The sequence below is a fragment of the Lycium barbarum genome, chromosome 11 (genome assembly GCF_019175385.1).
Source record: "Lycium barbarum isolate Lr01 chromosome 11, ASM1917538v2, whole genome shotgun sequence".
Taxonomy (NCBI): Eukaryota; Viridiplantae; Streptophyta; class Magnoliopsida; order Solanales; family Solanaceae; genus Lycium; species Lycium barbarum.
Window position 1 is genome coordinate 110,430,555 of NC_083347.1, and position 144,179 is coordinate 110,574,733.

General features: G+C 34.6%; 3 protein-coding genes, 2 long non-coding RNA genes and 3 pseudogenes across 5 annotated transcripts; 4 read left to right on the forward strand and 4 right to left on the reverse strand.

Moving 5' to 3' along the window:
- Positions 1 to 9,910: 9,910 nt before the first annotated feature.
- On the reverse strand, positions 9,911 to 11,964 carry LOC132619241 (homeobox-leucine zipper protein ATHB-40-like; annotated as a pseudogene).
- An 8,963-nt stretch (positions 11,965 to 20,927) lies between these two features.
- On the reverse strand, positions 20,928 to 23,467 carry LOC132619242 (homeobox-leucine zipper protein ATHB-40-like). Its single transcript, XM_060334184.1, has 3 exons — positions 23,029 to 23,467; positions 22,084 to 22,403; positions 20,928 to 21,338 (listed from the first exon to the last, which is right to left on the reverse strand). The coding sequence occupies exons 1-3, from the start codon at positions 23,120 to 23,122 to the stop codon at positions 21,120 to 21,122; spliced, it is 633 nt and encodes a 210-aa protein (XP_060190167.1). The 5' UTR covers positions 23,123 to 23,467; the 3' UTR covers positions 20,928 to 21,119.
- Positions 23,468 to 43,881: 20,414 nt separating this feature from the next.
- LOC132616571 (uncharacterized) lies at positions 43,882 to 45,335 on the forward strand. Its single transcript, XR_009573299.1, has 4 exons — positions 43,882 to 44,020; positions 44,192 to 44,272; positions 44,957 to 44,996; positions 45,119 to 45,335. It is a non-coding gene; the product is annotated as an uncharacterized LOC132616571 (long non-coding RNA).
- An 8,490-nt stretch (positions 45,336 to 53,825) lies between these two features.
- LOC132617472 (probable NAD(P)H dehydrogenase (quinone) FQR1-like 2) lies at positions 53,826 to 56,447 on the reverse strand. The gene is made up of 3 exons (XM_060332471.1): positions 55,983 to 56,447; positions 55,114 to 55,251; positions 53,826 to 54,282 (listed from the first exon to the last, which is right to left on the reverse strand). Exons 1-3 carry the CDS (start codon positions 56,339 to 56,341, stop codon positions 54,054 to 54,056), a joined length of 726 nt encoding a protein of 241 aa, XP_060188454.1. The 5' UTR covers positions 56,342 to 56,447; the 3' UTR covers positions 53,826 to 54,053.
- Positions 56,448 to 75,483: 19,036 nt separating this feature from the next.
- Positions 75,484 to 94,221, reverse strand: LOC132617916 (uncharacterized). The gene is made up of 3 exons (XR_009573868.1): positions 93,961 to 94,221; positions 93,576 to 93,686; positions 75,484 to 75,767 (listed from the first exon to the last, which is right to left on the reverse strand). It is a non-coding gene; the product is annotated as an uncharacterized LOC132617916 (long non-coding RNA).
- A 770-nt stretch (positions 94,222 to 94,991) lies between these two features.
- On the forward strand, positions 94,992 to 98,395 carry LOC132619359 (senescence-specific cysteine protease SAG39-like; annotated as a pseudogene).
- A 27,573-nt stretch (positions 98,396 to 125,968) lies between these two features.
- LOC132617735 (senescence-specific cysteine protease SAG39-like) lies at positions 125,969 to 127,148 on the forward strand. The gene is made up of 2 exons (XM_060332809.1): positions 125,969 to 126,401; positions 126,498 to 127,148. Exons 1-2 carry the CDS (start codon positions 125,969 to 125,971, stop codon positions 127,085 to 127,087), a joined length of 1,023 nt encoding a protein of 340 aa, XP_060188792.1. The 3' UTR covers positions 127,088 to 127,148.
- Positions 127,149 to 139,687: 12,539 nt separating this feature from the next.
- LOC132620109 (zingipain-2-like) overlaps positions 139,688 to 144,179 on the forward strand; it is a 14,202-nt pseudogene continuing 9,710 nt past the window's right edge.

Here is a 144,179-nt window from a genome sequence, read left to right on the forward strand (position 1 = left end):
AAATTGAATTGGATTGAATTGCATAGGAAAGTGGATGAGGATTTGTAGGATTTGGGGTGATTTTGGAGAGGTAAAGAAGTTAAAATGCCTACAGAAAGAGACTCCATTTGAAGAACACCAATAAATAAAGTTTTTATATGTAATTCAGTGCAACAAATAAGGAATTTGTAGAGATAGTGCGGATACATTGTTTATACATAGTTATACAGTATTTTATACATGGCTATACAAAGATGATACATTATGTATACATGTATAATATTGTATAAGGATTGTATATGTAATGTATAATAGCGTATATACACTTTTATACATCATGTTATACCGATTTAAAAATAAGAAAATGAAGAAGTTGTTTGGTAACTCTGGGAAGAAGGTAAAAAAAGTTTTGATTTCATGAAATTCGATGTAAACCTATGCTTGCTATATTAGATGTAAACTTTTTTTGGGCTATGCTCATTGTAACTGTTTACTTGGGCTATTCGAGGGGTCATTCGTACAAATGCCCTATTTCGGGGGTGGCCTTTAATTTTTGTCCCTTCAATAATTGGCCTTTAATTTTTGTCCTTTCACACTTTAAGTAATAAAATGGTGACCAAAATACCCTGACATTCTAGGTTCGAACCCTAATAGAGTCAAAAAAAAAAATTGCAAGGCAAGGTTTTCATAGAAACTAAGCCTGTTCGGACAAAGTTATGCCTTAAGGCATAATTCTGTAGTATGCATTTTCCGGCATAGTTTTGTAGTATAACTTAATTACTACAGAACTATGCCTTGTCCGACATAGTTATGTAGAAATTAAGTTACATAGAACTATATCTTGTCCGGTATAATTTTGTAGAAGTTAAATTATCCTACAGAATTATGCCTTAAGGCATGACTTTGCCCCGAACAAGCATAGTTTTGATGAAAATCTTGCCTTGCGAAATTATTATTTTTACTCTGCTGGGGTTTGAACTCAGAACTTCTGGTTTCATGGACCCGTGAATAAGGATACGTTAGCCCACAAATTTCCATTAAATGAGAAGTAGGAGCAAAAATTAAAGACCAACGAGGCGAGGGACAAAAATTAAAGACCAACGAGGCGAGGGACAAAAATTAAAGACCAGCCCATATGAAGGACAATCCGTGCAATTTTTTATTAAAACATACCAAACTTCTTTGGGCCCAAAATCTGGAAAAGGCTGGAATAAAATCTGGCCCAAAGTCGAGTAAGGTCCAAAGAAATGGGCATAGCAGTATCCCTGTTCCTCTTTTAGAATATTTTCCACATAGCAAAAGTATCCATAGAACTTGTGATTTTAAACACACCACACTATTTTTATGGCTATATGAGCACGTCATCAAGAGTAAAATGAGATGTTTAAAATTAAAGAGTTTTTAAGTATAGAAATGTGTTTTTCTTTTGAGAACAAACTACAAAAAAAGGAGTGTCATATAAACTGAGATGGAGTTTATGAACACCGGTCAAGCTAAAAAATCATCTTGAAAATGCAAAGTTAACGTTTCTGATTTCTAAGTCAAAATCCAGTTACTAGCAGTTTTGCCCAAAATTCTAATTTCCCATTCCTTCTATACTCCCCCGACATATTCCTTGTATGTGTCACACCCCTTTTCTGCGCCCCTGCGCTATAAACGCGCAAGTTTTTATTATTAAAGGGTTTTTCCATTTGAAGTGACGGTTTTGAAAGGGGATTATTTTATTTACAGAGTCGCCACTTGGAATTGAGTTTTGATGTTCCAAGCCACCTTATGAATCCCTAATCAAAAGGAAATGACTCTTTTATTATGATCCGCGAAAACAGAAGACCGGGTAAGGAATTCTGTTGACCGGGGAGAAGGTGTTAGGCATTCCCTGAGTCTCATGGTTCTAGCACGGTTGCTTTATCGACTTATACTTAACTTAAATTAATCTTTGAATATATTATGTATTTAAGCCTTGATTTGCTCGTACTTTTATTGTTGAATATTTATTGGTCTTAACTCGGATGCGTAACCACATTCCGGATCTTTTAAGCGTCTCAAAATAAGATGCATAACTGCATTCTTACTCGAAACAAGATTAATTATTAAAACGAATTTAGCCAAGGTGCGTAACCGCATCCTTGAGTTATTAAAGAAAATGTCTCGAAATAAGATGCGTAACCGCATTCTTAATCGAAACAAACGTCTTAAAACGTGCCTAAAGCTCGTCTAGCGTTACAGGCAATTATTTGTCTCTAAAATCCGAGACTTATTATTATTTGGTTATTATTAATTTTCACTCTTTTGACAACGGGTTTTGAGTAAATTCGCAACCTATCTCGCTCCCTTGCACTTGATTTTTCCACTCTTTTTCTTTTTTTACTTTATAACGGGGTTTGAAATGATTAGCGCCCCATCTCGCAAATCTCACAATTAATTAGTTAAATTAATGAGCCTTAAATATTGGGTGGCTTCAATTAAATTCAAACAACATCTAAATTGAAAAACATGAATCTGAACATTGATTATTTCCCTCTAACTCTGATTAACAGTGAGCTAATAAATTAAAATAGAGGCAAGAAATGGATCTTTGTAGACAAATATACACCTTCAATTAATCGAACACAAGTTGAATAAGGAGCAATTCCAAACTTTTAAACACGAACAAAACCCAACATCCATGAAAACTAAAAATATTCCCAAAACTTTTGGTCTAAATCTAACAAACAAATAAAATTTATTGCTTGTAAAGAGAAGTATATAAGCTCACATATACAGCAAGCTAATCACACCATTAAGTCATACAAAAGCAAGGGAATAACGATAGAATAAAAGCACAATAGATGAACAAACACTGATTCAAATTTTAAAGCAATGAAAATGAGATAAAAATGGACCTTTGATTGAACTTATTCAATGTATAATATATCTCCAAACCAAACTTCATACAGCAACAATGACGAGAAAAGGACCAAAATCATCCATAATGTTTGGGTTTGGATCAAAATCATACATATTCTTTCACATGGAGCACTAATAGTACATTATGTTTGCATAAGTGGTGCACTTTTAGTCAAACTCCCAAATAAATTTAACGGAAAAGAACAAAAATGCCCCTGAACTTTTAGAAAAGGTATAAAAATACCCTTTATTCATCTATTTTGCTAAAACTACCCCTCAATTCAACTTTTTGGCTCATTTATTCCCCTTGACTAACGGACAACACTAATTTTAAAAAAATAAAAAAATAAATTGCAGATGACATTTTATTACTGAAAAATTGATTTATTCTTTTAAAAAGAAATCTGAAAACTCGTTATTTGTAGAATAAGGAAAAATAATTTTTCAACATCCGTTTCTTTAAAAAACAAATGTAGTAAGCCTATATATATATATATAAAACAGAATTGGATTTTCATTAAAACATGTGGAATTTTTTTAAGTTTGGAAAACTTTTTTTAACGGGTGGAAACCCCTTTTTTTTTTTAGAAAATTCAATTTTTAAATTTGAAAAACTGATTGTTTTTTTAAGTAAAATGTGCAAAACTAATACTCCATAATTTTCTTCTAGATTTAAAAAAAAAAAGAAGATAGTTTTCTGTTTTTTTTTTAAACACAGTTTTTCCATAAAAAATTTAATTTTTTCAGATTTTTATAAAAATCCAATTTTTCACATTTTGAAAAGAAAAAAAAAATAGTGTTGTCCGTTAGTCAAGGTTTTACTCGTTAAAAAAAAGTTTTCCAAATTTAAAAAAAAATCAAATTTAAAAAAATTCCAAGGTTTCAGATTTCTTTTTAAAAGAATAAATCAATTTTTCAGTAATAAAATGTCATGTGCAATTTATTTTTTTATTTTTTTAAAATTAGTGTTGTCCGTTAGTCAAGGGGAATAAATGAGCCAAAAAGTTGAATTGAGGGGTAATTTTAGCAAAATAGATGAATAAAGGGTATTTTTATACCTTTTCTAAAAGTTCAGGGGCATTTTTGTTCTTTTCCGTTAAATTTATTTGGGAGTTTGATTAAAAGTGCACCACTTATGCAAACATAATGTACTATTAGTGCTCCATGTGAAAGAATATGTATGATTTTGATCCAAACCCAAACATTATGGATGATTTTGGTCCTTTTCTCCAACAATGACCTTCGGTCAGCAGAAATGAAACTTGACAAAACGCATGGACCGAAAACCTCTATGGAGCTAACTCGATAATACTCGACTGGACCGTTACGAACTCGACAACAACCGAAGCTTTGAGAATGAGCTACGGTGTTTTCAGGTGGGTTTTAATGATGAAATGGAAGTTTTGGGTGGTTTAGAGGTGGGGATAAGGGTGACGATGAACAGGGGTTAGTGTTGTTTAACAGTGGGTGTTTTTGGTGGTTTAATGGATTTAGGAGGAGATGATAGTTTACTATAAAAAGAATAAAAAACGGAGAAGATGAAGATTATATATGATGGCTACCTTTTTTTATTCAATCCCCCCCTCCTCTCTCTATATTATTATTCCCTATATATGGATATCTGTGGATCTAGTGCATTCCTTAAGTATTAGTGGCTTGGAGAAAAAAAGGAAATCCCAGGGAAGAAAAATGGATTGTATGCTGATGTCCCAAAACGTGAATGTGCAGGTGTCGTTGTGTGTGTGCTCCTTTTCCCCTTTTCCTTTTCTTTTTTAATTGTGTTAGCCCCACGCCCAACAATAATATTCCTCCAAAAACGTGAACGTTCCTCATTTGTGATAAGGTTTGTTATCAAATTTTGTCATTTGTAATGAGGTGGTACAATTCTATTTGCTCATTTTTTTTAATACAAAAACAAAAAATAAAAAATATTTAATAACTATTTTTTTAGATTACTGAAAAAAAATCTTAAAATAAATGACTGGCTAAGCAAAAATTAAAACCTATAAAGCATATTTTTATAATTTTTCTTTCTTTAAAACACAAAACTTATACTCTAGAAATAGCAAATATTTTTGTTCTTTTTTATTTTCGCAAATAAGCCTACTAAATAAAAATAGAATAAAATCGACACGTTAAAAATTAAAATTAAAAGAAATATTTAAAAACTATAAGGTGAAACACACGGGGAGGTTAAAAAATCACGTGTCTACGGTATGTTTTCTTAACACTTAAGACCCGTTTGGCCATGAAAATTTTTCACTTTTTTCCAGAATCAGCGTTTGGCCATGAAAATTTCAAATACAACAAAGTTGAAGTTGTATTTGGAATTTGGGAACATCTAAAAAACTGTTTTCACTTTCAATACATTCAAACAACCAAATATTCTTTGCAAAAGATATAACCAAACACAACTCCATGTTTAACTCAAACTTCAAAATTCCAAATACAGTGAAAAATATTTGATTTTCATGGCCAAACGCCTACTTAATATACTCTCTCCATTTGATTTCATATAGAATGTATGACGAGAAATTGTACATGTTCATTCGACTTACAAATTATCTTAGTACAGTGGAATAAAACAATTACCAAACTAGTTACTCCCTCCGTTCACTTTTACTTGTTACGTTTTGACTTTTCACGCTGTTTAAGAAACAATGATTAAGATAGGTATTTTACCACAATATCCCTATTAAATGGTGTATAATTGTATTGAAGTAGGGAAAATTATATGAAATGAGTAATAAATGGACAAATTCCGTAGCTAAACAGCATAATATCTCACTAATCCTATTTAATAACGATTAGTGATGGATTATCATAAAATTATGTTAGCTACGATCAATTTAGCGAAGGATTAACATGACAAAGTTCGTACCTAGTTTCAGTTTTTTTTTTGTCGTGAATTACATATCACGAGCTTCATCGCTTGCCATATCATGAGCGATAATGAAACCAGAAGAAAATATGGAAGTAGGGGCAATATCGTCAATCATAAAGGAGGTTAGTATTATGAAACAAAACCTCAATTAAGATCTCTAGAATTATCCCTTAAATTAAAGAATGTAACTAAAATCATAAGAGAAGCAAAATTCAACAATAAATTATAGGGGATAAATTTTCTAAGGATCCATATTTAATTTTCAACCCTATTGAGAAGAAAATTTTTACAATGGGTGAGGCATAAATATGACATGGTATGTGAGGGAGTACTTTATTATAATTATACTGTGGGCCCCACCACTTTATGCTCTTTCTCCTCTTCCTTTCTTTTTCCACGTTTTTTGTCATTTTCTTTCCTCTTTTTTCTCATTTTCTTTTTTTGCATCAATTTTAAAATCAATTCTATTATATGCAGATCAAATTTTTTTAAGATATTTCTCCGTTTTATTATTTGTCTTTTCCATTTTTTCTTAAAAAAATCAGTTAAACTCCGTAAAAGTTTAAAAGAAAATAATTGGCACTCCAAAAAAAAAAACTAATGCAAAAACTGATAAGCAAAAATGAATGTAGGAGGCTTTTAAAAGTAAAATCACCTTAGAAAATTTATTGGAATTCTTTTTTTCCTTTTTCTTTTGGTATGTATTGTTCAAAGTTGCTACATTGTGTACCCGAAAAATTCAAAGTTTTAAGTGTCATCAAAATACACCCTGAATTTAGTGGTGTGCAAAAATCGGTTTAACCGATAAACTGAACCGAAAAAAAAAAGTTATTGGTTTAGAAATCTATTTGGTTAATGATTTTTTAAGTTCTAAGTTCACTCGATTTCAAATTTTAAGTTCATAAAACTTAGAACTTAAAAAATCATTAACCAAATAGATTGCTAAACCAATAACTTTTTTTTTTCGGTTCAGTTTATCGATTAAACCAATTTTTGCACACCACTAAATTCAGGGTCTACTTTGATGACACTTAGAACTTTAAATTTCTCGGGTACAGAATATAGCTTCATATTTGGCTATCAGTTTTTACATTAATTTTTTTTTAGTGCCAATTATTTTCTTTTAAACTTGTACGGAGTTTAACTAATTTTTTAAGAAAAAATTGAAAAGGTAAATAATAAAACGGAAAAATATCTTAAAAAATTGATCTGCATATAATAGAATTAATTTTAAAATTAATGCAAAAAAAAATGACAAAAAAGAGAAAAGAGAAATGACAAAAAACTTGGAAGAAGAAAGCAAGAGGAGAAAGAGCATAAAGTGATGGGGCTCATAATATAATTATAATAAAATATTTCCCCATAATGTCATATCTATGTCTCACCCATTGTAAAGTTTTTCTATTGAGAAATGTTGTACAAAAAAAACTTGCACCAGAATTTATCCTTGGGGATTCGTGATTTTGTTTATATGTTCCATTAGGCTTGCAATCAGAAAAGATTGAAGCGAAAAAGCGTGTTGCTTTCAAAACTTGCACTTTCGGTCTGAACAATATGAGAGAAAGGATTCTCAATGTCCACAAGCACAACGTTCTTATCCCTTCCACATAGTTCAGGAAAGCGACAGAGGAGCACAAAATTGTTGAAAAAGAAAAAGTGAGTGTTGATTTTTTAAGATTCGGGTTAAATAATACCATTTAACATTATCGGAATTGGTATGAGAAAGTACCCTACAAAATAATGGGTAATTTGCAGAGGTTGAAAATTACAATTCACGGAGATTTTAGCCTCCTCTAACAACTAGTGAAGGCTAAAAACTCCGGAATTGCAACTTTCAACTTCCACATATTACCTATTTTTTTTAAGTGGTTATACATCAAATTTGGAGTGGCTTTGGATCAATTTTGAAGCAAAAACATGGTGATGAATTTCACATAACAAATTATGGCGGCCCATCGAGATTTTATGACCTATTTTAGCAATTTGTTAGGATTTGTAGACAAGAAAATCTTTGTTATCAATTTGAAATTCGCTAGATTTGTGGCCAAGTTCCGAAGAATTCCGATGATTCGTCAGAACTTGACTAGAGATGCTAGTGATTATTACAAGGCAAGTTCTACATGTAAATTTAAACCTCTGGCTATTCGTTAAAATATAGCTATATGATACCCAGTCATGATTTTTTTTTTTTTTTAATGAAATGATAATTGAAATGGTGACAACAAAAAATCTTATTAGCGCAAATCACCAGTTCACAAAAGGTTGGGAACTGGTTCCCCGAGTTCTACTCAGAGGCGGATTCAGGATTTAAATTCTATAGGTTCAATCTTAAGATTTTAATATTGAACTCATTATATTTTTTTTATATTTTTTTTAACCCCTCCCCCTAGGAGCTCCCTCCTTTGCTCCCTTGGTGACTCGAACTCGCAACCTTCAGGTTGAAAGTGGAGGGCGCTTACCATCTGAGCAACCCCCTCTTGTCACTCATTATATTTTTAAAGTTATGAGTTCATATCTTTTTTTAAAAAATTTAATGCCACTAAGCAGAACTTACTGGTGTTATTTTATTGAACTAAATAATAAGTACTTACAAAGCTAAAAGAAAAACAGAAAACGTAAAGTACACCAAAAGAAATGAGAAGTCACTTTCCTAATCTTCTTCTACGCCAATAACTCCAAACCCACTTTCTCTCGCCGGTGAGAGGGTTCATATCTACTATATATTATAATTTTAATAATTTTTTACACATAAATTTATGTTCCGCGTCAAAAGTTAGATACCTCCCTGGTTCTACTATATAGGACCAATTAAAGAGTGATAAATTGTTAAGGCAATAAAGTAGTCGTAGCAAGTAGCAACACAATGTTGAAAATAGTACACTTAAATGTTTAACTATCTAGATTCATGCGTCTTTTAGTTATCCTAGGTGCATGATCTTTTTTACTCCATTTGTTTCAATTTATGTGAACCTTTTCGGAGTATGAAGGTCAAACTTTATAACTTTGATCGTGAATTTTGACATAGATTTTTCAGTGCTGTAAAAATAAAATTTATATATTTAGAAACTACATAAAAAGTATTATAACTCATGATAATTTACAATTCAAATAATTTAGAAAAAAATATAAGAAAAATGTGGTCAAAGAAGCACCTCGTAGGCTCCCCAAATAGTAAAAGATTCACATAAATTGAAACAAAGGGAGTATGAATTATCTAGGTGACTTTTATGTTATCAATGTTGTTAGGTTTAAGTGTGTGTGAAAACGTTTAATAGGTTGTGAGTTTAGAAAACTATAATGACACCTTTATAAGCCCCCTCTGTAATGTTATTTTTGTAATAGTAAGAGTTCTTAAGAATGATTTGATTGAGCTTAATATCTATCTCCTTTTTTCCATCATCTTTATGCCTATGATATTATCAAGGGCCCGTCTTATAATTCTAACAAGTGGTATCAGAGCATTGGTTCATCTCTCACCGAAAGGTGCAAAGGTGAAGATTTTGGCAATCTCCATTGAAGGCGTGTCTCCGGGTTTGAGGACCTGCTGAAAGGCCGGCTATTTGCAAAAGAAGAGTGAATTCTCCGAGTTTGTGGAGAGAAGAATAACCCGTCAGAAGATGTAAGTCTTGAAGGACTTTACAAGCTAGGAATAAATAGTAGACAAGAAAAATCTCTCGTGAGTGTGTGTTTGCTATAGCCAAAAGTTAGAAGGTGATGGAGAATGAATTGCCTATATTTATGAATGTGTATACAAAGAGGATGCTGAAAATGAAGTTGAAACTGTCAAGAAAGATTGAAGAATATGAAAAGACATTTAAGTTTAAGGGGGAATGTTGACAATAGTAAATTTAAATGTTTAATTGTCTAGATTCACATGTCTTTTAGTTATCCTAGGTGCATGATCTTTTATAGTATTGTCTAAGCGACTTTTATATTATCAATAATGTTAGGTTCAAGTGTATGTGAAAGTGTTTATTTATAGGTGTGAGTCTAAAAGACTATACTTGCACCTATATAAGCCCATTGTAATGTTATTTTGTAAGAGAGTGTGGTTCTTAATTAAGATCTATATGATTGAGCATATCTGTCTCCCATTTCCATCCTTTTCGTGGCTTATGATATTATTAAGAGTCTTCTCTATATTTCCAACACACAAGACACTTAGTCAAAACATTATTATAGTAAATTAATACAATATAGTAATAACCAGAAAGCAAAGGCAAAAGAAAGATGTACGTACATAGGACATAGGACATAGGTGCATGGGTTACTAACTACAGTTCTACATGCTGAAGCTTATCTAATTAGAACTTAATCTCGGACCACTTATATAATCCCGTTCTAATTATCCCAGAGAGTTAATATAACTGTTTTGATCAGCAGGAACGAAGAACACATTATTATCCATTAATATTTCCTCTATTCCAAACTCCCCAAGAAAATGTGGCTGCTCCATTGAGTATGATGAAGTACTAATTGGGCTATTATTGCAATTACGCTCCAATAATAGCCTTTGTATCTTCTTTTCTGCTTCAGATAACTGCTCCTTCATCTTTAACACCTGCATGGATAATTTGTATTTAAGGACTCAGCTGACTTCACCAAAGAATCAAGATAGAAGGACACCCTATCATATACAAAAAATGTACTTGATGTTCCCTTATATATGCTTGGAAATGGGAATTCTAGCATCAAACGACGTGAAATAAATGAGATCCTTTAATCTAGCTTAACTAGAGAGGTTTTGAGTTCGAGTTTTGAAATTGAGAAACCCCCGATAAAAATGGATACATATTGAATACCAAAGTTGTAAAAGATCATTAATAGTTTTCTAGTTGTATTTTCTATGTTTTCCTTCCGTCCCAATTTTTGCGGTGCACTTTATTTTTTAAAGAATGATACTTTTTGTATTTAGAAATAGCTTAACTTTAAACTTCTCATCCAAACTTAATGAGATGATTTACAGTTACATACAGATCTATAACGTTTTAGATCACAAATTTCATATATTTTTTTCCTTCTTCTATAAATTTCATGCCTAGTTAATGTGCTTGCTAAATTAGAATGGACGGAGTATATATCTATGTTGTTCGAACTCTCTGAAAATGTTGCCATACCCTTATTGGATCCTCAAAATATGCACGACACACGTTCGTCCACATTTATTACAAGTCCACGCGACATAGGTGTATATAATTGACAGAGACAAAACACACACATGCCCATAGACGACATACCTCAGTTTCAAGACAATATTTCTGAACGATCATAGTCTCATGTTCAGCCTTAACTTGGAGTATTCATCCTTGAGTTTCTTGTTCCTCCATCTAGCCCTCCTATTCTGGAACCAAACCGCGACTTGTTGTGGATCAAGACCAAGCTCAGAAGCAAGCTTGTCCTTCCTCCCTGTCTCGAGTTTCTGCTCGTTTCCAAAACTCCGTTCAAGAAGATTAACTTGTTCTTCACTAAGCTTCCTCTTCCTCACTATTCCACTAGTGTTGCTACTCCCTTCACCTTTGTTCTTCTTTCGTCTCCACCGCGGTTTCACCTCTCCTGAAAGACATACCGGAAAACATCATACTTAATGTATATCACGAAATTTATTTGTAATTACTAAATAAAAAACGTTTTTTATATTGTTAGTGTGACTTAAACTCTATAATTAAATAATAAAATGTGCTATGTTCCTTTTTAGCTCTTTAAACTTTTATATCAGATGATCATACAATTCATCATGATATATATCAGCATAGACAATAGTTTTAGATTTAAATCTCGCCACCACCTAAAAAGAATTTTTTCCCACATAATTGACCTATTATAAAGAACCAAGTTCACATTTGAAGGGTGACTTAAGCTTTTAGACGAGCTAGTCACACTATTCTAGAAAAACTACAACCCCTTTGCGGCTTTGAGACTTGGTAAAGATAATATAATGATAAAAGTTTTCCTACTAACCTCGTTCTGGTACCAGTTGGGTGTAAATACCAGGATAGTACTGAGAGGGCATAACCATTTGATCATCAACCTGGTGATTCATGCTGCTTGATATGATATCCATTTTTCTTTCTTTCTGTTTGCCTCTCTTATTATCGCTATTAAAATGAAAGTGAAGTAATAATAAAGGAAAAAAGTATCAACGACTTATATATGGACTTAATTTAACTTGGAGAGAAGACTAAGGAGGTAGTCTTGGTTTTAAGACTTGGTGTGACTATTTATAAAGCTAGTTAGTCCTCTCGAATATACCTCCCATCTCTTTACAATATTCAGAAGCCATGTGCAATCGTTTGGAATATAGGGATATAATAGTCATATAATCTCACTCGATTTGTTTGAGATTCATGCATATAGTTGGTTGACAAAAGATAAAGAAAAGGAAAAGTTATACATTTTGGCCACTAGTCAAAAAATAATTATATACAGCCGATATCTAAATATATAAAACATATATACTAGTTATGCATAAAATATGAATATTAAATGTATATATTTGTTAATATACAAAAAGTAGTTTATACATTTTCCGCCTTTATTTTAGTGTACGGCTATACAATGTTAAAAGCTCTACAAAATATTTAGGGCATGTTTCTTTGTCTGATTTGGTGAAACGTGAACCTCTTAGGACTTAGTGATCCCATTTCTCAATTAGTTCAATTTATGTAAATTAACATTCACTAAACTGTAATTTAACCAATAACAATAAAATAGAATAACTATATACTTTGATAGAGATTTTAAGAAATACAATATCATATCATTTAAAAATTACTTTCTTCATTCCAATTTATGTGGCATTGTTCATATTTCAAAGTCAACGAGTTTTTCTTTAACTGCGATTTTTTCATACGCCTTTTAAATATTTTAAATTCCAAGTTGTTTTATCATGACTTCTTCACTCTTGTTATTTCTCATTTTCGCATTGCTTTGATATGCTTGTCCTTATCTGACTCTTTTGCCTTGTTTTGCCTTGTTTTCTTTTGAGTCGAGGGTCTTTCGGAAATAGCCTCCCTACCTTCCAAGGTGGGGGTAAGGTCTGCGTACACTTTACCCTCCTCAGACAGCACATTGTGGGATTCCACTGGGTTTGTTGTTGTTGTTGTTGTTGTTTTAAATATTTTAAATTGTTAATATTGTTACTTAGAGTAGTTTTATGTAGTTAGATAATATGTAAATTTTATGTCAAAAAGACTTAAAGATTTTACGTCCTAATTCACTGTCAAAACTAAGAATTTCTATTCTCAAAATCTAAAGTTCCAAACTATAACACATAAATTAAGACAAAAGGAATACTAATTACGAGTATTTTCATATTCATAGTAACGATAAATAGATAACATTAAGTGACTTGTAAGTATACTTACTGTATAAAGTAAAAAACATTTAAACATTATTAAAGTGTGGGCCAATAGTTGATCAGCATAAACTACGTACCTAGTCTTACCTAAGCCATTACATCATATGTATGATGATATAAAATCCCAATAGGAGATCTTTAGGACTATGGTCTATGGGACAGATCTAGCAGCCCATATATTTAACTGTGCATAAACCTAAGAATAAGTTTAGAATTTATATTTAAACTAGTTGCACGAGGCTCGTGTTAAGTTCGGGTCCAAGCTCATGATATTAAATATTAAATTTAATTACAAAATGTAACTTATATCACATTTTTTTATTGTATAATTAATTTAATTTAGGGGCACGTTAATCATGGCTTGTTGGAGTCTTCATAACTATTAAAAATCTTAGTCATTATTGAATAATTTTTAATGACTGCATGGAAGCAGGAAAATCAAGTTCCACAAAAGACATTACATGTGTCTTCCCCGCCATCCAATACACCTCATCTTTAGTACCCCATCCCCCGTAGCCGCCATCCCCACCACCCACCACACCCCCACCTCCCACAGTACTTGTCTAGATTATAACAAAATAATTTAGAATAATATCTTTCGCTTACTTACTGAACACAAGAAAATAATTAAGAACACGCTTATTTTCCTGAAAATCATTTTTAAAATAATATTTTCCTTTATACCGAACACACCTAAAGAAAATAATATGAGGTATTAATTAGTAAGATCTAATATATGCTCTGATTGAAATGAAACTGTGACTTCAAAGTTACATAATTTTTTTTTAGGAGTAAAAACATACTAATTACCCTTATTAATTAGGGAATTTTACACTGTATGCCAATTATCCGTAAACAATTTACCCGTTTTAGCCCATCTTTTTTTAATTACCTGCCATAGCCATTTTTTTCCTCTTCAACTTTTTACTAGTCTTATACATTATTATACACTTTTATACAAGGTTTATACATTGTCTACAGTAGATGTATAAAGTTATATATTGTTGTATAATATTGTATACTAATCTTATACATTATTACACACTTTTATACAAGGTGTATACATTATTTACAGTAGGTGTATAAAGTTGTATATTGTTGTATAAAGGTGAATATTCATGTTGGGCCATGAAATGTTGGGTTGTAGATTCGTAATTTAAAATATGGGCTATGAATATGTAATTTTGACTCATAATTGTTTATAAGTGAAATTTTCCCTATTAATTATGCTTTGAAAATTTCAGTTTGACTACTAACACTCTATGTAGTTACTTAAATAGAAAGGCAATATATGAAAAATTAATAATTTTTTTGTGATTTGCTAAAATAGGCAAGTAGAAAAAAAATACTTTTAGTTTGAGCCTATGAGGTAAAAACGCACGGAGGAAGTATTTATTTATAAAGGGACATGTCCACTAAAAAGATAAGATATATAGTGTGAGTGCTCAATATGGTCCAATTACTTAGGTCCAAGTGGGCATGGCTAGAAGAAAATGAAAGAGTGCAAAAGTAAAATATGTAGGGTAAAGCAACCACGTGGAGGAGCCTTATTGTACAAGATTAATGTGAGGACGAAAAAAGCTTGTCACTTATATTTAGTAGTAATATATATTATTAATATTTTGTGATGATAGAATAACGTAAATAAAGATGAAATAAATTAACATTTAATTATTTTTAAGTATATAAATATGTATAATTTCTTATGATAAATTAAAAAGGAAAATTTGTTGAGTGTGTGGGGCAATAGTTTAACTAGTTAATATCATCCATCCTTTCCCAAATAAAAAAGGAGCTCCAAAACCACAGATCCATGGAATATTTTGGGTGCGTCAACTACTAAATTTCATGAACTAGTAAAGTTAATACGCCATCTAATAGGAAGGTTACTTTCCACATAGTTTTTTTTTGTCACCTTATGTCGACTTTGCAGGGGATGGCAAATTTTTGACTGTACAAAGTTTTCTAAAGAGAGAAATTCGTTTTCAGAACCAAATATGTGAAAAAGATGTTACTGGACAAAATGAAAAAAAAAAAAAAAAAATCAGGTGCCGTTTGAATATACGATTTCATATCACGATTTCACGTTTTGATTTTAATTATGTATTGGTTTTATCACAGTTTGAGTAAAACTTCAATTTCAACTTAAAATTCTAATGTTAAATCTCAAATTCACCTCAAATGTAGAATTTCAACTTCAATTTTGTAATTTTAATTTTTTTTAAATTTAAAATTTAGCACATAATTCAGATTTTTGCAAAAGAAAAGATTAATCTTTGCTACAAAAGTAATTATCCGACTCTTATTTTGCCAATTCACTTTCCCTTTCATAAGATACACCCAAAAATCAGTTGGTGCTACTGCAACAAATTCTTTGTTAATCGTTAATTTAGGTAGGTTTGCTCGTTTGATAAAATTATATAAGAGTTGGGAGAAATTTTGATAGTCACTACGAATTGTGGGTTTTCATGGTTACGAGAAAAGTACAATATGATTTCAAATTTTTATTTACAAAACTTATGACCAAATACAATTTCAACTTCAAATCAACTTTCACCCAAATTAATAGTTTCAAATCATGATTTCAAGTCCACGTTCAAACGATTTCTTAAACAGAGTCACATTAATTATATATATGCTTCAAGTACAAAATGCGGTTTATGTAGGAAATAGCAAGTACTTATATTATCCATCCACATAGGTTGGAATGGATACTCCATTTATAGCAGGGTTACTTTCCACATAGGTTTTTTGGTCACCTTGTGTGGATTTGGCAAGGGACGGCATTTCCTTCTAGAAGATTCAACATCTTGTCGGCACGTGGTTGATCCCCCACCCCACCCCTCCCACGCACACTACAAACCCTCTTGTTTGAAGGAATACTTTTGAATCAATTGATGGTGTTATAAGAATAATAATTCTCGATAAGATATAGGATTATTTTATTCTGTGTTTGATACTCTCTCCGGATAAAAAAAGAGTTTACTTAGTCATTTGTACAACACTTAAGAAATTATTTACTCCAAGAAAAAAAATATAAATTAACTAAACTAGCCCTAATCAAATAGACATTGAGATTTGATCACATAACACTTAATAGGGACAAATCTGGAAAGATAAGGTTAAGTAGGCATTTGGACATGCGATTTCATCTCATGAGATGAAATTCCAAATCATCCAAAAAAGTATGATTTGGGATTCCAAATCATGATTTCAAAATTTTTAAATGTAAAAGTTGACCCATAATTCCAAATCATGATTTCAAATTTTTTAAATGTAAAAGTTGACTCATAAGTTTATATTTTGTAAAAAAAAGATCCATAAATTGTATATATATTTACCAATCATGTTTACCAACCATTTATATTAAATATTAAAAGATCTACAAGTTGGTAGCATATTTACAACAAATTTACTCTTACCAACCATGTGAGGAATTATATTAAAGAGTAGTTACACTACAATTCATGTTCAATTTTCCATTTTATTGAAGTAAAGTTTGATCGATCGATGTTGTATTTTTTAGAAATTCCTTCTAATAGTGTATTAATTTTGTTACGAAGTATGACTTACTCATTTGGTAAGATTGTAGAAGAATTGAATTTTTTTTTATGGTTTTCATAACTTGTGGGGTTTTTATGTCTATTAGAAAAAATACAAAATCCAAATTGCATGTCCAAACATGATTTCATCTCATAATTTCAAATCATGTCCAAACGGCTCCTAATTGTTTCTTAATTTAATAAGTGAACACTTTTTTTATCCAAAAAAAAAGGCCAAATGAACAATTTTTTTTTTATCCGGCGAAAGTAATAGGTATTGATTAGTTTTAAAATTATTTTATCCCACTATTTACACTAAGATGGTCATATTATTATCTCATATAAAAGATAGAATAAAATAATCTCATGGAATATTCTTATTTCACGCATCAATAGTGCTTGTCTATATCAAGAAACATAATGGTTAACTCCTTTTCTCTTCTTTCCTCTTCTCTTTTTTCCTTTCAATTCTACCATATTTCTGTAAACAAGTAGCAAACTCATCCTTATCTTTTTCATTCAAATTAGGATTATGAGGAGAAAATTTCAGAATCTCCAGATTTTTGAGTTCATTTTTTTAAAAGTTGAATCTAGAAATATCTCAATCATTAAGTGTGTTTGTTTTGTAGGTCAGATCCAGCCCATTAAATGCATTTGTTTATTCTCTTTTAAATGCTCTTAAATGAGTCTGAATAGATCTGAATGAATCAGATCCGTAACAAAGTCTTAACACAATTCAGACTCTAAAATATATCGGCCTCCATTTCCACCAAATTTCACGCTCTCTTCTTTTGTACAAAAAAAATTCACGCCTCCCTCTGCCTCTCCAACTATCAATCAATGACCAAATCTTTTTCTTCTTAAACTGGTATTATTCTAAAATCTTTACAGAGTCGATCAAATTGTTTGGTTGATGTGGATTCGACTGTCATAATGGAACTGTACTAAAAAAAGTCGTCCTACGTGACGGCAATATTTTCCTCATCTATTTTGCTTATTATTAATTTTGTTTCTTTGTTTCTTTTTGGATGAGGTTTATAGGACAAAACGCTAAAGTATGATATAATTTATAAAAGTTACAGTGTTCTTTTTCATAATCACTTTGATAGATAAATATTATAAAGTAATATTATATTCCAAGTTTAAGTTATGATAATCTTTTTGCTAGTATATATGATAGAATTTGGTCATTCGACAAGTTTGATAAGATTGATATTTCGTGTAATAGTGTTGTTAAAATATCAAATAGTCATAATTTCTATCAGAAAATAAATTCATTTAGCTGAAATGAGATCTTTTAATATATTTTGTTGATATAAAGTTTAATTCCTAATTTTATTTTAATTTTATATTGATTATGTTTAAAAAGATAAATTATGCATATTCAGATATTGAAAACAAACAGTCTTAACCATTCAGTGTTCAGAGCTAGAGGCAACATCTTAATATTCAGATGTGTATTTAGATTCAGACGTCTTAATCTTAACGGAAACAAATGAAGTCTTAGTTTATCAAGAAGGTATTTTATGTCTTTTTTCAAATTTACCCTTAACACATTATTAATTCAATGAATAAATTTAATGCTTGTTATAGATTCAAAGCCCTTTTAATTAAAATTATTTTAGTCAATACACCTCTTAATTTTTAGGAGTAAGTGAATTCGTTAATTCATGTGTCCAAATCTAAAACCTCAATAGTTTTGGACCTGAGGGAGTAATTATGACCGAGGTGAAGCTAGATAATACATGCAGGGGCATAGCAGATACTACATGGTTGTCTTAGTTTTGGGAGAATTCTAGACAATCTATCATTTAACACCTTAGAAATCAGCTTTTGGGAGACATTACTGAGACTAATTGGTCAAAAGTCTGAAAAAAAAAATTGGGGTGCTTCAGTTTTAGGAATCAAAACTAAACAAGCAGATGTAAAAAAATTAGGCATTTATTCACCATAAAAAACAACCCTGACCATCTCCATTATATCATTACCAATGATATTCCAGGATTTTTGAAAATACATACTATTAAAACCATCATGACATGCAGAGTTATTATGATTGATATCAAAAATAGCATTTTTTAACTTCTTTGATATAAGGGTAGTCAATGCTGTAGATGCTCTCGTAGGTGTAATGTCCCATTCGTTTGTTGATATGGTAATATTCACAGTTTATTGCCAAAAAAAAAGTATCAGAATTAGTACCAAGACAAGGTAAACAGTTAAGGATACCGGCATTAAAGGAGATGTTTTCTTTGGAGAACAAGTCCTGATAGAACTTCAGAGCAGCATCAGCAATATGTTTATTTCCTTCTTTCCATTGTTCATCGCATATATTCTGTTGATATTGAGGAATTTCCTTCTGCCCGTGACCATATTGTGAAAATATCTGATATTTTCATCTCCCTCCAGATGCCATTTGAGATTGGCTTTTTGCTTTCAAAATGCATCCTCCATTTTGTGGGGAAAAATCAGTTCTGCTTGTGCTTGGTTGAGATACATTCCATCTTTTTGATCTAAAGTATTCATGTATTGAGTTTCCAACTGGTTCACCTTGGTTTCCTTAGTATTTTCAAAAATATCCCCAATCTTGACCATTCACTAACGGCTCTACTGGTTCTTCTCATTTTCTAGTGAACTTTCCAGAAAATGTTGCATGTAATCTCCACATCCCATTGTTATGTTAGTTAATCATATTTAGCCACGGATTATCATAAAATTTTGTTAGCTACAAGCAATTTTGAGATGAATTAGCGGTAAAGTCCATAGCTACTTTCAATTTTTTTGTAGTGATTTCAACATTTGCATTCTTCTCCTTAGCATGAGTTTCTGTCCATCTCTCACTACTAGAAACATAAGTTTTTCCCACTGATATTCAGTGAAAAGTTTGTGCTATAATATACGATTTCCCACCTCATTCCCACCGAACCAATTCAATGGGAAAACACATGGCAGGAAATAAGTTCCCATGGAACACTGGGAAACTTCCTAATATTTTAGTGTGAAAACACTACTATTTAATTTTTCCCCACCGATATTTGGGGGTAATAGCCACTAAACATATTTCAGCGGGAAATACTGGGAAAATAGTGTTTTTTTAAGTAGTGCCTTCTCCTTGCGCAAGAAAGTTCTGGAAAGTTCGATAAAACAAAATCAAATAGAATTGAATCTACAATTACAGGAAACTTATGGAGCGATAATGAAATCCGAAGCAAAAATAGAAGTTGGAGTAATATCGTAAATCATAAAGGAGGTTAGTATTACGAAACGAAACCTCAACGAAGATGTCTAAAATTATCCGTTAAACTAAAGAAAGTAGCATAATTCATAAGAGAAGCAAAATTCAACAATAAATTATACGGGATAACATTCCTAAGGATCAATATTTTAATTCTTAACCCAATTAGAAAAATTGAGCAATAATAAATTTTAAAAAAAAACCAGAATTTATCATCCGGAATTCTTGATTTTGATTTTGTTTGTACGTTTCTTGGCTTGCAATTGTCATGAAAAAGATTGAAGCGAATAAGTGTTTTACTTTCGAAACGTCCACTTTCGGCCCGACAGTATGAGAGAAAGCATTGTCAATGTCATCACAATTGCAACCTTCTTATCCCTTCCACATAGTTTAGGAAAGTGACAACGGCGACACACAAATTTTTTGAAAAAGATAAAGCGAGTCTGTTGATTTTTTAAGGTTCGGATTTAATATAAGCATTGAAAATTATTGAAATTGGTAGTAGAAAATCATATGAGTATCAAATTTGGAGTTATTTGGATCAATTTTGAAGTAAAAATATATTAATGAAATTTTTAAACAACAAATTATGGCGGCCCATTGGAATTTTATGGCTAATTCTAGCAATCTGACATGATTTGTGGACATAATTCTGGCTATTCTTTAGGATATGACGACAAAATCAGGTGATTCTTTAGAACTTGTGACAAGACAGATTTTGTCATCAATTTGATATTCTCTAGGATTTGTGGCCAAAAATACTAGTGATTATTATACTAAGGCAAGTTCTGTCCGTTAATTTAAAATCTTGGCGATTCGCCACAACTTAGCTATATGCTACTAGTCGCAAATCTGTTCTTACAAATTTTTTAACGAAATCAAAACTAAATGATGACACCAAGTCTGATCTTATTTGTCCAAATCATTCGTTCATAAAAGTTTGGGAACTAGTTCACCGAGTTCTACTACTACAGCCTAGAGAGGACCAATTAAAGAGTGATAAATTGTTAAGGCAATAAGGTAGTCGTTAGCAACACATGACACTTGCGAAAACATAATTATACATTACTATACAATAGTAATAACCCGAAAGCAAAGGCAAAAGAAAGATGCACATATACATTAGGTGCGTGGGTTACTAAATATATGTACAATTCTACATGAGGGAGCTTATCTAATTAGAACTTAATCACAGATCAGATTATATATATATATAAGTTATATAATAAGTCCATTCTAATAATCCCAGAGAGTTATATAAGTGGTATGATCATCGGCAGCAAAGAACACATTATCCATTAATCCTCCCGCCATTCCAAACTCCCCAAGATTAAAAGGTGGTTGCTCCATTGAGAATGATGAAGTACTAATTGGGCTATTATTGCAATTACGCTCCAATAATAGCCTTTGTATCTCCTTTTCTGCTTCAGATAACTGCTCCTTCATCTTCAACACCTGTATTGGAAATTTATATTTAAGGGCTCAAAGTAACTGACTTTACTAAATTAACCTATGAGTCAGGAGCTAATAATGAAAAAACACAAGATAGGACACCCGTCATATACGTATTACTATTATTTTGTTAAATATACAAAATAATGAACGTCACGTTCCCCTATTCTTGGAAATGCGAATTCTGTCACCGCGCGAAGGGTTTGGGATTGGTGAGATCCTTCAGCTCAGCTTAATCAGAGAGATCTCATATTCGAATCTTTGTGAATGTAGATTATATAAACCCCCGGCAATAATGGATAAATATCGGATACCAGATAGTTATTAATATTAGAAATACTAATGGAATTCTAGTTGAGTGCTGTCTATGTACTTTCTCTATCCAATTTATATAATTTAATTTTAAACTTTTTATTTCACGCTTAGTGAGATAATTTGTAGTGATACAAATATCTATGATCCTTTTTTTGTTTCACCCTGCCCCACCTCATCAGGAGGATCAACAGCGCTCCCCCTTACCCTCCGGGGCGACTTGAACCTTCAACCTATCAGTTTATGGAGGAGATGTTCAACCACTAAAGCTAGCTTCACTTGTCGACTATATTTGACCATATTAGACCACAAGTTCTACAATTTTTTTTTAAAATTTCATGGCCAGTCAAAATACATGATAAATTAGGACGAAGGGAGTATATATATATATATATATATATATATAGCAGGGAGAGGGAGACCCATAGCGACGTACCTCAGTTTCAAGTCGAAAATTTTCAACGATCGCACTGTCATTTTTAGACTTCAACTTGGAATATTCCTCTTCCAGTTTCTTGTTCTTGCATCTAGCCCTCCTATTCTGGAACCAAACAGAAACTTGTTGACGATCAAGGCCAAGCTCAGAAGCAAGCCTATCTTTTCTCTCAGTCTCCAGTTTGGGCTCGTCCACAAAGCTCCGTTCAAGAAGATTAACTTGTTCTTCACTAAGCTTCCTCTTCCTCAATACTCCATTATTAGCATTGCTGCTCCCTTCACCTTTGTTCTTTTTTCGTCTCTGGCGCGGTTTCTCCTCGCCTAAAAGGCATGTAAAAAAGTATCTGGCTCAGAGGCGGACCCAGAATTTGAAGTTTATCGTGAGCTTTTAAACGACCTCAAGTCAATATACATATAACATAATAATTGAGTTTACAATCAACTAGATATTTAGTGAATTTCTTAATACATATATATGTCAGATCTGAGTAAAAGCTATTGGTTCCCATGAACGCGTACATTATACTCTAGATCCACCGCTGATCATACTTAATGTTTATCCCGAGATTTATCTGTAATTACTACTAAATAAGAAACCTGATCGCGTAATTATCTTTTTATATTATTAGTGTGTAGAACTTAAATTATAAATAATTAAAAGTATGTTGCTATTAGTTGCTCAAACTTTTAAATAAGATAGTCACACGTGATATGTGCACAAACAATAATCTTGGGTTTAAATCTTGTTGCATCCACCTAAGAAGAAAAAAAAAAGAAGCATTTTCATGTTTGTTTGAACTATTATAGAAAACCAAGTTTACCCGCAAAGAATAATAAGATAATTAAATAATAAAAATATACTCTCACAAGATTCAACATAAACTACAAGAACTTTGTGGCTTTGAGACTTGGTACACTATACAAGGACAAAAATTGGTGTGCTAACCTTGTTGGGATAAGAGTTGGGTGTTAATATCAGGATAGTACTGAGAGATCACTACCATTTTATCATCAACCTGGTGAGTCATGCTGTTTGACATAATATCCTTTTTTTTTCTTTCTTTTTTTCTAGGTGGCTCTCTTGTTATAGCTATTGCTTGCTCAAGTTGAAATGAAAGTGGATAGATAGTGAAGCAAAGGGAGGAAGTGTATGTAGACTTATAAGAAGGAAGTGCCTATTTTTAAGACTTGGGATATTACTTGGTGTGACTATTTATAAAGCTAGCCCACTCGAATATACCTCCCTTCTCTTTACAATATTCAGATTCCATGTGCAATTGTTTGGAATTTACACCGGAAGGATAATTTTTGTTTAATTAGCTATAGTGAATACAATAGTCATATAATCGAACTCGATTTGTTTGAGATTCAGGCGGAGTTGGTACTTGTTTATTGGGGGTCGAGCTAGCGCTTCAATTACGGGTTCGATCTGGTCCAAACCTTGTATTTGTTGTAAAAAATTAATGAAAATGTACCAATTATTAACTTAGAATCCAATATGTTTAACGGACTATAATTTCTGAATTCATAAATTTCAAATCCTGATTCTACTTCCGTTGATTATTTGGTGAGGGAATGGAAAATGGATAGGAAAAATTCAGGGCAGGGCTTCTTTGTCCGATTTAATAAAACGTGAACCTATTTAATTAGGAATTAGTGATCCTATTTCAGATTAGTTTAATTTATGTATATTAACATTCACTAGTGTCCATTTAGTCTTTATTTTTGTTTCAAAAAGAGTACGTAGTGTCCACTTAATCTTTATTTTTTGGTTCAAAAAGAGTGTTCACTTACTAAATTAAGAAATAATTAACCTTATTTTTCCAGATTTGCCTTATTAGGTGTTAAGTGACCAAATCGCAATATCTATTTAATTAGGGATAGTTTAGTCAAATTACATATTTTTACCTACAAGTTAGTATTTTCTAAGGGTCGTGAAAATGGCTAAACAGACACTCTTTTTTAAACCAGAGGGAATAACATTTAGAAATTACTAATTATAAGTAACGTTTCATAGTAAGTATATATATAAATAACCTACTAAGTGACTTGTTATATTGTAATGTAATAAATAAAATTATACTCCCTCCGCAATTTATGTGAACCCATTTGATTGAGCACGACATTTAAGAAAGAGTGAAGACTTTTAAAACTTATGGTTCAAAATAAGTCTTGAATATTTGTGTGGCTATAAATCATTTCATAAGGTGATTTTATTTTCAAATTAAGAAAGAGGTCATTCATTTTGACACGAATTAAAAAGGAAATAAGTTCACATAAATTGAAAGAGAGGGAGTACTTACTAGAGTAAAAACCATTTAAACTTTATTAAAAGTGGGCACAATTAGTTGATCAGCATGACATACGGAGTCTTACCTAAGCAATTACATCATGTATACGATGATACAATTGTAGTAGTACTACTATATAGGAGATCTCTGCTGACCGTTGGACAGATCATCAGCCAATGTGTTTGACCGTGCATAAAATTTAAAAAAGAATAAAAGAGTTTTTACTTATATAGTATAGTAATATATTGAACTTATTCCATTTTTATGAATAAAAGTTTTGATGAATTCAAGTTTAAATTTTTTATTGTTGAACTTAGTTATTATATTTATTAAAATTTTAATAATTTATATATTTTTCTGCTTAAGGTCCAAAATGTTGGGTGTGTAGGAATAAGTACTTTCTCCCCCCGTCTCAATTTATGTGATATAATTTGACTAGACACGGAATTTAAGAAAAAAGAAAGACTTTTAAAATTTGTAGTCTAAACAAGTTATAGATATTTGTGTGGTTGTGAATCGTTTCATTAAGTATAAAAAGGAAAGTTGCAAATTAAGTTATTTCTAAATATAGAAATGTATCATTTTTTTTGACAAACTAAAAAAAAAAATATATCACATAAATCGGGACAGAAGGAATATATTGAGCCTGTTTGGATGGGCTTATGCCTATAAGCTGATTGCAGCTTATAAGCTAAAAAAAATAAGTTAGGGTAGTCTAACTTTTTTTTTTTTGGCTTATAAGTTGTTAAACAACTTATAAGCTGCTTTAGATAAGCTAAGTCAAATGGGCCCAATTATTTTTTTGAGTTTATTTTAAGCACAAAATGACTTTAAGCTAGTCAGTCAAACACTCAAAAAAGCTAAAAACAGCTTATAAGCAACTTATAAGTCAATCCAAACCGGCTCATTATTTATCCGCCAGTGTGTTGGAATGAACAAAAAATAATAATTAATAGGACGTTACTTTCCACATAGGTTATTTTGTCACCTTATGCGGACTTCGCATGGGATGGCAAAGTTATGACTGTACAAAGGAGAGAAATTTGTTTTCAGAACCAAATATATGAAAAAGATGGCACCAAAGGCAAAATATAAAATAAATAAAAAATAAAAAAACTCCTTAAGAGGTTTTTGGCACTATCACTTTCTTTCTTGTGATACAAGAAAGATCATCATATAAAATAGACGAGATAAAAAGAAAAATACTATCACTTTCTTTGTTGTGACAGGACAATAGAAAGATCTTCATATAAAATAGACGGTCAATTTACTAAATTAAAGAATGATAATATTAGTACTATTTTAAGCAAAATGACTAAAATGGGTTCTGATATTTGGGAGGTAATATTGAAATGGTCAATTAAATATATTTATGAGCAATTTTATATTTTTAAGTTTAGCAAAATGAGCGTTTTTGGTCTCGATATATCAAATATTTAACAAATTGATTTTTTTATGTATTTAATAGGGTGTCAAAAAAAAAAAAAGATTTAATGTAAAATTATATTTGGAGATGTAGCATTTTGCATTTTATTTTTGGTCTAGTTCTGAAATTTGGTGTAGCTTTTTGAGGCACGGTTTCTATTATTCCCTCTGACCCATTTTAAGTGTCTTACTTTTCTTTTTGATCTGTTCTAAAAATAGTGTCTCTTGCAATATTTAGTAAGTTGATAATTCAAACATCCTACGTGACAAGTTTATAACCACATGTGTATGACCAATTTGCAGGATTGCCCTTCGCTAGAGGTGGTCTTTAATTTTTACCCCTCAAAATGGTGGTCTTTAAATTCTGCCTTAAGGCCCAAATAGGCAGAATTTTGCAATTTCTGCCTTGCGAAAATTCTGCCTTGCGATTTTTTTTACTGAGCTGGGGTTCGAACCTACAACCTCAAGATGTTAGGCGAGGAGCAAAGCTTAATTAAAAACCACCAATTTGAAGGGCAAAAATTAAAGACCACCCCAAATGAAGGGCAATCCGCGCAAAAAAAAAAGCATGTGTAACACCTCAGACCCTTAACTTAAGCTTTGACCATGATTTTAGACTTGGAAAATCAGATAGAGAATGTTAGGGTTGGAATTTTGATATAGTTCAAAAAAGGGGAGGGGGGGCATAACTTGAGATACGGACCGTAACTCGGTCCATAATTATTGATTTGGTCACTGGTTTTGGACATGGAAAATTACGGTTTGAATTACGGACCATAATTCGAATTACGGACCGTAATTTTATTAAAGAGGTGTCTAGTTGGGCATTCTGTTTTGAGACATCAAAAATTACTGTACAAGAATTACTGACCGTAATTTGAATTACTGACTGTAATTCAGTCCGTAAAACTCAATACTAGAACCTATAAGTACCTGGTTTCAGATCTAATTTTTATTTTTACAAGTCCCTAAACCCTAGAACGACCTGCTCTTCTCCTCCACCACCAAGAACACTAAGGTAAGTCCGTTCTAATCATCCCAAGTGAATTCTAACATATGTTCGTGAATATTAAGCATGAATTCAATGTTCCTAACCTAGGGTTTTCAAGAAAACCCATCTAAGGGTTCAAGACTTAGACTTTGGGGATTCTTCTCAATTTCAGACTAGTATTTACAAATTTTGGAGCATATACAGGTATGCGAGGCTAACTATCTACGTTAGGGATATTCATGATTCTCCCTACGCCTCATTCTTCATACTTATCAGTAAGTTGACTTATAATACAGTTTAGCCATAGTTTCTTGAATAGTTGTAGAACTGCTATCTCCTAGGGTTATAGTTTCATAATTCGTTCATGATTATCGTTTTGAACATCGTGAACTTAGTACGTAATCATTATAGACTTGTACATTAACATCACATAAGTCTCAGCCAGAGCGTAATCAGTTGTTGGCTTAAAGTTCCATAATCAGAAAACAGTTATCAGTCTATTAGTTATAGCTCAGTCTCAGTATCTTATTTTGCTTAATGTTGAACACCTGTATCTGTATTTTTGGGCTCTATGCCACAATTTATGCATACGTACTGCTTGGGCTTGAGGCCACAGTTTTGTGCACATTATTTGGGCCCTAGGCCACAGTTTATATTTACAGTTATACAGGTGATTCTTCATTCAGAACAGCGAGTACTTCAAATTCTTACTTTCCTATTTAGTTCAGTTTTACAGTTATCAGTTTCAGTTTCAGATTCAGTACTTATATTTCTTTCTTTCAGTTACTTTACATACCAATACAATTCAAATGTGCCGATGTCCCTTTTATTTCTTGGGGGCCTGCATCACGCGATGCAAGCAATGATATATAGGTTGACGATCCAGCTAACTAGGACTGCTCGTATCAGCTGATTGGTGAGCCCCAGTTCCTTCGGGGCGTTATCCTGCTTTTAATCTTTCTTGTTTTAGACAATTATCTTTTCAGTATTCGTAGAGGCTTTATAGACATACTTCAATCAGTTAGATATTAGCAGTCTCTTATGTATTAGCCTTGTTGGCTATTGATTAAGATGTTTCAGACTTAAACCAGTACTTCCGCATTTAATATATTTTTAGTCAGACTTTAGCAGATCAGCATGTGCTAGTCTTATTTCCTTATTATTGCATGTTTTGATATCACATGTTGATTCAGCTAGCCTATGGGTTCGCTCGGTTACATACAGTTAGGCACCGAGTGTCGTGTTACGCTGTTACACCTTGGAAAATTCCCCGTCGATGCACACTGAATAGACTAATGAGGAGCATGAGTATACAGTATTTCAATAAGTAAGAAATGACATTTGATGGCCCTAGTTAAGATTTCAAAGACATTCGGAGTAAGAGGAGGAAGTTTGCCAAGAGAGGGCAAGGCATACGATGTGTATCAGAAAGGATTTGCGAGTAACAAGTTTATGATGATTTAATAGCATCTTGGAGAAGAATTATAATTTCCCTTACATCATTAATGAGGCGTTAAACAAGTATCAAGAAGATTCCGTAAGGATTGGAGATCAAACCAAGTGACAAGAACAAGATTAGAGAGAAAATGGGTTCCATGGCTGATTATACGGTCCGTATAATGTTATACAGTCCGTATAATGGTCCGTAGAATTGTCACATTGAAGTCCCTCACTGGTGAGATTATACGGTCACTTATACGTATCGTATAAAGTTATACGACCCATATAATGTACCGTATAATGGTCACAAAGGCGAGATGTTGAAGAGGTGATTTTACGGTCACTTATACAGACCGTATAAAGTTATACGACCCGTAGGCACAGAATCTAGTGGTTAAAGGGGCGATTTCACGGTCACTTATACGGACCGTATAAGTATATACGGACCGTATAAGTGTCCGTATAATTTCTCGACAGATCAGATTTTCACGATATTAAAAAGGGACCAAGTCATTATTTCATTTCATATTTTATCCAACACTTCAAGAACTCTCTAGAAACCCTCTCCACTCTTCATCCATAAGAACACAAGAGAAATTTATGATCAACTTCATCAAACTAAGTGAATCAAGTGTAAGAAACCCATTAAAGTTCATCCAAGGCAAGGAATCCAAGTGAAGGTGAAACTAGGGTTTTGGCTCAAGTGAAGTATTTCCATCCAAAGCTTATTCCTACAACATCTAAGGTAAGTTTTATGATTTTTCCATGTTATTTAAGGTATTGAGAGGTTGAAACACTTGGATTGTAGAAGGAGATAGAAAATGGGTCATGAATGTGGGAATAGTGTCATTTGAGTAATAGCTTGGGTTGAGTAATGATTCTTGATATATTATGAATATAATCATGTTATAAATGATATTGAGAATATGGGATAGACATTGTATATGAGTGAAGGTAATAGTGTGTCATGACCATGGATATAGATGACTTGAAGTGAATTGAGGAATATGGATAATGTAGTTAAATAATGACTATTGTTATGATATCGTGAATGTTGTTATTGATGTTTGGGAGTTGATATATGATTTGGAGGAAGTCGTATAAATAAAGGAGATGCTGTCCAATTTTCTCTAGCTTTAGTCATGTATGCTAGCTATCGATCTTTCTAATAATAGTATAACTCTAATGAAAGTAGAAACGAGAGCATTGAAGGAGAACGTGCAAGTGATAGAATGGTTGAACAGAAAGGTATGTAAGGCTAACCCTTCTTTCATAGGCATGGTTCTTTTGTCAAATATCTAATCTTCTATAAGCCTATGATGTCCTCCAAATGATGCTATCTTCAAAGGCTACTAAGCTTATGATTCTCGATATGTTACGATTGTACTAAATTCCTCATATGATGAGTAATCCTATAAGGATAAATGTAATGAACGACGATAATAGTGATAACGATAATGATGACGACGCTAATGGTAATGATGACGATGATAATAGTGATGACACTAAAGATGGTTATGGGCTTTTACATATATGTGCCTAAGTATGGATATTATAGAACCCCGAGCTTATGCGGCCGGGTAGAATATATGTAGATATATAATGCGCGCGCACCGTGATGTGCCGTGAATTTTAGCACATTTTATGCCTTTGTAACTAGACATGTTGCTTGATTTTAAGTGTTTTTACATTGTTTCTTATGTTATTTTTGTGTTTTATAGGGTTGATTAACTAAGGATCGGAAATGAGAAGTAATGCTGAAAAACGGACAAATTGGAGCTAAGCGACGCTCCGTAACTCATGTTACGGACCGTAACAAGATCCGTAACTCATGTTACGGTCCGTACCTTTGAACCGTAACAGGGCCTGAATTTCCAGAAGGCTTTCATTGAAACCATCAGTGTTACGGTGGAGTGTTACGGTCTGTAACATGTCACCGTAACATGAGCTAAATTGCCAGAGAGTTTCAATAAAACCTTCAGTGCTACGGTTTAGTGTTACGGTCCGTAACTCATGTTACGGTCCGTAACACTTCACCGTAACATCAGCCAAAATTCCAGAGAGTTGCCAAGTAATTGTCACCACTTACGCTTCCGATGGACGGACCGTAACACAGGGTACGGTCCGTCGCATTGTGGCCGTAACAATAAGTGGTCAAAATGACGAAATGAAGGACGGACCGTAACCTGAGTTACGGTCCGTAACGATGCGGCGTAAGGGCATTTTTGTCCAGAAACTTGGCGCGATTTTTGGCTCTATAAATACTTAATGTAGGGTTTTAAAGCATTATTCAGATTTTATTTTAGAGGCACAAACCCTAGGTTTTTAATCTTGAAGTGGTAGGAGCATTTAAGGCAACAACTTCACTCTCATTCCATCTTGTATTAGTATTGTAAGTGTATTATGTTAATCTTTAAGCTTTTTCTGTCAAGAAACATTATGAGTAGCTAATTTCAATTCTAAGGTTGTGAATCCCATGATGGGTATTATGTGAATGGGTTTCTATTATTGATATATGCATAATGGTTGTTGTTATTTATTCTATCTTTGAGTTGTAACGTTGGGTAATGATTGCAAGCATTAGCCGAAACCATTATATTGACTTTTCTTGGGAAAGAGAGTAAATATTGGTAAGATTGAATAACAATGACTTGAGGCGTTAACCCTTGTTTAATAGACTAACTTAGGAATAAGAATAAGTCTAAATTGGCATTTTTGGTCGCTCTTCGATTGTAACTCTTTTATATTCGGAAGAATCATAAAGAGGAAATACTTCTTAACTGTTGGGAAACATTAAGAAGTCTTTAAGAGACCAAGTGCATATTCATAGAACAACCATTAGAAGTATATCACTTAGAAACCTGAAGCATAATATCTAATCAAATTGGGGAACACAACCTTAGTCTCTCTCTCACATTAATTACGTTTTAAGTCAAAGTATTCAATTACATTATTCAACAATCAATTCAAACTATCCGGAATAGGATTAAAGCATTTAAATATCGGTATCGCATACGATTAGTACTCTTTTCTCTCCATATTCCCTGTGGGATTCGACCCCAACCTTGTTGGGTTACTATATTTGACAACGTCCGCTTTACGCCATTAATAGGTGTAATTTTAGTGTATTACACCGCTGCAGTTGGGTATGGATAACCCTAAGCCTTGGTAGGGCCAGGTATGTGTAACCTTGAGCCTTGGTAGGGCCAGGTATATATACTCACCGAGCCTAGCCATGATCGGGTACGCAAAACACCGAACCCTCATGGTCGGGTATGCTATGTAAATGCTATGTATATGATATGGATATGTATATGATATAGATATGAGTATAAACACGAATATAATATGAATACGACTATGAATACGAAATGTAAATGAGCACGGATATGAATACGGATACGGATACGGATGTATGTACACAATCCCGCATTAGAAATGGAAAGTCCCTGTTGACACCCAATTTTGCCCCTTCTTTATTCCAATTCATTTTCTTGAGCTTCTAAGTTATTAATAAATCAATATCTTATTTTCACCCTTGCTTTATTATAATTTCTACTACTATATTAATATTTTTAAGTATTAATACGTCGTATATCGCTACTTACTTATTATGTATTGATCATAAGATATAACTTAGGTAATATTTTTACTCTATTATTACTTTGCTTATATTTTATGTACTAATGATAAGATTATTATATTGACGCTAAATTATGAAATTTATTATTATTGTTATTATTATTATTATTGTTATTATTATTATTATTATTATTATTATTATTATTATTATTATTATTATTATTATTATTACTACACAATACATTTGATCTAATTTAGAAGCCCAAAATATTAATTCAGTCCTTAATTAACCCCAAAAACCATTTGGGCTAAGGCTTAACTCGTGGAACCCGCCCACCATGCATTTAAACAGACCAGCCCACACATTTCTTAGCCCAACCGACCCGTTTCATCCCAAAAACCTACCCAGTCCAGCCCAATTAATTCCCCAAAGCCAACGACCCGACCCGACCCACTCTCTTTTAAACCTATTCGTCTTCTACAAGCAAAAGAAAAAGGAAAACCTAAAAAAAACAGAGACACAGCCGCAACTTTCTCTTCTCTCTCCCTCTCTCTACCCTCTCTCTCTCCTCTCCATTTCCAGCAAAGAACCAAAGCATCTTTAACCGTAAACAGACCTTGCATGGCTAAATAGGGAGGGATAATTAATGGGTTGTCACGGGTTCAATATTGAAGAAACGTTTTCATCCTCTTTATTGTTTTTTTGTGTTTTGTTTCGATCCGAAGCTTTAATGAGTTTCTTGTCCATGTGTAAGATAGACTCTCGCTTTTATCAGCCTTTCTGATTTCTCGAGTACAAGTTTTTAGGGGACTTTTGTCTCCATCTTCTTCGTTTCTGATTGAGGTCAGAACAAGCCCCTAACGTTCTGATTTTGAAACGAATTTGATTTCAAATCCCGCCCAAAATTCGAACCATAGAAAACCCTAGGGATTCTACTATAAATATTCGTTTCGGGTTACTTTTTGAGGGGGAGGACTGACATTTGAAAATTATTTGAGATAAACGGAATTTCTTTTCAAACAAGAGTATCCTTTTTTGCTGATATCGAGATTTTCGGTTCGAAAGACTTTTTCGAGTTCGGGTTCGTCGTGTTTGAGCGTAGATCCGAGACTCCTACACCCGTTCACTGCACCACCAAAAGGTAAAATCTGATGCCATTTCGATTTATCGTTCTGTTAAAATTATGTTAGTATAGAAAAAATCATGTTTAATATCTTGCTGTTGCCATTTGTGATTTAAAAACTTGTTTGCATTTCTTATTTCGCGTAGTAGCTATAGTTGACGAATGATAAATAGACATTAAGGTCCGCGTCTCAGGTTTTACCATTTTTTAATATTTATATATGTTTTACGAAGGCTCCATAAACCAGATCATATTAACTCTGTTTTCTAGAGTTTCTGAATATAAAGTTCTTCTCCCAGTTTCATTTCAATTTGTATGAGTTTAGTCTAGTTAAACCTTAAGTCCTGAAGTCTTGTTTTTGATCCCATCCTGTCATCTTCAATTTTTTGTTCCTGTGTATTTTTGATGTCTTAAGTGCTTGGCTTTGTGTTCTGTTTCGGTTAGACTTCAGTTCAGTTAGTTGATTGAATTTTTGAGTATTTGGCTTTGCTTGGACTCTGGAATGTTTTAGTTTGGTTATGCTTTTCTTTGCCCGAAAGCAGAGAAATGGGTCACAAGGGGTTAGAATCTGTGCATTCATATTGAACTGACTCATCATATGATATAAAGCAGAAGAGGAGATCTATTATAGGAATTATTACTTTCCAAGATATCAATATTTGTTTTCTTAATGTTTGGGTCTAAATGTTGGTTTTTATTGGTTGGTAAATCACAAGTTTTTTCTCTAATTTGGAAGTCATGAGATTTTGGGGCAGAACTCTTAGGTTGCAATTAATTTTGAACCATTCTAGTGCTAATCTACCACATTCTTATTGAAGAATTAAGTTTTAAGTCTACATTGTGCTATGTGTTTTAAGGTTGGGATGTTGTCATATGACCTGCCATTAACCAAGACTAATCGGATGAAGGGATTTGATTAAGAAAAATGCACTAATTTTTTAAAGGGACTAGGATCTGACTCTGCCCTCTTTATCTAAACAAAATTCCTATTTTTATTGAAGTTTGATGCTGTCATAACTCAGTTTTTTGTTGAAAGATCAGTAGCCCTTTCTGGCTCTTCCTCATTGTTTTGCTCGAAAGAATAATAGTAGCTTAGTGTATTCCTCTAACATTATTACTGTCATTTAAATGTAAATGATAATGTGGTTATGGATTTGCTTGTACGTTTCCTTCATTATTAAACAGTAGAGCATCTCTAACTCTTACTTTTTCTTTTCTTTTCTTTTGCATGACACACCGGAGTTGAAAAGTCTTACTTTAAGACTCGACGTCACCTCGCAAAGGCTTGAAATGTGCATCCACATCCTTCTTCATGCCTCTCAGTTCCTCGAAATTCATCCGAACAGGACCGAAGATTCGAGAAAGAAATGATAACATTTGGCTATACTCTTCCTTTAGTTATCTATCCATAATTATATATTTGCTAGCCTTCTAGTTGCTGCCATGGATACTGTTTTGTTAAAATTTTGTGTTTGTGATTGGCTTGAAGTTTGAAGTGTTTGAAATCGAGATCTTTGACCCAGACGACTAGGAACATATCTAGTTATTAAGTAAGTCATTTGTCATATAGGATCATCCCTTCTAGTTCACAAGTTATTTATTCATTCTATCGTGTGGATTATAATATCGGATAAAGGGTTTTTAAAATTATGTCTAATCTGGGTAAGAATGGGTAATTCTAAAATGACCTATGTTTAAGAGTTTCACTACTGTTAGCCCAGGATTTATCAGAATGTACATTGTTTTCCTATACCAAAAGGAACCGTAAGCTGCGTAATCGGAATAGAACTCGAATTCATTTTCTTAAAAACAATTTTGTCTCCTTCAAATGAAAACAAGTAGAGTTTTCTTTGGGATTTAGTTTCAGCCATGTCAAAAATAATGTTTCTGCCAACTATTTTCTTAAAATGCTTTCGTTATATAAAGTTGTGAGTCCAACATTTTTTTTAAAGTCAAAGGCCAACTTATGTACGTCCATTTTATATCAAATGTTATCTTAATTTCACTTTATATATTTTAATCTTACAGTGTTCTGATAGTCATCCTCTTTTTAATTCATTTGAGGTTTGTAAATATTAATTTATAAGTTAAGTACTTGCCTACTTGTTTCTCAAACACTTGGCCTTTTTAATTTACTCAGTCCGGACGGTTAACCATTGTTAATGGATTTAAAGGGTGCCTAATACCTTCCCTTTAGATTAGTTTGAACCCTTACCTAGAATCTTAAGTTTCGTAGACCTTAAACGGAGTTAACTTCAGAAAGTAACTTTAATGAACTTTAGGTGTCCTAATTCACCATAAATAACTAGGTGGCGACTCCTTGAGCTTTAATTAACCCCGGAATTACCGGAATGTTATAAACTATTTTGACTCCGGTTAAAATAAGGTATAACAATCCCTATGAAAAGCAAGTAAGTGCTTATGACGATGATACTACTATCTCCCATCTTATGCTATTTCTTATGTTGCTTATTATGCTTCTATAATGATGTTGATCATTGTTGCACCCTATTTTTACCAAAGGCTAAACAAAGTTACAACTTATGGAACTCAAGAATTAATTATGTACAGAGTCGCCACCTAGCATTTAAGGTATACTAGGGTACCTATAAATTATTAATATATGCAGCTTAACATGTCTACGAAAATAAATGAGATTCTAGGTAAGGGTTCAAATTATTCCGAAGGGAAGGTGTTAGGCATCCTTCAGAATCCACAAATGTGGTTCCCGGCTGGACCAATTTAACTATTCGAGGGATGTGTAAAAAGGCTTGATTATTATTTACAAAAATTAGTAGAGTTTAGACTAAAGAATAACTAATATGACTATTCACATAAATAATCGTGCAATACGTATTTTATACATATGTGATATAATAATTATTTAAAAAAAAAAAAAGTTATGTGCAACTTAAAGGCTTGGGTATGTGAAAAGGGTATAAGGAATGGACATGAAATTATTTTACACTCAAGGTGAGTTAACTAATTTAACTAGCTAAGTATGTACGCCTAATCAATTAATTATGAGAGTACATTCTAAAGCCTAAATATTGAGGCAAATCACCTTATTTATTTACTTAAGTGTGCTAAGCTATTAAATTAAAACTCTAGCGAAACATGATAACTATAAGAATATTAGCTACGAAAATAATAACTGCCTAATATTGATTTTTCTAAAACACATAAAATTTAAATCACCTAAGCAGATCATAAATAAATACCATCAAATTGCACCCTAAAAAGTAAAGTTTCACTATATTTTATGCTTGTATAATTTAATAATGTAGATATATATATATATATATATATATATATATATATATATATATATATATATATATATATATATATATATATATATATATATATAAACAGAGAATTTAAGAAGCTATTTGAACTTCTTTTGAGTGTCATCTTCAAAAAGCAACTCCGGATACCTGCGTGAGACTTAATAAAAATGTTAGTAAGAAAATAAATAGCTCTTGGATGAATTAAAGAAATAATGAATAAACTTAAAATAAAAAAACCCGTCTTTGTACATGGAAGGCCTTGGAAATCGACGGAAATTTCTTCATCGGCCATATCAGAAAATATCTAAAATGCAGTACCTGTAATATCAGGTAAACACCAAAGTGTAACATCTGGAATATCAGTAAAATATCAAAGTATAGCGTCTAAATATCAAGATGAAACTGTTCTCGAACAACTCTAAAGTAGCAGACTTCTTTGCCAAATAATAATAATAATAAAAAAATAACAACAATGGCTAGGCCAAACAACTAACAACAATAAGGAGCAACAAATCTACTCAAAATGCAACCATCATAGGCTAAGTACAGAGGCTATTTTTCTCAGATTCAGCAGCTAACAGCAATAATGAGCAGTATCTATTCTGTTCGAACAAGCTAGTGGAAGTTTCAACCAAGGAATCATATGTGAAATACTCCCAAAAGAGATTTAAGTAGACAAGATTTCAGCATCATTTTACAGCAAACATAACAACCCAGTGGCAGCTCGAGAGTGCAATGTTTCAGGCTCCAAGAACAGTAATAACTTAAAGAGTGCATTAGAATCAGGATAGAAGACCAACAAAGCAACAACTCAAAGAACAACCTTAGCACAAGATCATCTCAAACAACAGCCATAGAGAACTCTTAAGTACAACAACATATTGTCCATAACAAGTGGCTCACATAATCAATAGACATAACAACAACTAAATGAAAACAGCCCATAGTAGGAGCTCAGAAGGACCGTACTAGCACCATCAAAATACAATAGCTCAAGTGTAGTTTCAGTTTCTGTTTTTATAAATGCAGCAACCGAACACTTCGAATGCAACATATTTCATCTTAAAGCAGCCAGTACTTAGCAGCGGACAGACCAAAAATGCAGAAGCCATTTTTTCCATATGTCATCAAGAATGTGGCATTTTCACCCTAAATAACACAGCAATCAGTTGGCCAAAATGCAGGTAGTAAATCAGACCTAAAATGAGGCAAAAAATGGCCTAAAACGCAGTAGAAAATGGCCAAAAAATGCAGGCAGTAAATCCGTCCCAAAACGGGGTGAAAATGGCCCCAAACATAGTAGAAAATGGCCAAAAAAAACGCAGCAGCGTTGGCCTCCAATTGCAGCAGCGAAATCAGTCCCAAAAATGAGGTGAAAATGGCCTAAAACACAGTAGAAAATGACAAAAAATGCAGGCAGTAAATCAGTCCCAAAACGGGGTGAAAATGGCCCAAAACATAGTAGAAAATGGCCAAGAAACGCAGCAGCGTTGGCCTCCAATTGCAGCAGCGAAATCAGTCCCAAAAATGAGGTGAAAATGGCCTAAAACACAGTAGAAAATGACCAAAAACACAGGCAGTAAATCAGTCCCAAAACGAGGGAGAATGGCCCAAAACATCAATGCTAACAAAGTATTAATCAAACGATGTTGAAGCAACGTAGAACGAGCAGCTAAGTGGATCATCTACTCATGTTTGGCGGAAAGTCTATAGCGAAAATTATAGCACCTTGAAATTTAAAAACATTAGTCGATTTTTCTCAAAATACACCAGCGAGCTTTGGCAAAGTACATCAGTCATTAGGCTTAAAATGGTCACCAACAGGGCAGCCCAATAACAAATAGCAACAACATGGAAGTGGAAAACTTATCCCAAAATGGGCAGCAACACAGGGCGAACAGCGATAACAAACAGCCTATGAGGCGAAGTAATAACGATCAACAAACCACAGCCGGCAAGGCTCAAATAAATACATTAACGAAGGCAAGGCAAACAATGATATGTTTAAAGAAAGGAAAGAAACAGCCTGTGGGTGTCAAATAGCCAAGCCTAGCCAGAAACAACTGCGACCAACGTATTGAGGCTCAGAAATATTATTTGCGGCTTTTACCAGGGAAATGGAGGTGTCGCCACGGCTGCGGACTGGTTGAAGTAAGGGTGGCGATGGGAGGAGAACGAAAAGGAAAATGGGGGGAAGGGCGGCGTGGCTGCTCGTTGGCTGCTCCGGTATGAAGGAGAAAGAGAAAAAGGAAAGAGGAGGAGGGTGACGCTGTGGTTGGCCGTTTCGTGGTGGTTGGAGTTCACCGGAGCTCCGGCGTGGAGGGGAGTGGCGGCGGCTGTGGAAAAAAAATGAGAGGAGGGAAAATGTTTAGGGCTTCTTTTTTATGTCAAAACTCTAGCACCTCTATTCAAATTCTTTGAAATACTACCACTCAGTAATCAATAAGACACCAAACTTCAGTAAACCATCCATCCGTAAAACAACAACTACAACATTACCCTAAAAAGGAACTTCATGTGGATGTAAAAATTCTAGCACCTCTATTCAAATTTCTTTGCAATACTAGCCACACTCAACAATCAATAAGAAATCAAACCTCCAGTAAAAATTCAATCTTTCTCATTCTTTTTTTTTTTTCACCAAGATTGAAACTTTACATATATTTTAACTCCGAGTGATATTTGTGAAGCGAAAAGAAGAAAAAAAAATACATAAGATACACACAAAAACAAAACAAAACAAAAAAAATCGTTAGAGAGGAGAGGAAGATAGCAGCAACGTGGTGTGCGGGCTGGTGGTTTGGTGGTGGGTTTTCTGTTCGCCGGAGCTCCGAGCTCCGGCGTGGAGGGGCTGGCGGCGGCGGCTGTTGTGTGAAGTAGAGGAAATAAAAATGTTTAGGTTTTTATGGAGAGGGAGGAGTGAGAGGGAAACGAAGTGGGGCAGTGGGGTGAAGAGGGGTGTGACGTAGTTCGCCGGAGCTCGTAGAGAGCGGCGGCGGCTGGAAAGAGAGGTGTGAGGAGAGGGAAATGTTTAGGGTTTTGTTTTTTTTAGAAGAGAGAGGGGAGAGAAAAAATGTTTTGAGAGAGAGAGAAAAAATCTGTGTTGTGCTTGTGTGTGTATGTGTAAGTGTTGTGTAGATGTATAGAATGAAGACAAAGGATGAAAAAAATAAAATTTAACCCCACCCTTTCTTATAATATCAATGAACACCCTCTTTTGTCCAAAAAATAAAAGAATGCACCCCTTTGTCCCCTCAATGCTTATTTTAATCCCTTTAAAAAAATAAAAAAAAAAGTGATGAAACCTTGACTTGATCGGATTTTACTCCGCGTTTTGTTAGCTTCGTTGGCTTATGTGCATTGATATGGGCATAGTTGCAAATGATGATATAAATGTATCGTTGTCCGATGGAATTAGCATGAATAATGGATAGAAAGTATGATTTAGCTATGTGGCTCACCTAGAGGTAAATGTGAAAGTATGTTAAGAGGTGCCTGGGTGGGTTAGCACCGGGTGCCCGTCGCGGCCCTCCGGTTGGGTCGTGACATACGCCTAGGCCATGGTTCGGGCCGACCGTGACAACATGCACTACAACACAATGTATCTATAGCTACGAAATCTAAGCTATGAATTTAAAAATCGTAGCTATTACTTAGTAATAGCCACAAAAATACAAATTTCGTAGCTGTCTACAAGTTCATTAAATTACTTAGCCATGAAAATCAAATTTACAAAGCTAATTCCTCATTTTTGCTATAATTGCTAAATATTGTGGCAATAGTTACATAAATAGATACAACTTTATTGCTAGGATAAAATTTTATAGCTAATCCTAAGTTCTTGCCACGCGATAAAAGTTACTGTAGCAATAGTAACCTTTTAGCCACAATAATTTATTTGAAACAAAACATTGTAGCTAAATACATATTTTTGCTTCAAGCTATAAAAAAAATGTGGCAATAGTTAAATGATGTAGCCACGGATCTTTTGGTACAATAAAATTCCTTAGCTAATTATTAATTTTTGCCATGAGTTAAAACGTACTGCAGCAATAGTAACCTTATGGCCACGATAAATTATTTGAAGCAAAATATTGTAGCTAAATAAATGTTTTTGCTTCAAGTTATAAAAATTGTGGCAAAAGTTCAATGATACAGCCACAAATTTTTAGCTATAATAAAATTTCGTAACTAATTATTAATATTTGTCATGAGTTGAAACTTGTTGTAGCAATAGTAACATTTTAGTGACAAAAAGTTATTTAAAATAAAATGTTATACCAAATAATATTGTTGCATCAAGTATTATATGGCAAAATGATATTGCCGCAAATTTATTATTTTGATAGATTTTCGTTGCTAATAATTATTTTTTACCACAATTTAAAATTTGGTGTAGCAATACTAATGTTTTTGCCACATTAAATAAATTTTTTCTTATACTTGAAGTTACTATAAAAATAGTACTAATTATCCTATTCGATTCAATTTTAATGGACGTTATTTGTAAGTTTAAATTATAATTGAAATAAGTAGGTGATTATATCTATTTAATTTCGATTAACTAATTATATCAAAGTTAAACAAAATTTCACTAAGTGTCACTGGAGCTTCTTCTTGATCAAGTGTTTTCAGAATTGTTATTTGACTCAAATATTTTCTATCGGAATAATATCTTTGATCTAGTGCAATTAGAGGCGTCAATAATTTGATCCGATTCAATTTTATAGGTTGTAAGTTTCAATTAACTTATTATATTAACTTCAATTAACTAATTATATAAAATTAACAAAACTTCAATAAGTCCCACTCAAGCTTTGATAACGTCCAAATACACTCCTCAAAGAGAAAGTGTACACGGTCGTATGCAATATATTTACCCAACTATGAGTCGGGGTCGATCCCACAGGGAACAATATGCTAGGCGATTAAGAAAGTAAGGAACTTTCACCAACTACGCTAAAGCCAAACGATGGATAATATTTAGGTTTTTGAGAAATATTATAACTAATGCGGAAATGTAAACTAACCTAGAAAGCGAGTAAAATGATCAATGGCCACAAGTTTGGATACAAAGGAAATTACACTCAAGTAACGATCCAATGTATTTCACGATTTTACAACTAAGAACGGGTTTGTGTCAATAGATAATGATATCTAAAATCTCATTGAAAGTCTTCCAACCAAATCAATGAATTTCACTCTAAGCTTTTCCAAGCCTTAGAGTGTGATATTAGGCACAATCAATCTAACCTCAAGTAACTATCCTCTTCCGAGCTCAAGTTATTAGATGAGTTTAATGACCCAAATTCTTGTTAATTAATCTTTCCCAACCTAGATTTCCTTTTCCAAGCTCAATCTAAGTAAATGGGTGAGTCCTAGGGTTAGCTAATCCCTTTGGAAACATTCAAGAACGAGATTAATTAAATCAACAAAGACCCACTTCAATAGCAATAAGAACCATTCAATACATAAGCACAACAAGAGTTTCAAACCAAACTTTAATCAAGAATACTTACATAAACGAGATTCAAGTTATGGAATAGAAAGCTACACACTTAGATATACAATACAAAGCAAGGAATTGAAGAAATGAATTAAAGGCTTAAGAAATACTCAACCAAATCTTCAAATCTTCAACCCCAAAGTGTGGTGTAAATACTAGTCTCCAAACTTGATGAAAAACTGCCAAAGATGAACTGAAAATTTGCCCTAGTTTTCTATTTATATGAACTGGAATGGAAGAAATCGGCGAATCCCAGGTTCTGGTCGAAAACACTCATAATTCCTTCAGTGCGATCGCGCCACGAGGCAGCGCGATCGCGTTCATGACGTCAGCGTCCCCTGTCCCTCAATCGCGATCGCGGTTTGAGTCGACGCGATCGCGTGTCATTTAAATAGCGCGTGGGCGCGGTCGCGTGAAGTCTCGGCGCGGTCGCGTGGAATTAATTTCGTGCTATGGCGCGATCGCGTGAGTACACGGCGCGATCGCGCAGAGTAATTTTCCGCGAAATTTTCCAGAACTTCCAGTTATCCCTAGTTTTGCAACTTTTTTGCTTGTTTTCCACACTTAGGCTCTAGGGACCTCATATAACCTGAAACATGACAAAAACCACGTAAAATAACACAGACTTGCTCAAAAACAAGTAAAACTTATAGTTAAAAAGCATCGATTATGGTGTAAATTCACGCCACATCAAGCTTCATCCTGATCAAGCGTTTCGAAAAGTGTTATTTAACTCGGACATTGGAATAATACCTTTATCGATCTACTGTAATTAGATGTGTTCATCAATCGACTTGATTTAATTATGCAAGATCTTACTTGTAAGTTTCAGATAAAATTTCAATAAAGAGGTGACTATATCTAATTACTTTCGATTAGTTAATTATATCGAATTTGAACAAAATTTCACTAAGTCTACTCAAGCTTCATCTTGATCAAGTGTTCTGAGAATTCATGTTATTCAACTCGGACATGATCTATCAGAACAATGCATTTATTAATCTAGTGTAATTAGAGGTGTTCATCATTCGACCCGATTTAATTTTACAGTAAGTTTTAAAAATGATTTCACTAAATAGGTGATTATATCTAATTAATTTTGATTAACTAATTATATCGAACTTAAATAAAACTAAACTAAGTCCCACTGAAGCTTCATCTTGATCAAGAGCTTCCAGAATTGGTAACTGACTTAGACTTGTTCGACTAGAATAATACATTTATCGATCTAGTGTAATTAGAGGTGTTAATCATTCGATTCAATTCAATTTTATAGCTTGTAATTTTCAATATTACTTAAATAAATAAGTGATTATATTAACTTCGATTAACTGATCATATCAAATTCAAACAAAATTGCAATAAGTCTAACTCAAGCTTCACCCTGATCAAGTGTTTTGAGAATTATTATTTGACTCGGACATGATTTATTGGAACAATACCCTTGTCGATCTAGTTTAATTAGATGTGTTCATCATTCGACTCGATTCAATTTTACATGATCTTACTTGTAAGGTTCAAATATAATTTAAATAGAAAGGTGATTATATCTAATTACTTTTGATTAACTAATTATATCGAATTTAAATAAAATTCCACTAAGTCTCACTCAAGCTTCATCCCGATCAAGTGTTTCGAGAATTCATGTTATTTGACTCAGACATAATCTATCAGAAAAATATTTATCAATCTAGTGTAACTAGCGGTGTTCATCATTTGACTCGATTCAATTTTGCAGGGTCTTACTCGTAAGATTCAAATATAATTTAAATAAATAGATGACTATATCTAATTAACTTTATGACCTACTACTAATTCAATTACTTAATGATTGGCGTAAAATTATAAGTAGTTGAACTAAGGATTAATAATTTGGTATAGTTAATATAGAAGGGTATCTATATACCGTAATTTATATCAAATTAAGTAATGTTGATTAATAGGTTATAAAATAAAATGGAAAAAATCTAATTACTATATATGGAATGTATAGCAACGTATTTTATTATGAGATTTCTAACCAAAACTTCTTTTTATTGTTATAATTATTAGGGGGGAAACATGAATTCACAAATTCAAGACTTGGAAGAAAAAGGAATTCCCTCCTAATTATTTCGGTCTAAAATTTTTGTTCCTAAATTATAGCCTTCTTCATCTATTAGATTGAACAGTAAGATTAGAAAATCAGAAACCCTACAAGCCTAAAGCTTTCAAAATCAATCATTTATAGAGAAGGAAAATTTCTCATTAATTACTCATGTGAATCAACCTAATATCCCCAGAAGAAAGGTTCCGTCTTCTTCTTCTCCTCTGTCTCAATCTCCAATTTCAACCTTTACTTTTTTTTATTATTGCAAATTTAATCTTAATTTAAAATTTCTCACTTTTCTTGTTCTTAGATTATCAAACGGAATTGGGTTACTCCAACATCTGATGTTTTCTCTATTTGTCTTCTTACAGATTTGAGGCTTTATAGCGGATTCATATAGCTCAACGACTAAATTACTCTTACTATGCTTTTGGACTGCACAGGTTCTTAAGGTCCTTATCTTTGACATACCATTTTGTTACACTCTGTATATATATATATATATATATATATATATATATATATATATATATATATATATATATATATATATATATATATATATATCTACTTGTCTCATTCATCATTGTTTTTAGAGAATTTTAATTGGTTAACAAATGTTATGTACAAAAACAGGAAGCATATTTTTTGTAATTGAATTGTGTACTTTATTTTTTGAGTTTTTTTTTTTTTAAAGATTTTGTCTCATACCCATAAGGAAAAAGAACTCACTCCAACTTCATTGAAAAAGATGTGGCTATATAATGGGTACAATATCTCTTAAAATTCATACTCCATGATATTATAGACTTTGTTGTTATGGACCATCTTTTTTAACAACAATCATTTAGTAGTACTAGTGTAACAGATTTGTATTAATTACTCTAGAATGGTAAAATTTTCAATTCTACATTAATTATGAATTCATTTTAAGACAATGGTCACTACTTCAAAAGAAAGAGTAACTATTGCTAACTTTTGAAATCATTTTTACATGACTAATACAGAATTGGACAAAGGAAGAAAACGTTAAAAGCCTGCAATATTGAATAATGACAATTTGAGCTTGTGATTTGATTCTTGTATTTTTAAGTTGGCTAATTTTTGTATTCTCTTTGTTGGGAAATCTGTCAAAGGAGGGAGGAATTGAAGACTAAGAGGAAAAAGATTTTACCTGTGAGTTTTACTGATTATTGCAATGGTTTATATATATATATATATATATATATATATATATATATATATATATATATATATTGTTTCTGCTTTCTGATGTTAAAATACTTTACTACTGATAGGTAAATTTATGGAATTAGAACAGAAATGACAAGCTAAAATCGATGTTGATCCAGCTAAGGTGCACTTGGAGACCGTGAGAGGAGAGAAAGAAGAAGACTATGCGACTCTGGATCTCAAAGAAGATGGTGTCATAGAGGAATTCTGTATTATGAATGTATTTTAATTGAAATTTAAAATTATGTCTAACCTGAAACATGTTTTGGAATCTAAAAACTTTTGAATTCTGTTAGCTGCATTATTAAGTTCTCAAAACTAACAATGCTCGTGGCAAATTCTTCAGTTTGTAGCAATAAATTTTTGAATTCATAGCTAAAGGTATATATAATTGCTACGTAACAAGAAGTTTTTGAATTCGTAGCTAAAGGTATATGTAATTGCTACGTAACAAGAACATAGCAAGACATTTTTACTTTCCGTAGCAAAATGCAAAAAAACTTTAGCTATAATTCCATATATTTCATGGCAAATGGTATGGATTCTTAGCTACAATAGAAAAATATTTGTGGCAAATTCTTTTACTCATAGCTATTAATTTTTTTTCGTAGCTAAATACGAATAATACTGCCACGAGATTAAGCTGTATAAATAGCCACAAAACATGTGTTTGCGTGGCAAACAAATCAAAAAATTTGCTACAATAAAACACTTTGTGGCTACAATATGAAGATAGCTACAACTTTTATCTGTCATGGCAAAAGAATACGATTACTTGCTATAAGTATATATTTCGTGGCAAAAAAGTTTTACCATCACAGCTACGACACAAAAATATTCGCAACAATAAGTATTAGTCCTTAGCCACGGACCATGTAAAGTCTGTAGCTAACCTTTAGCTACGCTACATTTTGCTACGAATGCTACGGAAAAAAATATTGTAGCTAAAGTGTTTAGCTACAGAAATTTTCATGTTGAGCTACGCTGTATTTCGTAGCTATATATGTGTAATGTTGTAGTGATGACTCGAAGGGCATTTTAATGCATCATACACATCTTTAAGTTAACTAGTCTCTACGTTCGTGCGATGCACGAATACCCCTCATCTATTGTTAAATTAATTAATTTACTTGCATGTGGTCATGTGGTCACCTAATATGTAAATTTTACATAGTTTGTTAGAGCCTTAAAAGATGAGTTCTCGGATTTTATAGGAGCTTTTAAAGCACTCTTTTGTTTTCTCTATAGATAAGCTAGTTGAAAAAATAATATTTAATGAATCAAATAATAATCAAATTAGTAATTGGCTAGCAGATGATATACCAATTATTTCCTTATAGTTGTTGTCATTAAATAGTTGGTAGCAATTTAAAGTATATGAGTCTTAAATTATTTCTTGATAACAAAAATCTCAGAACACATGACCCTGTCTTCTGGGGTGTGTTAACGCAATTTGTTTTGGGGGTTTATGCTATATTATCTCAAAATACCTGTAATAACTTTAAAAAGAAAAAAAGCTGCAAAATAATATCTACTCTAAATATGAATTGATTCTTATTATCTAATATGGTTATTCAGTTTATTTAAAGAAAAAATAATAATTTTTAATAAGAAGAGGCTACTTGTGCTAGCAGTATATATTAATCAATAGTAACAAAGGATTAGAATGTCTAACCGATAGTAACAAAGAGTTAAAAGATCTAATGGGAAGAAATAATACCTTTTGAGAAGTTCGCTGAATTTTCTTATCTTCTTTCTGAAGCAGTACTGAGCTTAAAATTTAATACTCCTTAAAAAGTTTACAATGAAGAATGTGGAATACTGGGTTGTTCTATAGAAGTATTTGACTCCCATAATAAATTAAGTTGGGGGTACAATTCAAATTGAAAAAGAAAAGGAGATCAATTTCCTCAAAATAAAATAAAATAAATAAATAAATAAATAAATAACGTGAGTTCATTCCTGTAATATTTTTTTTGCATAAAGTACCTAGTAGTAATTGGATAATAATATTCCTAACGTATGTAAGTAATGTTCCTAGTAGAAATAGGACAGTAAGTTTTGTTTGGTATAAAAATAGGATTAGATTTTCTTTAAGGGTATAAAAATCGTTCAATATTTAAAGGATATTTTAGTCAACTAACATTTATATTCATGCTTGTAAAATAATATAGATATAAATTACATAAGATTCAAAAGTCTTTCTTTATTTCTTAAACTCCGTGTCTAATTAAACTAAGACACTTAAATTTGGTTGGTGGAAGTACTTATCTAATTTTAGTGTTTGGTGCAGTTTTTGGGTTGCTTCTAAAATATGATGAAACTTTCCTAGAGTAGTATTTTTGATTAATTCTTTTCAAAGTTTACATAAATTCTAAAACTATCAAAGATTTGACGGAGACTTGTAATACTTTTGACAAACTTGAAAAACCAAAATTATTTAGAAGTATATTTAAAAAGTCATTTGAACATATCTCGAACATAAAAGATGTCATTTTTCCTGTTTTATGGCGAAACTTAGGTTGTTGGTTATTGGGACAGAGAATTATGCTTAGATTTTTTAATCAAAAATATTGGAATCATAGCCACTGCATGCACTCTTTAAAGCCTGAAGCAGCAGACACGCATTACTTTCTTTGTGCGTTATTTTACTATTGTTATATTTCTTTTCAAGTTTATTATTATGAATGTAAAATAATAAATACAAAGTATAGTTTATTAAGTTACTGCTATTTAATTAAAAAAAGAGTGATTTCTTCTTCTTAAATACTATGTCATTAAGGGTATAATTGAAAATAATTATCAACTTTAATCTTAAATTTTTAAGTAATAATATTTTGGGACAAATTTTTTAAACTAAAATGACTTTAAGTTGAGACGGAGGCAGTACCTTTTATATATATGGTTTCCCCCGTATAAATTAATCATGACATTGCTAGCTATAAAAGGAGGAAGACGACGCAGCATGTGTCTAGAAAACGGTAATATCTTATTCAAGTTGGAGTTACAATCTTAAGCAAGAAGGTAAAGATCCTTAGGGTTAATTAAAATAGTTTACTAGTACTGCATGCCATTTCCATATGGTCAACAGGGATTAAAGTATATCTAAATGTTATTCGAAAGGATAATGATGAAGTGAGAAAGAGAGCAAGGGGCGATGTATATAGGAGATTCCTCAGTTGGATGTCTTTATATTTTGTGTTTAACTTAGCTTGTAGACGAGAGCATGGAGCAACGGTAAATTTGTCTCCGTGTGATTTATAGTTCATGGGTTCGAGCTATAAAAGTAATCATTAATGCTTGCATTAGAATAGGAGTACGATATCTACATCACACTTTGGAGTGCACCCCTCCTCCCAACCTACTAACACAGGACGCTTTGTGCACCCCCCCCCCCCCCCCCCCCCTCTTTTTTTTTAACACTTTTGTTTTTCTACGAAACCAAGCTTCTTATTTACGATTATATTATATAACATCTTCACTTACTATTATATAACATCTTTTTGAGTCCTTCAAGAACGAATATACTTTTATATGAAAAATATTAAAACTGTCTTGTAACTTTTTTGCAGATTTTCAAGTTACTCTATAGTTATTCAAGGATCTTTTCACACATTGTAATAGGTATATCAGGAAAAATCAATTCCAATTTCAAAAGAAAAACAAAAAAAAGCCACTGAAAGAAAGGGGTATAGTCTTTCCCTTGGCCTTTGGAGAGGAGAGAGCAGAAAAGAAAAAAAAATCTTCGGGTTTTCTAGAGTTTGCAAACGAAAACTTCTTTCGTTAATCTATTTGTACTCAAGCAAGCCTTTAACCTGGGTAGCACAGAAAAAAAGCATCAACGAGGCGTTTCTCTCCGTTCAATATAGGATGATTTTCGTTATTTAGTATATTTAGACGATCAACCTTCTAATGCTAGGATTAATACTATACATATAATTACAACGAGTATTATATTCGTGATCGTGAAATATTAATTGCTCGTTGAACACTGTTAATTGCGTGAAAGTTGGATGCCCCAAATTTGGGGTTCAAAGAGTTTTTAAAAAACGTTATTGGTAGAAATATGAATGAACCTTTCCTTTTTCCTAGGACCATCCGAATGGAATTGCGTGAACGATATCAGTCAAAGCGCATCCCTCACGACTTCTTTTCCAATAAAGAAATGGAAGCATAACTCTTTGCTAGCTTGCAACGCCTCTTACTCTTTTATTAGCTTGCCTTATGAAGATCTCTCGGATATCTACGGCAGATGGATCAGGAAATGAAAGCTTAAAAGACGAAAGTGCTTTGACCGTACTCTCTTGTTTTAGGTATTCAAAATTATAAGAAAGATAACCTGCTATTTTAAGTAAAATAACACGGAGACTGAGGCTATAGAAAATTCTTACACCCTAATTTATATAAATTACATCATTTATTAAGTAAAACTTGTTTAATGGAAAAGAGAAGAAATGCAAAAGATTGAACTTTGGAGAAGATGCGCATGGCGTGGGTATGATTCCTTTTCACATGCTTTTAGTTACTTGTTTATTGTTAATTTGGTTTCATTATGCTAATTAATTGGTGTCTTGTTTATCCCGACAAGTCAAGGTCCTGTTCCCATCTTCAAACTTGGGGAGATTAAATGCTAATTAACACCTTCTAATAAAGATTGGATAAAAACACCTAGTTCTTGGCTAATCAGACTCATCCCCATTAGTATATTCCTCAATACTAGTATTGTTTAACGTTTTAATCAGTACTACATTGGTATCAAAGGTTTCATTATCACGTGGCACAGTCATAAACTTAAGTGTCCTCCTTTACATTTCTTTTTTTATTCAAAAGAGATTAAAGTTGTATGCTTTAGTGGTACTTCTCATTTAATTATATAGACGAATTGCACCTTAATTAATTCTAGACAGCTTTACATTATATCTTATTAATTCTTACAAATGCATGCCCAGCTCTATGGACAGCTATTATGCCACTAAAACACACATGACAATCCACTAAGTATTTCCAAGACCAAGGGGATGCTAAACAATTAAATCTTCAAAAGTTGCAGTATGATGAAATTTTACCAATGAATAATCCAACAATCATTAATAGTGTTAAATGTGTTATTTACTTACTTAATTGGGACCGCCAGCATCCTTAAACCGGCCCTTGTGTCCTTTTCTGAACATATTTCCAGTATGTACAGTAACTATGTGGCGAGCTATTTTATTTTAATATACAACCAAAAAAATTTGACTGTTATAGTGAATGTTGTTCTAGAAGATGGTTGTTGGAGAAAGAGCTAACTGTACCAAGTATGAACTATTTTGTTGTAAAGAAAAAGATGCATTGATAGTGGGGATCTGTAGGAGGAAAGAACTTACTAACACCCGGTACCTAATATATACACCAACATAATAGACGTGTGATATGCGTTCTAATAATCACTTCACCATTAGTACGTCAATTTTACTACTGGGCATGTTAAACTAATATATAGTTCAGTCAGAGGCGAATTTAAGAATATTTAAATTTTATAAGTTCTGAATTCTAAAACAACAACTTGCATATGGTATAGATAACACAATTACAAATTTTAATCGAACATAAGATTAGAATAATACCTCTTGAAGTATGATATCAATTGCAAAATAGGCCTTTTTCGGACTTTGATACTTGTGCGGGCATATATATATATATATATAGACACACACATATACATATACATACACACACATACATACATATATCCGCATGTTTTTAAGACTAAAAATATTTGAAAAACTGTTTCAATCAAATGGGAGAAAGGCTATATATGGTTGGTGGATATGTTGATCAGACATACTTAATTGGCGTAGCGGATAAGCATTGAGGATCCTGACTGTAAATTAATTATATCAAAGAATTAAGTACTCTTTCTAAACATGCACTGAAACTATTAATACCATTTGATATGATAATAATTCATTGGAATTACCTTGTAGTCACCGATGATGTAATGAATATTTACACTATCAAGTGCAGCTCCACTGATATAGAAGGTTACTTGGCTCCATTTTTAAGATGTTAAACTTCACTTGTTATGAACATGATGTGTAATTTACCTCCACCAGTTTAAGTTGACGCTGTTTTCTTATTTGTTAATTTCAAAAAGGATGGCTGATAAGTTGGATTTTACCAGCTTATCTCTTCTTTAATCTTAGTTTTTTGCTATGTTTGATTGAGAAAATAGTGCATTAATGTCGGTTGCTTTTATTTTACAGGTTTTATGTGATTTAGAAGTGATCGGAAAGAAACCATGTTAAAAACAAATAAAAAGGATGGAAAATTGAAAAAATGAGAAAAGTGATAAGAGTGCAAAAAATGGCCAGATTTGTAAATCTGAAAATATGAAGAAAATTTTGGAATTTATAAAAGCAAGACTTGGAGGGAATGTCTTTCATCTTTGGCCATATTAATCCAAGTCTTGGAAGCTAGAGTTCATCAACCACACCGAAGATTGGAGCACTTTAGTGAGTAAACTCTTAACTTTTTCTTTAATTCCTTGTTATGTATTGAATATTTAAGTGTGTAGTATTTTATTCTTTCACTTGAATCTTATTTATGAGAATATTCATTATCAAGTATTGAATTAAATCTCTTGTTTTGCTTATGTATTGAATGGTTTTTATTTCTAATGAAGTGGGTCTTTGTTTTTTTAATTAATCTTGTTCTTTAATGTTTCTTAAGAGATTAACTAACCCTAAGGCTCACATTATTTTTATGTAAAACAATTTAACATTAAACATTTAAACTCCTAATTCTTTTACTGCGAAAGTTTTATAGACATACAACGACTTGTTTAAGATCATAACTTCCGAAAGTTTGATAGTCACACGAATGTTATACATGTTTAAGATCATAAATTTTAGAAATCTTCCTTTAATTTTCTTTCTACTTAGTTTCGAGTCAAATTATGACTCATAAATTGGAACGAAAAGAGTATCTTTTAAATGATGTGATAGTGTGAATTTTTTTAAACTCAATGTAGAAGTTAAACTCTAGTTAGTTATTGTCTTTTAAAATTAGTTAATAATAATACAACCAAAAAGACTTGGCAAAGTTAGAAGAACTTGTTTTTTAGGTCACAAGTTCGAGTCTCGCACCAAGCGAACTAAATTAAGTGTTTTAAATGGAGAGAGGTAGACGGCACGCCCATAATAGGATCCAAATAGATCTTTCAGTCATTAAAAAAAAAAAATACTACAAAGAAAGAGATCAATTTAAAGAATTTTTAGAACCTTTTTGCATTTTCAAGTTAAATTTCATTATATGAGCGCCTGTTTGGATGACCTTATGGCTTATAAGCCAAAAGCCATATGAGTTACGTTAGAAATCCTAACTTATGATTTTTGATTTATTTTTGTCATTTTGGCTTAAAAAAAAGTGCATGAAAACACTTTTTTTATCTTACCCAAATACTATAAAAGTGCTTAAAAGCACCTAAAATAACATTACTAGAAAAAGATGTTTTTCCCACCGACCTTCGGTGGAAAATCTGTATTATAAAACATGATTTTCCCGCTTCATTTCCACCGAATCAACTCACTGGGAAAATGCATGGTGGGAAACTTCATACTTTTATCCGTTTGAAAACACTACTATCTAAGTTTTTCCCATCGACATTCAGTGAGAAACAATCGCTGAACATTTTTCAGTGGGAAATCAGTGGGAAAATAGAGATTTTTCAGTAGTGTAAGTCCATCCAAACAGGCTCATATCCAAGGAACTTCTAACCACATCCAGTTGCTTTTTGTTACAACTATTTTATTCTTAACTAGAGTCGACAAAAGATGCCTTAAGATATGTTGGATCCTATATATGATATGAAATCAGGCTGTGTAGTGAATCTCTGTTCCAACTCCTGCCAGAACAAAATAGGCCAACTTTCTCAAACTCGATGCTCTTGATCTAGGCCGGTTTGAAGAGGAAGCATGAAAATAAATGAAGACGTTATTCATTCATAGTAGAAAGAGCGCTCAGTCACTCGTATTCAAAGTAAAATTATGATTCGATATGATAGAAGTCATTTTCCGTAGAGAAGTTCTAAAAATTATTTTTCTATATGTGGTCGGTGGATGGAAAATCTTGAAATTATGTGTGTGTGAAAATATTTTCTGTGGGTAACCGAAAACTCATAAAATGACATGGAAAATGGTATTCTGACAAAGGACTAACAAAAGGATGCAATGAAGTTCATTTGCATCACCCCGTCCAATCTTATGGATCTTGTTGTTCTATGAACTAGATCATAACATTGATATGTGCTCGTGTTTAGTTTTTTTAAGCTTCCAACCTGGTTATTAGTACCAGGTTTGGGTCCTCACTAATTGAATCCACGCCATTAGGAAGGTTAAACGTTTCTTAAAAAAGACAATTCAATTCCCAGAATTCTAAACCAAGATTCCAGTTATGAATGAAGACATCTTGCCACTCTGCCACAACCTTTAGTGGTGTATGTAGATTTATTAAAATAAACAAACGAAAGCTACTCTCATTCCCCTTTTTAGAATGCACAAAGCTAAAACCACCATTCAACTTTGGTTCTGCACTTGTACAACATATTATAAAAGGTTTAATATCTTAATAATGAGCCGAGGGTCTATCGGAAGCCGTCTCTCTATCCCCAACAAAGGTAGAGATAAGGTTTACGTACATCCTACCCTCCCCAGACACCACTTGTGGGATTATACTGGGTATGCTGTTGTTGTTATTTAATATATTGATGAATATCCCTAAAAACACATTGAATTGAAAATGAACATGGAACCATTAACCATCAATAATTTTTAGCACAAGGAAAATGGTTGATAAACTGATATTCTGAGGCCAAAGCAGGGAAAATGGTGGAGGCAATAAACAATCTATAGTCTTAATAAAGAAGATCTATCATCATCTTCATGACCATTCTCATTCCAATAAGAATGAAAAATTAACCAATGTCGGAGTAAAATAAAACATATTGAGGAACTTTCCTCATCAACCATGAACCAACTTCTTGACTACTGCAGCCATATATTTGCCCTGATGTTCTGCCAATGCCAGTTCTGTTTCAGTAGCTTTTCTTGAACCATCTCCGGCGAAAACTCCAGCACCATAAGGCGAACCTCCTCGGACGGAGTCCATGTCGAACATGCCAGCTCCGAAAGTGTAACCAATTGGAACAAACAGCATTCCATGGTGTGCTAGTTGGGTGATTGCTGTCCAACTGCAAATAATACTTATAATTAGCTGTGGCAAAATTAAACTCGTTTAGTAACGTAAAAACTTACCCGCGTTCGATATTTATATCAATTCAATAAAATATAACACACTATGTTGCTCGGACTCTATGTCGATGGGCATGTGTGGGATTCTTCAAAAATAGCGTATGTTTTGGAGAATCCGACACGGATACGGCAGTATTTTTGGAGAGTCCGAACAACATATTAACACGTCTTAACTTACACTCTTAGTGTTAAATTGTAGTTAGTTAATAAACGTTCTAACCTTAATTTTTATTTAATCATGGTAAAATAGTACGATTCTGAGTAAACACCGGGTGCAGGCAAACTTTTACATTTTTTCTTGCTTTTCAGCTGATGTTTTGTATCTGTATTCGGGACCGACTAAATTCAGCATCGCATCCGGAAGTCTAACATTGGAGAGAAAGCGTTCTGTAACAAAGGCGAATCAATAACCGAGGTTCGAACACGAGACGTCAAGTTTAGGATGAAAGTACTTACCACTCCATGGCAACCCTTGTTGGTGAATTTTTACATTTAGTAACCATCTAAATGTAAAGGTGTTGGACTTATGAACCATTTGTTGATTTGACTCAACGGGATGAACTCAAAATGACCCATCAAAATATTGGATCAATACAAATTATAAATTCTAATTCGAAGAGTCAAAATGCAACTCAAATCCAAACATACAAAGTCTAATTTTTATCTATATGGTTAGACATCAATTCGCTCCATGACAAGTTTGCACGAATAAAAACATTTAAACATCTAATCAGATAGAGAAATCTTTAAAGGGAGTTGAGGGATCATACGCAGTGGTCTCCTGTCCACCTCCTTGAGATCCAGTACTCACAAAAAATCCAGCAGGCTTTCCAGCAAGCTTCTGCTCCTTCCACAAAAGTCCAGTTGAATCAAACAAGGCCTTCATCTGAGCCGCCATGCAACCAAACCTACATATAAGCGAATCAAGAATTTGAAACCAGCAGATTGAGAGTGTAATTTTTGTATATGCATATATATAATTCGAGCCAGAAAAATGTGTTCGTTGAATAGAGGTGGCAAAATCAACCACACTTTTTAGTAACCTCCAACCCGTCAATCTGGAAAAACGTAAACAACCCCCCCCCGGCGTCCCCGGCCCTTCTTCGACTCTGCCCTGAAGAGTAACTAGGACCAATCTAGTTACGTTTTTATGTTTTAATTGAACACTATTTATTTTTTAATTGTTCTCGAAGGATAAGATTATTCTCTTTACCAAACATAAGCAGATTCTAACTAGAAAAGAAAATTCAGTCCCTTTCTAAGAGTGAAATGGTGGGACTCTTTGTTCGATTTTTTGGAATATCCTCCCTAATAATTTAAGAAAATTACATTAGTTTTTCTTTTCTTTTCAATAAGCAAAATAAAAAGGAGGTAAAGTTATTAGGTCATGTCGGACGGATTAGAACATGACCTGTTATTTTACTCAATACATTTTAACTCAAGTAAATTTTAAATCAATTGGATCATGACTCGTTTATCAATTTGACCTGCCTAATTAAATTCGTTTCAACCGTTTTATTTGACACCTTTTAATATGCATATATTCTAAATAAGTTCTACGTATGTATATGTAACTTGAATTAAAAGTAATGGATTTAGTTAAATTCATAAAACTCGTCATAAACCCTCCTATACATACCTGGTGGGAAATCCAAACAAGAATCCATCAGCATCAGCAAGCTGTGACGGAGATGATATCTCAGGAATAGAGTCATCCTTAGGTGGGGCCTGCATTTGGACAAGATCATCCTCTGACAATGTTTCAGGGACTCTATACAGTACCCCTTCAACTCCATCAACTGTCTCTATTCCTTTCTTCATCATCTTTGCTAAGCTCTCCACGTGTCCATACATAGAATAAAACACAATGAAAACTTTAAGGCTCTTATTATTGGTAGGAGAAGGAACCTTGATGGAATTTTTTGCAGAATTGGCATATTTATTTGAGGATTTGGGAATCTTGTTCTTGCTAACAACACATCCACCACCTTTTCCCATGATGTCTTTTTTTTTTTGGTTGTATGAATTAGAAAAAAGGGGAAATTGAGGAGATATTTAAGGTGGAAGATTTGGAAGAAACTAGAATTGTTTTGAATTGTGAGCTATAGTCTATTTTTTGACGAAAAATGAATTGATCCTTTATATTTGAGAGTAAGTTTAAAATAGGCCTTTAGTATGCATTGAACGGTTTTGGTTCTTTAAGTTTGTCAAAAGTTTAACAGTTTTAGTTTCCGTCAAATATTTAATGATTTATGTTCGTTAAATTTGACGAAAACAATGGGAAAAAAGATATAACCTTAAACATCAAGAAAGTCTCATCAAAATTCAAATCTTAAAATATGTTATGCAAAAAAACTGTAATAGACACTAAAAAATAATTTAAAAAAATAATAATCAGAAATTGCACCTCTATTTATTTTTTAGAAATAAAAAAATAACAGAAACTACAAAAAATGTATCTCTAAATGTAAATTCCCACTAATTGTTTTTCCTACTGTTCCCATAAAGCTAATCGACAGAGTTCATATAATATCTAACGGAGACGAAAAGTTTTAACGTTTGGCGAATAAAGTACCAAAACTGTTTAGTGCATACTTAAGGAATTATTTTAAATCTATCTTGAAATATAAGGGACCATTTTTATCATTTTCTCGAAGATTTGGATGAAACTAGGATTGTTTTTAATTGTGTACTATATTTACTAAGTTGGAATATAAATCAATGTGAAAATTAAGGCATAATGACTTTTCCATTTTATACTTGAGAAAGAAAAGGAAGAGTATTTATTTAACCTTAAAGAAGAAAATGGGACATACCATATCCAGTAAAGTTAATTTCTGTCATTACTACGCCACTAACCGTATCCACACTTAACCCTACTCATCATCACTGTCATCATTATGAATTTATGATCATTAGATTCTAACAACTCTGGTCTTAGTTGGCCAGTCCCATCAAATTTCTTTTTTCCCCCAAATTTTAACTTTTAAATACTGATCTAAATAACATTAGTTTATTTAAAATCAAATTAAAGATAATTGTTTATAATTATCTTTAACATTTCACATTGATGCATAACGGATGAGACTCTTTTAGGGGGACGGGACGATTCCTTAACGGGATAAGGGAGGACATTAGAAAGCTAGGATTAGCGGGATGAACCCCTTGGCCTGGCCCAGCCCGACCCACTAACTAAGGGGACGGGACGGGTCGGGGTTCATAGTGAGATTTTTTATTTCTTTTTAAATTTGTATTAAATTAAATATTTAAGCATTAAAAATTATAAAAAGATGATAGTGTGATATAAGACTACATACATGAACACAAATTTAGGATAAATTTTAAATTTAAATTGATAACATTGTAAATTCAAAACATATAACACGATTTTTGTAATTTAAGCGAGACGAGATAATTTTAGTGGGACGGGACGGACGAGACGACTTCTTAACGGGATAGGGGACTGGAAATGTTAGTGGGACAGGACAGGGGGACGAACCCCTAGGTCCATCCCCTTCCCCCATCCCACTAAGCTAATGGGACGAAACAAGACAGGATGAGATGGTAGACAGTCTTATTCAGCATGAATTATTAATTGCACACTTACCTATTTGGATATAAGTTTTTCCTCTTTTTTTCAAAAAAATAAAATAATCAAAGTACTGTTTAGTATAAGCATTTGAATTTTTTAATTAGATTATGAGTTTTTTAAAAAAATCATTTTTTTCCACTCACAAAACTTTAATTTTTTATCAAGTGAAATACTTGTCCACACACAACTTCAAATTTAATTTCAAATACCACTTTTTAACTTCAACTTCAAATGCTACTTTTTCTTTTTTCCAAATATCACTCAATCTATATCCAAAAGCCTACCAAACTATTCATAATCTTTATTACCCCCGGACTTGGATACTCAATAGGTAGAAACTATTTTAGTCTGGACGGATTAAAAATGTAACCATTTCCTTAAATTCACCATAATCAAAACTAGAGAGCCGTGAATGTGGCCTTGATAACTAATTCCTTGATGGTTTTCCTAGCCTATTATCTGCTACTTGCAACGACTTTGATTCCTTTCTAGATCATTCATGTATTGAGTCATGCTGAGACATATTTAAAAGGAAATTTTACATGGCATAATTAGTTCTAAGAGGTATTTATGGTTAATAACTACTAAATTTAATTACTCTTCGTAGCTATAGTGAATTTTCAACTTTCATATCGCAGCTATACCAGTAACATAAGATTACTGGCTTCAATCAAGCGTAACATACGTCCCTGCATCCCACATTCAGCCGTTTCTTCCGCTTTCAACACAACTTCTCTCACTTTCTCGCTATTTTGAGGTGCCTTCCATCTACTATCACAATGGGTCTACAACACTCTAAACATTTTATAAATGCATATAGTGATATAAATAGATACAGGAACTCGTTTTCGTGGGATTTGCGCATTGTTATATGTGAACCAGGGTACGTTTTATCCATGATGTATAGGTATCCCGGTAATTTATTGTAAGAATCTACTGGTTCTCTCCTTCATAGGCCTTTCTTGAGCGCGCCAAGCCAACATGTATGACACATCCACGCCAAATTCATTTTTGACATCCTCTATACTATATCCATAGGGGTGTATTTCCTCTTATAATTGGCTATTTTTGGTTTAAAAATTCCACCCATCAACCAACTTGTTGCATGGCATTGTGAATACACCTTATCCTTCAATGGACATGTATGCTTATTGCAAAACTCTCTAACTCTGAACATTTCAGATTTACCAACACTTGACGCCCTGAATTTCCATTCACATTCTTCGGATATGCATACAAGTGTATAACTATAGAAACAAATTTGAATACACAGACATTCAGTTGATAACTACAGATACAAATTTGAATACAATATCAATTTGTATCTGTAGTTATACACTTGTATGCATATCCGAAAAATGTGAATGGAAATTCAGGGCGTCAACTGTTGGTAAATATGAAATGTTCAGAGTTAAAGAGTTTCGGAATAAGCATACATGTCCATTGAAGGACGAGGTGTATTCACAATGCCATGCAACAAGTTGAATGATAGGTGGAATTATTAAACCAAAAATAGCCAATTATAAGAGGAAATACACCCCTATGGATATAGTATAGAGGATGTCAAAAATGAATTTGGCGTGGATGTGTCATACATGTTGGCTTGGCGCGCTAAAGAAAAGGCTATGAAGGAGTTAATGGGGGAACCATCAGATTCTTACAATTAATTACCGGGATACCTATACATCATGGATAAAATGTACCCTGGTTCACATATAAGAATGCGCAATTCCCACGAAAATGAGTTCTTATATCTATTTATATCACTATATGCATTTATCAAATGTTTCCAGTGTTGTAGAGCCATTGTGATAGTGGACGGAAGGCACCTCTAAATAGCGTGAAAGTGAGAGGAAATGTGTAGAAAGCGGAAGAAACAGCTGAATGTGGGATACATGACCGTACGTTACGCTTGATTGAAGCCAGTAACCGTATGTTACTAGTATAGCTACGATATGAAAATTGAAAATTCAATGTAGCTAGGAAAAGTAGTTAAGTTAAATAATAGTTATTAACCATAAATGCCTCATAGAGTTAGTTATGCCATGTGAAATTTCCTTTTAATTATGTGGCAGCATGACTCAGTACATGAATGATCTAGAAAGGAATCAAAGTCTGTTACAAGTAGCAGATAATAGGCTAGGAAAATCATCAAGAAATTAGTTATCAAGGCCACATTCGTGGCTCTCCAGTTTTAGTTATGGTGAATTTAAGTAAATAGTTACATTTTATTCCGTCCACCTTTAAGACTAAAAAAGTTTCTACCCATTGAGTAATCAAGACTAGACTATTTCAGCCAGCTTAGTTCTCAATTAAAATTCCTCAACGTTCTTTTGAAACTTTCAACATTTCAACTAAAGTGAAGTTATCCCAAAACCAATTAGCCTAAAACTATTTTGTTCTTCTTGAGAACTTCTGAATATCAAACATTAAAGAGGAAATCACATGAACACAACTTTTAAAAAAAGTTACAATTACTTTCTAAAACAATACATAAATACAATTTGTTCAAATTTTTAATTACATTGTGTACAACTTTTTATATCCCTAACATATATATCTACTATTAAATATATAATAATGAATAAACATTTCTCTCACTTAAAATTACTTCCATATCATTTCCCCAAAAATCGCCAAAGGCCTTTTACTTTACTTTTACAATGGTAAGCAAATATATCTCGTCCCATGAATCTCTCCATCTTAATCGTATATCTCTCAGATTTCTCGTTTCTCATTATCACCCTAATTCCTCTTTCTTCCAACCTTTTTATTAGATTATGTCCTAGCTATATTATGTAAAAAAGAATGCGCAACAAACATACTGCTCGAAAAATCATGGACAGTGATGGTGTAGAAAAAGTCCAATTGAGAAAGTTCGAAAATCATCTACTGCAAGAGCCAATATTGTTTCAATATCCACAGTTTCTGGTCTACCAACATCACACGCAAGCCAACAAATGATGGATTTGTAAGTAATTGTGATTTTGTTTGTGAAATGTTATGGAAAAAAATGATAAGATATTTCTTAAAAAAAAAAAAAAGAATCGTAGAGATAATTCTCTGGAAAAAGATTGCAATGGAAAATCTCTAGTGGGTGACGATGGTGATTTATGTGTGGATTCAATACAAAAAAGATGAAATTTCTAATAGTTAATGCGAGGTAGATGCTCAAATGTATTTTCAAAGGTGTTAAATCTACAGCTATTTAACACAAAATACCTTTGAGCATCTACCTCGCCATTAACTATTAGAATTTTCATCTTTTTCTGTATTGAATCCACACATAAATTATCGTCGTCACCCGTTGGAGATACCTATTTTATCAAGGGAACCATAATTGGAAAAAATCAAACATTATGTTATTTATAATAATTTTTCAAACTTGACATCTCGTGTAAAAATCTCCTTTATTTTATAACTGGTGTTTTCCATTGCAATCTTTTTCCATAGAATTATCTCTACGATGCTTTTTTTTTCCCCCATAACCTTTCACAATCAACATCACAATTACATAAAAATCCATCATTTGCTAGCTTGCATGTGATGTTGGTGGACCAGAAACTATGGATATTGAAACAATATTTGCTCTTGCAGATACGGGTGTTCATGGTTCGGCTTGGGTCAGTTATTGATTAAAACCAGAACCAAACCAATTTAGTCAGGTTTTAAATGTCTAAAACCATAACCAAACCAAATAAAATAATAACTACCAGTTTGGTTATTGTCGGTTTGGTTCGATTTTTCGGTTTATGACTAGCAACCATGAGACTTATCAGTAAAACATTAAAAAGTTGAAAAAGACATGCTTTTTTTTTTTTTTCAAACGATAACTTTTATTTATAATTTAAGGTCGAACATACATCATATAAATATTTTCACTATTAGTGATAGTGTAGTACTCAAGTTACCTAAAGTTGCTAAACTATTACATATAGAGCTAAAAACTAACTTAGTAGTGGCTGCACCATTTTTGTCATCTTAATACACATACCTGGAAATAAAGTAGAGCATGGGAGCTTTTACTTGTTGTTGTTACAAACATACATATTAATTAAATATAAAGACTACCTAAAATTAAAATGAAAATATATGAAATAAAAAAACTTTGTGTAATGATCCCAAACTTTGGGGCAGTACTTGCATTTTGCCCTCAATTCTCCCATTTTATTAAAAAAAACTTTGTGTAGTGATCCCAAACTTCAAATGTTTTTCTATCATTATCCCGAAGGCTAGGGTCTAGACTACAAGGAGTTGTTCTTTTTTGCTTTTTAGGAGGATTACCCACGGAAGAAGTATTAGGGCATTACTATGTGCTTGAGTTGCAACAAATGCTGATGTTACTGAAGTATCTTCTATAGGAACCTCTAAATCTACAACCTCTATCCTTTGAACATAAAAAATATTAGAAGTTTAGGACCCATTCAGACAAGAAAAAAAAGAGGTATAAATTCGAAAAAAAAAAGAAGAAGAAGAAGAAACAACCTAAAATAAAATGGCTGACAAAGAAAGGATAAATATTTAAGTTAAAAACATTAGACTTTAACATGAGCTTCTGTTACTAGGTTTACACTTAACACTTAAAAAAGTTAAAAGACTTAAAGATATGAGATTGGACATATTCTTAAAAATATGGGCCTTAAATAATCATGTAAAATAAGGAGACCAAAAATCAAATTAATGCTTAAAAGGTATAAAATATTTATAATTATTTATGAAAAACTAATATTATACATATAAATAATTATAAAATTTATCGGTTTGGTTCGGTTATTTATTCGGTTATTTTTTAATAGAACCATAATCAAACCAAATATTATCGGTTTTTAAAAATTTAAAACCAAATCAAACCAAACCAAACCAAATGTCGATTTTTTTTATTCAGTTTGGTTTTGGTTTTAACCAAAACCGTGAACAGCCCTACTTGCAGTAGATGATTTTCAATTTTTTATAGAATATAGCTAGGACATAATATAATAAAAAGGTTGGAAAGAAGAGGAATTAGGGAGATAATGAGAAAGGAGAAATCTGAGAGATATACTATTAAGATGGAGAGATTCATGAGATGAGATATTTGCTTACCATGTTAAAAGTAAAGTAAAAAGGCTTCGGGGACTGTTGGAAAAATGATGTGCATGGTAGTAATTTTAGGTGAGAGAATTTTTCCTTATTTATTGTAAATTTGATTAGGTGATTTTTAGGGATATAAAAAGTTGCACATAATGTAATTAAAAATTTAAATAAATTGTATTTATGTAATTTTCAAAAGTAATTTTAACTTTTTAAAAATATCTTTTAAAAAATTCTAATTGAGAACATCGTGAAGAGCATATTATTTGAACATTTCTTTTGAAAACAGATAGCCGAAACTTATATCTTCAATTTTATTGGTCTTCATGTTTCAGTTTTATATCTAACAAAATTATTAACTTTTATTATTTTGTTATTCTAAAGCAATTTTGTATTTAATCATGAAAAAATAATGTTTAAAATTTTATTAGTGAGGAAGCTTAATGATTATTCACCTTAGGGAGCAAAATGCGTAGTTTGATAATATTTTTTTAAGAAATTGTGATAAGTAATTGTTGGGAAGCTAAGACATTATTATTTATTTGTATCTCATAATAACTTTAACACTACTGCATCGTTTATACTTGTAAAACATGCTCGATTTTTTGCTATGAGTTTCTTTATTTTCTTTTAAACTCTTAATGTGTTGACTATATATTTTTGTGTTATTATGCTATTTTATAAATTTATAAATAAAAAATTTAAGGATCTACGGGGCTTATGCCCCATGTCTCAATGTGTAGTCGTGTTAAGCCAAATGCCCCACCTTTTAAAACACACCTGCCCAATGAACCATGCTAGGGTAAATTATGAATTGAATATCCAGCCCACTTCTAGAAAAGATATTAAGGGTATGTTGGAAAGCCACCTGGTAATTGGAATTGATGTAATTATTAGGGTAGTAATTACACAGTATTGTAATTACAGCGACCTGTTTGTTTGTTATTACGTAATTATAGTGTAATTACAAGCATACTTTTTGGTTACACAAGTGTAACTACACAGTTAGTTTAATTTAAAAATAAAATTTCTTATCAAAAATGTAATATTTAATCTTTGAAAAATATGTGCCTTTATAGATGATATTAAATTATGTATTTAACGACACATTATTTCTTGGAAATATATTAATTAATAATCATATATTTGCAACTAATATTGTAAAAAATAATTGATATATATTTTTCAAATTAACAATATTTAATTTTAATTAATTATATAAATTAAAAGCACACTTTTTTATGAGAACATCATGAATTGGATGTTTGACCAAAAAGAAAATCTATCAACTATAAGTGAAAAAATTAACAGCATGCAATGTGAAATAACAAGTCAATAATACTAATTAAAGCAAATAAATTAAAATTAAAAATATAACCTAAATTCAAAATCCAAAAAAAAGAGTTTACATTAATACTCTTATGTCAAATTCCAATATTACATAAGTAAATTCCAACGTAACTTAGGTAAATATAAAAGAAAGAGAAAATATACGTCTATATACAACCTCATTCACAACAAAATGCTACTTTAATAACATCACTCATTATACCTGAAGTTTATGAATGACTCATTCTTTCTAATACTGAGAGGTGTAGTTGATAAGTTGGTAAAATTTTACCAACTTATCTCTTCTTTTTGCTTAAATAGTGCATTTACTATGATTTACTTCAATTTTACAGGGTTATGTGATTGAGAAGTGATCGGGAGAAAATCAAGTGAAAAACAAGTCAAAAAGAGGTCAAATTGAAGAAAATGAAAAAGTGGCTAAAATTGCAAAAAGTGGCCAGAACTGAAATGTTTCACCACGAAAATTTTTGCGTCGTTTGCATTGAAATTAAACTAACGTAAGACCGGAGAGGTTATGGAACCGTTATAAGGCCAAGGAAGACTTCTAACAAGTGCTAAGCAAGTATCTAAAGGTTTTGGGATCAAGCGAATCGAAGAAATTAAGTTTGTCGAAATTTTGGAAAAACTTGGCAGAATTTTGGACCGGAAATTTTGGGTCAACTTAAGAGAAGTATATCTCCTAGAATATGAGGACTTATGTAATGCACAACCTATGTAAATTGAAGTTCAGCGTGTCTTTTTTCCAATGCAACTAGCAGATTGCAATTTGGAGAAGTATGGAGTAAGTTATGAGCCGTCGAAAAACAACGGTTCCGTCATTGTACATCGATGAAACCGTCAAAGTGAGGCGGTGGTCAAGCTGTTGCAATGTTATACATTGATCTGTTGCGGCTTAAACCTCATTTTATCCATACCAACAGACCCTAAGCTTCCTAATACACTCCACAACCCTCTTCTACTCCCTTCCCATCATTTAAGTAAGATGTGAGCCCGTAAAACCCGAGACTAGTTAGGATATCGTAGTAGCTTGTGTTTCTATTGAGTTGCTGGTCTTGTGGCTTTAAAGTGAAGTGTGGTAGTCGAGATTCTGGACTTACTAAGGTATGTTCTTAATCTAAACCTTGTTATTAATTTGTGCTTGGAGGGATTTGATAGTTTAAAGTAAAGGAAATCATGATATAAATATTGTGAGTTGGCATGTTGATGTTGCTGACTTAGGCTTTGATTTTAAAGGAAGATATGGGATGGATTTGCATTTATTTATCTTGTATTATCTTGATTATGTTATTGTTGATGTTGTTATTGATGTTTTAGAGCTGATTTAGAATTGGATGGTAGTTGAAATTATAGGGGAAATGCTGCCCGAATTTCTGTTAACTTATTAACTAGCTAAGTTTGAGTGTGTAAGTGTTCCTATGGCCTGATTGTTGTATGAATCATCTTGTATGTAGATTTGCAGGATCGAAAGGTAGACTTTGAGTGGCTAAGTAAGCAGAAAGGTATGTTAAGGCTGTCCCTTTCTTTCTTAAGGCATGATCCTATTGCTATGAATTTTCACAAATGATGTCCGTAATGATTCATCTCATAGAAATGCTAGAAGCTTACATTCTTGTTGTTCTTACAATATTATTGATGTTGATCTCATCTTATGATTATTTTTCCTTCAAGGTGAGATATGCCAATGATGTTAGCTCCATAATGGAAATTGGAGGTTTACTGACCTTACGTCACTCCGATGAATTTAGAAATGTGTTCTTAAGGGATTTCTTGTCAGAAATGAATAGTATGCTAGTAGAAGATCCCTAATGAGGTATTTAATGCTAGAAGAGAGGCTTATGATGTATCTCGGGATTTGGTTAAGGTTTAGTTTATCGGGAAGAAGTCTTAATGGCCTGGAAATGTGTTTATAAGTCTTATGTAATCATGTAGGCATTAACGGATAAGCAATGATCGTGAGAAGTGCATAGAAGCTAATAGATAAAGAATGAACACTAGAAGTATATAAAGGGTACCTATAGGGGATATTTGAATCGAGCTGCACATTCCGCAACACATGTATTCATATTTGGATTGGCCTGCACGTTCCACAACACATGCTTTCATATCTAGATCGGGATGCACGTTCCGCAACATATGCATTCATATTTACCACTGGTCTACAACCAGTCAGGTAGATATGTATTTACCATCATGCTACGACTGGTTGGTGAGTTATTACCACCGGGCTACGGCAGGTCGAGCAGTTACCACTGATCAGTTGGGCAGATAGCACCAGGATAATAAGTAGGTCAGAGCCACAGTATTGTACATAGATGTAGTTAAGCACATGAGAGTATAGAGAGACATGTATGCTAGATTTACATCGATAGCTCAGAAGTGTCAGGTTGATTCTTATCCTTCTTCTTTACAGTATATGTTTATTATGTTACATTTTTCGCCTTACATACTCCGTACATTATTCGTACTGATGCCTCTTTGCTGGGGGTGCTACGTTTCATGCTCATAGGTCTTGAGATATAGGTTGAGGGATCTCTCAGTAGGATACCAACTCAGCAAGCAGGGTCGTGGCACTCTACTTGGTCCGGAGTTGCTCTTTGAGTCAGAATGGTTGCATATGTATTTGCATGGGTATGGCGGGGCGCTGTCTCGGCCACATTATGTCATGTACTCCAGTAAAGGCTCGTAGACAGATATGCACCGTTAGACGTCCTATGGGAATCTCGGTCTATATTCTGTTGTATCATTACTATGGATAGCCTTGTCAGCATATGTACTTGGAATTAGCTTGATGACGTATGTATATTATGTTTTAGGCTTGTGTCCTATACATCTTACGGTATCTATAAGTTCACATTATGTCCCACTCATGTATGACTAAAAGATGCATGTATGTAGTGCTCGGTAGGTTAGCTCCGGGTGCCCGTCATGACCCTCCAGTTGGGTCGTGACATGAAATCTGAACCTTGGACTGTTTTTGTCATATTTTAGTTGGGAAGATTGTGGAATTATAAAAACAAGACATGAGATAAAATATTTTCATCTTTGGCCATTCACACAAGTTTGGGAGCTAGGGTTCTTACACCACACTTGAGGTTGAAGATTTGGTCGAGCGTTTTCTTGAACCTTTACTTTATTTCTTTAATTGCTTGCTTTGTATTGAGCATCTAAGTGTGTAGTATTTATTTCTTCACTTGTATCTTGTTTATGGGAATATTCATGATTAAAGTTTGGATCAAAACTCTTGTTTTGCTTATGTATTGAATGATTTTTACTTCTAATGAAGTGGGTCTTTGTTTCTTTAATTAATCTTGTTCTTTAATGTTTCTTAAGGGATTAGCTAATCCTAGGACTCACCCATGTACTTCAATTTGAGCTCGGAAGAGAAAAATTGAGGTTGGAAAAGATTAATTAACAAGGACTTGGGGCTTTAAACCCCATTTAATAACTTAAGCTAGGAATAAGAAAGTTAACTTGTGATTCAATTGGTAGTGCTTAATATCACACTCTAAAGCTTGAATAAGTTTAGAGTGAAATTCATTGATTTGGTTGGAAGACTTTCAATGAGATTTTACTAACTATTATCTTAACATAAACTCACTCTTAGTTGTAAAATCATAAAATACATTGGATCGTTACTTGAGCGTAATTTCCATTATATCCATGCTTGTGGCCTTTGATCATTTTCCCCGCTTTCTAGTTAGTTTTATCTTTGTTAGTTGTTAAACCAAAAATCAAATATTAAAAAGTGTTTGGCTTAGTGTAGAAAGTGAAAATTTCTTACTTGCTTGATCGCCTAGTATATTATTCCCTAGGGGATTTGACCCCGACTCATAATTGGGTAAATTATATTTCATACGACCGTATATACTTTCTCTTTGAGGAGTGAATTTCGAGGTTATCAGTAGTTTCAAAAATTAAAATAATAACACAATTATACTAAATGAATAAAAAAATATATATAAGCAATTACATGAAATCACAAGAAGCAAAGGTTGGAATGATAAAAAAGGGAATGAAAGATAAATAATATAATTTTAAAAATAAAAAAAATAAAAAGGAAAAAAGAAGTTAAAATAATAGAAATAAAAATAAATTAAAATACAACTAAAAAGTAACCCTGCAATTACAGGTGTAATTACACCTAATTCTCAACCCCCCCTCCTTGAGAATTGGAGAGTGTAATTACGCCCTCTCAATTACACCCAATTCCACCTAATCAAGTAATAATTTGATCAAACAAATAGGTCAAACTGTATAATTACACTCAATTCCAATTACTTGGGTTGCTTTCCAAGGAGGCCCTAAATCAGCCAATGTTTAAAGACACCATAATACCTAAAGCTTGAAAACAAACATCTATGGTTTTCATAAGCTAAACATATTTAACACGAAACAGCATGTTTCCACACTCTATCCTCATAACATTGATTTAGATTTTCCACAGATTAAACTATAACTTCACATGACCAATAACAGAGACACGAATACATATATTGTGTAACCGAGCAAATCTAGTTGTGATATATACATGTGAAAAAGACGCCTTACGAGTTGAACATCAACAGAACATTTTTTTTTTTTTAATTACTTACTCTCATATACATAAACTAAACTACAGATATTTCGAATGCAAATCAAAGCAACAAGATTTTAAATGAAACGAACCCCCATCAGTGGCGGAGCCAGGATTTATGCCAAGGGGGTTCAAAAATATAAAGAAGTCATAAATGAAGAAGTTAAGGGGGTTCAAAGTCTACTATATATACATAAAAATAATTTTTACCTTGTATATACAGTGTAATTTTTCACCGAAGGGGGTTCGGATGAACCCCCTTCTATAAGGCTAGGTCCGCCACTGACCCCCATACTACAACACATAGCGACAGTTAATTTAAGCACAATTTAAAAAAATTACACAGAGATAAAGGGAGAAGATGCGTACCTTCGACAGCCAAGAGCGGCTGTAGAGATTTGTTTACATGTTCACGTGAATCTAGTAGCTTTTGTCAAGATTAAATATTTATAAATATTTAATAACTGTGAACCTAAGTATTATAATATTAATTTAAGATTGTTGTAGGAATCTATAAACTTCAAATTCTCGATAGTCTTTTCTGTTGAAGCACATGAGAAGAAAGAGATAAAAATATACTGAGGACAAAAAGAGTAGCAAGGTATTAGGAAAAGAGGAGAATATTTTGGTGGCAGCCGTATCTCACCAACTTTGGTGAGAATATATTTTTGGGGATTTTGGGAATGTTTGCGGTTATGAAAAAGGAAAATTAAGAGGTTCTTTATTCGTAATTAAGGAAAAGATCTTTGAAAAAGGTGATTTTATTATGGAGAATGGAAAGATATTAGGAAAAGAGGAGAGATTTTGAACAAAAAGTACTTTCTTTGGGCTTCTATTTTGGTACAAAATTAATTGGAAAAGACGGGTACCAAAGTATAATGAAAAATAAAAATAGGTAAAAGCAAAGTAGAATTAATTTTTTTATAGGGGTAAAATATTATTTAGACACCTAGTGTGATTTAGGGCCGTCTCAACAAAACTGGGGCATAAAGCTAAACTTTAAAGAAAAACACTAACTTTTTTTTTTTAAAAAAAGAAAGAAAGATTGTGATATATATTTTTATTTAAAGTCTACTTTTCTAACTTTTTTAGATGCGACATCATTAATTACTATTTTATAATCGTCAAGAACAATGCAAAGTCGTTAACAATTTTTTCAAATCAATTTATCCTAAAAAAAAAAAATCAACTGACAATATAGCTAATAAATCACATGACTAAAAAATTTTCTTATTTTTTATATATATATATATATAATAATAATTGTGTACTTTCCCTATCTCAATTTATGTGACACAATTTGAATTTCGAGAATCAAACTTCCTTATTTTTATCGTGAATACAATCTTTACGTTTTTCGAAAAACAATTTCAATATTTAGAAACTACATATAGGTTTTATAAGTCATAATAATTGTTTAAACAAATTAGCCATAAAACTTGATAAAAAAATGGGGCCCCAAAAATTTGGGGGTCCAAAGGCATTGCCTTAGCGGCTTTGGCCTTGAGCCGACCCTAGTGTGATTTCAGAGCTGGAGTAAAATCATGAAAACAATCTTATAAATGATATAATTACGAAAATGAAAATTTTACATGGCATAGCTAACTCTAAGAGGTATTTATGGTTAATAACTACTATTTAATTTAATTACTTTTAGTAGTAGCTAGCTGCCGTGAATTTTCAATTTACTGCTCGTAGCTATATTGTATTCACACGCTCAAATTCATTTGCTTTACCCTTCTCCCAGATCTCTCTTCTCCCTCACTCATCTCTTCTCCCTTGCCCCTCTCTCTCTGTTCCCTCTCTCTTCTCCCTCGTCTCTCACTCTTCTCTCTGTATGTTCCCTCTCTCTTCTCCCTCGTCTCTCTCTATTCCCTTCATACAGGTTCCCTTTGAATAGCAATCGATCGTTTGAGATTGATTTCTTCTCCCACATAACAATTTGATGAGTTTCTCAACAGCTCATTTTCATCTAGAAGCTCCGGCGTCATCGTGCACGTGGTAGTCCTTAGCATTGCCGCAGCTAAGATGGCAGTCTTAGCTGTCGTTGATGAGTTGGACGATAACACTTGCTCGTCATCGGATCTGGACAGAGATACCATCCACACCGCCGGCGCTACAACTACTGTCATTGTTTATATTGCTCGTCACTGGACCTGGACAAAGATACCATCCGCACCGCCTGCGCTACCACTACCCTCATTGTTTGTATTCGTCCATCTGAGTGTATTTGCTCAATTTTCAGAGGAATTTTTACATCTCTGGTCGGAATCCTTGGCCCCTTCTCCTCCTTGTATCTCAGATCTGAGTGTATTCGTTTGACCGGAATTCGTGACTTCTTCTCCTTCTTATATCTTAGATATGAGTGTATTCGTCATGTTTTGAGTGTAAATACAAGTTATATATATTTGACTGATTGTATTTTTGAGTAAACTAGATGTATTTGACCGTATGTATTGTTTGAATGATCTATATAAATATGTTTGTATACAATTTTTTTGAGTAAATATAGTGTATTTGAATTTTTGTATCTAAATGTTGTTGTTTGTATATTTACTCCTGTCATTGTTTGATACAACCGATTTACATTTTTTAATACACCCGAATACAACTATAGCAGTGAAATACTAGTCGGTGACAGCTCAAAAATCACATCGATAAACTCCAAAATCACGTAGGCATTGGCTCTGATCTTTATTCAGCTCTTACTGGGAAAGAATATCGTTGTTCACAATTGAGCTGAAACACTCTAATGTTTCAAATTATATATGTATTTGGACATGTACAGACTGAAATATTTTGCAACCACAACTTGTTTTGGGTTGAAGTGTAATTGTTGTTGTACATATTGAAAATTTCTGTAAATCAAGGGCCTGATTTTATAGGAAAATATTCTCTTTTAGAGCAGTGTATGATGTGTGTCTTTATGTTCTACTGCTCCTGGTTTCTTCTTCCCTTTGGTATGATTTTTCATCTTTGCATATGCAAGTGTAACCAAGCGAAAACCATTGAATTACTAAAAAGCATGAGTAGTTAATTGATTCCCTTATGACGAGCTCATATAGGTGCGTAACAATCTGAGCTTTCCTAAAAATTTCCCTTCTAATATATTTTTGTTTCCCCTCTTGCATCCTCAAGAAAGAATTCATTGTCAGTCTTTCAAATATTGCTGATTCACCATGCCTTTTGTAGCGTTTTGCAGCAAATGGGGCGTACCTACAAACTGAATTCTTTAGTAATTCATTTTGGAACTGCAAGGAAGAGAACAAGCTTCTCTTATAGGAAACCAGAACCAGCCTGATGCCATACATGAAAATGTCTCCTTTAATTTCCTTCTATTTGTTTGTTTGTTCCTTTTCCTATCACATTTAAGCCAAAAGAGAAGCAATTGTGATTTACATATAGGACAACATAGTGATCAAGTACTTCATTGCTATATCAGAAAACTTTGCCATGTGCCAATGGAGGAGCTTCATTAGTGCCAATAGTTCCAAAATTATGGTCATAAAACTTGTTAGAAACTTACAAATGAAAGGTTCATTGCAAGATAATCATTTGAGGGCACCAAACTGCGTGCAAAAGCCATCTTTCTAATAATAAACAAGTGAATGTATCCGCGTTTCGCGTGGTCATAAAAGTAAATATTGCTAAAAAAATGTCAACTGTATTAGGAATTTCGGGATAGAGAAAAAAATTATTAATAATTATATATGTTGTTTGGAAACAATACTATTAGTTATTATTATTATTAATTATATTTTAGAGACTTTTGGAATTTAATAATGAAAAAGATTACTATTTTTTTTATTTAAGTAATTGTGCATAGAGTTTTTGGGGCTTACATACATCATCTCAATTTCCCAGTTCCCATGCTATTTAAATAATGATCATAAAAAGATATTATTTAATTATAGGAGTAATTTTTTTGGCAGTTGTATTTGGACTTTTGCATAGAGATAAAAATAAGTGAGCTGTTCTTGTAAATTGTAATACATCTCAGCATTCTACGTCAAAATATTTCTTAAATGTTAGGATAAATAGTTTTCCTTTTGATCTTTGCCTAAAAATTTCTATTATGACAACAACAAAATGAATATAAAGATATATAAGTTATTAATAGAAGATAAATGAAAAAAATGATGTGAATAATAGACAAGGGTTGTATGAGGAAAGAAAATAAGTAAGTAATTAAGAGAATTGCTTACGAGGCATAATTAAGAGACTTAGAGGGATTTTTTGGTTGTTTATATATAGCACATAAATTTTAAACTAAGGAAAATCCAAAAAAAAAAAAAAAAAAAAGAGGAGGAAAAAGACAATGATCTTCTAGGCCATAGAGGTGTGTCAGGTCACCTCTTCAAAGTCTAGCTTTATACTAAAACTAGATAATTTACCAGCGCTTCGCGCGGTGTCGAGCAACATCATTAAGCTTATGTATGATCATTCCCTAATATTCGTTTAATACAGATAACTAAAAGGTCATTTATTGATAAAAGTTTAGACATGTATTCGAAGAAGCTCTAATGAATGCTTGCAAATGCCGTATTCTCTATTTTTATGTCAGCAAAATATACCGGTTTTGGATGATTATTAGAACGTAACAAGTTATCTCATCGGGAGATCCTATAATTACAGTTTCTTTGAATTTAGTTTTCTGGTGCGAGTTTAATTACATCTTTTATATAGCTGAATTCTAATGCTGACATTTCAATTTTATATTACGCACTTATAGTTGGTTATAACGTTCTTGCAAAGAGGTTCAAAGTCATTTGAACGTTAGCTGAATCTAATGCAGATGGTGTACCCCCAAATTATATTCAACAGTTAATACTAATTTCAATATAGAAACTTTTACGTGCTGGATTGCAAACAAACCCAAGCGAATCAAATTGTGTTACAGTCACACCCCGACGAGGGGCATGATGGGCACCCAACCCTATCGACTGAGAACTACGAGGCGTATACTGACATGAACTCAGTATAACTATCCTAGCTTGTAATGTGATCTCACTGTATCATAGAAAGACACCTGCACGCAGAAAAGGCCCAATACAATGGAAGACATATGCATGACGATTATATATATATAAATATTCGCTAGCACCCCAAGAGCGTCATAATCAAATGAAGGCCAACGAGGCCATACATGACATCTGCATACATCATACTGTCTATGAGCCTCTAAGAGTACATATACATGACATACTAGAGGGGATAGGGTCCCGTCGTACCCAAAAGATACATATGTATAACATATGAACATAGCATATACCAAAAGAGCAAGCCCGACACAATGGCACTTGCTGATGGCCTGCTGAAGCTGATAGCCTTATTGAAAAGGTCCTCCGTTCTGTCTGTCAGGACCTGTAGCACAAAATGCAGCGTCCCGTAGGATGGGACATCAGTACGGATAAAAGTAGTGAGTATGTAAGGCAGGAAACAATAGCATAAGTATAACACACACACACACACACATACACACATATGTAAGTCATAATCAAATGAAGGCCGACGAGACCGTACATGACATCTGCATACATCATATTGTCTATGAGCCTCTAGGAGTACATAAACATGACATACTGGACGGGACAGGGCCCCGTCGTACCCAAATGATATATATACATAACATGTGAACATAGCATATACCAAAAGAGCAAGCCCAGTACAATGACACTTGCTGACGACCCGCTGTAGCTGAAAGTCCTACTGAAAAGGTCCTCCGTTGTGTCTGTCAGGACCTGCAGCACGAAATGCAGCGTCCCGTAGGATGGTACATCAGTGCGAATAAAAGTACTGAGTATATAAGGCAAGAAACAAAAATATAAGTAAGACATAAATATAGAAGAATAGAAGTAACCTGAGCCATCTGGGGACGTACAACATGCAATGCATGAGTTTTAAAAATCATATGCAAGTATATACCTATAGTACATCATCGTATCATTATCATATAATCATCATCCCGCGTCCGGGGTAACATCATAACATGCCCACTGCAGTGATGTGCACATCTACGTGCCTGCTTGGTCAACTATAGTGTGGCACGGTGTAGTAAAATAGTGAATACATATATATACATAATGCATGAGGAGCCAATGAACTGACATCAGGTCTTTCGGAGTGATGTAAGGTCGGTAACCTCCAAATGAATTATGAAATTCATATCGAACTCAAAGAAATAACTTAATGATGATAAACATGATAATATTTCAAGAATCATTAGAGAAGTATATCAAACTAATTGGGGGAGACAAGTAAGTAATTCGATAGAGAACACCTTTAAGAAGTGATACATGAATGGAGTAGATTCATCCGGTATATGCATAGGTGCGCTAAATTTAGATTCGAGCCGTCACCTTGAACGAATCCTTATTCCAATGCTCGCTCCTTCCCCGAAGCTATATTGAAAAATATGTCCTTAGTTATGTCACGACCCAATTTCGCTAAGTCACGCGAGCACCTACCTTTCCCACTTCGGAAAGTGAACCATTCCCCCCAACAATCTTAAAAACATGAAATAATAAATAAATAAATAAGCTGAAGAGATAGAAATACGTAAGTCTTACGATAATGATATAAGAAAAAAATGCGGAAGTAAGGAAATACATCCCAGAATCTGGTCTAGTCACACAAGAGCAGCAAACTAGAATCTACAAGTCTGGAAGTAATAATAATAAATCAATTGTCTCAATATGTCTTAGAATATCAAGTAAGACTTAAATAAAAGAAGAATCTTCAAGGCACCGAACGTCCTCGTGCTCTCCCTGTAAGACTCTAAACAACAGCCCTCGAACTATTATCAGCCACGAGGAGTAGAGGTCGAACCGCCTGGAACTCTGCATTCATAAAAGAATGCAGCAAGTGTAGGTCAGTATAAACAAAAAGTACTAGTAGGTATCATAGGCCGACTAAGATTAGCTAACATATCTCAAGGAAATAAAGTAAGATAAACAGGTAAATCAACAAAGTATAAGTCAACACGAGCCAATAATCAAGTACAAATCATCACTTAAGTTGTAGCATCTAAACCCAACCGTGTCAAGTCTCTGTGCATTCAATTCGAATCTGTATATCACAAATACATCACAAGAATATCATAATAGAAACTATGGTACAATGCAATAATGTATGAAGTGTGAATGCAATGCATATACACCGTACACATGTACTCCGATGATGGAACATCATATCTCGACAGCATAACCCATGAGGGACCCGCGAAGTTCATGTACCCTCACAATTTTGGCAAAAACCTCAGCAATCGCTACCAGCACTCATACCTCGATTCCGGGATAAACATTGGACATCGGTCCTCACGTCACTCTCATCCAACTGAGCCCAGTTCATAACAGTGTTTCCTTGTATATCATCAATGTATCAACAGTAAATCATGAAGGATGAGAATGCGTGCAATGTATGAGTTCAATGTCAATATCAAGTCAATATCAACAGTACCACACATGGGTACACCAACAATATCAATAGAAAGGCTACACAATAAGCCATAATAGAATCGCAATGCTCGTCTCAAAACAATATCAAGTAAGGTGCTACAATATCATCATCAAGATATATTACTAGTCACCAATATCTACTATCTCCACGTGGCACCGAACCAACAACATATAGAACAAGATAAGTCACAACACAACGGGGTGGCTAGCCCCAATCACACATTAAGGCTCAACCTAAGGCAATATCTAACCCAACTTCATATCCGAAGGTTTACATGCATTGTCCGACTCGCCTAAATATATGCTTCGCTAATCGAAGTCTCACCATAGGGTAAACCGTAACCTACGTGGAAGGCTGAACAATAAGGTCTCACAATTACACCTTTGTCTTTCCTTTACTTTAAGCCCCGAGATAAATAAAGTCCAAGCACATTCGAATCATGAAATTAGAATCAAGAAGAACATCAATTAAACTTTACTTCTATTTAAGACTCAAATCCCCAACCTATGGAAAATGGGTTTATGAACTAGAAGGGTGAAATTAGGAATCTAAAGGTTCCGATATGAAATTAAAGCTCTAGGTGATCAATTCCCATTAATTACAAGCTAGAAGAACCAACAAATTACTTAAATTTGGATTCTAGGCAAAACCCCCAAATTTTGGTATAAACCCTAACTTCCACTTCCATATATTAGTCACTAATTAGGAAGAATTCATGCAATAAAAGATTCCAATTATCAATTCTATGCTTACTAGAGCTAACCCAATCATTAAATCAAAATTACAAAGCCTAGAATAAAGAACCCAATGGACCCTCCTTCAATTCTTAAACTCTTAGTGAACTAGCATGATAATGGAATCCTAAGGTGGTAATGAAATCATGGAATAACAAAGAAGATAGAAGGACTTACCATCAAGATTTCCCCCCAATAATCACCTTGAACAGCTCCCAATAACTTTCAAGTTGAGATAATAAAGAATGAGGGACTTAGGGCTTTAAACACTCATTTAATGAAACTAACTGCCCGTCACCCCCTTCCGTGTCCAACATACCGCTTCAGCCGGCACCGCTTTGACGGTCCCATGACCGCTACAGCAGTCATGCCTGAATCGTTTAGACTGCTTCAGCGGTAGGGCGACCGCTAAAGCGGTATTGCTGCCGCCATAGCGGGAACCAGTCCCTAGAAATTCCTAAGTTTTTCATAACTCAACCCGAAATCCCGACTATCACCCGAGGCCATGTGTTCACATACCATATATGCACACACACATGAAAACACGCGACGAACGCACTCGTGGGGAATTCCCAACGGAGGTCTCTTTGACCGAGTCAACCCCCGATACCTCCACATCAACTTCCCAACCCAAGTCCCGAAATGCACCCGAGTGCATTGGGAACCGAACCAAATATATGCACAGGTTCTAAAAGACCATCCAGACCTCTCGGAATTGACGGATTCCCGAAAAAGGTGCGTTTACCCAAACGTCAACTTTGAGTCAACTCTCTTTCGCTTTAAGCCCAAATTTTGCAAAAAGTCACCCAAATCAAATCCAAAAACCTCGGGAAGTGTGTCAATGGTCCCCTCGAGTCAAATATGAACTAATAAGCTTTGGGAAGTGTCAAAGGTATCGAAAAGACTATAACAGCCGAGCAGGTCGTTACAAGTTGTAACTTATCATGCTTGTATATTGACGTATATGAGTTGCATGTCGAAGGATGATTCGGGTTAGGGGAATTTAGGTAGCATTTTCTCTGTTTCCACTACGTCCCCAAGGTTACAACGACAATCAACCCAACACATGCAATACCAAGCTCAATCCCATATCTATATTACTCAATCAATAACAGTCAATTTAGGGTTGTTTCGTCTTTTACTCAATTCGACTGTATACATCATAATTCAGCGAATATAACCTTGAACCTTAATTCCATAGATATAAAGGAAGATCTTACCTTACTAAGCTTGGGTTGATCATTGCTAGCTTGCAACTCGAGATCTTGCCTCCCTTGTTTCGTTCCACAACTAATTACAATACTATGATATTGCCACAAGCTTCCCGAGCTAATTAGGGTACAAATTTGAGTGACTAATGATCTAGTGAGTAAAATATCTTAAAAGGAGTATATGGAGGTATATAGAGGTGTTGAGGAGTTGGATAATGATGAAAATGACGTGGGATGGGGTTTTTATACCCCCATAGGTCGGTTCCACCGCCTCAACTCTACGGCAACCTCGACGGACCGTCGAATTGCTTGATGGGTCATCGATTTGCATCGTTAAGCAGCCCCGCACCACGAAAATGCACTGCTCAAGAAGTTTGTCCTGAAACGCCCATAACTTCCTACTCTGATATCATATCGACAAACGGTTTGTTGCGTTGAAAACTAGAATCAATGAAATTCAATTTACATACGTTATGCATTCTATAACTCCTCATATTCTAGGAGATAAACCTCTCTCAAGTTGCACCAAAATTCTTGTCCGGAATCCTGTCAAGTTTTCCCAAAGTTTCAACAAACTCAATTCCTTCGATTCGCTTGATCCAGAACCTTTAGAAACTTGCTTAGCACTTGTTAAAAGTATTCCTTAAATTTATAAGGGTTCCATGACCTCTCCGGCTTATGTTACTTTATTTATGATGCAAACGACACGAAAAGTTTCAAGGTGTAATATCTTTCCCCCCTTAGGAACATTCGTCCTCGAATATGAGAGCTCGTAAGTATCATTACACAACATGTCGTACTTAGGATCTCATAGGGGGAATAAATATTATACTAAGGTACGTCAGGTGATCATCTTGGTTCTTATCTTTCTTTTAATCGCTACTCAACATGGATCATCAAATTAGCATAATAACTCCCATTCTTTTTCGAGGTCTGGTGTGTCACACCTAGGCTTCCAACACAAGAATGTTCACAGTTCATATACGTCTATTATAAGTGTCGTCTTTCATATGGATACAAATATCATTCTTTACCTCGTGAATTATCGTCTAGTTGAGTGGACTCTTGTAAGGCCTCTTTCGGGGTGGTATCAACTTTATCAGGGAACAAGTGAGGGTATTTGGACTTCATTTCTTCTTAGGCTTCCCATCATCTCTTCCATGCCCTTGCTTTTCCACAACACCTTTATAGAAGCCACATCTTTAGTTCTACGTCTGCGGATTTACTTGTCAAGGATGGAAATTGGCTCTTCTTCATAAGTTAGGCTATCCGTGACTTGCATATCATTTAAAGGTAAAATCCTAGAGGATCTCCAATGCGTTTCCTTAACATATATACATGAAAAGCGAGATGAATTGCTTTTAATTATGACATAAGTCCCAGTTCGTAAACTACTTGACCAACTTTTCGAAGGATCTTATATGGGCCAATGAATCTCGGACTGAGTTTTTCCTTCTTAACAAATCTCATAACACCCTTCATAGACGATATTTTCAAGAATTCCCCATCTCCAAATCGAAAATCTAGGTCTCGCCGTCGTACGTATGAATAGGATTTCTGATGACTTTGAGCTGTCTTTAGTCGCCCCTAGATCAGCTTTACTTATAACCTCAAAGGAAGATCTTTTCCTCAAACTTACTCCAACTGACTTGAAACGGATTAATAGCGCGAATGGTGCGAAATGTAATATCTGGTTCGAGGTATAATATCCTTCCCCCTTAAGGACATTCGTCCTCGAATGTAAGGGGGGTGCATAGGGGGTATCATTAATAGAAACTAACGTATCATAATATAATTCAACAATACATGTGTACAACTAGTTATGTATTGGCTATCCATAGACATCAGTCCCTGTATTCATGGTTATCTACCTCATCTTCGTGGTTTAGCCCTTAATAGCTCAACGCTCTTTTGTCCATAAATCGGCTACTGTTCCACTTCCCCGGACCAGTAAGGACGGACCTTCGGACCCTCATACTCCTAATATCATCCTTATCTTTCGCTCGCAATTGGCTCTCCTTTAATCATAGTTAGCTGTTCCCGCCAGGCTCCGTGAGTATTCTGTTCTCGAAAATTTCCTTTTTCTTCTCATTCTATTCTTGTTGTTGTGGAAAATAAAATATTGTTCATAGGAATCAAGGTCGAATCATGATGTTAGCTGCTGATACCTCTACTCGGTTATCAGTTGAGAAGTTTCCCTGGCTACAATGTTACGAATATGTCCTGAGCCTTAGAGGCAACTGAGTTGTGTACTACTTTTGTAGCTGCTTCTCCTTCCCCCTCAGTATTACTTCATTTTCTCGTCCTTTCATCTGCATCTAGGTTCCTGAGTGCAATATACTGTCATCGATTAAGGTTCTTATTGGACGTCTCTTTCTTATGGGTTTTCTTCACATGTTTTTTTTTCCTTTATAACCATCTTCAGTGTTCGACTCTTTATACCTGTCACTGTATCCTTTTGTTGCATTGCACTAAACTCAAAACTTTATTCCGCCTTACTCAATTACAGATAATATCTCTCTCATTGTAAGTTCTCATTTTGTGTTTCCACACCTTATGCATCATCTGTGTGATATCTCTTGTTTGACACAGAACTACAGGTAACAATTACAATTGCAATGTCCTCTAGATCTGGAACGCAGATTGCCTCAGCGATTCGAGTCTACCTGCTTCCCTTTATTTAAGACTATGTAATTCCCTGATTTGTTTCGACTCGCGCCTCATTTACACGTGTTTGTATCGTTGTCGCCCCTTTCTATATGGTGATTTACTTTACTAGGCTCCTTTCTCGCGTCATTCCTTCTATAGGAGGGCTAACTTATCATCTCACCACCATTCCTACTAATTGAGTTTAATACTTATGTACTTAGGATCAATGTCGTGGAATCTCCACGTTGTTTCAGCTTCCTACATTCTGGCTCATAAATTAAATTTCGCCTTCTCATGGCTCATCTTGTTGTTTTCGGAACAACTCACTTAACCTCCTCTTGTCGTGATTTAACCACATGGTATTTCTTGTATTAGTAGTCTTGAAGTCATCCATCATGGAGTTACCTTTCCTCTTACCGGCTAGCTCTGGGGCCGAGCATATCCTTATGAAAAGACGACTAACCTAGACATTGGAGCTTGCTCATCTCCACTTATGATGTCTTTTACCTTCCTTCAACACGTGTACAACTCCTCGTTCATAGCTATGCCTTTCTTAGTCTACTACCGACTTTGGGGTTTCTTTACCTTACTTATTAGTGCTAAACTATCCTTACCGTTATGGCTTTATCCCTTTGAGTACACAAATGCCCAACTCTTGTTTCTCTTCCATTCTCCTTTATCGCGGTCCTGCCGTCCGCACCTATGCATCTTCTTCCTTTCCGCTTTATGATTTCCTGAACTTTTTTTTTCGCTTTGTCCTAAATTCCTTGTGGTCTATCTGTCACACCCTAACTTTATTAGGGTGTGATGGGCACCCGACCCCGCATACGGAGTCGAGCGAACCCTCAGACTCTCATTTCATACTTGTTCTTTCCAAATTTCCAGAATCTGATCACACGAAACATGCAGTAGACCATATAACAGAAATTGTGAACAGACAGTGTCTTAAGCGGCCACGTGTATCAAACATATCAGACATATCGTATCAGATCCAGAAGGCAGGCGGAATGTACATCGCCTGAACATATACACATATACGAACATATAGGCCGTTTAGGCCATCATAGCAAACAGGGCCGCCTAGGACACCGATCTCAGACCAGACCAAACAGAATCTGTAGACATATGAGGCTGCTTACGGACTGACTCTCAGTACCCACGACTATGTCTGCAAAGTCTCTAACACAAATCAGAAAGCATAACTTATGCATACTCAGACTCGGCGACACTCCGATGGGAAGTGGAGCTCGCCAATCCCGCTAAAACCTCCTAGCCAAGTCTTCCGCTCATCTGGGTGTACCTGCGTGGCATGAAACGCAGCCCCCAAAGAAAGGGGGTCAGTACGGAATATGTACTGAGTATGTAAGGCAAGAATACGGTAAACAGAATCATGATCAGAATCAAAAGTACGGAAGTATAACAGACAGAATCAGACTCAAAAGTACAGAGATACAACAGACGGGATCATAATCAGACTCAGATATACAGATCGTATGTACGATATACAAGATAGCAGAAACAACTTACTGGAACACAGACCATGCATGCCAAGAATAGTATCGGGTCCTTTACAGGACCTGGGGACAACGTGGCGCCGCCCTGCCCTCGGCGCCAACCACATCATACTTCAGAAGATTTGCTCCTGTCTCCGGCACACATCATAATATCCAAACGTACATATACCTATAGGCGGTTCAGCGAACCAAACATATCATACTTCGTAACACATCATACTTCGGAATTCATATACGGCGCCCGACCCTCAAGCGAGGAACTCGGGAACCGTGCGCACGATATAAACCGGCCCGGGACTCGGTGAAGGAAGCAGACTCTATGCACGAGCAGAAAATGAGAAACTAAATGCACATAATCAAGACTCAAGGGATTAACCTAACGTATTATCCGAATATCCGTAACAGATTACTCCTAACAGATTACTTATACCAGAATTCTTATATCAGATTGCTTATGTCAGAATACTTATCTCAGCGTACTTATGTCAGAATACTTACTTCAGAATACTTATATCAAAGTTGGGGATACCCATATCAGATTATCCGTATCGGCGTACTTATATCAGAATATTCAGATCAGAATACGTATTTGTATCAAAACTTTTCATATCAGAACGTTTATGCCATATACTTTCATCAGAATATCTATGTCAAAATTCTCAGACCAGAATACTTATATCAACATACGGATGTCAGAATACTTAAGTCAGACTTCGTCTATCCAGATTATTAGATACTTACATTAGGGAGGACATACGGATCACAAATAGACTCGGAATCACATAATGGAATAACCCAAGGTACATATCAATGTCATACCCTACTTAGCTCTAGGACATGCCAAAAGAATGAAAGGGTAAGCCTTACATACCTGTGCCGCGACCAACTAGTTACGCTTGTGCATCCAACTTGTTTGTCTACATGCAAGAGAGTTCATCCATTCATTAGTTTCATTATCATATACTTGCTTTAACCTTTCAAACACATTCACTTATATTCAGCCGGAATTTCGGCAGCACCTCCCCTGTAAATATACCAACCCCGAGAATATGGCTCGGCCCCAAATCAACAACAGCACACCCGAGAATTCAACTCGGCCAATTTATCAATAACAATACCAACATTTATATTTCAACTTCTATAATCAATTCAAAATGTATACCAATATTAGTAACTTCTTCCATAATCCACGAATGATTTCAACTTCATTTCAAATCATGCTACTTTCATTTTTCCATCATGAACTTCACCACACAACAACTAAAACATTAATTAGGATCAATTCACTTCAACTTACCAAATCACCCATCATTCGGCTACAACAACTACATGCATATTTTCATAAATTCCCATTCTTTTCTACACATTATAACACATTACAACAACAACCAATACACCACATAACTTTAATTCATTCTCCTTTACACAACATCTCATACATACGGCCAACAGCACAACACACACATCCCATGATTTTTATTTATTTTCTGCACATCACAACAACACATAATCATGCTAAATACACTTAGTTCATTATTTCTACACATTATACATAACACACGGCCAAACAACACTTCACACGACTCAACTTCAACTTGATTTCTATCATGAATTTCTTCCATCTTAGCATACTACAACACATATAAACCCTTCATAACACATGAAACAAGATTAAAAACTCACCTCTCTTCTTCAACTTCTCAACTTGTCTCGAATGCGGGAACGACGAAACGGATGACTTATCTTCCGAAACAATTATGCCACGTTGTAGAGGACCCTTGAATTAGTGGGGATACCACAAGAAAATAATTTTTGGAACAATATTTCCCATGGGTTGGCCGAAACCTCTCCTTCTTTTTCTTTCCTCTTCCCTCTTTTTTTTGTTCTTCCTTTTTGTCTTAAATTAAAAGGTAACTTCTATATATATATATATACATATATCCAAGAATGTGAGGGGCACATGCCCCTCTCTAGAAAATTCTTCCAATTTCTTGATTTTTCTTAAGCTAAATTAAAAGAAGACTAATGTCTTCTTCAACAAGCTTTGGCCCATAACTTTTAGGATTTACAAATAGCCCCCAATAATTAAAACAAGGGCATATAGTGCACGGCCAACATGGCCCCTTCAAGAATTTTTCTCGAACTTGTAAAATTACCATTTTGCCCCTAAGCTTCCACATTATTTCCATCGGTCATTTTGCGAATTTCCCTTTTTACCCTTAACCTTTCTCAATATTTCCATGCAATAATATTCATAAATAATATTTATAACCAACTCGTCTATTAGAATAACTTTTGAAAATGATCTCGTCCTTAACTTCGCACGACGACTTTGGGATTTCCAAATGTACAAGATACGGGCTATAACATCCTCCCCCCCTTTAGAACATTCGTCCTCGAATGTTCAACTGTCCTTATGGGGTCTTGTAGCACTTCGGGAGGGGGTTCCTTTATAGTTGCCCTTTTCTCCATGCCCATTCCATATCTTTTTATCCTACTTTCCTCATTATCAAACCCCTGAATCCTTACACGAGTTCTCATTCCATGTTATGGGTCTCTTTTTCTAGTTCTTGAAAATATTTCGACCCCTTGTTGTCTTAAGATGATATGGTCTCCCCCTCTTTAAGGGGTTCCTCATACGCCAACAGTCCTCTCATGAAGTCTTCATTTATACATTATCCCTTACCTTCCTCCAACTTTATGCCTGCATATCGAAAACTTCTTATCGTACATTCTTCTTTTGCTTTCTGTCTACGTCGTCATTTTGTCCACATTTCCTATACTTTTCCATCCACAACTCGTCCTTTTACTTGCTTGGTCCACCTACCCGTGATTCTTCCTTAATTGCGCTTTTGTGCTATAACTGTACATCCATATTTCTCCAGCGTTCCGCTATTCTTGCCCTCGGCACAGAATCCTTACTCTCTTTATCCTTACTTATACATCATCATAGCTACATACTTGTTCTTCTATGAATCTCTCATCTTATCATTATTACAGACCTAAGCATTCCTCTTTCGTATCCCCCTATCCTTATTCACTATTCCTTTATCCTCACTTATCCACATTGGTCCTCGAACCTCCTTCCGATATTCCAATCTCTCTGTTTCCTATCTGCTCACTCTCTTCCTTCTTCTAACACCATTATACTGGAACTCCCAACCTTGCCCTATAATAACATCTTACTTCGCCACACTTGTACCATTCACTCTTGCGTCCCTCGAACTTCGGTACCCTTACGCGATCAATGCCTTCTTTTACCATAGCTCCGGTTGCTAGGGCACATACGCCATCGATGTCATCATATGTGGAATATCCCACACATTCACATATACCCTTATATATTTTTACTATCAACTAACCCACAAAATATCTCCGAACGCTATTCAAGCCTATCTTGATTCCCGAGCTGTGGCGTACTCTTTGTCTCTTTACCGAGCTATTCTGCCTCGTTCTACGCGTCTTCTTAAGGTTTCCAACCATCCCATATAATCTAGTTTCACTCAGGCTATTCTAGTTTTCCATTTATCTTTTATGTCAGAATATGTAGAATTCCTTGTAAACTTCCCAGGGGGTCACCCATCCTAGGATTGCTCCCACCTGAGCACGCTTAACCTTGAAACTTTAGTGGAATCCGATGCCTTAATGCTGATATTTTCGGGTCCGCTTCCGCGCATGACCTTTACTACATGATTCGGGACTAGTCGAGGTCTTACAAGTCCCGGGTCACCCTCGTGACACGTCTTTTCCTCCACAATTACCATTTTACCCTTTTCGGACCTCAGTGCTCACCTTTCACTTTCGTATGTAATTACTTTTCATCCTAGGTTCCCATACCCCTGATGATAACAGATACACCTTCGTTGCCATTATTTCATAAATTCCCGGATATCAGTCCGTTCGAAATTTCCTACTTACCGCTTTTACATAATAATCGGCAGCAGAATTAATTGTAAACTTTCTAAGCCCTCCGTCAGACCTTGTTGCTCTTATACCATCCTCTTGTACACAGCAAACATCAATAACACCTTACAAAGCATACGACCATATCATATTCTGGCCATCCGGAACTGCCAATTCCAGGTAGCAAGTCAAATACGTCAATACTTACCCCTATGACTTTCCATGTCGCCACTTACCTTTTCCGTCGTATGTAAGGCTTACATAAGAAATTTCATTTCCTATGGCTTGGCTCTATCGCACGATCTAGGACAGAAGGAAGGTCGACAATCCCTAAATGCCCTATAGCCTCCTGTTTAAAGATGTGGCCGGCTTCACACCATAAACAGGACTCTACTGGACACGACTTTGCAGACAACCCCACGGACAGACCTCGCTCTGATACCACTTTGTCACACCCTAACCTTATTAGGGTGTGATGGGCACCCGACCCCGCATACGGAGTCGAGCGAACCCTCAGACTCTCATTTCATACATATTCTTTCCAAATTTCCAGAATCTGATCACACGAAACATGCAGTAGACCATATAACAGAAATTGTGAACAAACAGTGTCTTAAGCGGCCACGTGTATCAAACATATCAGACATATCGTATCAGATCCAGAAGGCAGGCGGAATGTACATCGCCTGAACATATACACATATACGAACATATAGGCCGTTTAGGCCATCATAGCAAACAGGGCCGCCTAGGACACCGATCTCAGACCAGACCAAACAGAATCTGTAGACATATGAGGCTGCTTACGGACTGACTCTCAGTACCCACGACTCTGTCTGCGAAGTGTCTAACACAAATCAGAAAGCATAACTTATGCATACTCAGACTCGGCGACACTCCGATGGGAAGTGGAGCTCGCCAATTGATGTGGCGTGATTTTACGCCACAATCGATGCTTTTTAACTATAAGTTTTACTTGTTTTTAAGCAAGTCTATGTCATTTTACGTAGTTTTTGTCATGTTTCAGGTAATACGAGGTCCCTAGAGCCTAAGTGTGGAAAACAAGCAAAAAAGTTGCAAAACTGGAATTTACTGGAGGTTCTGGAAAATATCGTGGAAAAATACTCTGCGCGATCGCGCAGAGTACCCACGCGATCGCGCCCACGCGGGAAATGTACTCCACGCGATCGCGCTGGAATTTAATGCGATCGCGCCTACGCGCGTTGTTAATTCCACGCGATCGCACAGTATCGACACGCGATCGCGATGAAGGGAGCAGTGGAAGCTGACGTCATCCACGCGATCGCGCAGACACATGGCGCGATCACGATGAAGGATTTTCGGCAATTTCGACCAGAACTCGGATTTTGACAATTTCTTCCATTCCAGTACATATAAATAGAAAATTAGGGCAAAACATGAGACATCTTTGGCACAACACACAAGTTCTTGGAGCCTAGGGTTCATCACCAACACCTTGGAAGAGAAGATTTGGAGACACCAATGAGAAATTCTTTACCCATTTCTTCTACTCTTGCTATGTATTGAATATTTATGTGTGTAGTATTTCATTTCAATACTTGAATTTCGTTTATGGAAATATTCTTGATTAAAGTTTGGATTGAATCTCTTGTTTTGCTTATGTGTTGAATGATTTTATTCCTAATGAAGTGAGTTATTGTTTCTTTAATTAATCTCATTTTGAATGATTCTTAAGGGAGTAGCTAACCCTAAGACTTGCCCATTTATTTCGGTTTAAACTTGGAAGAGGCAAACTCGGGATTGGGAAAGATTAATTAACAAGAATTTGGGGCGTTAACCCTCATCTAATGGAAATCGACCTAGGAATAGGCGACATCACTTGTAGCCATATTCGGGTGTTCTTAATGCTCCTAATTGCTTTAGGGATATTCAATTAGGTAGTCTAGTTAGTCTTCGGAAGAAGCTAATTTAGAGTCATTATCCGAGGCTAAGTAATATAAACTCACCATTATTTGTAAATCATGAAGTACATTGGATCGTTACTTGAGCGTAGTTTCCCTTGTATCCATGCTTGTGGCCATTGATCATTTTACTTGCTTTCTAGGTTAGTTTACATTTTTGCATTAGTTATAATTCTCTCAAACAAAACCAAAACATTATCTATCGTTTGGCTTTAGCGTAGTTGGTGAAAATTCCTACTTTTCCTAATCGCCTACATATTGTTCTCTGTGGGATTCGACACCGACTTATAGTTGGGTAAATTATATTTGCATACGACCGTGCCCATTCCAATTAATAGGGTGGATTTGGACGTTATCACCAATCCCGCTGAAACCTCCTAGCCAAGTCTTCCGCTCATCTGGGTGTACCTGCGTGGCATGAAACGCAGCCCCCGAAGAAAGGGGGTCAGTACGGAATATGTACTGAGTATGTAAGGCAAGAATACGGTAAAAAGAATCATGATCAGAATCAAAAGTACGGAAGTATAACAGACAGAATCAGAATCAGACTCAAAAGTACAGAAATACAACAACCGGGATCATAATCAGACTCAGATATACAGATCGTATGTACGATATACAAGATAGCAGAAACAACTTACTGGAACACAGACCATGCATGCCAAGAACGGTATCCGGTCCTTTACAGGACCCGGGGAAAACGTGGCGCCGCCCTGCCCTCGGCGCCAACCACATCATACTTCAGAAGATTTGCTCCTGTCTCCGGCACACATCATAATATCCAAACGTACATATACATATAGGCGGTTCAGCGAACCAAACACATCATACTTCGTAACACATCATACTTCGGAATTCATATACGGCGCCCGGCCCTCAGGCGAGGAACTCGGGAACCGTGAGCACGATATAAACCGGCCCGGGACTCGGTGAAGGAAGCAGACTCTATACACGAGTAGAAAATGAGAAACTAAATGCACATAATGAAGACTCAAGGGATTAACCTAACGTATTATCCGAATATCCGTAACAGATTACTCCTAACAGATTACTTATACCAGAATTCTTATATCAGATTGCTTATGTCAGATTACTTATCTCAGCGTACTTATGTCAGAATACTTACTTCAGAATACTTATATCAAAGTTGGGGATACCCATATCAGATTATCCGTATCGGCGTACTTATATCAGAATATTCATATCAGAATACGTATTTGTATCAAAACTTTTCATATCAGAACGTTTATGCCATATACTTTCATCAGAATATCTATGTCAAAATTCTCAGACCAGAATACTTATATCAACATACGGATGTCAGAATACTTAAGTCAGAATTCGTCTATCCAGATTATTAGATACTTACATTAGGGAGGACATACGGATCACAAATAGACTCGGAATCACAGAATGGAATAACCCAAGGTACATATCAATGTCATACCCTACTTAGCTCTAGGACATGCCAAAAGAATGAAAGGGTAAGCCTTACATACCTGTGCCGCGACCAACTAGTTACGCTTGTGCATCCAACTTGTTTGTCTACATGCAAGAGAGTTGATCCATTCATTAGTTTCATTATCATATACTTGCTTTAACCTTTCAAACACATTCACTTATATTCTGCCGGAATTTCGGCAGCACCTCCCCTGTAAATATACCAACCCCGAGAATATGGCTCGACCCCAAATCAACAACAGCACACCCGAGAATTCAACTCGGCCAATTTATCAATAACAATACCAACATTTATATTTCAACTTCTATAATCAATTCAAAATGTATACCAATATTAGTAACTTCTTCCATAATCCACGAATGATTTCAACTTCATTTCAAATCATGCAACTTTCATTTGTCCATCATGAACTTCACCACACAACAACTAAAACATTAATTAGGATCAATTCACTTCAACTTACCAAATCACCCATCATTCGGCTACAACAACTACATGCATATTTTCATAATTCCCATTCTTGTCTACACATTATAACACATTACAACAACAACCAATACACCACATAACTTTAATTCATTCTCCTTTACACAACATTTCATACATACGGCCAACACCACAACACACACATCCCATGATTTTTATTTATTTTCTGCACATCACAACAACACATAATCATGCTAAATACACTTAGTTCATTATTTCTACACATTATACATAACACACGGCCAAACAACACTTCACACGACTCAACTTCAACTTGATTTCTATTATGAATTTCTTCCATCTTAGCATACTACAACACATATAAACCCTTCATAACACATGAAACAAGACTGAAAACTCACCTCTCTTCTTCAACTTCTCAACTTGTCTCGAATGCGGGAACGACGAAACGGATGACTTATCTTCCGAAACAATTATGCCACGTTGTAGAGGACCCTTGAATTAGTGGGGATACCACAAGAAAATAATTTTTGGAACAATATTTCTCATGGTCAAATTTCCCATGGGTTGGCCGAAACCTCTCCTTTTTTTTCTTTCCTCTTCCCTCTTTTTTTTGTTCTTCCTTTTTGTCTTAAATTAAAAGGTAACTTCTATATATATATACATATATCCAAGCATGTGAGGGGCACATGCCCCTCTCTAGAAAATTCTTCCAATTTCTTGATTTTTCTTAAGCTAAATTAAAAGAAGACTAATGTCTTCTTCAACAAGCTTTGGCCCATAACTTTTAGGATTTACAAATAGCCCCCAATAATTAAAACAAGGGCATATAGTGCACGGCCAACATGGCCCCTTCAAGAATTTTTCTCGAACTTGTAAAATTACCATTTTGCCCCTAAGCTTCCACATTATTTCCATCGGTCATTTTGCGAATTCCCCTTTTTACCCTTAACCTTTCTCAATATTTCCATGCAATAATATTCATAAATAATATTTATAACCAACTCGTCTATTAGAATAACTTTTGAGAATGATCTCGTCCTTAACTTCGCACGACGACTTTGGGATTTCCAAATGTACAAGATACGGGCTATAACACGGGGTGAAATCTGATTTTCTAGACATGCATTGCTCATTCTTACCACTGCTTTTCAGCCCCCCTTCTTGCTTTTCTTGAGCCGTTTTGTTACTTTCAATCCCCCTCTTCCTGGAGAGCCGATTACCCATTAGGGTACATATTTGATACTAGGGCGGCTCCAATATCCCTCAAGTGTCTAGTGAGACTTAAATATGCATACATATTTTATTTAGCCGTGCTTAATATCATTGTACATCACAATGCATGCTCATAATATTGTCCGTCGCGATTGATTTGCGAGGACTTTCCTTTCGTCGCTTATCAATATCCTTTCGCATGTCTAATCGTTTGTCTTTTTATCCTTAAGTCGCCGTCTTAATCATGATGAATCCCTTATATCCATATTTCGATGTTAACTCTGACTTAACTTACTTTCTGGCACTAGCATCCTTTTTCCTTCTCTTGGAGACATCATTCCCTCGCGGCGCTTCTCACATTTAACGACTCACTTGTCTATCTATCGTGCAACTCGTTCTCAGCCAAATTCAGCTTACAGAGTTATCTAGGTTAATGTATACGGGACTCCTATGCTTGCGTGGTCTACTTGTCAACCTAATTCATTTCTATCTATGATTCTTCGTCATTATCGCACCTTAACTCTTTTTTTTCTTCGAGTCCCCTTGTACCTTTATACTTATTTGACTTGATTGCAATCCAATTTATCCGTTAGCACTTTGTCTCATAATCATTCTTGAAACTTGCCCAAGATATTCTTAGCATTACTAATTCTTCTTATTTCTGTTCGTCTTTACTTTCTAATGGTGTCCTAACTCTACACTCGACTTACATTTAATCAATCATAATTTCCAATATGTACTTCGAATCTTGTGCTATCTTTTCATCAACGTTACCCACTTCAATGAGCTCCTACTTACATATTTGTACTATGTATCCTTCCATAAATAGCTAAGCCCTAATTCTGATTTTCTTTCGATCAGGTACTCGACATAAAGTAAGTATGAGGCCCCTTAGTCTGATGTCACCAAAAGGGAGGGGGAAACTGTACATTATATAGCCCTTATTAGTGAAATCCAGTATCTTATTCAGGGTCACGGTTCCGTCACTTCTGCTTTGATCCCCCTGTATCCTCAAACTTTGATTGTTTCCATCTGTTAAGTAATAAATAGCGTTCTAGGTCCCAAATTACATACATATAGACACAAGCAATTTCAATGTAGGGGTGTAGTATACCTGTGAACAGCTTACCCCAGCCTTATACCTGAGAGCTCCGATCAGATATACTTCGAAGCGGAACCCTCCTATCTTTACCTGCCACTCTCCTCCTCTTGGCCTGATTATTCTCTTCGTTTTGTACATATCTCATAACATACACAGGAGATCCCTGGTTAACAGACTCTCAAGACTGAGGACTATCCAGTACCTCTGTGACGCTGACGTCCGTAACGGCCCTAACATAATGTTGGACCTGAGGGGAAACCGGCCGTGTCAACCCTTGTACTGCTCCTTTCACACCCTGCTCAACGGGCCCCCGAATACGAAACTAAGATCTGTGACGAGGTCATAATTGAAGCTGGTGCTTCAGATAGATCCTCAGATGGATCCTCCTCAATAGAAGTCATGATCTCCGACAGGTCTGACTCAATCGTATAACTTATACTTTTCTTTATCTCTTCCATTACCCTCTAACTAGTACTGGTGGGTGGCGCTGGTCTAATATCCACCCTCGTAGCTGTCCCCACACTCCTACTAAATGGGGCTTTCTTCTTCACCGACATCGTTGCCATTCAAACGGAAAAATAGAATCAGGATCGAACTTTCCTACGTTTCGGCTCTATCGCACGATCTAGTTCATGAAGAAAGGAAACAATCCTAAATGTCTTGTAGCCTCCTGTTCATAAGTATAACGCACTACATACTTATAAACAAGACTCTACCAGATACAGCTCATAGACATCCCTAGGATAGACCTGCTCTAATAATCTCAAGACAGAAATAAATAAAATTCAAAGCACTCTAGCAAAAGGTGGCTTACCTTAATGAGGTGGTGTTTGAACTTTCAAACTGCCATTGTCCCTAAATATACATTCTATCTGAGCCTAGCTAAGAAACCAACTTATTCACAGGGACCGGATAAGGGTATCATAATACTGCAACAGAAGTGACAAAGTCTAATAAGAAAAACCAATGTTCTAAAAAATGAGAATTTGCAGATAGGTATGACTCTTACTTTCTCTTTACTCCATTTTGTTGGTTGTGCCTTTGGTAGAACAAATGAAGGAGTGGAAGGGCCTAGAACTTGTCTCCGAGAAGCGCTCGACTTATTTTCGGAAGAGTCCATCTAAATGTAAAGATTAAATTAATCCTCAGAGATATATGATATAGAAAATTGTTGGAAGGGTCAGTTCAAGATTAATTGAACCTCCGAAATTGGTAAACGAAAAAGCCAAAAAATGCAGATTTGATTGCTACAATAAAATCAAGTAGGAAATCAATTTTATTGAATATAAAGAGCACGAAAGACAAACCAAGCATGAAAGAGAACCTGAAAATGTCAAAATAGATAATCATAAAACAAAACCTAAAATTATGAAAAAAAGAAAAGGGAGATTTACCTTGGGCGACAGGGAGATAGAAGAGGAGAAGCGACTGGCAAGTGTTGTAATTGAAGAAGAAGAAGAGGCGATGAAAAGCTGAGGGAAAAGGAGATCGTGTGTTCTGTTTTTTCTCCTTCCAGTAATAATCGCTTCAGAAATGGGTGTGACTAAAGAAGTGAAAAGGCAAGAGGTCTGTTGGAGAACCAAGTAGAGAGACGCAGGGCAATAACAAACGCGTCTGTTTGGTTCCTCTTATTTTTTTTTTTGGAGGATATCAGGAATAATATGGAGAAAAGCCAAAATTCTGAGAAAAAAGATAAATGGAAACCCTGCGTTTGTGTTGCGCTACGTCAGAGGGGCTATGTCCTACTTTTATATATTTATAGATATTAACAAACAAATATGTAATATGTAAATCCCACTGGGTATGTTGTTGTTGTATATGCAATATTTAACAATTAAATGTTATAAGAAATATTACACACTCACTCTATTTCAATTTATATGACACTCTTTCCTTTTTAGTCAGTCCGAAAAAGAATGACACATTTCTATATTTAGTAACAATTCAACTTTATGAAATGATTTCTAACTACACAAATTTCTAGATTTGTTTTAGTCCACAAGTTTCAAAAATCTTTCTTTATTTCTCTAACTTCGTGTCAAGTCAAACACCTTCATATAAAATGAGACGAAGGGGGTATGAAAGAATTTTGAAAGAATATAACATAAAAATTACACATGAAAGTATAAAAACAGAAAAATCCAACTAAAAGTGTTACCTACTTACCTAGAAAGAGTCGTGCAAAGGGAAAGAGAAGTTAGCATTCATCTTAGGGAAAAGGGTCAAATATACCCCTCTATTTTATTTTATTAGCCAACTTTATTCTCCATTAGTAAAGGTGAACAAATATACCCTGTCGTCAACAAAGTATACACTTGCACCCCTATTTGGATGGAAAATCCAAATCAAATTAAATTATCAGATTTTAAAAAAATTATCCAATTCCTTCCACGGCCCGACCCGCCCCGACCCAGCCCCAATTTCACCTTCTTCTCCAAGAAGAAAGCTCAAAAAATTTGAGCCAATTTCTTTCAATTCTCAATCAAATGAGCTCAAATTTGAGATACAACTTTCTCAAAATTCAGTGAACAAATCCCAACCACCAATTTGAGATAATTGACTGAAGCTGCCTTCCGTATAAGTATTAAAATTGTTAAACTTTTATAGCCTAATGTCAGATACAAATTAATAGGATGAGTAAATTTTGAATTTCTTTCAAATTTGTTCTTACATTCCATCTTACAGAATTGCTACAGGTACTATATGTTCCCATAGAGGTAAAAGAAGCAATTTAATTTCAAGGAACACATTTACAGTATGGTTTTTATTTTTTACAGTTGCGATCAACTACGCTTATATTCATTGTTTGTCTGCCTTTAGTTTTGGTTGCCTAAAGCTTTCTACTTTCTTAGTATTGATTTTTCCTTTTGACCGGTTGCAATCAACTACGCTTATATTCATTGTTTGTCTGTCTTTAATTTTGGTTTGCTTAAAGCTTTCTACTTTCTTGAAATAAATTGATCTCTTATGTAAGAGTTTTATTATAGCTTCCCTTTTCCCAAACTCATGAAAGATATGATCTCTGATTCTTTTGTGATCTTTTTCTACTCAATTTCTTTTTTGAGATGTAGCATAATCTCAAATTTGAGCTCATTTCATGCTCAAAATTTTTGAGCTTTCTTCATGGAGAAGAAGATAAAATTGGAGCTGGGTCGGTCGTGGAAGGAATTGGGTAATTTTTATAGACTGGGGTAATTTAATTTGATTTGGGGTTTTCCATCCAAATAGGAGTGCAGGTGTAAAGTTTGTTAATGACAGGGGTATATTTGTTCACTTTCACTGACGAAAGATAAAGTTGGCTAATAAAATTAAGTAGATGGGTATATTTGACCCTTTTCCCTTCATCTTATTGGAAAAAGTCTTCTAGCTTGCCGTCACTATTTATATTTTTGTTCATACCAACACCTGCTTGCTTGAAAAAAATCATCAACTCGTATGCTTCAAAAGAAAATAAAATGAACACAAAGTATGAATTACCTATCATTGTTAAGTAATTAAAGACGATTAGCAAGTTCAAAATTATTAAAGAAAATGAAGAAGAAGAAGAAGAATGAATTACCTGTCATTAATTAGCTTGTTTGGACGGGCTTCTGCCTATAAGCTGCAAACAGCTTATAAGCTAAAAAAAAAAGTTGAAATAGTCTAATTTTTTTTTTTTTGCTTATAAATTGTTTTAACAACTTATAAGCTGTTTTAGATAAGCTAAGTCAAATGGGCTCAATTATTTTTTTGAATTTATTTTAAGCACAAAATGACTTTAAGCTGGCCAGCTAAACACTAAAAAAAACTGAAAACAACTTATAAGTCAATCCAAACGGGCTCATTGTTAAATCAGTAACACGAAACAAAAAATGCTTTCACAAAGTATATCATATACATTAAGAGAAAAAGTCCAGAAGCTGATCATATGACAACAAAATAGAAAATATGAAATAAGAAATCATCAGAGAGTTATATAATGAATCACAAAAAACAAAAAAGTAGAAGTGTTAGACGATGAAAAGTCTTGAAAAGAAACAAATGGGGTGTGTCTAGTTTCATTTCTTTATCTCTTACTCTAACATCATCAGTGGTCTAAAAAGATGAGTAGCTGCCAAGAGAATGGAAGTAAATTGTTGATGAAAAGTTGTAACGATTAATTAATATGGTTAAAAGGTAGAAACGTTTGTAACAGCCCTTTTAGGATTGTTTCTTTCATCAATGTGTGTAGTATATATTAAATCATTGACCAGAAAAATGAGTAAAAAAGTCAAAAAAATGAGAGAAAAGATAAATGCAAATGAAGGTCATAGAGAGGTGCTACACCACCTTGTTTATGCCTAGATTTATATTATATATAGATAACTTGACGTGCTTTTCCAGGGAACTCAATCATCAATTGAAAATGATAACTAGTTACTTTAATATATAACTGAAATATTAGCACTATAAATACCATGTAATCACTCTAGGCATTTCATCCACAACATTCAAAACAGAGACATAATAGAATCAACAAAGAAATTGAAGTGGTGAAAAATGGCTTTGACAATCAATTGGAAGCTTCCTTTTTTAGCTCTACTAGTGTTAAGAATGTGGGTTTCTCAAGCCACATCTCGTGACCTGAACGAAGCCTCGGTAATCCAGAAACACGAGCACTGGATGGCTCGCTTTGGACGTGTGTACAGAGATGATTTAGAGAAGGCAAAAGGTTCAAAATATTCAAGGACAATGTTGATTACATTGAGCCGGCCAACAAGGATGGAATTAGGCCTTATAAATTGGGCATCAATGAATTTGCAGATGTGACAAATGAGGAATTCAGAGCTACTCACAACGGAGACAAAATGCCTTCTCATCAAGAGGCATCAAAAAACATATCATTCAGGTATCAAAATGTGACTGCTCCAGCTACCATGGATTGGAAGACAAAGGGGTCGTTACTGGAATTAAGGATCAAGGGCAGTGTACAAAATATGTTAATAATAACATCCTTCCAATGAATATGTTACCAAAAAAGAGAATCTTATTAAGCTGATAATGTACAGGATGTTGTTGGGCATTTCCTCTGTTGCTGCCACTGAAGGGATCAACAAGATCAAAACTGGTAAATGAATCTCTTTATCTGAGCAAGAACTCGTGGACTATGACACAAGTTCAGATATGGGATGTGAGGGAGGTCTCATGGATGATGCTTTTACGTTCATCATTAAGAACCATAGACTTACTACTGAATCGAATTATCCATACAAGGGAACTGATGGCACTTGCAAAACTGGAAAGGAATCCAATGCTGCTGCTAATATTACTGGTTATGAAGAGGTTCCAGCCAATAGTGAATCTACTCTGTTGAGTGCTGTTGCTAACCAACCGGTATCCGTAGCCATTGATGCTAGTGGATCAGATTTTCAGTTCTATTGTAGTGGTGTTTTTACTGGAGAATGTGGAACTGAGTTAGATCATGGTGTTACGTACAACAGTTGGATATGGAAAATCTAGAGATGGGACAAAGTTTTGGTTAGTCAAGAACTCGTGGGGGACTAGCCGGGGCAAGAATGGTTATATTAGAATGCAAAGAGATGTTGATGCTGAGGAAGGGCTTTGTGGAATTACTATGCAAGCTTCTTATCCAACTGCTTGAATAGCTGAGAAGCTTTGTGGGAACTTGCTGTTGATTCTTCTATGAACACTATTGTTGTTCACCTTGCTAGTATATATTTTATGTTACGTGTTTACTGTGTATGTTACAAAATCATTGCATGTAAATTCTAATTGTTAAACAAAAGTTTGTATTTGGAAGTTTCAGCATTCAGGAATGAAGTGAAGATTTATCTACTTTCACATCGTTTGTCACCACTTGGCCCAAAATAAGCAATTCTTGTATAGACAGAAAAACCAACTAGCAGTTTGTAATGTTGGAATAGATATATCTCTCTTTCAACCTCATGTATCGTCCATTTCCCAAGCCATTCTTTATCAGCAAATGCTTGAACTTACTATTGCTCATGCAGAGGCCAAACACACTTACAGTATGATCAAGTGTAGTGTGGCATTTCCCTGTAAATACTCTATTCAAATAAAACTGGAATTTTAGTAAATGTGCTTTAGCACCTACAACTGCCGACTGGTTAGCTACTGCCTCCAAGAATCCATTTCTCTTTCTTTTCAAGAGCCCATTCTCATGGTTAGCTGATGCACTTTCCTTGCCACTATTAGTCACAATTTCTGCTCATCCCTTTTCTGGCACAAGTGTGATTGCTTCCTTACAGTGGCGGAGCTAGGATTTTCATTTATGGGATTCAAAAAATAGAGAAGTAAATATATAGAGAAGCCAAGGGGATTCATGATATTATGTATGACTATCCAGTTTGAGCCTTTATGATTCCTTCTCAGCATCAAAAACCGTGGAACACATCCAAGTTCTGCACGATGTCATTGTGTTCATTTTTATTGATGTGATCTATTAGTTAATAGTACCAAAAAAATGTTCTTAGAGTGAGAGCTGACCACACACTCCTTCCTGCAATCAAGAAACTGCTTCTTTCTTTACTCCAATCTATGCTTGATAAAATGGCGTGTACATTTTCATATCTGAAAGATGTGTTTGTAGAGGATGATGACTTGGTTCATAGAGGGTTATGGAATCTTTTATGAGTTGCTCGTTGGTCAAGGTTGCAATATTGTTGATGTTCAGTTTGTAGGGTTTATTTCCAGCATTTACAGAGTCTTAATGTACTTAAACATTTGACTTGAAAATTTTGCATGGCTTATCTGTCAATTACAGAAGCTTCTGCAATAGAACAACTTGTGGCTAGTGAACTGATGCAAGATGTTTCATTACAGTGCCATTGCTTCTCCTTAGGTGATTTCAGAAGTGTAGATAAGTTTTCTTGTTCTGAAATTAAGTACATTTCTATTTGAGATGTTTAATTTATTTGGGAGGGGCGGGGGGTCATATGTTCATAGAATACTGTTGCAATCTAGAAACTATGGAAATGACAATCTCTAGGTAGGTTATGGAGAAAACTTGAATCAATTTACTGGTGAGTAATCTGAGAATCTATAAATAATTACTCCCTCTGTTTTAAAATGTTTGTCTTACTTTCCTTTTTAGTCCGTTTCAAAATAAATGCCCCTTTCCTTTTTTTGGGCAACTCTTTAATTTCAGCTTTCCACATGTCATGGTTAAGACCACAAGATTAAAGGGCATTTTGATCAATTCTACATATCATTAATTTAAGACCACAGGATCAAAAAGTCTTCTTTACTTTTTTAAAATTTGTGTCAAGTCAAAACAAGACAAACATTTTGAAGTGGAGGGAGTATTTCATTATTTGGTACAGCAAAGATAGAGGAAAACATAGTGATCAGATGTTTATGAAGCAACAAAATCTTTAGTTTTGATGGCTAAACTAGGAAGAATAGGGTGGCAGGACCCCAAAACTTTTTTTCTAAGTGGCAAGGCCCCCATTTGTTTTCATTTTTTTTTTTTTTTTGTCTAGAAATTACTAATCACTTGATTAGCAAACACGCGGGGGCTATTTTTTATTTTTAAAAACTTCGGGGTCTCTTTTTTCTTTCCCTCTTACATCTTTGTTCTTTTTCCCTCCAACTCCACCGATCTTGAGCTTCACATTTTCCCACACCTCCATCTCCAAATAACTTTGAATGCAACTTTGAGATCGAAAAAAGCTATTTCAGGAGCCAATATTTCATTATTTCAGCTGAAGAACAGTTGCAGGTTACAGAAGCCCTAAATTTTCCCTATTTTGATTTCTTTCAAGTTCAAAATGGTTTTTTTAATGTGATGTTCTGAGTTTACAGTCATGGCGAAGCCCTAATTTGTTGATTCTAATTGTTTGTTGATTCCTATTTTACTGTCATGGCAAAGCCCTAATTTTTTTTTATTCTGATTTGTTACTGAGTTCCATTGTGTTTTGCATGTCTTATTTGTTGAGTTCTATTGTGTTTTGCATGTCTTATTTGTTGATTCTTTTGAGTTTATAGCTATGGTGACGACTAGAGGGCGATTCGGATCATTTTGGAGAATTGACTACAAGCCTTCTTCATCTAGAAAAAGGTTAAGAACAGAGGTCATTGACCTAGATCCTGATGTAGGTGAAGCTGAAGGCCCAAAGAAGAAACAAGCAAAGAAGTTAAATAATAGAGGAAAGAAACAACCAGAGAAGTTAAACAATAGACCAAAGAAACAAGAAGAGTTGAATAATAGACTAAATGAAGAATCAAATGAGCTGATTAATAGACGGAATGAAGAACCAGATGAAGTGATTATTAGACAAAATGAAGACCAAACGAGGTGATTATTAGATGAAATGAAGAACCAGACAAGGTGATTAATAGACGAATGAAGAAGAGGCAGATGAAATGTCTCTTGATAAGATTCTCAGGGAGATTATGTTGACACCCAATTTTGTCCCGCCTTTCCTCTAAAATATTTATTTACACTTCTAACATTTTGGAAACTTAAGAAATAATTATTATATTTTACTATAATTAGCTTTTATTAATACCGACATTTCATTATTCTATTGCACTCACTACTGTTATTATCTTTTATTTTATTACCTTTACTACTATTATTATTATTATTTTGTTACCAAGTATCATTATAATTAGCATTTTTATCATTTCAGCATTTTTACCAGCTTATGCACACGCATCGCATTTATCTTCGTGTAATTTAATAATAGCGTTTACTTACTGTTGAATTTCAAATATATTATCGCACGTCTATTATGGCATCATATAATTTTGTTGTATCTGAGCACTAATAAATACATGCTTTTATATCAGGTGATATTTTAGCACACTTAGTATATGATTAATTAATAGGTCTTTTACTTAAATTCAGAAGCAAATTTATTTCTCTCATCCAGCCCATATGTTTAATTCATCAACCCAAATCCGAACCCAATCAACATAAACATTTTCGGATCAAGAAGCCCACATTTTATTCATCAGCCCATATTTTATTCCCAGCCCATATTTTAATTAACCAGCCCAACATTTTCAGCCAACCCAGTCCAAATTTTGACCCGAACCCGAACCATCCATTTCAAAATAGGGGAAACCATTAGGGTTTCCCTTTCATTTTTCCTCTCAGCCGCACACCCCCACGCTCCTCTTCTCTTCTCCCTTCTCCTCTCCTTCGAAAACCCTAGCCGCCTCTCTCTTGCTCTTCTTTCCCCCCAATTACCGTTGTCCCCCACTTCCCTTTGTCCCCCGCTCTTCTCTCTCTCCTGCTCCTCCCTCTTTCTTCAACGCCAAAAGAGAAAAAACCCTATAAATAGTGGTTAGTTGAATCGTAAAGGATAGGTTTTGAAGTCGCAAAATTCCCCTGAAAATTAAAATTCTGAAAAAGAGGTTTTCCGGTGACAAAAATCCCCTAAGCAATATTAGTACATCAACTCTATTTCTGCATATCGAGTCAAAAAATACTAAGACAATTTCCCTGCTTTTCGTTTGCTCTGTTGTTGCTGTGAACCCGTGCCTCGCAAGCTCTGATTTGGCAGTCTTTCAAGGTAGATCGGAGACTCAAAGCCTCACTTCGCTGCACCCGAAGCAGGTAATTCTCCATCCCCTTTATTTATTTATTTTTCATTCTTTGGTTGCCCTGTGGTATTTTTGGTTTACTATTCCGTGATTCGAGTATGTTAGTTTAGTTAAGTTATTTTAGTTCGATAGACGAGTCTGTTTCTGTGATAGTCTGTTTGGGTGTTTTAAACATTTTTAAGTAGAATGATTTGGTTTGGTCTATTTAAGTATGTGAGCAACTCTTCTTTATTTAGCTGATTTCAGTTTTAGCAGTTAAGATGTGTTCTCATGTTTATATGCTAAGTTCGATTCATGTTTAGTTAGATATGTTTCGGTGTTAGCCTGTTTATGTGTTTAAGCATGTTTAGGTATGATAGTTTAGTTTAGTTTTAGTAAACACCTTCTTCCCCTTTTCTGTCTAGTTCTATTTAATCTCTGCTTGTTTGCTTTGGATGCTATTTGCTTTATTTGTATCTAGATGGTATATGTTACATCCCGTATTTTGAACGTCGGATTATTTGTAAGATGGGGTGGGGCCCACACGTCAAGATTTTTTTTGGAACATGTGACAAGTCATATGAATCACATATGTGAAGTTAAACACAACTCAAGAAGGACCCTTGGGCCAAATCAAAGTGGAAGCCCTCCAAACGAATATTTTTAAGAAAACGTTTTCGGGTGATCTGACTTCTAGGGGCAAAACCGGTATTATAAGTTTGGAATTTGGAAAAATACCAAGAAATAGAAGTTGTAGATAATTGAATTAGCTTTCCAACCATAGGTCGTGGGTTCCCAGGTGACGTCGATACAAGGAGATATGGACGTTTTAAGGTCGAAAGGTCAGTGGGCTAGGCCCAACTCGGGACCAACCGGGTTGGCCAAAAAAAAAATGAAGAGAAAAATTAGGCCCAAAAGAGGGGTGGCCGGCTATACAATGGCCCAAGCCCATGGATTCTAATTAATTTCCATGTGATAATTAAATAAAAGTGGTCATTTAGTTGTCTTGAAACATATAGAAGTTTCAAGAACATTAGAAGAGGAGAAAAACAAAAAATGAAGAGCAAAGGAGACATGGCATACGGCCATGCTCTCCAATTTTTGTCCCTTTGAAATCTTCTCCCAAAAATTATTTTCTTGTGGTATTCCTACTAATTCAAGGGTCCTTTACAACTTGGTGTAATTATTTTGGAAGAAAGAGCACTTGTTTCTTCAAGTTGACAACTTGGTCAAGTGAAGAAGATTGTAGAAAAAGGTAAGAATTAGTTCCTTTTTATTATGTTATGAAGGTTGGTTTATGTTGTAGTATGTAGAAATGAGTAGAATTTATGGAAATATGTAAGTTTACAAAGTGGGTTTGCATGTGTGCATGTGTATGTAAGGTTGTATGAATAAGATGAGTTGAATTTTATGTTGTATTCTAGTTGTAGTTGTGGTGGACCTTATATTGGAAATGGAAGAAAATGGTTCAAGTTGGCATGGAAAATTATTGGAAATAGTTATAGGAAATTATGTGATTTTATTGAAGTTTTTATGTAATTATGGAAGTGGAGTTTTAAATGTGAATTATTATGTTAGTTGGTGAATTTGGAAGGATAATAGTCCATATTGGCATGAAAGATTGGTTGTTAAGTGGTTATGAGAAGTTTTATGATTTTATGGTAGATTTATGTAATTATGAAAATGAAATTGTTAAGGTGCAAATTATGATTATGGTTGATGAAATTAGAAGATGGAAATATGTTATGAATATGTAGATTGAAGATTAGAAGTTTTGGATGGATTATGGTTTTGGTGGAAAGTTTGTATATTTTGTATATCTTGTGAATATTTTGTAGAAATGATATGAAATGCTTCCGAATTATATTGTAATGATCTTGATTAGTAATGGATGTAAAAACATTGAGATTGGTTTGGAAATGTGAAGTTGGAATGAAAGCTATTGCATTATGTTGAAAAGAAGACTAGTTGTGTTATATTGTGTTTTGTAGTCATGGTTGTTGTCATTGTGTTGATAGTTTGGCCGGGTTGAATTCCCGGATTGTTGTTGATAAAAAAATTGGCTAAGTTGAATTTTGGGGATGGTGTATTTATAGGGGAGATGCTGCCCAAATTTTTGTAGACAAGTATTGGTTAAGATTGAAATCTTAAAGCCTTACAATTAACATTTGGTAATTGTGACCAAATTGTAGACTTTGGCGAACTTGAAACTTGATTTTGGAGACGTGTATGAAGCGGAAAAGGTATGTAAGGCTTCACCCTTCCTTCTATGGCATGTCTTAGACGTAATAAGTTGGATACAAGCCTCGAGGACAATTCTATTCTCCGGAATCCGCACCCAAAGTTTCCCCTTTTTCATTCAGTAGAATTGAATTAAATATTGTATGAAATGTTGAAAAATTGCCTAAACATCTAGAACTTGCACAAATAGGACCCGACTACCTTAAAACTCTCACAAGTGACGTCATGAAATGTAACGTATGTAAATCATGTACGCTACCTCATTCGGCCCGAGGCGGGCCCGTTGCTCCCGGATTATCCTTATGGTTCCGTTTGACTTACTTTGAGGTTGAATCCAAAGGAAACCTTTGATCCTGATTCTGTTACCAAATGACAAGTACTATAACTATTCTAACGAGAATACTTCTATGACGATAATGATAACGACGATGTTAGAAAAGAGAATATGCCTATGATAAGTATGACCAAAATGATTCCATGACTAAGACTTCTAAGCTAAGGATTCAATGTGAAAATGAAGGTGATAAACTAGTTCTTGAACCTTATTTCTATTTCCTAGCTATGACACTATTTTCTAAGGATTTCAAAGCCTATGAATTGACGTCTATGATGCCCATGATTTCATTCTATGTTTACTTCTAATGCTATTCTCCGTTGGTGGCCTCGCCTTAAAATACTTGTTCCTTCAAGGTGAGACAAAGCGACCACGATTGTTCCATAATGTAATCGGAGGTCACCGACCTTACGTCACTCCGATGGCTACATGATTTTTCTTTGGACTCTCTTGCATGCTTATATGACATATGTATATAAGATATGTATATGAACATGGGATGGGGGGAAGGTATACATGGGGGAAATGGGAAGGGAAACATGTTTCATTGCCACCTGGTCAGCTGGCTTATCATCCCGGACGTGGGATGCCCGGACGCGGGATATATGGGCGAGCCGACCTATTTCGGCGCTATGTGGGCGAGCCGACATTGTTCGGTGCTATGATATGACATGATATGCTATGATATGACACGACATGATATGCTATGACATGACACGATATGATATGATACGATACGATACGATATGATAAGACATGATATGATATAAGTTCTATTTTCTATGTCTATGAAAAAGAAATATTTTTACAAAAGGAAAGACAAGCATGCATGGTACTCGCCCTCAGCGGCACTCATATATACAGGTCACTCTTTTATCCTATGATATGTTCTACGTTTCCATGCAGTTATTATTCATACGCATATTTCTTACTATGTTACTATTTATGCCTTACATACTCAGTACATTACTCGTACTGACCCCTCTTCTTCGGGGGCTGCGTTCATGCCGCGCAGGTACACCCAAAGGATGCGAGGTTAGCATAGAAGATGTTCCAGCGGAGTTGGTAGGCTCCATTTGTCCTGGAGTGCTGCTAAGTCACAGTATATGTACTATGACGCTATGTTCGAGGTTAGAGACTTTGCAGACAGAGTCGTGGGTATAGAGTGTCAGCTTTGTAGACGGCTTCGCCAGTCGATATGTTATTATGTTTCATGTCACGGGTCCCACATGATGATAGACTTTACTTATAAGAAAAAAAAATTTGGAGAGCTTGCTGTGTATTTGTTTCTTAATTGATTCACGAGTTTATATGTGTAATAAGAGTCAGCGGGTTCGCTCGGCTCCGAATATGGGGTCGGGTGCCCATCACACCCTAGTAGGATCGGGGTGTGACAAAGTGGTATCAGAGCAGGTCGGTCTAAGGGTTGTCTGCAAAGTCGTGTCCAGTAGAGTCCTGTTTATGAGTGTGAAGCCGACCACATTTATAAACGGGAGGCTGCGGGGCATCTAGGAAATATTGACCTTCTTTCTGTCTCAGATCTTGCGATAGAGCCAAGCCATAGGAAACAAGATTCCTGATACTAACCGTTGATTTTCGCAGACGCCTAGTAGCGACGGAAGCAGGCGTGTGACGATACGGTAAGTCACAGAGATCTGGAATAGTAGAAATGGTAAAGGAGATTCTGCCAGAACGGATACGTCTAACAGGAAGAAGTGTGGAAAGGAAATACTGTAAACAGGTAATAAGCGAGATGTGTTGTTCCAGAAAGGTTATGGATTTGGCGTGACGATGAAGGTGCGATGATTACTATCGGGAATCTGGAAGCCCAGGACAGGAAGTAGTCATATACACAGGTGGGAAGTGAATAGTGGGAACTGATAAGGGTAAAACAGTAATTGCATAAGGAAGGACGTGTTACGGAAATGTCCCGGAATCTGTAAGACTTCGGTTTGCTTCAAAACATGTAATAAAGGTCATGTGAGGAAGCGGACGCGAAAATATCAGTAGTAAGGCACCGAATTCGAGTGAAGTTTCGAGGTTAAGCGTGCTCAGGTGGGAGCAATTTCATGATGGGTGACCCCCTGGGAAATGTACCAGAATTTTCACAAATATAGATATCAGAGATAAATAGGAAATTTGGGGTAACTTAAAGGAAATTAGAATATGTGGAGTGATTAGAAGCCCTCAAGAAGTCGGGTAGACTAAGGCAAGATAAGCCGATGAGGAAGAAGATAGCGCAATGCAGCTTGGGAATGAGAGTAAGTTTAAATAAGCGTTTGGGAAATTTTGAAGGAAAGAAAGGGACCTCTCCGACGTATTATAACACCCCATAAGGACATTTGAACATTCGAGGACGAATGTTCTAAAGCGGGGGAGGATGTTACATCCCGTATTTTGAACGTCGGATTATTTGTAAGATGGGGTGGGGCCCACACGTCAAGATTTTTTTTTGGAACATGTGACAAGTCATATGAATCACATATGTGAAGTTAAACACAACTCAAGAAGGACCCTTGGGCCAAATCAAAGTGGAAGCCCTCCAAACGAATATTTTTAAGAAAATGTTTTCGGGTGATCTGACTTCTAGGGGCAAAACCGGTATTATAAGTTTGGAATTTGGAAAAATACCAAGAAATAGAAGTTGTAGATAATTGAATTAGCTTTCCAACCATAGGTCGTGGGTTCCCAGGTGACGTCGGTACAAGGAGATATGGACGTTTTAAGGTCGAAAGGTCAGTGGGCTAGGCCCAACTCGGGACCAACCGGGTTGGCCCAAAAAAAAATGAAGAGACAAATTAGGCCCAAAAGAGGGGTGGCCGGCCATACAATGGCCCAAGCCCATGGATTCTAATTAATTTCCATGTGATAATTAAATAAAAGTGGTCATTTAGTTGTCTTGAAACATATAGAAGTTTCAAGAACATTAGAAGAGGAGAAAAACAAAAAATGAAGAGCAAAGGAGACATGGTATACGGCCATGCTCTCCAATTTTTGTCCCTTTGAAATCTTCTCCCAAAAATTATTTTCTTGTGGTATTCCTACTAATTCAAGGGTCCTTTACAACTTGGTGTAATTATTTTGGAAGAAAGAGCACTTGTTTCTTCAAGTTGACAACTTGGTCAAGTGAAGAAGATTGTAGAAAAAGGTAAGAATTAGTTCCTTTTTATTATGTTATGAAGGTTGGTTTATGTTGTAGTATGTAGAAATGAGTAGAATTTATGGAAATATGGAAGTTTACAAAGTGGGTTTGCATGTGTGCATGTGTATGTAAGGTTGTATGAATAAGATGAGTTGAATTTTATGTTGTATTCTAGTTGTAGTTGTGGTGGACCTTATATTGGAAATGGAAGAAAATGGTTCAAGTTGGCATGGAAAATTATTGGAAATAGTTATAGGAAATTATGTGATTTTATTGAAGTTTTTATGTAATTATGGAAGTGGAGTTTTAAATGTGAATTATTATGTTAGTTGGTGAATTTGGAAGGATAATAGTCCATATTGGCATGAAAGATTGGTTGTTAAGTGGTTATGAGAAGTTTTGTGATTTTATGGTAGATTTATGTAATTATGAAAATGAAATTGTTAAGGTGCAAATTATGATTATGGTTGATGAAATTGGAAGATGGAAATATGTTATGAATATGTAGATTGAAGATTAGAAGTTTTGGATGGATTATGGTTTTGGTGGAAAGTTTGTATATTTTGTATATATCTTGTGAATATTTTGTAGAAATGATATGAAATGCTTCCGAATTATATTGTAATGATCTTGATTAGTAATGGATGTAAAAACATTGAGATTGGTTTGGAAATGTGAAGTTGGAATGAAAGCTATTGCATTATGTTGGAAAAAAAATTGGCTAAGTTGAATTTTGGGGATGGTGTATTTATAGGGGAGATGGTGCCCAAATTTTTGTAGACAAGTATTGGTTAAGATTGAAACCTTAAAGCCTTACAATTAACATTTGGTAATTGTGACTAAATTGTAGACTTTGGCGAACTTGAAACTTGATTTTGGAGACGTGTATGAAGCGGAAAAGGTATGTAAGGCTTCACCCTTCCTTCTATGGCATGTCTTAGACGTAATAAGTTGGATACAAGCCTCGAGGACAATTCTATTCTCCGGAATCCGCACCCAAAGTTTCCCCTTTTTCATTCAGTAGAATTGAATTAAATATTGTATGAAATGTTGAAAAATTGCCTAAACATCTAGAACTTGCACAAATAGGACCCGACTACCTTAAAACTCTCACAAGTGACGTCATGAAATGTAACGTATGTAAATCATGTACGCTACCTCATTCGGCCCGAGGCGGGCCCGTTGCTCCCGGATTATCCTTATGGTTCCGTTTGACTTACTTTGAGGTTGAATCCAAAGGAAACCTTTGATCCTGATTCTGTTACCAAATGACAAGTACTATAACTATTCTAACGAGAATACTTCTATGACGATAATGATAACGACGATGTTAGAAAAGAGAATATGCCTATGATAAGTATGACCAAAATGATTCCATGACTAAGACTTCTAAGCTAAGGATTCAATGTGAAAATGAAGGTGATAAACTAGTTCTTGAACCTTATTTCTATTTCCTAGCTATGACACTATTTTCTAAGGATTTCAAAGCCTATGAATTGACGTCTATGATGCCCATGATTTCATTCTATGTTTACTTCTAATGCTATTCTCCGTTGGTGGCCTCGCCTTAAAATACTTGTTCCTTCAAGGTGAGACAAAGCGACCACGATTGTTCCATAATGTAATCGGAGGTCACCGACCTTACGTCACTCCGATGGCTACATGATTTTTCTTTGGACTCTCTTGCATGCTTATATGACATATGTATATAAGATATGTATATGAACATGGGATGGGGGGAAGGTATACATGGGGGAAATGGGAAGGGAAACATGTTTCATTGCCACCTGGTCAGCTGGCTTATCATCCCGGACGTGGGATGCCCGGACGCGGGATATATGGGCGAGCCGACCTATTTCGGCGCTATGTGGGCGAGCCGACATTGTTCGGTGCTATGATATGACATGATATGCTATGATATGACACGACATGATATGCTATGACATGACACGATATGATATGATACGATACGATACGATATGATAAGACATGATATGATATAAGTTCTATTTTCTATGTCTATGAAAAAGAAATATTTTTACAAAAGGAAAGACAAGCATGCATGGTACTCGCCCTCAGCGGCACTCATATATACAGGTCACTCTTTTATCCTATGATATGTTCTACGTTTCCATGCAGTTATTATTCATACGCATATTTCTTACTATGTTACTATTTATGCCTTACATACTCAGTACATTACTCGTACTGACCCCTCTTCTTCGGGGGCTGCGTTCATGCCGCGCAGGTACACCCAAAGGATGCGAGGTTAGCATAGAAGATGTTCCAGCGGAGTTGGTAGGCTCCATTTGTCCTGGAGTGCTGCTAAGTCACAGTATATGTACTATGACGCTATGTTCGAGGTTAGAGACTTTGCAGACAGAGTCGTGGGTATAGAGTGTCAGCTTTGTAGACGGCTTCGCCAGTCGATATGTTATTATGTTTCATGTCACGGGTCCCACATGATGATAGACTTTACTTATAAGAAAATAAAAATTTGGAGAGCTTGCTGTGTATTTGTTTCTTAATTGATTCACGAGTTTATATGTGTAATAAGAGTCAGCGGGTTCGCTCGGCTCCGAATATGGGGTCGGGTGCCCATCACACCCTAGTAGGATCGGGGTGTGACAGTATATGGTCATTGTTAGTAGTTGGTCTGAATATGGTTAGTATGCTTCAGGCCTTTACTGTAGTTATTTCTTTGATGGAATTTAGTGTGATTTAATGGTCTGATGTGCAATTTCTCTTTTAGTTCTGTGCGTGCCAAGTATGTGTTTTCAGCATTCCTTTTCCCATGTTGACCCCTTTTATTCACTCGTTTCCTTTCCGTTTTAACGAAAATAATGTCGGTCATGTTTTTAGCTTCTTTTTGTTGTTTTCTATACTTGGGTTAAAGTAAAAAAGGAGCTAATTAATCTGTTACTTTTTCTTAGAACAATAATAACTTTTGTCACAGTTGGATGCTAATCTTTATCTCTTTTCCCCTTTCTTTTACATGTACACATCGGAGCAAACAGAGTCTTAATTCGGGACTTTATCAAAACAAAGTCTCAAGATGAGACTCGGCACACCCATCCATAGAGTCATCTCGTTCCGCAATTCATAGATCACATCGGGCAGGCGAAACTCGTTAGAGGCCGCCTGTAACATTTTATTCTTTTTTTTTTCATTTTTATGATTGCTAATTTGTCTGCGTTTTGGATTGTGTGTGGATTAAAATTAGGTGGAGAACCTATGATTCATGTAGGATTAGAAAGGGGTAGATTCTATCATTTAGGATTACCGCTCTGAACATTAAGTACTTATTTTCACCATATAGAGTGCATCATTCATATAATAATATTTTAAACTTTGTTAGCTATAAATTATCTTTTTTTCTCAAAAGCTATTTTCTTAAATTTTAAACCTCAATTAATTAACCTAAGATTGGCCAGATAACCGTAGTTAACGGATTCTAAAGGATGCCTAACCCCTTCCCTTTAGGATAATATAGAACCCTTACCTAGAATCACACTGATTAAGCAGACTATTAACGGAGGTTTAGTTAGCTTTACCTTAGTTAATAATTAGGTGCCCTAATTCACCTTAAAATCAATTAGGTGGCGACTCCTTAAAATAAAACAAATACGAAATCACCAATATGTTGTACTCCAATTCAACCCGGTTAAAATGTGGTATAACAGATTGATGAATTTGAATTTGAAGAAAAAGAAGATAAAGTGGCCAATTGTGGTGCTGTAGAAGAGGAATTTGGCTAATGCGAGGTTCCGGAAGATGAGGAGGACAACAGTGATTGCCTATCCGTTCATGAAAATGTCAAGTCTGTTCGTAGAAAAGTTGGAAAGGCTTGGATTGACCGTTCATAGATTATGGAAGGCATTGATTTCCTAGCCCGTATCATAGTAAGGTCTTCTATGAAGTCGTGGTTTGACTTTAAAGTAAAATTATGAAAGCATAAACTTCTAAATATGTTTCGTAAAACTTGTTTTGGCCACTTCTCGGACCTGCCCTTACATTGGGATAAATTATGTGGAAAGTTAATTCATTCGCTTCTTCTACGGCAAATTAATAACCGAAAGAAAAAGCATGAGATATGGTCTTTGATTGAGGATATGTCATGTTGTTTTGGGTTAAGGGAGTTTGCATTGGTCACTGGGTTGAATTGTGGTGCCATCCCTAGTGTAAATGAGTTAAGTTTCAAGGTCCATACAAAGGAGACAAGTTATCTAAAACAGTTAAAAAGCTTGGTTCACGTCTTAGCCAGGATTTGCTCGTGAAAAGCTTGGAAAAAAAATCATTGACTAAATTGGACAAGCTTAAGGTGTCGTTGCTGTGGTTTGTTCACTGCATTTTATTGGCACATGACAAGTATAAAACGGTTGAGAGGAAATGGATAAACTTGGTTGATTCGTTGTTGTGCTTTAACAAATATCCTTAGGGAAAGATATGTTTTGATCTAAAACTGATTACTTGATGAACAAGGTGGACATGTTGAAATTGTTTAAACAATTCAAAAATGACCCCACTACAAGGCCATGAATATGTCTTTATGGGTTCCCCTAGGCATTGATGGTAAGTTATCCATACCAATATCATTTTATTATAGACCATTGGTATTCGGTTGACCCTATTATCTGTTGAATTCCATTTCAGGCATGGGCATATGAAGTAATCTCCTTTGTTGGACGTAATTGTACCAAATCAGGGATTGTTCTGCTTCCAATTCCAAGGATGCTGATATGACGCACTTCATGCCAGAAAGAACCTAATTCATTTAAAAAGAAAATAAATGCCAAAGAGGTAACAATTTGAACTTAAGTCTATTAGAATGTCAATATTGGTACATTATATACTACTTGATGCATTCAAAAAGAAAATACCTACTGAAGAGGTAAGAATTTCAACTTAAGTCCATTAGAATGTCAATATTGGTACATTATAAACTACTTGATACATTAAAAAGAAGAAACCTGCTGAAGAGGTGACAAATCGAACTTAAGTCTATTAGAATGTTAATATTGGTACATTATAGACTACTTATTTTATAAACTGATCTTGTTTATTTCTTGAAATTAAAAGGTGTGTCCTTTTCCTTACCCAACTATTGGTGAGATAGAGAAGGACTAAATAACAAATCTTGTGCCTTATGGCGACGAGGAGGTGGATGAGGAAATAGATGCATTGAAGGAGGAGATTGCACATGTCACGTGGATCAATAGGCCAGGAGAGCCCCGCGAACAACGTGTAGTGGATGAGGAAATCGATGCATTGATTTCTAGTAGTGGATTTTGCAAGAAGTATGGTTGAGGACAAAAAGCCGTTCTAGATAGACTTGCAACAATTGTGAAATTAATTGTTGAGTTTAAAAAATGCACCAGGCAATTGATTTAGTTGTGGACAATTTGTACTATTAGGAGAAGCTGCAATATTATGTTTGTTTGTGGGAAGACTTAATGGATGACTTTAATAGTTGTGCCAATTATTAAGTTTGTTGTTGCATTTCTTTCAATTAACTTTTGGAATCAGTTCTACAAGTTCAAATTAATCAGTTGCGCCAATTATAAATTGATTTGTAGTATTAGGACAATTTATAAAATTATCTTTGTTTGTACATGATTTAATGAATGACTTTAATAGCCGCGCCAAATATTAACTTTGTTGTCGCATTACTATCAATTAATTTTTAGAATCAGTTGTAAAACAAAAAAAGAAAACATGTTTACCCAATATAAACATAACCCCAAAAATGGATATAAATTAAATGTAGACGTGATAAATTATAAACTTTTAAAATGCATCGACAATCGCACACAACTGGTCTATGGATTAATTGTTGAACACGCATATAGTGGTAACATCTGATTTTGGCTATATATTTTCTACGATAAATCTAATGATTACACCTATATGATCCCTTCCCAATGTGGCATTTCAACCACTAAACAAGGAAAAGAGGGTTTTACAATTAACGCTTTGATGAGAAGTGGAAATGACACTCATTTTTAATCCCTATAAATAAACCCCTCCATCTTTAATCCTTGATCATAAATATTCAGATTTCCAAAACTCTTCAAAAACTTCCTATAGTCTTAAAACTGGCCAACTTCAACAACAACCCTAGCCTTCCAAATGGCCATCATGACCCTAACCCCTCGGGTTAGTAGGATATTGTGGGAAGTACCAGCTGCTAGCAGGAGCATCATCACGCTGTTTAGGCTTGTGCGTCGGCTTCAGGAGGACGTGTGGTTTGTCCTTCACCTTGCTTCCACTACGAGAGAGGAGAACGAGCGACACCATAGGAGAACAAATAGGATTCTCACTAAACTCCTCGCTGATCGGGGAGAGGTGCTCGAAGGCTACAACACCCTCCCCCCTTCTCCTCCACATTCCCCAGAAGTTTCACCCCCACAATCACCTCAAGCTCCCCCCCCCCCCCCCCCCCAAATCCCCTCCTCACAACCCCAGTAGTTTTAGTTTTTTTTTTTTTTTTTTTTTTGGTGTTTTGGGTGCTGTTTTTGTTGTTTTGATTGACATGCAATGTAAATCACCCTATGTAAATATTAAGGTTGCTTCTTGCCTTTATCGGTATTCACTTCTTTTCAATCTATTTCATGCACTAGTAACTTAGTAGTTCCACACACTAGACATAATTGTGTTTTCTACTAGACGTTGTTGAAAATGGGTAAAATATGCACTAATAACTTAATAGTTCCACCCATAGACACTAGACGTAATGGTGTCTTCTACTAGACATTATTGAAAATGGGAAAAAATAAGAAATAACTTATGACTATCAAACATAGACACTAGACCTAATTTTATCTTCTACTAAGTGTTGTTGAAAAATGTGAAAAATAAGAAATAACTAATAACACCAATATTAATGGGAAAATGGGAAAAATTGCACAGTTATCTGCCACACATAGACCCTAGACCTAATTGTCTATTCTACTAGACATTGTTGAACAATGGGTAAAATATGCACTGATAACTTAATGGTTCCATCCATAGACACTGGACGTAATTGTGTCTTCTACTAGACGTTATTGAAAATGGCGAAAATAAGAAATAATCGATGACTGTCAAACATAGACACTAGACTTAATTTTATCTTCTACTAAGCGTTGTTGAAAAATGTGAAAAATAAGAAATAACTAATAACATCAATATTAATGGGAAAATGAGAAATACTACACAACTATATGCCACACATAGACGCTAAACTTAATTGTCTATTCTACTAGACGTTGTTGGACAATGGGTAAAATATGCACTGATAACTTAATAATTCCACCCATAGACACTAGATGTAATTGTGTCTTCTACTAGACGTTATTGAAAATGGGGAAAATAAGAAATAACACCAATATTATCGGGAAAATTATGCACTTTAAAATTGATGAATTAATTCTTGAAACTTATATTTGTGGGCACTTAAATAGTCTCTTAACAAATATATAATGTCATATTAATATAAACACCAATATTAATGGAAAATGGGAAAATATGCACTGACAACTGCCACACATAAACAGTAGACCGAATTGTCTCTTCTACTAAACGCTGTTGAACAATGGGGAAAATATGCACATTGATGAATTGACTTTAAAATTGATGAGTTTATTCTTGAAACATATGTTGGTTGGAATTTAAATGAGTACTTGATATTTATATACCATCATATTTATTAATATAAACACCAATATCAATGTGTGTGTGTGTCTATATTACTACTATTAAGAAGCACCGGTTGATGCTCCTTTTTCATCGTCCGTTGTGGACCCCCCCCCCCCCCCCCCCCCCACCCCAAATAAAAAAAATAAAATTTGGGCCTCATATTAAACAGGCCCATAAAAAAATGTGGGCCTCATATATATTAAACACCATCCAGTATTTAAAAAAAAAAAGTGGAACCCACCACATCCAAACTCACGGAAAAAAAAGTGGACCCCATATTAACAAAATCAAACAATGTTAAAAAAAAATGTGGGCCTCATATTAAACACCATGCGTATTCGTAGCAAACACTAATATAATAAAGTTTTAAATGCGGAGCACAAACTACAATGTTATATTGATTGTGTTTTGAACATAGTATCTCATATTGACAAAATCAAGCAATATATATATATATATATAAAACAATGAATCCCATATTAAAAAAATAAACAATGTCAAAAAAAAAAAAAAGTGCAGACTTTGTATTCTTAACAAACACTAATATAATAAAGTTTTAGATACGGAGCACAAATTACAATGTTATATCAATCGTGTTTTGAACATAGTATATATAAAAAAAAAAAAAAAAAATTGGGCCCCATATTAAACAGGCCCATAAAAAAAATTGTGGGCCCCATATATATTAAACAACAACTAATATTAAAAACAAATTGTGGGCCCCATATTAAACACCATCCAGTATTAAAAAAAAAAAAGTGGAACCCACCACATCCAAACTCACGGGAAAAAAAGTGAACCCCATATAAACAAAATCAAGCAATATTAAAAAAAAAAAAGTGAATCCCATATTAAAAAAACAAACAATGTTAAAAACAATTGTGGGCCCCATATTAAACACCGTGCGTATTCGTAGCAAACACTAATATAATAAAGTTTTAAATACGGAGCACAAAATACAATGTTATATTAATCGTGTTTTGAACATAGTATCCCATATTGACAAAATCAAGCAATATATATATATATATATATATATATATATATATATATATATATATATATAATATGAATCCCATATTAAAAAAAATAAACAATGTCAAAAAAAAAGGGCAACCTTTGTATTCTTAGCAAACACTAATATAATAAAGTTTTAGATACGGAGCACAAATTACAATGTTATATCAATCGTGTTTTGAATATAGTGTATATATATATATATATATATATATATATATATATATATATATATATATATATATATATATATATATATATATATATATATATATATTATATGCATAAAAATAGTACACACTAATAATGTCCAAAAGGGTGGGCCCCATACTAAACAACACTAAGCAATATAAAAAATAAAAAATAAAAAAAGAAGTAACTATATAAAGCATAGGTTTAGACCCATGCTTCATCGTCCGTTGTCCCTTTAAAAAAAAAAGGGGGGGGGTGGGGGGGGGGGGGGGATACTAAATAACACCAAGCAATAAAAAAAAAGGAAGAAAAAAAAAGTGGAACTCACCACATCCAAACTCTCGGGAAAAAAAAAGTGGACTCCATATTAACAGAATCAAGCAATATTAAAAAATAAATGTGAATCCGATATTAATAAAACAAACAATGTTAAAAAACAAATGCTTAGAAAATCAAACAATTAAATCAATCATGATGGATTCATTGCCACATGCGTATCAACCCATTAGTGCGAACAAATGAAATTATTGTACAGCAGCATACTTAAAATACTTATATATTAAAATAAGATAGAATCTAATTAATTTTTCATTTTTTCCTTACTCTAATAAATGTGAAAAGAGATTAATGTCATAAAAGAAAAAATAATATTAAATGGAGATCAAATAATTAATAAGGTAAATTGGTGAAATTATAATTCTAATTGACGTTTCCTTAAAAAACCATGTAAAAAATAACATGACAAGTAAAATGAGTTAAACAAAAAATATTTATTAAAAATTAAAAAATAGAAGTTCTTCATTTAAATAGAAAATCAAATTTCTACTTCGTTTCATCTTAAACATGTAAAATTAATATAATAATTTGAATTAGAATTATCCAAATCAAAATTTGATAAAAAAGTTATATGTATTACTTTACTATTACTACTATATAGAAGAGCCGGTTTATAGAGGCAAGATCGTCGTCCGTGTTCGGTCCTACTATTTTATTTAAGAGTAAAAAAATCCTTTGTGGTCCCACCCACTTTTTTATTTAAGGGCAAAAAAATGACGTTTTATACTTTATATTACCAACTCTTCTAAAAAGTAGATAGAAATACTTTATTATATTTCTATTTTTCTACTATATAGAAGCATCCGTTTACCCATGCTTCATCGACAGTCACTCTTAAAAAAAAACAAAAAAAAAGATGGACCCCACCCTCCCCAAACTCATGAAAAAAAAGTGGACCCCACCCTCTCCAAACGCACGGAAAAAAAAAGTAGACCCCATATTAACAAAATCAAGCAATATAAAAAAAAGTGAATTCCATATTAAAAAAACAAACAATGTAAAAAAAAAGTGCAGATTTTGTATTTATAGCAAACACTAATATAATAAAGTTTTAGATACGGAGCACAAACTACAATGTTATATTAATCGTGTTTTGAACATAGTATCCCATATTGACAAAATCAAGCAATATAAAAAATAAAAAAAATAAAAAATCCCATATTAAAAAAAAACAATGTAAAAAAAAAAAGTACAAAATCAAGCAATATCAAAAAAGAAAAGAAAAAGTGAACTCCATATTAAAAAAAAATGTAAAAAAAAAAATGCAGACTTTGTATTCATAGTAAACACTAATATAATAAAGTTTTAGATACAGAGTACAAACTACAATGTTATATAATCGTGTTTTAACATAGTGTATATATATATATATATATATATATATATATATATATATATATATATATATATATATATATATATATATATGCATAAAAATAGTGCAAATTAATAATGTCCAAAAAAAAAAAAAAAAGTGCACCCCATATTAAAAAATCAAACAATATTCATGTAATTTCTAAAGTATCTCATTAAGTCAATAATGATGGATTCATTGCCGTGTGCGTATCAATCCATTAGTGGGAGCAAATGAAATTACTTTTCTTCAAAAGGTTAAGTAGTCAAACCATACAATTTTCTTTCTTTTTTTATATTAGCCTGAGATCTAATGTAGATATTAAACTGTTGTATTTGTTATTCCTCCATGTCATTTATTTGTTATGTTTACTAAAATAAATATACTTAAAATATTTATATTTTAAAATAAGATAGAATTTAATCACTTTTTTATTTTTATTCTTACTCTAATAAATGTGAAAAGAGATTAATGTCGTAAAAGAAAAATATCAAATGGAGATCAAATAATGAATAAGGTAAATTAGTCAAATTATAATTCTAATCGACGTTTTCTTAAAAAACCATCCAAAAGATAACATAACAAGTAAAATGAGCTAAACCGAGAATATTTACCAAAAATTAAAAAATAGTATTTCTTCGTTTAAATAGAAAATCAATTTAGAAAATCAATTTCTACTTTGTTTCGTTTTAAACATGTAAAATTAATTTAATAATTTGAATTAGAAGTATCTAAATCAAAATTTGATAAAAAATAATAAGTATTTTACACCTTTAAATTAATCAAATTAAAATTGAAAGTATCAACTGATGCTTAAATATTGCTATTGTTTTATCTCAAAGAGAGGAAAATAGTTTCCTTTTAAACAAGTCTTCTCTTTTAAAAAGTATTAATAATTTTTCTTAGCAAACACGAATAAAATAAAGCTCTAGATACGGAGCACAAACTACAATGTTATATTAATCGTATTTTGAACATAGTATATATATATATATATATATATATATATATATATATTATCATTATCAAAACACAACTACATATACATAGATACACTATAATCCGAAGTGTTGGGCCCGTGCGCAGCACGGGCATAGGCCATCTAGTATATATATACAGTCAGATCTCTCTATAACGGCATCCGCATAAAACATCACCTCTCTATAATAGCCTAGTTTTTTCGGAACTGATTTTTTATGTTATATTTTACTTCTCTATAATAGCATTTCACCTATAATAGAAACAACTAGCTTTATAACAATACGCTCTTTGTAAAATTACCCCTCATATAACTGTTATCTTCTTTTATTTGGTAATATAATAATTGACCATCTTTATAAGAATAGATTATCCAAGATTACTAATAATAAGTGTATAAATTTTGACCAAATATTTGATCATTTAATACACTATCTATGACAAAAAATATCATATGAATATGTATATTTTCATTATGAAACGATTTTCCTTCGTTGTACAAAGTGTGATTAAGCTTAGAATTTGATAATTAAAAATGAAAATTAGATTTTATACCTTTTTTTTTTTGCCTATAGCAGCGAAGTATTATTTAAATGTCAATACTGTTATAGGTATATAACAGCCATTCTCTATAACAGCTGAAAAATTTTGGACCCAACGATGCTGTTATAGAGAGGTTTGGCTGTATATATATATGTGTGTGTGTGTGTGTGTGTGTGTGTGTGTGTGTGATGTTCACATATAGTTATGTCAAGTTGTTACATATGATCATCACAATCAAAGACTTTCACTAGCATATTATTAACATTAAACATCGTTATAATGTCGTTTCACTAATTTCATGATGAAAACATATTGTTTTGTCAAAAATATAAGTTTTAAATTCAAAAATTAGTTCAATTCTTATTTAATAAATGTTTTCTGGTTGAAAAAACATGTGTTACATTGGATATTCTACTAATATGTTGTAGGTGAATAATAAACTAAACGTAAGACATATTTGATGTTCACATATAGTTATGTCACCAATTTTAAGTTGTTGCATATGATCATCAAAACCAAAGACATTAATCAATTACTATCATTGTTTAGATCATTATAATGTTGTTTCACTAATTTCATGATGAAAACATATTATTTAGTAAAAAATATAAGTCTTAAATTCAAAAATTAGTTCAATTCTTATTTAATAAACATTTTTTGGTTGAAAAAAAACATGTGTTATAGTGGATATTCTACTAATATGTTGTAGGTGAATTATAAACTAAACGTTCAGGACTCGCATATAACTCCAACAGTAATTTTTTTTTTCAAACCCAATGTTCAAGTAATGGTAAAATTTCCATTATAAATACTCTCATCCCCAGGCTTTCTACCAAAGATTAAAAAATCGACATTTTCTGATAACGCAACGGAAGATTATGAGAAGCAATATGCAGGTGTGGTCATTTATCTCCCATTAATATTTCAAAGACACCACAAAATCCTGGAAGGGAGTTTTATGGCTATGTGAAGAGAAAAGTTAGTATTTAATTTGCTTACGTCTGTTTTAACGTGATACACTACTATTTTTTATTTTTATTTGTGCAGAATAAAGATGGTGGTTGCGATTATTTTAAATGGGTCGATGACGATATACCATCAATCATTGGCGAGGAGAATTTAATTTAATGTACAGGCTCCAAAAAGCTGGAGAGTCATTGGAAGAAGTCAAAAGCCTCTTCTTGGAAGCGGAAGCATCGAGGGACTGGTTTAAAGATCAAATGAACGACGCTCAGACTGAGAGGGATGATGTAAAGAAGGAATTGAAGGTAACTGAAATAGAGAGAGATCAGGCAAAAAAAGAACTGAAGGCAGTTGAAGTTGGGAAAGAGAAGATGAAGAGGACGTTGTTGTATTTAGTGTCATTTTTAATTACCAAATGGGTCGCTTGTGGTTCCTTTTGACTGCGTTTCCTTTTATAATCAATTGTCAGCTTATTTTATCCTTTTGACTACGTTTCCTTTTATCATCAATTGTTAGCTTATTTTATGTTTAGACAAAATGACAGAGTTCAACATAGACCAACAATAGTTATAATTAGACCAACAACAATTATACATTCATTGTAGCCCTATAAAAAATAAAAGGGCAACAGAAATACATTCACTGTATCCATAGAAGACAAAAGGGCAATAGACCAATAGGCCAACGACAAATTCACTGCTCAACTTGTGACGAATTCTGCTCAACTTGTGACAAATTCAGATTATAAGTGGTTCTATGTCCAGGTTGTTTGCATAGGGAGCATTTATTTTGTCATGCCCCGAACCATAGCCTGGGCATAACACGACACTCGATGCCTGACTGCATGTGACCGAGTGAACCGCATGGCTTGCTGACTCAACATGGGTGTGAACTGATGCAGAATAACCGATGAACATGCATAATTTAAGTAAAGCGTGGGACCATAAATCATGAGTCTAAAAATATCACAATATCATAATGCGGAATAGTCTGAATGAACATAATGAAAAGCAAGCCAAAATGGCTAGACAACTCCGAATATCTGACATATCAGAACTGACTAGTCTATGAAACCTCTAACGTGAACACGAGTCTGCTAAACATAACTACTGGGACAAGGTCCCCAGCATACCTTTAATGCATAACTAATAGGACATACATAAATGACTAAACGCCGAACAAGATCACCAAAAGCTAATATATGGATGATCCTACTGTGCAGATGCGTCGTCCTGTAAATCCGTACCTGCATCGTGAAATGTAGGCCCCCAGGCAATAGAAAGGGGACGTCAACACATTGAATGTTGGTATGTAAAGCAACTGAATGAAATAAACATGGCACATGAAATAACATGATGAAAGCTGAAATTGAAACTGAAACCTGGTCATGAACATGAATATATATATATATATATATATATATATATATATATATATATATATATATATATATATATATATATATATAAAAAACATTTAAGTGGGGAGTGCATAAGTATAACCGACAACTTAAATTACCACATGGGTACATGGAGTCTGGTACCTGACCCGACCGCTAGAGCTCTCATACCTTGCCAGGGTATAAGATATAAATATGGCATGAAAGGATCCAATCAATAAAGCATGAAGGAATCGTGCTAAACATGGGCGGCGATCTTTATCCTCCGGTGGCTAACGTAGTTTCAGGATGTTAAAGCCTTGTCGGTAATCTGTGCAACTCCCAAAAACAGGAACATAATATAAGTGGCATCTGAGCCCATGGTTTTTCATAAAACGTGACTTGAATGACACATGGATGTAGTTACATAATATACTTGCATGAAAACGTGTAAACATGTAGAGTGTTTCATGAAAATAAACATAGTAATTAATAACTTGCATGTAAGAATCCAAGGAATGCAAAGGATGGGTTTTTCATGGATTACGGACAAATTCTCAATAACCAAAATGGATTATCAAGATCACAATAACGAACTACGTATAGAAACATGGTACATCATGGTATATACACTTAGGGTTATCATGAACATCTCTAAAACCTTAGTTTTGGTGAACCCTTGTATAATCATGGAGGAACGTGGCGAGGGGAAGAACAAAGATGTTCCCTTACGTGGATAAAAGCCCTACATACCTGGTAATGCTCCAAAAGATTAAACCTTGAGCCTTGAGATGGGTTTTCTTGAAAACCCTTGGTGTTTTGGATTGTTAGGAGAAGAAAATCTTCGTTCTAGGGCTTGAAGAATGTGAAAAGTGGAAAAAGAACTAAACGTGATGTATTTATACTTAACTGTGTCGGGAAATTATACGGTCAACTTATTCAGTCCGTATAAATTGACCGTATTTGATAATGATTAAAATTCCAGAAACTGAAATTTCCCAAATGAGTTTCACGAACTAAAATCCCAAATGAGTTTCACAAACTAAAATACGTTCCGTATGACATTATATGGTCCGTATAGATGCATTTCATAAACTTAACAGAAACTAGAATTTTTCCTCCTGCATAACACGGACTGGTTATACGGGCCGTGTAATAATATACAATCCGTATAACTGGTCATATAAATGGGAATTTGCTGAACTGAGATGAGTTTATTTCCCACACATCTCATCTAGTATTCTAAGTCTCAAATCATGAACGTAACCTAGTTTAAAGGTACGAGGTGTTATATATTCGTGTTACATATTTCTTCTCTTGGCTAGTTTCTTGGTATGAATACGTTCTCCCTCCAAGACACCCTTCTTACGCTTATTACTCTTTTGATCTAGTTTAGGAACGTATTTTGGTGAGGGAACTTGTTCGCTCTGTATATATGAGGGAATCATCCACTTACTTTCATGCGGAATTTAGACAATATCAGCTTCATATGCTTTGCAGTATACATCTGCGGAGTAATATGCAGAAGAGTGGTTACAAACAGAGTCTCCAAATGTATTTGGATACCTTTTACTCAGAGCTGCTATGACATATTGGCACGCAGTCTCCATTTGCAAGAATCATCAATACATCTAGCCACATATTTATCTGATTTGTTCTTTCAGGCATAGAAATTGAAGCGTGCCTGCAAGGCATTTATCCTAAGTGCTTCCATTAGCATACGTTTGTCCTTGAAAGTGTCGCCACTCTGAAAACTTGTTCCATTAACAAAGTTATGATTGCTGGAAGGAGGATTCTCCAAATCATCTCCATGAACATTATCAGGACATTCATTGTCCATTGGAGGTTTCCAAGGATCTTCATCGATGTCATTGTCCATTGGAGGTTCGCAAGGATCTTCATCGATGATTGGTCAGGCTGCCTCTGATGAATTCGCTGCAGCTGATGAATTTGGACTTTCAACAATCTTCTCCTTCAAACTTGCATATAACCTATGCCTGGAACCATCCTTATCAACATTCATAAGGAATAAAAGGACTGGATGGTCATTTGTGATGTAGGTAGGAGGCAGTCCCTTTTTAGGAGCATCGATTATGTAGCTAATGGACAATAATGTCGATAGGGGGTCTACATTACCAGAAAAACTCATGCTCCTCAACAAATCATCATAGGTGTAATAATTATCGAATTCAACAGGTTGAATATTTTGTGGAGAATTCCATTTCCAGGCTGTTGTAATACAAAACCAGTTACCATAGAAATCACCAGCTGCTATCTTTTTACCCTCCATAATAAATTCAAATTGGTTTATACTACACGCAAATTATCAGAAATTATAAATTTTGAAGAAAATGAATTAAAGCTTACCAAACCACGAATTAAAGCTTACCGGACCAAACTATAACCAAAAAGAGTAATTCCCAAGCCGTAAAACCCAAAAATAACCACGCAAATCGGAATTTGTTTTCAAAAGCTTCAATGGGTTTAACAATGGCAGCTGAGAAAGAAGGAACAGGAGGATAAAAGGAGAAGGAAAACTTTGCTATACTAGGGTTAAGATCGATAGAGAGGAGAAGAGCTGATTTGGGAGCTTCATTTGAAGAAAAAAGCGGGAATATGGAAGAGACGAATGGGGTACCATGGGGGTAAAATAACTGATAATATTTTTTATTTTTATATTTTAAATCCTTGGACGAAAATGTATGTTTTTAAACTTGGGGATTTATTGTAACGCCCCAATAACTTCTCTCCACTTAATCAGCCTTAATCCTAAATGGGGTCGTATCACCTAATAATTAAAACTTGGAGTCCAGATTCCTAAAAAAAAAAAAAAAACTAGCAATCGGCCCTGTCACCACGCTTGCCCGCTAAACTAAGTTTATATAGCTGACCAATTGCAAGAACAAAATCATAGAGTTCGTAACTTCCTAAGACATTGTGGTGAAAATTGGGAACTTACTAAGTTCCCTCACTAAGTGCGACTATTAGGTTGAGCTAGAGAAATACAAGCACTGACTATGAGTCTATGATCACCTCTCCAAATTGACATTGTGGCACTGACCATATCTCCTCTCATTTTCCAGAAATTTGTGATTAAAATAAAGTTCGGTTACAAAACTAGTCCCATATTTCTAGAGTGGTTTTTATTCAATAAAACAACATAATACTAAAATGAAACAAAGATGTCATATGCCATACATGAAAATGATTTCTTTCCCGTTTTTTAACGGGCAAACTGCTGGGATAGTCTCTCTTTTTATTTATTTTTTATAGGTTCCTTTTTCTATCACATTTAAGGACAAAAGAGAAGTCATTGTGATTTGTAAATAGGACAACAGAGGGATCAAGTACTCTTTCGCTAAATTTTAAAACTTTGTCATGGGCTAATGTAGGAGATAGTTTTGTCCTAATAATTCCGAAATTATGGAAAGAAAAGCATATCACAAAGTTACAAATGAAAGGTTTATTGCATATACCGTTTGAGGACACCAAAGCAGCGTGCAAGATCCATTTCTATTGTCAAAAGTAGGCAAGTATATATAACTTGCCGGGCGTTCCAGGGAACTGAATAGTTAAGTGAAAATCTTAAATTTTAATTTACTTTAACAGAAACCACAATGTTAGTACTATAAATTCCACACTTACCCTAAGCATTTCATCCACAACATTCCAACAGAGACATATTAGAATCAACAGAAAAATTCAAGTGGTGAAAAATGGCTCTGGCAATCAATTGGAAGCTTGCCTTTTTAGCTCTACTAATGTTAGGAATGTGGACTTCTCAAGCCACATCTCGTGACTTGAACGAAGCCTTGATGGTCCAGAAACACGAGAGGTGGATGAGTCGCTTTGGGCATGTGTATAAAAATGATGCAGAGAAGGCAAAAAAGTTCAAAATATTCAAGGACAATGTCGATTACATCGAGTCAATCAACAAGGCTGGAATTAGAACTTATAAGTTGGGCATCAACGAATTTGCAGATTTGACAAATGAGGAATTCAGAGCCACTCACAGCGGATACAAAATGTCTTCTCATCAAGATGCATCAAAAACCTTATTATTTAGGCACAAAAATGTGACAGCTCCAGCTACCATGGATTGGAGGACAAAGGGCGCCGTTACTGCAGTTAAAGATCAAGGCCAATGTGGTAAGTGATCATATTGGATCATACTAATAATATCTTCGTTTTAACAGATATACTACAAAAAAAGAAGAATCTTATTAATTTAAGTTGATAATGTAGGATGTTGCTGGGCATTTTCCGCTGTTGCTGCTACTGAAGGGATCAACAAGATCAAAACTGGTAAATTGATCTCCTTATCTGAGCAAGAACTTGTTGACTGCGACACAAGTTCGGATATGGGATGTGAGGGAGGTCTTATGGATGATGCTTTTAAGTTCATCATCAAGAATCAGGGGCTTACTACTGAATCGAATTATCCATACAAGGGAACTGATAGCACTTGCAAAACTGGAAAGGAATCCAATAATGCTGCTAAGATTAGTGGGTATGAAGATGTCCCAGCCAATAGTGAATCTGCTCTGTTGAGTGCTGTTGCTAGCCAACCTGTATCCGTCGCCATTGATGCTAGTGGATCAGATTTTCAGTTCTATTCTAGTGGTGTTTTTAATGGAGAATGCGGAACTGAGTTAGATCATGGTGTTACAGCAGTTGGATACGGAAAAACTAGTGACGGGACAAAGTATTGGTTAGTCAAGAACTCGTGGGGAACTAGCTGGGGCGAGAACGGTTACATTAGAATGCAAAGAGGCATTGATGTTGAGCAAGGACTTTGTGGAATTGCTATGCAAGCTTCTTATCCAACTGCTTAGGCAACTGCTTAAATAGCAGAGAAGCTTTGTGGGAATTTAATTCGCTGTTGTTTATTCTTCTTTAAACACTATTGTTGTTCATATACAGTTTATGTGGTCTGTCTACTGTGTATGTTACAAATCGTTATATGTACATTCTAAGTGTTAAAACAAAAGTTTGTATAATGTAAAAAATTGCTGTATTCAGCAAAGAAGTGCAATTTTATCTTTTTGCAAATCCCTTGTCACCACTTCGCCCAAAATAAGCAATTTTTCTATAGGCACAAAAACCAACTAGCAATAAGTAATCTTGGAGAAACATTAGAGGAGAGGATACTTTGTTTTCGAGAGAACTTTTCTAACCCGCTTGCATCCAAATGACAAGTACAACGAGGTGTATATAATTGTCAAGAGAGACTTCTACACTCACTTGTAGGCTCTAGTTCATTGAATTTCAGTAATGACCTAAATATATAACAGGATAATGTTTAAATTCATGAAATCCCATACCTGGAATTAATCCTGCATTTGCTAGTTGGAACTAACTTATCATAGACACACACAAATAGAAAATGCCCAATCAAAATATTAGGCAACTAATTTTTGGATAATAGCGTCTGAATATGTATATACATAATCTGGTTCTAGTTCTCTTAAATTTGTCCAACTTTCAAAGATAAAATTTATAGTTTTTTTTTTCTTCTTAAATTTAATAAAACGTCTCAGATTTAGTTGTATAACAAGGGAATTTGCCGCGCGGAGAGACGCCAATAAAATAAAAAATGATAATTTACAAAGTTAGTGGGAAAAAAATCAACTATATGAATAAGAAAATTAATGGTATATATTGATAAAACCACAATATAAATATTTTAGGACAATTAGAGCTTAAAAAAATTACATTTTCATTATCAAATATTCTGTAAAAATGAAAAGATCATTTATAGGAAATTGTTTTCATATATCTTGTGTGGCGGAGGTCAATACACTATTCTCTTAGTCTAATATAATTATCCATGTATCAAAGGACTTGGTTTTTTTCTGCTTTAAATAGATTGTGGATAACTTTTCAATGAACTTTTTTTCTATTCAAGCAAAAGAGAATGAAAAAAAAAAAAGTAGTGAAAAAGAAATAGGAAGGAAAAGAGAAAAAAAAAACTGTCAATTCCCTTCCTTTTATTAATTTTTTCCTTTCATTATTCTCCTTGTTCTCTCTTTCAGCTTCTTATTGACTTCCTCCCTATCCTCTGTAATCTTTTTCACTTCCTTTTCTCTGCTTTATTCATTCTGTTAATGTGCGACTTCCTTTATTATTTCTCTCTCTTTATTAAAAAAAAAAAAAAACTTTTCATCCCTTTCTCCTACGGTTACTTCTAAAAAACAACTTCATTACCCTATTCATATCTAAAATTATAAATCTCTATTTTCTTCCCCTAATTCATCATTAAATTTACAATATTTTTTATTTTTATACTAATATAAGAGTATTTTTGTCACTCATCTTATAAATAGAAAAAAGTAACTCTCTGAGAGAGATATATCCAAGTACCAAAAAGCAAAAAGCAAAAATTGCAAAAGAAATAGTTTTTTTTTTTTTTTTTTGCGTAATTTATATAATTGGTTTCACCTGGAACATTTAAGATTATGTCATGACTCAATCGGAGGGCCATGATGGGTACCCGGAGCTAACCTACCAAGCACCACATACATGCATGTCTTAGTCATACCTGAGTGGGCAATAACGCTAACTTGTAGATACCATAAGTTGTATGGGACACAAGCCCAAAACATAATACACATACGTCATCAAGCGAATCCCAAGTACATATACCGGCAAGGCTATTCGTAGTAGTGATACAACAGAATATAAACCGAGGTGACCATTAGACATCTAACTGTGCATATATGTCTATGAGCCTCTACTTGGGTGCATAACATAATAAGGACGGGACAGGATCCCGCCATACCCATCTATACACAAACAGATCATACCAACAGGACTGAAACTTCGGAACAAGTGGAGTGCTCTTGTACAACCGCTGAGATGGAAACCTAAGAGTTTGAACCGTCTCCCTGTCTACCTGCGGACATGAACGCAGCGTCCATAAACAAAAAGACGTCAGTACGAATAATGTACTGAGTATGTAAGGCATGAATAATAACATTATGAAAATATGGAGATAACATAAGATAAGAGAGATCAACATGTACCTCTGAATGCCTCTTAAGGCAGATGTCATGCATGCTTGCCTTTTAAAAAAACATTTTCATATATATAAATATACCGTAGCTGGCCATATAGGCTCGGTGTTATCATCGTCATAACATACCCGGCCTTTTTCAGGACTCGGTGTTTAACGTACCTGGCCCTTACCGGACTCGGTGTGAAACATTCCCAGGCCTTTCAGGACTCGGTATGAAAAGCCAACTGATCAGTGGTTGCATAATAGGTGTCGTACCCGGCCAACTATAGTGCGGCTCTGTGTGAGAAAATAGCTATATATATATATATATATATAAGCATGCATGAGAGCTCAAATAAAAGCTCTGACTCTATCAGAGTGACATAAGGTTGGTAAACCTCCAATTATCATTATGGAACTATTATCATGGACATATCTCTCCTTGAAGGAACAATAATCATAAGATGAGATCAACATCAATAATAAGATCAATAACCATAATATCAGCTCAATAACCAATAATCATGAGATAAGGATCAACAATATCATAAGAACTTCAAGAACATATGCTTCTAATATTTCTAAGAGAGGAATCATTATGGACATATTTTGTGTAAGCTCGAAGCAATAGAATCATGCCTTAGGAAAGAAAGGGACAGTCTTAACATACTTCAAGTCATCCAAGCAATCTAACAATCAGGCTACATACAACTAGCACGCCAATCCTATAACAAGGAATACATAGATAAACTTAGATGATGCTAGTATATCACATATATCAACGATAACTCGATTCTAGAGTAAAACGGGCAGCATTTCCCTTACTCGCCAATCACCTCAACATATACAACAACCCACTATAACAACAACAACAAGCTTACAAAAATCCTTAAATACTCCTTTTAATGCCCTTATAAAGAATATACATCAAAAAACCCAAAGGGCTAAAACAATCAGTAACAACAATGACCCCACATGAGTAATGACAGCAACTAACAACATATACGTACCTGAATGCTATGATGTCTTAGTCTGAACCTCCTCTGGGAGTGATAACAAATGCGGATACATTAATCTCATATTTCTTCATAACACCCTTGCCAATATACTCTATACACTAAGGAGGCCCTCATCAATATCTAGCTCATTTAGCGACATACATCACTCTTTTACCTTTCCTAACCAATCATGTTCCTTTTTAAACATTCAAACAATAACTATCCTTGGAAAAATCTTGTGTTCCGTATCATATCCTTTTATACTTTAGGCATCATCATCCTTATAAATGTTACTCTTTCTATTTCAGTAATTTCCAATTTCACCTCTTTTTGCTCGTAAATTATTGGCATATTTACACTCAAGGATCATACTTAAACACATACGTATCATTTCCACGTCTTATCATGAGAAAAAAAAAAAATACAACTCCCATCTAATCATATCGATGTCTCATTAATAGAATAAGATTTACATTTGGTCTTGGCATACACATATAAGTTGACTTTATTGAATTTAATTAAGGGACGTTCGGTAATTAGATACCGTTAGCAGGGAACAAGTGAGGGTATTTGGACTTCATTTCCTCTTTAGCATCCCATGTCACCTCTTCGTTGCCCTTGCTTTTCCACAACACCTTTATGAAAGCCACACCTTTAGTTCTAAATCTACAGACTTGCCCGTTAAGGATGGAAATTGTCTCTTCTTCATAAGTTAGGCTATCTGTGACTTGCATATCTTTTAATGGTACAATCCTTGCAGAATCTCTAATGTGTTTTTCTTAGCATAGACACATGAAAGGCGAGATGAACTACTTTTAATTCTGACGGAAGTTCTAGTTCATAGGGTATTTGGCCGACTTTTCAAAGGATCTTATAAAGGCCAATGAATCTCGTACTGAGTTCTTCCTTCTACCGAATCTCATAACACCTTTCATAGACGATATTTTCATTTTTAAGAATACCCCATCGCTGAATGGAAATTCTAGGTCTCGCCGTCGTATGTCTGAATAGGATTTCTGACGATTTTTGAGCTGTCTTTAATTTCTCCTGGATCAGCTTTACTTATAACCCTCAAGGGAAGATCTTTTCCTCAAACTTACTCCATTTGACTTGAAATGGATTAATAGCGCGAATGATGCGAAATGTAATATCTGGTACGAGGTATAATATCCTTCCCCCCTTAAGGACATTCCTCCTCGAATATAAGGGGGTGTATGGGGAGGGGGTATCATTAATAGAAGCTAACGTGTCATAATATAATTTAACAATACACGCGTACAACCGGTTATGTATTGGCTATCTGTAGGCATCAGTCCCTGTATTCGTGGTTATCTGTGTGCTTCCCCTTATTTAAGACTATGCAATGTAATCCCTTGACTTGTTCCGACTCGCGCCTCGTTTACACGTGTTTGTGTCGTTACTGCCCCTTTCTATATGGTGGCTTACTTCATTAGGCTCCTTTCTCGCGTCATTCCTTCTATAGGAGGGCTAACTTATCATCTTACCACCATTCCTACCAATTGAGTTTAATACCTATGTACTTAGGATTTATGTCGTGGAATCTCCATGTTGCTTTAGCTTTCTACATTCCGGCTCATACCTCTTCCAATAATAAAATTAAAATTTTGCCTTCTCGTGGCTCGTCTTGTTGTTTCTGGAACGACTCACTTAACCTCTTCTCGTCGTGATTTAACCACCTGGTATCTGTTGCGTCAGCAGTCCTGAAGTCATCCGTCATGGAGTTACCTTTCCTCTTACCGGGTAACTCTAGGGTCGAGCATATCCTTATGAAAAGACAACCAACCTAGACATTGGGGCACACTCATCTCTACATATGGTATTCTTTACCTTCCTTCAACACATTCATAACTCCTCGTTCATAGCTACAGCTTTCTTAGTCTACTATCGACTTTGGGATTCCTTTACGTCGCTTATTAGTGTCAAACTATCCTTACCTTTATGATCTTAGCCCTCTTGAGCACAAATGCCCAAATCGTGTTTCTCTTCCATTCTCCTTTATTGCAGTCATGTCGTTCACACCTATGCATCCTCTTCCTTTCTGCTTTATAGTTTCCTGACCTTTTTCGCACTGTCCTAACTTTCTTGTGGTCTATCGGGGTGAAATTCGGTTCGCTAAACTTACATTGCTCATTCTCCTCACTTGTAAGGTCACCGCCGCCTTTCAGGCCCCCTCCTTGCTTTTCTCGAGCCGTTTTGTTACTTTTAATTCCAGGAGAGCCAATTAATCATTAGGGTATATATTTCACTCTAGGGCAGCTCTAACATCCCTCAATTGTTTAGCGAGACCTAAACGTGCATACGTACTTTATTTGGCTGTGTTAAAGATCATTTTTCTTCACAATGTGTGCTCATAATATTGTCCGTCATGATTTATTTGCAAGGACTTTCCTTTTGTTGCTTACTAATATCTTTCCCATGTATAATCATTCGTCTCTTTATTATTAAGTCATCGTTTAATCATGATGATCCCTTATATCCATATTTCGATGTTAGCTCTGACTCAACGTACTTTCCTGGTGCTAGCGTCTTTTTCCCTTCTTTCGAATACGATCATTTCCCCGCAGCGCTTATCACATTTAACAGCTCACTTCTCTATCTATCGTGCAATCCGTTCTCAGCTAAATCCAGCTTACATAGTTATACTGGGTAATGTAGACGGGACTCATATGCTTGCGTGGTCTACTTGTCAACCTAACTCATATTTTATCTATGATTCTTCGTCACTATTGCACCCCGACTCTTCTTTTCTCTAGGTCCCCTTGTTCCTTTATACCTATTCGATTTGATTGCCATTCAATTTATTTGTTAGCACTTTATCTTCGAAACTGGCCCGAGATATTCTTAGCATTACTAATTTTTCTTATTTTTGTTCATCCTTACTTAAATCTTGAGCTATCTTTTAACCAACGTTACCTACTTCAATGAGCTCTTATTTACATATTTGTACTATGTATCCTGCCATAAGTATCTAAGCCCTACTTTTAACTTTCTTTTGCTCATGTGCTTGGCATAAATTAAACCTGGGGTACCTTCATCCAATATCACTAGAGGGAGGGGGATGGAATAGTACGTTATATTGCCTTCGTCAGTGACATCTAAATTGTGACACGGTTTCGTCACTTCATTTTTTATCCCCCTTCAACATCGAATTCCTATAACCTTTATCTGTCGAGTAAATAATAGGACTCTAGGTCCCAAATACATACATATAAGCACAAACAATTTCAATTTTGGGGGGGGGGGGGGGGAGCGGGTTAGTATACCAGTAAGCAACCTGTCCTGGTCCTGTACATGAGAGCTTTGATCAGATACCTTTCGAAGCGGAACCCTTCTATCTTTATCAACTACTCTCCTTCTTTTGGTATGACTATCCTCTTCCTCTTGTACATATCTTATAATATATACTGGCGATCCCTGATTAACAGACTCCCAAGACTGAGGACTATCCGGTACCTCCATAACGCTAACGTTCGTAGTGGCCCTAACATAATGCTGAACCTGAGGGGAAACTGGACGTGTTAACCCCTGCTCTGCTCCCTTCACATCCTACTCAATAGGCCATGAATGTGAAACCAAGATCTGTGGTGAGGTCGTAACCAAAGCCACTCGGACAGGTGCCTCATATGAACCCTCAGATAGATCCTCCTCAATAGAAGTCATGATCTTTGAGGGGTCTGTCTCAATCGTGTAACTTATATTTCTCCTCCTCTGACCTGCATTGGCAGGTGGCGCTAGTCTAATATCCACCCTCAGAGTTTTCCCCACACTTATACTAACTGAGGTTTTTTTTTTTCTACGACATTACTGCAATTCAAATGGGAAAATAGGATTAGGAACGAACTTTCTAACATTTCGACTCTATCACACGATCTAGATTATGAAGAAAGGATCCATTCTTAAATGTTCTATAGCCTCTTGTTTATAAGTATGGCACGCTTCATACCCATAAACAAGACTCTACTAGACACGGCTCATAGACATCCCTAGGACTGACCTGCTCTGATACCACTTCTGCCACGACCCAATCAGAGAGCCATGACGGGCACCCGGTGCTAACCTACCAAGCACCACATACATACATCTCTTAGTCATACCCGAATGGGCCATAATGCTAACTCGTAGATACCATATGTTGTATCGGACACAAGCCCAAAAAATAATATACATACGTCATCAAGCTAATCCCAAGTACATGTGCCTGCAAGGCTATTCGTAGTAGTGATACAACAGAATATAAACTAAGGTGACCATTAGACATCTAACTGTGCACATCTGTCTATGAGCCTCTACTGGAGTGCATAACATAATAAGGACGGGACATGACCCCGCCATACCCATCTATACACAAAAAGATCATACCAACTAGACTGCAACTCTGGAACAAGTGGAGTGCTTATATACAATGTTGAGATGGCAGCCTAAGAGTTTGAACCGTATACCTGTCTACCTGCGGACATGAACGCAGCGTCCACAAACAAAAGGACATCAGTACGAATAATGTACTGAGTATGTAAGGCACGAATAACAACATTATGAAAATATGGAGATAACATAAGATAAGAGATCAACCTGTGCCTCTGAATGCCTCTTAAGCCGGATCTCATGCATGCTTTCCTTTTATATATATATATATATATATATATATATATATGTATGTATAAAATACCCTACTCGGTCATATATGCTCTGTGTTATCATCATAACATACCCGACCTTTTTCAGGACTCGGTGTTTAATGTACCCGGCCCTTAGAAAACCCAACTGATCAGTGGTTGCACAATAGATGCCGTATCCGGACAATTATAGCGTAGCTCGGTGTGAGAAAATAGCTATATATATATATAAGCATGCATGATAGCTCAAATAAAAGATATGACTCTATCAGAGTGAAGGAAGGTCGGTAAACCTCCGATTATCATTATGGATCTAATATCGTGGACATATCTCACCTTGAAGGAATACTAATCATAAGATGAGATCACCATCAATAATAAGATCAATAACCATAATATCAGATCAATAACCAATAATCATGAGATAAGGATCAACAATATCATAAAAACATCAAGAACATATGCTTCTAATATTTCTAAGAGAGGGATCATTATGGACATACTTTGTGTAAGCTCGAAGCAATGGAATCATGCCTTAGGAAAGAAAGGGACAGCCTTAACATACCTCAAGTCGTCCAAGCAATCCAACAATCGGGCTACTTACAACTAGCATGCCAATCTTATAACAAGGAATACATATATAAACTTAAATGGCGCTAGTATATCACATATATCAACGATAACTCGATTCTAGAGTAAAACGGGCAAAATTTCCCCTTATTCTCCAATCACCTCAACATATACAACAACTCACAATAACAACAAGAAGCTTACAAAAATCCTTAAATACTCTTTTTACAGCCCTTACAAAGAATATACATCAAACAACCCAAAGTATACCGATATACAATAACAATACACTCTTCCTTTCTTTCTAATCAAGGAGCATAATCTCATCAACACACCAACAACATTAGATACCATCCATATACATGGAAATTAGCTCAACAACACAGCCACAACATGCTCAGAACAGTTCATAAACTCAATAAATATGACACAACACTTTATGAACTTTCATCCATAATTATTTTCACTTTTAAGACTTGTTAAACCTTCAAATCAACTTAACATAAGAGATAGGACGAAGAACATACCTTATACTTGAAGAACTTTAGCTACACCAACTTTCTTCAAGATCAAACTCACCACAACATCAAGTAGAAGCAAGAACAATCACTTTTCATGAACTAGTTTAATGTAATCTTAATGAATTCTTGATCTAAAGGGCTATAAATGTTTAGGGAATGTTTATGGAGGTTTCTAGAGCTCAAGGGAGTGTAAAATGATGATAAAATGAGGGGAATGGGGGTATTTATACCCATTGAAGGTCGGTTCCACCGACTTTCCAAATGGGCTTGCGTAGAAGCCATCTGGCAGCCCATCTTGAAACGTCCATAACTTTCTACTCTGATGTCGTGTCGACGAACGGTTTTTTGAATTGGAAACTAGACTCAATGAACTTCAATACATAGGTTATGCATTCCATAACTCCTCATTTTTATAGGAGATACACCTCCCTCAAATTGGACCAGAATTTCCAGTCCAAAATTTCGACAAACTTAATTTCTTCGATTTGCTTGATCCCGAACCCTTTAGACACTTTCTTAGCACTTGTTAAAAGTATTCCTTAACCTTATATGGGATCTATGGCCTCTCCGAGCTTATGTTAGTTTACTTACGATGCAAATGACGCGAAAATTTTCGAGGTTCAACAGATTATTTTTTTCCTTTTTACATAATTAGTTTCAAAAAAGATGAATAACAATATTACGGAGCTTTTCCAAATTCAACAGATTGGTGCTTTCTTCTTAGGAGTACTGGCTTTTGACAACAAAGATATTAAGCTTTCATGTTGTTGTTCTATTTGGCATAGTCAGGTAATCTACAATGACAAATCTCTATTTTCTTCCCCTAATTTACCGTAAAATATACACGAAATTTTACTTATATTTTAATATTTTTGTCACTTGTCTTATAAATAGAGAAAAGTAACACTCTGAAAGAGAAAGATATGTATATATCCAAGTTCTAGAAAAGCAAATAGCCGGAAAAAGTAAATAAAATAGAGTATCTCAAAAAAGTTCAAGGCACACAGTCAATATATGACATCATCATATTTCAACGTGAAAGAAGAAAGTATTAAAGAGGAACAATTAAAAATTTAAATGAAAATCGATTAAAATGGGAGGATAATAAATTAACATACCTCATGAGTAATTACGACTGCCTATGAAAAATTCTGTTGGACTTTGAAGTAGAATGCAGAATTTGAAGGCCATTGGGGACTTCTTTTTCCTAATAGGAAGTGAATTTTTAAGGACTTTTAATAAGTATGTTAGTATATTTATAGTGGAAAAGAAAGTTTCCCTAATGATGATTTTTTGCAGTATTGAACGTTTTATAACTTCTCCTTCACCCTTCTCATTACTATCCATATCTTCTCTTCTTCTGCTTCATAAAAGCCGGCCTGTTCTGTGTGTCTCTCCGGTGGCGTTTCTGATGCCTCTCTTCGGTGTCGCTTTCCGATGCTATTCCGCCTCTACTACAGCATGGGTGATGCCGTTCCTAATGCAAACATGGACGCTATTCAGCACCATCTCATTTTTTAAGACGAATGTTTTATGGTGTTTGACAGCTTTTTTTAAGTGCTGAGATCATTTTGAGAAGGGAACTCACAGCTGGAAGTCTTTTCAATATTGGAAGTAATGGGTAGTGGAAATGGATGGATACGAAAGTAATGCAGTAATGACATTGAACGGAGAAAAGAACGTGGGTATAGGATAAGTGGGATTAATTCAGTAATAGTAACTAAGGAGAGGCTACGTTTAAAAATTTAGGACACAACTAATTAATTAAGACATTAAAATATAAAATAATAACAAAAATTGAGAATAAAGATAAATAAAGATTCTGGGCTAGGAGAGTGAAACATCACCAGGCCTTTGTCCTGCATATATATATATATTTAAGTAAGAATGTTTTTTTCTTTGGTAGTGATTGATCAACATCTATGTACAACTTATAAATTTAGATATATATCGTCCCAAGACTTGAAGCTGAATCTTGAGAACACATTACAATCTTGAATTAATTCGACATCATAGAAAAATCAAAAGGAATAGGAATTTCTCAGCAGTACTAGAACAATTTACGCAGGGCAGGGAGCTACCTAAAGAATCACAAATTGAAAATTCAACCAGCTATATATCTCAATCTCCGCAATCCATGTCTAGTAACTGGACGAGTCTTTCACTCAACCGTGTTTCTATATTATCATATTTGTATTAACACATCCCTGTCTAGTCCGTCACTATTTACTGATCAAAATCTCCAAATTTATAAAGGTTAAGTATGAACACCAGTTGTGATCAAGAATATACCATCCGTTATGCAAGTCTAGATGGCCTTAATAGGTTGTTCACATTTGGTAATAGCTTCTGAACTCTAAAGAGTAGAAACCAATATTGAATAGTGGTGTTTAATTATAGTCATCTCACCTTCTCTTTTCTTTCATTTTGTAATTTTTTCCCCTTATGTGCATCCTTATATTATGTGTAAATCTACATACTTCACAAAATTTAGAAAAAATACTCGTCCTACGAAATTACCGTTTATCTAATTTGATAAAGAAAAAACGGAGAAAAGATAATCTTATTTTCCTCCGGCTTATTAATAAGCGGATGGAACTTGCGTAGGCTCCATTTGCGCATAATTTACGAACATTACAAAGTAGGAAGTAATTTTTTTTTTTCCTTTCTCTAAAACAAACACCACAAAAACTAAAAGGTGGTTGAATTTTATTAACAAACGTAAAGAGAACTAGAAAATAGGAGCTTTTTTCCCTATAATCTTGCATTCAACATTCGATTGGACTAATTCAAACATGAGGCTCATATATTTTTTCAATAAAGGAATTTCTGATCCACGGGCTCAAACTCGAAATCTCTAATTAATTTTCATGCACCCGCATTTGTAATTGGTAAAATGAAGAAACTGCTATAGAATATTCATCAATTGTCCTATGGAGAATAGGAACAAACTTGGCATTGGCTGTTAGCGTGTGCTATGGAGTTGAAAGAAGCATAGAACAATATTTGCGTAATTGCGTGCATAAGTCCAATTGGAAGACTTCGACATTGACTTGACTTGGATGAAATAAACGATTGGCATTGGGAGAATGCAACGACATGCATGAGTATATTTTTGCCTATTACAATTACAAAGATACAGCTATTATTTAGTGTGAGACACAACCAATAATTCTTGAGTGAGGCTTACCTTAAAGAATATGAATAATTCGAAATTATATATAGATTTTTTTCACCAACAAATTAAAACTATAGATAGACATAATAGTTAATTTTAGAAATTATGTGCAAATAAGTACATAAGTTTTTTCCAATTTTAGGAGCTGTTGCACCATTATATTATGCCAAGATTATGGGATCCAAATTTTAGCTATAGTACACATCATGTAATTTGTTTAGTTTCTATATAGATACTTTAATTGAAATTTCGTAGAAAACATACGATCAGTGTGCAATCCACAAGTCAATAATGTGAAAAGAACACACACTTTAACTTCAAATTTCCATCAATAAATTTAAAAAATCATCAATCAAGACTACTTTTCCAAAACGGAATTGGGGTCCTGTTGTTGACTTAAAAGAAGGTTAAGTCCAGAGTCTCCAGACTGGTAGTTATTAATTAGGAAATAATTTCTCATCTAGGCCTCTATATAAACGCCTTGCCAATGAAGACATAAAATACAAGCTTATTACGTAAACATCTTACAACAATATTCTTTTGATCAAACTCTATTTTCCCCTTTACACACTTGATTTACTTAACCATGGCTATGAAAATTGATTTAATCAGTATTCTAATACTGTTCTTTCTCGTTGGCATGTTGAACTCTCAAGCAACTGCTCGCAGCCAGCCAAAATTTTCCGTGTCTGAGAGACACGAGCTGTGGATGGCACGTCATGGACGAGTTTACAAGGATGAAGTTGAAAAAGGAAAACGACTCATGATATTCAAAGAAAACATGCAATTCATCGAGTCGATGAATAAGGCAGGAAATCTGTCTTACAAATTAGGCATTAATGAGTTTGCAGATATTACTTCGGACGAGTTTTTTGCTAAGTATACTGGATTAAACATGCCTTCACATCCTTCACCTTCTCCAATGTCGTCGACGGAATTTAAGATTAATGATCTAAGTGATGATGACAGTCCATCTTACTTGGATTGAAGAGAGCATGGGGCTGTGACTGAAGTGAAGCAGCAAGGTGAATGTGGTAAGACTAAACATGTTAACCAGTTCGGGTTAACCGGTTTTAACCGGTAACCGGACCGGCTAAACCGGAACCGGCTAAACCGGAACCGGTTCCGGTTAACCGTGTAATAGTTTACCGGTCCAGTTCCGATATTTCGGAAACCGGAACCGGACCGGTTAAACCGGTTTAACCGGTGAAAATAAAAAAAAAAAAAAAAAAGGAAAGAGCTGTTGGGCCGCAGTGTCTGTTAATGGACCGTTGGCGACGGTCCATTTGCAAAAATGGCCATTGCCAAACGGTCAGTTTTTTAATTTTTGGCCCCCAAATTTTTTTTTCAACACTTTAACCCATCCCCACCCCTGTATAAACCCTTCTTCATTTTCATTTTAATTCACATCAATTCACTCTTCTTCATCTTTCTCTCAAATCTCAATCTCTCAATTATAGTTACTTTGCAATAATTAGCAACAAAGTCTTATTATAGTTTCAACTTTCAATTATTAATTTTGCAATTATAATATTGTTGGTGGAGTTGGTGATTTTGCAACAATCCGAAGTAGCTTTGGTGGATTTGCAATTCTAGCCGCCTTCACTTTGTTGGAAATTAATCCGGCAATTTGGTACCTTCGTTCCAACTCTATCTTTATTTTTCGCAATTTAATTCTAGCAATTTATTTTTCGCAATTTAATTTACTGTCACGCCCCGAACCATGGCCTGGGCGTAACACGGCACTCGGGCCTTGCTTTCATGTGTCCGAGCGAACCTCATGGCTTGCTTGTCAACATGGGCATCAAAACAATATAATCTATATGATGCAATTTAAATGAATCATGAAAATGTAATTTGCGGAATAAAGTCTTGAAGTTATCTCATAGCATGAAAAATCATGAAAACGTAATAGTATGCACGCATGAAAACATAACTGACTTTGTGAACTAACATCTGTCTATGAAACCTCTAAAACATGTCTGAATACTAACTACCAGGACATGGCCCTGGACTACCATAAGCTGAATACTAATGCAGACTCCATGTTGAACCCCGAGAGGAGTGGGGCTCACCAATAAGCTGATAACTGAAGTGATCCTACTGCGCAGGTGTATGCTCCTGAAAACCGGTATCTGCACCGTGAAGTGTAGGCCCCGGGCAAAGGGACGTTAGTACATGGTGAATAGTACTAGTATGTAAAACCTGCTGAAACGAAGAACATGGCACAACATAGATATAGGACATGAACTGAAACTGAATGTAACTTGAACATGAGCATGAAACGTGACTAAAATCTTAAAATAGTAAATCAATAGAAATACTTGTATGTAAAACTACTTGTAACGTGGGGAATGCTATAGTATAACCGACAACATGGTCTGGTACTTGCGTCCTACCAGCAGAACACTCACAACCTTGCCAGGGATATGAGATTTAAGTAATAATAAGCATGTAAGGATCCAAACTGCATAAAGAAGGTGTTGCCTCCTTGCTGACAACCCTTATCCTACGGTGGCAACGTAGTTTCAGGCTATCTGAGCCTTCTCAGTTAACTAAGCAATTCCCAAAAACATGAACATGATATAGTTGGCTAAGAAGCCCATGATTTTCGTGAAATAACTTGTAAATAACTTGTAATCATGATTTCATGAAATAACTTGTAAACATGGTTTCATGAAATATCTTGTAATATGGTTTCATGAGATAACTTGTCATAGTTTTGCAAACATGTTCTTGATTCATGAGTAATAACAATAGTTCATAATTATATATATATATATATAATTGACTTGAAAACATGCTTGTAACTTGCTACATAAAATCATAAAGTTTCATATAAACATAATGAGAATACATGAGGAAGAATTCATGATTCATGGATTAAGCTAGGGTTCCTAATAACCGTAATGGAAGATTAGGAATACAATAACAAATATAGATACAAAATTCATGTACATAAATACATAAATACGGGCTACCAATATGTTGGGTTTAATGCCCTAGGGTTTGAACTTCATGGATATCAAGAAACGGAGCATGGGGAAGAACGTAGAGATTCCCACATGTGGATGGAAGTTCTACATACCTTAATTGCTCCAAAACTTGAATTAAAGACTTGAGCTTTGAAGAAGATTTCCAAAATCTTGAATTCTTGAACCTTGAGATAGGTTTTCTTGAAAACCCTAGTCTTGGAATGATGATTTCTTGTTTAGATTACAAGGATAGGTATTAGAATTGATTTGGAATAATTAGAGTAGACTTACCTTGGTGTTCTTGATGATGGAAGAGGGTAGGAAGTCGTTCTAGGGCTTGAAGGAATGAAAATAATGATTTGAACTGATATGGATGAATATATACTGTTCTGGAAAAATTAGATTTTCGGCCCAGTTAAATACTGGCCGTATTTTGAAATACGGTCCGTATTTTGACATATGGACTGCACTGCGTCGCTTTAGTAAAATGGTCATAACTCTTTGCACAGATGTCCGTTTGACTCCCATAATATACCGTTGGAAAGGTATTTCAAAGCTCTACAACTTTCATGAAGGAAGGTTTCCAAAATTCCAAATAAATTTTGAAATACGGACCGTATTTCAGTATTTTGAAATACGGTCCGTATTTAACCATTTGACATCAAATTGCCAAATTCCAGAATGCTCAGAAATCCTTGGTTTCAGTTTATGATTTGAAATACGGGCCGTATTTTGAAATACGGTCCGTATTTAACCATATGACATTCAACTACCAGTTTACGATTTGATTTACGACCCGTAAACTGAAATACGGTCACTGTTCATGGGCGTAAACCACCATCTTACAGCTGAAGAGGAAATTTCCAATTCCCACATTCTTTATCTGGTTTTCTAAGTCTAGGATCATGGTCAAAGCTTAGGTTAAAGGTACGGGGTGTTACAATATCTCCCCCTTGGAATCATTCGTCCTCGAATGATGGGTCATGGTTAAGAACATGGTTGGACATGGCTTGAATTCATGAACATGAAAGAAACATGACGTAAAACATAAGAACTTGACATGGTTACGTGGGAACATGGTCATGGATCATGACAACTGAGTACGTGATTACATGGAAACATGTACATGGGGAACATGAAACTGAGTAGCGCCTACATGAATGAGAATCATGAAACATTTGTTATCGATTTATGGTTAGTGGTTAAGAATCGCTACTAACTATGGAATCTACAAAATTTATGGTAGGACTTCCTTCATAATCCGGACCCTCACGACATTTCTCAAATGCCTGCCAACTAACTAAAGTACCAACACACAACTCACACAGTATCTTAATACGCATGATGTGATATAACGTGATTACTGGATCTTGAATGTAGCTAACATATATACTGAGCTGGCTTGAACACACGGATATTGGCTGAATGATTATATGATTACTATGCATAGGGTTTGGAAGAAAATCCGTAGGCATGAATGACAGAAGTACTGGAAATAGGCACGAACATGACATGATTACCTGGGCATGAGACGCATGACGTGGGACATAAATACATGAAACTGGATGACATGAATACATGAGTGCTAAACTGTCATGAGATACGAATACGTGTGAAAATGGATATCGTAACATGGGATCTGAATATCGAAAACACGATTGTTACAACACGTGGGTTGAATACTAAGCGCGTGTAGGATTTGGATACTTAGAGACTTAATCACAGACGTTCGTATGTCACCATGGTAATATGAGATAGGAGTATGACGTAGGCTTTGAATGTAAGCGCAACTCGATGCGAATGCAACAGACTTGAATCGTATAACAAGAATATGATCCTAACATAGGTATTCATAAATCTCTAGCATAGGCATGACATGAATACGTCGAATCTGAGTAGCATACTCTTGAGATAAGTACCACAGGTTATATGAAAAGTTATCTATTTGAATATAGGAATGCATCTTACTTCTGCTTATCTTGTTAGTTGTTAATCATGATTATGAATTCCTTAGCTCATCTTGCTCATTCTCATGAGCGAATTATAGAGGACTG

What these genes read in the sequence shown, in the direction of transcription:
- LOC132617472 (XM_060332471.1), bottom strand. Translation starts at nt 56,341, where the DNA reads ATGGGAAAAGGTGGTGGATGTGTTGTTAGCAAGAACAAGATTCCCAAA. An exon ending in TTGTTTGGATTTCCCACCAG is followed by an intron (nt 55,252 to 55,982) that starts GTATGTATAGGA and finishes GCTTATATGTAG; the next exon opens with GTTTGGTTGCATGGCGGCTC. An exon ending in GGTGGACAGGAGACCACTGC is followed by an intron (nt 54,283 to 55,113) that starts GTATGATCCCTC and finishes TATTATTTGCAG; the next exon opens with TTGGACAGCAATCACCCAAC.
- LOC132619242 (XM_060334184.1), bottom strand. Translation starts at nt 23,122, where the DNA reads ATGTCAAACAGCATGACTCACCAGGTTGATGATAAAATGGTAGTGATC. An exon ending in CCAACTCTTATCCCAACAAG is followed by an intron (nt 22,404 to 23,028) that starts GTTAGCACACCA and finishes CATGCCTTTTAG; the next exon opens with GCGAGGAGAAACCGCGCCAG. An exon ending in ATTTTCGACTTGAAACTGAG is followed by an intron (nt 21,339 to 22,083) that starts GTACGTCGCTAT and finishes TTTCCAATACAG; the next exon opens with GTGTTGAAGATGAAGGAGCA.
- LOC132617735 (XM_060332809.1), top strand. Translation starts at nt 125,969, where the DNA reads ATGGCTCTGGCAATCAATTGGAAGCTTGCCTTTTTAGCTCTACTAATG. An exon ending in TAAAGATCAAGGCCAATGTG is followed by an intron (nt 126,402 to 126,497) that starts GTAAGTGATCAT and finishes TTGATAATGTAG; the next exon opens with GATGTTGCTGGGCATTTTCC.